Below are 139,227 nucleotides of genomic sequence, written 5' to 3'. Positions count from 1 at the left end.
ACCACACCCCATACTGCAGAGGGATGTGAAAAACCCCTGAAGTCCCTGCCAATCTCCTTAGGGAGGAAATTCCTTTCTGATTTCAAATCTGGTTATCTGTATGGAAATCTGAGCATGTGGGCTGGACACATCAGCTAGGCACCGGGAAAGAAGATTCTTTGTCCCACATAAGAGCACCGGTCAACCCAATCCAGTGCGCTAGCTCCAGTCGCAGACAATCTCTGAAGTTGCAGAGAAAGGTGAACCCTTACCCTAAAACACATCTAGTCAATTGTCATTATCTTAATTCAGAGCAGCAAGTGTTGTGAGCATGTTGAAGGCAATGTAAGCAATCCTGTTCTCCTCATTGCTCATGAAGAAAGGGGGCAAACAGGAGGACTCAAATTTTCTGGGTTCTATTCCCAGTTTTCATACCGACTTGCTGTGTGTTCTTTAACAAATCATTCTCTCTGTGCTTCAATATAGCTATAAAATGGTGATAATACCTCTCTGCCTCACAGGGGAGGTGTGTTTTGACTTAGGGCTTGGCTACACTTACAAATTTGCAGCGCTGCAGCAGGGTGTGAAAGGTTAGTAAGCCAGATTCTTAGGTGGTGTAAATTGTCCTAGCACTATTTATTTCAAATACAGCTGTGCCAATTTACACTCACTAAGGATCAGGTGTAATATCTGTAAAGTTCTAAGAGAGCCTTGGATAAAAAGCACTATACAGGTGCAAAAGTATTATTTATTAAACAAAAATCTGTCCTTTCTTCAAAAAGAGCAGAAAGATGGCATTTTAAGCAAAGAAACACAATTAATGTGTCCAAACTGAGAAAGCACTCAGTTACTCTCAGAGGTCTTTCTGATTTTCTGGAGCTATACCTTTAAAAGTTCTGGTCTAATTGGATTGTTAGTAATGTTAGAATAAAGCTTGTCCAGTTCTTTTATTGTAAAATGGTGCATGTGATTATTGATTGGGTTGAGAGTGACTGGATATGCACTTTGCAATGCTGGAGCAGCACAGTATGGTGGGGGAACGTAGAGTTCAGTAGTTTAGCAACCAGATAGAGGAACAACGTGAATTTACAGATGTTCAATTGTCCAGTGTACTATTCAGCACTCACAATGCTCACTGCAGTATGCCCCAACAGTCATGTGTAATTACATTGATTATATCAGTTTTTCTACCCACATGTGATGGGGTGCTCCATTCACTGCTAGGATGGCATCACCTCCTAATTGTTCTGGAGAATAGCTCACAAGGTCAACAACCCTTCCTGCAGTTGCACACCATCCTCTGCCTCTCTCTCTGGGTCTGCAGCCCCTCTGACTGCATGAGCTGCTGCTGCCTCTTTGTGACTTAGCTCTCAGGCCAGGCAACTATATGTCTTTTCTCCTTCCGGGGTTGGAAAGTCTTTCCTCACCAGCAGTATTACACAGTCTTCCCATTCACTGCCCCACCAGCACCACTTCCCCAGTGGCTGGTTAGGGAACCTCGGCCCACAGTTTACTTCAGGTTGCAGTTCAGGGACCCTCTAGTCAGCAGTCAAGGTTTGTGCCACCCCAGACCATACTGCATTTCCCCGATCTCTTTCCTAACCTTCTGGATCTCCCTTCCTTCTCTGGGTCTGCCAGCTTCACTCCTCCCTCTTCCCAGGGAGCAACTGCAGGCAACCTGTCACTGCAGCCATCAAACATGCCTCCCTTCTCCCAGGGCATGACTGTAGACTCTCCCAGCAGCCCCTTCTACTTCCAATTCCCTGTCTTTATAGTCCCAGCCCAGCTCCTTCCTCCTCAGCTGGGTTTCCTCATTCAGTCAGGGGATTGCTTAGTCACCTGACTCCCCGGCAGTCCAGAAGGGGGTCTGGGGCCCGGCTTCCCCAGCTTTGTCGGCCCTGTTCAGCCAGTCCGCCCTTGCTGGGGGGCCCAAAAATTTTTTTCACCAGGGCCCGAACCCACTCTCGACGGCCCTGCTGCTATCCATCCTCCATCTTCGTTGGACTGTTGGCCCCTTACTGAAACTTAGTGGGGCTTTTTGGTTGGCCATCTCCCAGTACGAAAAGGCAGAGGAAGGGCTGCTGAGAAATCAGGACCCTGAGACTGACCGTACCCGAGGGGCAATGGGGAGACGCCAGCGCTCCAGGTCAGTCTGATTGACAGGGTTGGCAGGCCAGTGAGGGAGTCAGGAGGTCTCAGGTCCCATCCTCCATGTGAGCTGGAACTGCCTGGGCCAGAGCAGGCAGGGTGAGCTAAGGAGAGAGCATCAGTCTGAGCTGAGCTAGGGAGCAGAGAGCCCTGCCAGCCAGAGCCAGAGGAGCAGCCCAGGGAGCTGTGCTGGAGATAAGAGTGGGGCTGGAGCTGGGGCTGGAGCAGTCTGGAGCCAGGTGCAGTGAGCAGCTGGGAAGACTGAAGGGGCCGTGGGCAGAGGTCTGTGCAGGGAGATGCCACCAGCCAAGAGGTATTGCAGGCTGGACTGAGAGGGGGATCGTGACCCCGACAGGGTGGGTGGCGACGCTGGGAAGAAGGGTCCTGCCACCTAGAACCTGAGGGCATGTAGCCACCCCCAGAGCAAGTATTCAACCCACAGCATCCCTGCAGCACAGCCAGGGCCTGGGCAGGAGGCCTGGGACATGTGAGGAACAGACTGTGAACTTTATATTCCAGAGACGGCTGTTTGTGGTTCCCCCGGCCCACAGAGAGCGGTTACGTGTTTTCCTTTAACCTTTCCCATTTCTTCCTTACTTTTTTAAATTAGTTGCTGTTTAATTAGCCCCCTTCTCAGTCTGTCTTAACCCTTCCCGAACCAGTGTGGGGTGAGCACCCCATCACACCGCATAACATTGCACTGCTATCCATCCTCCTCCTTAGTATGGAAATAATATACTTTAGCTGGTTGATATTCTACTGGCCTCTTTTCCCTTGAGCCTTGGGAAAACATAAATCTAGGCTAATTTTTTTTTTTGCCCTTTCTTCTTGGACAAGGATCTGGCCAGGTTGATTCATGTATTTGTCACATTAGTCTATTGTGATTCACTCTCTCTGGGACTGACGGAGGAAGCAACACAAACACCTGCTGAAGATGATTCTATTACTTCTCACAAATAGCTCTTCTAGTATAAATTACAGATAGTTCATGCAAGACTGCTTCCACTGACATGGTATGTATTAATAGACTCGTGCTCACAAAATCTGGTTCAAAGTTGGATTTTAAGCTATGTCTAATACTGTGCCCCAGTGCAGGCTATGGGGTGTGTGAACTGCAGCATGCACCAAAGTGAAGTGCTGTAACTCCCCCATGTGGACGCTAGTAGTGCAAACTGAAAGGTCCCTACTTCGTGTTAACAAAGTCCTCTTCAAACAGGACTACATTCATGCGAACCAGGTCCCTTTTAGTTTAAACCAGCAGCACCCACATGGGGGAGTTACAGCACAGCCATTCACATCCCTCTAGTCCAAATTGCAGGGCTATGTAGGCGAGTGAGGCTTTTGCAAGAGACCTGAGTTTGACTAGTGTTTTCCTATCACTGTTTCAGCAGGCTACCCCCAGTAGATGTCACTAGCGCTACATGGTATTTTTAAACCTGGCAGATCCGCTGGTCTTTCAACAGACAACACCTGCACAATGCAATGTAATATAATGAGACTGATATAATTATGCCAAAAAAAGCCACCAAATCCTTTACATTTTGTTTTATATTTAGTCTGGTGAAGAAAAAAGTTAGTGGGGGACACATTATCCTGGTAAAGAAAGGACACATTTAATCATACAGGTAATCATATCCTAATATGGAACTTCTTCATGTGTTCTCCAGTGTGGAAGCTGCCTCGCATTTTGCATTTGAACCCCAAGGCCACCTCTCAGCATTGGGTTTTGAGCCATCTGCGGCTGAATACAGAAGTTTGGAATTTGAGCTTGGAAAAAATATATTATTTTCCTCTTATGACAAGTGTATTTCTCCCAGAGTAGATTTTGCAGGGCAGCTTCTTAGGGAGAGAAATCAACAGAGCTACACCAGCTTACACCAGATGAGGATCTGGACTTGTGTGTGTGATTTGCCATTGTGAAGGGATACTCACAGCTATGCATTGGGGGATTGATCCTGCAAGAAGCTGAGCAGCTCCTGAGAAGTACAGAACCATTCTGAACTCCACTAATTTCACTCAGAAGGCCCTTGGGGTTAGGAAAGAACTATATTTAGACATTGAAGATAGGTCTCCACTTGAAGCCAGCTGGGTAATTTTCAGCACATGGAGACATACCTGCGCTAGCTCTGATGGAGCTAGGGTGCTAAAAATAGAGGGTAGCCATGAGTGCACAAGCAGAAGGAGGAGCTAACTGCCCCCAAGTAGGTGCATAATCAGTGTGGCTAGCCCCTCCTGCTGCTCGTGCCACTGTGGCTGCACTTTATTTTTAGTGCACTAGTGTGGGTAAGTCTCCTCGAGCTGGAAATTACACTCCTCTGGCATCAAATGTAGCCATATCCTAATATTGACAAAGAAGCCCTGCAGATACACTCACCCTCAAATGCTGATTTGGCTTCTGAAATTTGCAAGTAGATTCAAAGCTCCAACAAATGGAAACAAAATATGTCAGCTAAAATATCATAATTACGCTACAGGGGCCAAATTCATCCCTGGAATAATGCCATTGAAATCATGGGATGAATGTGGTCTTTTATGTTTAATCAAATGTCTGCATTATATTTTACCCCTTATTTCCGGTGTATTCAGATCAACACATTTTTTCAATCTGTTCTACTGTTGCTATTTCAGATAAATTTATTGCATTGCTTTTATAGTTTCATTTTTACATTCACAGTTCTTCCTTTCAATTTTCTACAAATGACTAATTCAAACTGGTCGATCGTATTAGACATTAGCTAATCTTATTCTGATTAAGCCACAAATGTCCAGAGTCAAATTCTGATTGGGCAACTGTATTTTTGGTCATGTCACAGCAGACTCTAAAGCACCATCCACATTCTAGTATAATAGCACCAGAGTTAACCACCAGCTCAGCTCTTTACAAACAGAAACTATTTACCTCCCTACCTACATGTTGCCCCAAAACTATAGTATCTGAGTCCCAGTTCCTCTAAGTTACTTGGGTGCCTAAATACCACGAATTTAGTATGGCTGTATTTCCCTTGTCTACAGCCAGGAAGAGGTGAGCAAAAGTGTGATTTCAATACCATAACCCTAGCCTGAAACCAGCCTAGGAGGGATCCAAGATATTGGCAGGTAACAGGGTTAATTGGAAACTGATTTTTCTTTACTAGTTCTCAATTGACTTGCTTCGAAAGAGAGATTAGAAACTGGAGAGGCTTATGAGATCACTAGGCTCAAAAGATGGGTTCTTTGGTTTTCAATACATTGGATATGTAAATAAGATGTCCATTCTCTTTGCTCTCCAGAGCCACTAGTGCAGGAGTTACTCTGCCCTATGGCAAGCATTAAATCCAGTCTTGTCTGGAATACATCCAGTGATGGTGCCTTGATGACTTCCCTTGGGGGATTACGGTATTGCTCAGTTGACGTTCTGTTAGGATTCCTTTTACCTTGGATTGTCTTTATTCCTAGCTTCAGGCCATTAGCCTTTGTCTTGTCCTCTTTGACCAAGATGAGTAATTCTTCCTCTTCCATAACTGCTCCCGGTTTAGATTTGTTTAAGTGAAAGGCAACCTTCCAAGATGCCTGAGGAGCTGTGGTGAGCCTTCTGGCCAGACACACAGACCACAAAGAGAAGGGCCACATTTCAAACTGTCCCCTTGCCCATTGTCATTATCAGCGCATTGCAGGCAGTCAGGCCACTTAGCATCCAACTTAGCTTTTCTAATAGTCGAAAACTGCTGAGTGGCTATGAAGTGATTTTGAAAGCAGTAACCAAGCCCAAGGGAGGAAGGAGAGAGATCTGAAGCAGGTCACATGAAATAAAATCCATGATGCAGTTTGGGTCCATGTGTATTAAGGAACTTTGCATCCCAGACCTTCAGGTATTCTAAAGCTGAATCATTGCTGTATGTAAAACTAGGATTGAGAGCATGTTTTGCCTAATTTACAACTCTCTTGAACCTCACGAGTTCAAAGCTGAGTGGTGGACTCATTTATTTTTCTCAGTATCACATCCATTCTAGGTTTATCAAAACCGGTGTTTCCTTATTGGCTGAAAAGTCACATTTACTTCCTGGTTCAGAGTGTAAACTAAGGCACTTCCTTCTCTTTAATGCTTTGGGAATAATGCCTGAACTGCTATCTCATGAGGTTTTTCAGGCCATAAACTGTCCACTGGCTGGGAGCAACTGTGTTCAAGTGGTGTTAAGGGAGAGAGAAGACAAAAAAATAGAAGACCTTTGTCCAAACAGAGAGCCAGCTCCTTGGCCCTGTCCTACCACCTTTGCACTGCTGCAGTGGCATAAAGCAGCCAGAAGCCTGTCAGATTCTCCCAGCTAAGGAGTCCCCTGGTAGGGGGGAACACTCAGGTAGTTTAGAGGTGGCATAGCTCAGCTGGCTCTACGCCACCTCCTCCCACTCCAGTAGAGGGGGCTTTCCCACAACAAAGGTGGGTGGAGTGCCTGTGGGGCTATGTCTACATTGAAACTGGAGTGTAATTCCCAGCTCAGTTAGACATAGCCACACTAGCTCTGATGGAGTTAGTGAGCTAAAAATAGAGTGTAGCCACAGGTGCATGAGTGGCTAGCTGCCTGAGTATGATCCTGTCCCAGGTCATGGGTACATACTCATGGTGACTAGCTCCACCTGCTGCTCATGCCACTGCGGCTACACTTCTATTTTTAACATGCTAACTCTGCTAGCGCTAGCAGAGGTATATCTTCTTGAGCTCGAATTTACACCTTCCAGCTCTAGCACACACATACCACAATGATTTCCTTGGGCCTGTGGGTAGCCATGCATAACCTAGATCAGTGGTTCCCAAACTCAGGTTCATGAACGCCTGGGGATTCACAAAATGTTACAGGGGGTTCTCAGGGAAAAATTCCCTAATGGTGGACAGAGCTTCCCTAGGGACCCTTGGCAGTAAGGGGCCAGCAGCTAGGCAGATCAAAGCAAGTATATCTATCACACTGAGGAGATTTAAACTTCAAGACTCCTTATAAGAAATGGAAAGGGAGGTGGATATTTTTTGCTGTTTTTAAAATTAAATAGGCAGCTAGTATTGTTTTTTAAATTATTATGAAGAACAAGTTTAAGCTTTGTTGTAACGTGCGTTGTTTGCCTGGACTGCTCAAGCCCTGAATGCTTGTGTAGGAGGAACTCTGAGTTGGCTTCTTAAATACCTTCATGCTGTTTCACATCTGATACTCCTTGATGAAACATAGGAGCCTTGTCTTATAACATGCTTATTCAAAACGATACAAGCTACTTATCAGTACTTATCATGTGAATGCACATAAATCCCTACGAAAGTGAGAAGAATGTTGCCATTTTCATAATGTAATAAAAATACTGTAATGATAAATAATAATTAATAATAGCGTGTAATAAGCATGTCATAAAAACAAATTTTATATTTCCAAGATCACTGCTTTTATAATTTATACTCAGGTAAAGGAGAAAATACCTAGAAATATATTAATTTTTAGGAGGGGGGTTCGCAAGACTTGACATTTTATTGAAAGGGGTTCACAGGTTGTTAAAGTTTAGGAGCCACTGACCTAGAGCCATCATGAGCCTGCTATAAGTTATATTGGGGGCCAGGATGGCCCAGGATCAGGAAGTTGCAAAGGTCACATAAAGCCACCTTTGCTTTTCTCCCTTTCACAGCTATGCTGAGTGTAAGTTTAAGGAATCTTAAAGTGCTGTGGGATTCATTTAGTATAAATATATCTACAGCCTCCTTTTATGGTGTAAATCATTTTTAAGCAATGGAAGTGTGTGGTAACCCAGTATATATGGAATGTACATAACTTTGGAACTAAAATGACTGACATCCCTCAAGTTTGCCCATTCACATGGAAGTTGGCTGCCTCCAGGAAGTCATGTCAAAGCCATCGACTCTCATAACAGTATTGCGTATATCAGCATCTCTTTAATAAAATTCAGTTTTGACTTTTATTTACATATCGTGTTTCACTAAATATTTTGGGAATTTCCTTAATTCATTCTGCGATATTAGGTGAGCATAAGAATGTAAGGTGCTTTAAGGATTTAAAGCAATAGAAGATCATGAACTGTCATAAGCCCTTAATGCAATTTAGTAGCAGTCTTGCTGGCCACTAATAAGCTATCTTAAAGATTTATGGCACACGTAAGCTATTTAGGTTGCCTCAAATCTAAACTGGTTCACAGCGTCTCCAGTGTCCTAAATTGATTTATCCTCAAAATGAACTAACAAATTAGAAAGAGTGTAGTCCATGTTTGCCAAAATTTGATTTTTGTTTAAAACTATATATGTAGGGATGTTTTAATCAATGCTTCTCAAACTAGGACCCTGATCTCAGAATCTCATCCCTGGAAGCAGCCCCTACCTGTGTTTTTCTGGAGCCTTCCCTCCTGACTTCAATGGGATTCTGCATAGGAGCAAGAATCTGCCCACAGGGATTGAACTGCAGGATCAGGGTTCTGGCTTGTATTTATTCCTCAGCGAGGAAGCCAACATGGAAGCCAAACTTTATCAATGCTCAAGGTTGGTGACCACAAAAATTTCAGTTAGATCATATGGAAAGAGAGCAGTTTCCCCCGCACATGAATAATTTAAATACAACTGAAGTAATTTTGAGCCACTAATCCTCAAAAAATAAATCATCTTTGGGCTGGGACTAAGACTGGACCATATAAAGGAATTTGTCTGAGAAAGTTAAGAGCAGCTGAAGTGGACGCTCAGAGACACTAGAATATAGCATATCACACTACTGTGACTGATGTAAAAATACTGTGTAAAGGGAATTTAGAGGGGGAAAAACATTGTCCAAATGGAGACCCAAATTGGAGAAGTTCTGTATGCTCATGAGCAATGGGACACTGATCTCTGTGCAGTTATAAGCATGAAAACTTGTCCCTGAAACATCAGATGATACCGTACGTTATGTGTATAATGGATGGGACAGATAGGCTCAATTCTGGAAACATGCATGTGCTTAGCTTTATATGTGTGAATAGGCTCATTGAATTCAATGGATCCTCTCATGTGGATATGCATAAGCATGTGAGTCAGTGTTTGCAGGAATAGGATCCAAAGTTGATGTAAAAAAAAATTCTCACACAAACGTAAAATATCTTTCATCTGTACAGACACTAATTCTAAGTTTTCACATTTGCAGTTGAATGCACATAAATCCCTAATTTCACGGTTGGGCAGTAACCTTTCAAATACCAGCTCTATAATTTCTAGGCAGGGGTCTTCCAACTACTTCTAAAGTTGCTTCAGATGTGAGTCAACTAGAGCTTTTAATTTTTAAAGGTATCATAAAATATCAAAAGCCTAAAGTGCATGTGTGTGCACGTGTATACTGTGTTACATCCTCTCTCCCACTCCTCTGTCTACTATAGTTCAGTTATAACTGAGCCAATGAATAGTAACTAAAGGGCACAGAGCTTATTTCCACAACGCATTACTACTGTCCTAACTATATTTGGCATTTTACTCGTCAATGACAGTGAGATGATTTAGGCAGGGGAATAGCATCCCTAGGGAAATGGTGGGAACCCCATCCCTTGTGACTTCTACAACTCAACTGGAAAAAATCCTCAAAAATATATGAGTGAGACCAGATACTCTCATTGTCCTTTTCCATCTTTACATTCTTTCAGTGATTATAAGGTTTATTCTGCTAAAAGTAAAGTGAAATGCTAATTAAAGAAAAGGTTCTTGTGAGATCACTTTTTATTTAAGTCCATTAAATCAACATCTTGTTTTTCCTGTTGCTTGATTGTCAGTTCTGACATAATGGTAGTTACCTGGTAACTGGACATTAAAAGGGAGATTTATTTGTATTACAAAACAAAATCCACACAAAAATAATATCACTACCTCTGGGTTTCCCTGTGTGTCCTGTTCTCTCCATTTCCATCCAACAGATTGTAAGCACTTCAGGGCTGAGATTTCCTTCATTCAGAGTCTCACACAGTGCCAAGAACATCTATGTATTCTGAGGAGTTTTCAGCAGCACGCATCCCTATAGTATCTAAGCATTAACAATGTCAGTGTTTAATAAACAGTAACAACAATGGATTAGTCCTAATGATCCTGTAATTACAAAGGAAAAAAAGCGTACAATTCCCCTCAATTAAATTAATAAACATTCAATTATCCCTTTGCCTAAAATCCCATCTCTATGGATATACTGTCTCTCCACACAGAAAACAATCCCAGGATTTTATGTTATTGCTCCAACATTCTTTTATTATTGAGCCTCTTTAGCTATAATAATTATACATGTATGTAATGTATAATAGTTCTTTGTACCTTCCATCCCAGGAATCCAAAGAACTTTATAAACATTAGTTAATATAGTCAAACAATACCCTATGATGTTGAGTATCAGAGGGGTAGCCGTGTTAGTCTGGATCTGTAAAAGCAGCAAAGAGTCTTGTGGCATCTTATAGACTAACAGACGTTTTGGAGGATGAGCTTTCGTGGGTGAATACCCACTTCGTCGGATGTATCCGACGAAGTGGGTATTCACCCATGAAAGCTCATCCTCCAAAACGTCTGTTAGTCTATAAGATGCCACAAGACTCTTTGCTGCTCCTATGATGTTGGTAAATATTGTTATCCTCAGTTGACAGCTGGGGAAACCGAGGCAAGAAGGGATTAAGGCTGACTCCTACTCCCATTGCTTTAGATGAGAACTGAATCAGACCATCTGTAACTTGTCCCAGTCACATGGGAAGTCTGTGGCAAATCCACGAATGCCGGCCAAGCCTCCTGAATCCCACTCCTGTGTCTTTGCCACTAGGCTATTTTTCCTTTCACAAGATTGTTCATTTAGTCACATTACTATTATTTTCATGATAATATTTGTAGATACAAAAATCTAGGACTTTTTGAATATGAATGATGTAGTAATTGAAACTACTCATGACGTAGCAGAATTACACTGGGGAATCTTGACTGTTCTTGCTATTTCATAAAATTAATAGTGATGCTAGTTTTCTGTTATATCAGGGCTTTTGTTTTTCTTTTTTAAATTTACCTATTTGAATAGTTTGAGTGGAAAGTGAATCCGGGGCATGTACTTTGTGTAAAACCATAGCAACCATTTTCTGAAAGAAGCCCTGGTTGGTGTAGGTGGTGTTAGAACTACCTGCAAAGTTCAGTTCATCCTTCTAAACTTCAAGGGAAAAATCAGTTGTCTGAGAAAAATAAAGAGGATAAGTACGTTCAGCACAAGAAGAGACCTTATCGGCTCCCTGTATGGTTTAGAAAGATTAGTGAAGCTGAACATATTGTATGATGGTCTAAGACAACATTTTCAGTTCTCAGAGCTGGCTTTGTTTATTACTTTGATTAGCCATCACACAGTTTAGAGACATGGGGAGATCTTTGGAGAGAAATGATTTCCTAAGGAGTAGCCAGGAAAGCACAACTTTCTTAACAGAAAGAACCCACCAACCAGACTATTTTATAAGCAAATGTGCCAGATCAAGGTAGTCCAGACAACTGCACTTGGACACTACATGGGGATAATTAAAGTTGCAGAATGGAAAAGCCGTTGAAATATATGCCAGAAAAGTTAGCATGGTATCTTGTTTATCCATATGGTAGAAAGAACTGACAATCACATTAGGCTAGGTTGTACCTAGGTGCAGCAATGCAACGCTGCAGCACCCAAAGGTAAACAAACAGAGATGCATAATCCCACCCTGAGCTTACTGGTGCTCACACAGGGGTACACTAGACAGGTCTCTTCCCCATCCCTCCACCCACAGTAGGATTTATGCAGGGTGTGGCCCACCCATTCCCCTGATCACAAGGTCTGTAATTGTAGCTAACCATAAACATGGGCTGTGGAAGATGGGGGAAGTCTCCTTGAGTCCTGCTCATGCTCCTATGCATGGGCCATTCACAGTCTGGCCCATCCTGTAGATCAGTTCTTCTCAACCTTTTTAAAAGGATGTAATACTTCCTAAGACAGAGACCCTGATCTGATTCAACCCTCTTTTCAATTTGGTTCCTAATTTATTATTCGGAATTAAATTGCAAAAACATATATGTGCTAGACACTGTTTTATGTTCCACTGGTGGAGAAGTCATCAAAAAGCTCCATCAGGCTTAAAATTTGGCCTATTAAGGGAGTGATTTGGTTGAAATAAAATGTGATGTTTAGCTTCAAGAAGAAATTGGAGGGGGAAAAATTAGATTTAGCTACATGGAACTTAACAATCAGTTGGGTAAATGCTAACATGGTTGCTTCATCAAATGTTAAAATGCACTGTTGAAACAGTATTAGCACAGCGGGGATTGTGAAGAGCCGGGGTAAATAATGACTCAGAGCAAATAGGCCACAGCAGGAACAAGGGCTCTTTCACCTTATTGTGTTCACTAACTGCCCTCATATATGTACAGCATTAAGTCTAGCATCATCTTTATTACCTCTGCTCTTTCTAAGACTTCCTGTGGCAGGAACGAGTAGAAAAATGTGGTCTGAGTCATGCTTTGTAATATATTATTATGTTTGATTAGCACTGCAGTAGTGCTCAGACATCCCAGTCAGGATCTGGGGTCATTGTGCTAGGCAATGTACTAACACATAGGAAGACATGGTCCCTGCCAGAAGGCACTAACAATCTAAGAAGATAAGGAACAAATGGAGGGTGAGGAGAGGGGAAATCAAATATTACTATTATTCATTTTGCAGTAAGCCTAGGAGTCCCAATCCTGGACCAGGTCCCCATGGTGCTAGGTGCTGTACAAACACAAAGCAAAAAAGTTTACAACACTGATGTTTTAAATACTGACATGACAGACTTTGTGAAAATAATGAATACAAAAAACACCTCATTGTTCCTGACCCCCCTTCAAACTATCCCATCTTCTAGGTATCATGAAAGAGCTGTGTTTTGTGGCAAGATTAGAAAGAGGAGCGGATAGTGGCTCAGATCTATCTTACAGATCTGTCTTAGGCTTTTATAGTGCCACCCTTCACCATAGTACCTAAATGTTTTCCATGCAAAATCAACTGCAATAGTCAGTCCCTAAGGGACTTAGGGAATCTCTGGCACTTCTCTGAATGTGGGGGTGCACTTGCATTTAACCCTATGCCATGCTCTGTTTCGATGGACTGATCACTCACTGAAGCAGCAAATAAACGACATACTTCTTCAGTTCAAGAGTCTGTCTGTGCACCTGTGCATTCTGGATAGCGGGGAAAAGAACACTGGGGTAGTAGGCTGAATAAGATAATAACTCAATGAGAAAATTTTCTCCACCAAATGTGCCACCTAGACTCCAAGACCCAGTGAAAAGGGGAATCCAGCCACACTTACTTTAATAACTACTGCAGTGAGAGGGGAATAAGTCAGATTTCCCCCAGTTAATGCAAAATCTGAATGTCTCTCAAATCCCCCCACACTATCTGCAGCACACATGGTAATGGGGATGTTTGGTTTTGGGTATAAATTAGTGCATTATCTCTACAGAGGGAGCCCAAATGATGATTGTTCACTAGCTGGAGCCTGCTGGCTTCTGGGAAGGTGGAAATTCAATGTCAAAAGGCTCAATTTTCCAGGTGAACAGAAGCCACGGCTATATGAAACAAAGCTGGTGAAAATCTGAGGTGTAGCAGAGATTTGTGCCCATGGTTTCAGAGTAGAGGAAGTAAGCAGGAGATAGAAGCGGATGGAGGAGATCAAACTGAGTAAACTGTAGAGTAAACTGATGAAAGAAAAGGGTGGTATATAGGGAAGTAAGAGGTGCTTGGAAGTTTGACAGGTTGAGGGAGATAGAAAGGGTTATGAGAAACATCTATGGGAATTTAGAACTAGAAGAGCGGTGGTCATAGCAGAAGATCCTGAGCTGGCTAAAAAGAGATGAAAGAGGATGACTATGAGCAGATTTTTGAGCCTGTAAGAAAAAAAGACAGCATCTCTATACTTTGAGCATGGGCCATATATACACTTGCTCAGACTAGTATGAATCTGGATAACCTGTGCTTCAAAAATCACAAGCAATCCTGTTAGCACAATAATCTAAGTTCCTTGCACAAATCTCCAAAGTTGAGGGGGGCACCGCAGGTCTATGAGGAATTACAGGACTGTCAGCGTGATGAGTGGGAGGAATTATGGGATAGTGGACATGTTGAGGGATTTGGCGATGAAGCTTCAGTAGAATTCCATCACATTTCCCTCCTTCCCCACTTTGATTCCTGAGAATAATCAGCAGCATCAGTGCAGAGCCAAAACCAGGGAAGGGGCAGTAATGAATAAAGGAACTACTATTTATCACACTGATATCACTAGCCCCACCCCCTTTGCTGTTTCTTCATCTCCCTTATTTCCTCAGATCAGGTTTCCCCTCTTCTTCCTGCCTTTTTCCACCTTCCATCTTCTTTGTTCTCACCACCCACTTCTTTTCTTTCAGCAAAAGAACTTATTTCCTTTAAAGCTGACACACTCCACACTACTATACTGCTAGCCTGTTGTGCTGTTCCTCTGTTACACAGCATCTGCACTGTCCCCGTAGGATTTATTGTCAGCAATTGACGGGAGATGCTGCTTCTGATGGCGCACATGAAAAGGCAGACAAAGCTGGAGAGAGGTTGTTAGAAAACTGCAGTTCCTTTCTCCTGGTGGGAGGATATTTCTCCTCAGTGCCTATGTGACAACCGGACGCTGTCACTTATAGCATGTACTTCAGTGTTGGTACCACGGTGCTTTCCCCCTGCTCTGCAGTCTTTGGCTCTTCTTCTGTCCACAGCTGTCCTTCTGGGCTAATGATGCATTGGCATAACTTTGGCATACACCTGTCATGCTGACAGCCACAGAACTGTTGCAGGAACATTGCTAGATTAGAATCACAGTGTTGATACTGACTGAGGGACCTAATTGTAATTGTGGCTGTTGTGCACTTATCAGTAGCTGCTTCTTCATGGCTCTTGTTCAGCCAGGCATGGGAAGGAAAGAAGTCAGTACCTACCAAGTCAAACTTATTAAAAGTCTATTGCTATACAGGCGAAACTGGTACTGTTGTGAGCCATATTCTACCCTGGTTCTGAATGACTCATGGAATAGCTGACATCTTCCTCCTTCTCTCCTTCCAGGCACAGGTCACTCACAAACACACTGCAGCAGCAGGATTTTGCTGATTAAGACACAGGATGTATATTTCTCCAAACATCAGCTGGGGGAGACAGCGACTAACTCCAAAAGCAGCCGCAGCAGCAAAAAGCAATTTTAGTTCTTTCTTCATAAGATCAAGGGAATGTATTGCATTGAATTTTTTCTACACATTCATCTTTAAAAGTTTCCACTTGAAATGTTTAAAAAAATGCCACGTGTGCAGAATCTCCTGAGTTATCAGTAGCTCGCTAAGAGCTTTCCACACTCAATGCAACCCTGATTGCTTATACTTTAGTAGGGTTTCTGATATGTCCTATATCCCACTTAATGTTAGCAACTGAAGAACACTGACTATGAGAAATCTCTTTCCAGGCTTTCTGAAAGGGATAAGTCTAGGAAGGAATAGGATTCTCATAGTATTAGCTTTTAACCTCTACTGTAGGAGGTCTAGACAAGTGGCTTATGACATTTGTAATGCTTGCTTCTCAATTAGTTATTAATTTTCTTTCAGCCAGTGGATAACTCTGGCCACTGGAAAAGCAAGGAGTAAATCTACTAGTGACCTGTAGCGAGTCGGTGTGGCTCCCCTCCTGCCCAGCAGAGGGAGCTCCCTCCCAGACGCCCAAGTGGGCTGAGTCATCACGTCCTGTCCCCGCCCCCTGGAAGTCAAGGGGCGGGGCAGGAAGTAGAAAAGGAGAACGCCAGAGCTCAGTCAGGGGCCAGCCACCGCCGTGAGCAGACGTGCCGGCGGGAGCTCCAGACTGGGAACCCTCCAGGACCCGAGGCGGCGATCAGGACTGGCCCCCATTGCCCCGCGCCCGGTACGACGAGGAACCCGCGGAACTTCCCCGGGATCGGAACCCGGAGCAGCCGCTAGGACTTCCTCCCGCCCGGTACGAGGAGGAGCCGCCGCCGCCGCTTCCGCCCTGCTGTTATCCAGAGGAACCATCGGAGGCAGCCTGGCCGGACTTCCAGCAGGAGTTGCCGGACCTGCCCCCAAGCCCTGGTCCTTCAGACCCCATGCCAATGGACTGGTCCGAACTCACGGCGACCGAGGAGCAGGTACCGGTAGAGGGGGAAATGGAATGTAGCCCGGGGATAGCCGACCCCTGTCAGGCTATAGGCACCGAGGTGCCCATGTCGGTGTGTTTCGGTCAGGACCCCACTGACCAGCGGCAGTGCTAGCCGCTAATAGGGCCCCGGGCTGGGACACAGTGGAGTGGGTGGGCCTGTGTCCGCCCTGCCACCCCACTCATGGGTGGCAGTCTCCCCCTCACCCCAGCGCAGACAGAGCCGCCTGCACTAAGCTGAGTTGCTGTCATTGCCCAGCTCCTGACACCAGGACCTGAGTCCTGTGGACTATGGTTTGTTGCCCCGCCCTGACCAGAGGATCTGGGTTTACTGACTTTGTAGTTGCTCAGCTCCTGAGGCAAGGACCTGAGCCCTAAACTGGATTGCTGTTGCCCAGCCCCCTGTTCCAGAGGGCCTGGGCTTATATAAACTGCTGTTGCCCAGCCCCCTGCTCCAGAGGGCCTGGGCTTATATAAACTGCTGTGGCCCCGCCTCCTGCTCCAGAGGGCCGGGGTTTATATTGAACTGCTGTTGCCCCGCCCTGACTGAGGGCCTGGGCTTACACTAATTGACTGGGTGCCTGGTGTTCAGCCCCTGCCTGAGGGTCTGAACCTGTTAACCTTCCATTGAGACTGATTGCTGTTACCCAGCCCCCTGCTCCAGAGGGCCTGGGCTTATAGAAACTGCTGTTACCCAGCCCCCTGCTCCAGAGGGCCTGGGCTTATAGAAACTGCTGTTACCCAGCCCCCCTGCTCCAGAGGGCCTGGATCTATATTGAGACTGATTGCTGTTATCCAGCCCCCTGCTCCAGAGGGCCTGGACTTGTATTGAACTGCCATTCAGCCCCCTGATCCAGAGGGCCTGAAGGTACTGAGACTGATTGTTGTTCAGCCCCTGCTCCAGAGGGCTTGAGATGTGAGACAGTGCTACCCTGATTCTGGCCGTCCCACCAGTTAGAGGGGACAAAGAGTGAGTCGGTGTGGCTCCCCTCCCGCCAGCCGGATGGTTGAGCCCCGACCAATAGTTTACATGACCCCAATAAACTTGCTAATTTCCTTTCCTGTCAGGAGTTAGGACATCACTTCTTGACACTTGTTTGCAGGGGCGGCTCTAGGTATTTTGCCGCCCCAAGCATGGCAGGCAGGCTGCCTTCGGCGGCTTGCCTGCAGGCAGGGCCGGCTCCAGACCCCAGCGCGCCAAGTGCACGCTTGGGGCGGCATGCCACAGGAGGGCGGCAGGCTGCTGCGGTGGACCTCCCGCAGGCATGCCTGCGGACAGTCCACTGGTCCCGCGGCTCCCATGGAGCATCCGCAGGCGTGCCTGCGGGAGGTCCACCGGAGCCGCGGGACCAGCGGACCCTCCGCAGGCATGTCTGCAGGAGGTCCACCGGAGCGGCGGGACCGGCGACCGCCAGAGTGCCCCCCGTGGTGTGCCGCTCTGCTTGGGGCGGCACAATTCCTAGAGCCGCCCCTGCCTGCGGGAGGTCTCCGGTCCCGCAGATTTGGTGGCAGCCTGCGGGAGGTCCGCCGAAGCCGCGGGGCCAGCGGACCCTCCGCAGGCAAGCCGCCGAAGGCAACCTGCCTGCCGCCCTTGCGGCGACCAGCAGACTGCCCCCCGTGGCTTGCTGCCCCAGGCACGCGCTTGGCATGCTGGTGCCTGGAGCTGCCCCTGCTAGTTTGTTATGGATTCTCTTTGTGCCCATTTACATTTTTTTTTGTTAATGTTAGAGCTATGACATCCAGAGGAAAGCCCAGAAAGTTTAAATTGAGAAACTGGATTATGATGTATTTACCACAATCCTCAAGAGCTTTAACAAATGTACTGTGGCTCAGATAGGTAGCCTGGGGTGCCCTTCTGGCTCTGCTGCAGTGAAATTTTCCTTTAAGTAGATAAGCCTTTTTACTCTCAGATTTTAGGAAAAGGCCAAAGCAGAGGCCAAGGACCGTAACCTTCCATTGGCAAAATATTCCCTTTTCTGGGGAATCCTAACAATTTTTGATAGTTTGAACACGTGGGAATGGTAAATTAGGGCTGATTTAGGCCTATTCTACACTAGAAGAGCTTTGCTGGCATAGAAATACTGGAAAACTCTCCTAGTATAGATACAGTTTACACTGGCAAAAGAATGTTTTTGCCAGTATAGCTTATACCAGTTCCCTGAATAAAATAAGCATTTTTATGCTGGTATAACTGCATCTACACTAAAGCTTTTGCTGGTAAAACATGTAATTAAGAACTCTCCCACCCCTCTAACTGACATTGCTATACTGGCAAAAATGTCTCTTGTACACTAGGCCTCAGGTCTATTTTTCCAGGAACTCCTTCTTTTTACAGTCGTTAATGTCTTTTAATTCATGAACATGGAAAGACTGGGTTTTCAGGTAAAAAGAGAAAAGAAAAAGAGGTTTCTGTGTTGCTGACTCGCATGATTTTTTTTGTGAGTCTCACAATATTTAGTGTTTTCCTTAAAACCTAGCTCCTGGAATTACCTGATAATATGAGAATCTTGGCTTTCATTTTTTTTAAAAGTCATTTTATAGCCCTTGTGCTTGTGGAGAAAAGCTTGAAAATGTGACCTGACTAATCTTAAGGCTCAGAAAACACAAGGCAAAGAAAAAGAATTCAATTTACAAAAGCTCACCTGATGGGGCATTGAGGAAGGGCTGACATGACTTTGGAGCACTTAAGGTTGGAAATACTTAGGTTTGGGGCTTACAATGAGACCATACCTCCTCAAAAGATGTGGTTTATCCATCCCCTTGAAATATTTTCAATTTGTACTACTTCCAAAGCTTCTCATTCTTGGCCTTACTCGATTACTGAATTTCTCATATATAGATAAAAACAGGAGTACTTGTGGCACCTTAAAGACTAACAAATTTATTGTAGCATGAGCTTTCGTGAGCTAAAGCTCACTTCTTCGGATGCATAGAATGGAACACACAGACAGGAGATATTTATACATACAGAGAACATGAAAAGGTGGAAGTATGCATACCAACAGGCAGAGTCTAATCAATTGAGATGAGCTATCGTTAGCAGGAGGAAAAAAAACTTTTTGAAGTGATAATTAAGATGGCCCATAGAAGGTGTGAGGAGAACTTAACATAGGGAAATAGATTCAATTCAATTCAATTCAATTCAATTCAAGGGGGTGGTGTAATGACCCATTACACCAATTGAATCTATTTCCCTATGTTAAGTTCTCCTCACACCTTCTATGGGCCATCTTAATTATCACTTCAAAAAGTTTTTTTTCCTCCTGCTAACGATAGCTCATCTCAATTGATTAGACTCTGCCTGTTGGTATGCATACTTCCACCTTTTCATGTTCTCTGTATGTATAAATATCTCCTGTCTGTGTGTTCCATTCTATGCATCCGAAGAAGTGAGCTTTAGCTCACGAAAGCTCATGCTACAATAAATTTGTTAATCTTTAAGGTGCCACAAGTACTCCTGTTTTTTTTGCGGATACAGACTAACACGGCTGCTACTCTGAAACCTGTCATATATAGATGTAGTTTACTGTATTATATCGAGGTTTTCCAGTTAAAAAGAGAGGCCCGACTTTTCAGAAGTGACTAGTGATTTTGATGTGTCACATACTTATTAGTATTTTAACTGTTGTCTTTACACAAGAAAGGTCAAGTAGGAGATGCACTTTCCCCTGGGAAACTCCTGTTACATGAAATGCACATTTTGACTTGTCCTAACTGACCACTGGGTGTCACTGTTGTTCCACAGAACTATAGCTGTACATTATATTAGGCACGCAGGGTTTTATTACAGCAACCCATGGCCTATGTGTAGTATAGTATTAGCATCCTTTACAGGATGCTGTTGCATTAAGTAGACCTGACAAGTCATGTACATGAAAAAGCTCCATGTAGATGTTGTGAGTACCATATTTTACAAGAGTGGGGGAGGGAATATCTTTTATTGGACCAATTTCTTTTGGTGAGAGAGACACTTTTAAGCCACACCGAGTTCTTCTTCAGGTTTGGGAAAGGATCTCCCAGCATCACAGCAAAATGCAAGGTGGAGCAGATTGCTTAGCATAAGCAGTTAGCACATATTGTAAGGGACCTTTCAAGGTAGAGTGGCCTAAAACCCTTTGCAGTCACAGGACAAAAAGAGGGGTTAGTGGATTACAGATTGTTGTAATAAGCCATAAATCCGGTGTCTCTGTTCAGTCCATGATTTTTGGCATCTAGCAGAGTAATGAATTTAAGCTCCCAGGCTCATCTTTTGAAAGTGTTGTGCGGGTTTCCTTTGAGGATGAGGACTGATAGGTCAGGCATAGAGTGATCACTTTGTGAAAAGTGTTCACTCACAAGTGACAGGGTGTTTGTGTCTTTTATCATTTTCTTGTGAGGGTTCATTTGAGAGCATAGTGATTGTCTGGTTTCACGCACATAGTGCACTGGATAAGTTACACCACATGTTGTGATAGGCATATCTAGGATCCATGGATCTTGAAAGGTGTGTTGTGGGGGTGTTGATCATTATAGCAGTGGGTATATGTCTGCAGGTTTTGCATCAGTTGCTCTGGCAGGGTCTGGGTGGTGTGTCCTAGTCTGTGGGGAACTTACTTCTGATGATGAGCTTGGAGAGGTTGGGGGATTGGCTGAAGGCCAGAAGGGGGTGGGGGTTCAGGAAAGATTTCTTTCATGATAGGGTCCCCGTTGAGTATGGGTTGTAGTTAGATGATACCCCATATGGGTTCCACTGTGGAGAGATAGGTAACAATAGGGGTGTGCGGTCAGAAGGTGTTTTATTTCCGTATTGAAGCGTAATTTCTCAGGGTATTTGGGTGGTCCAATCTACTTCTCTGGTGCAGTGTCCTTGTTTGATGAAGGCAGTTCTGAGTGTGTTAAGGTGTATATCCCAGACTTTCTTCTCAGAGCATACTCTGTGGTAGCCGAGTGCCTGGCTGTAGATAACAAATTTCTTGGTGTGTTTGGGGTGGATACTGGATCTATGAAGGTAGGAGTGGTAATCTGTGGGTTTCTGAAGAAGAGCTCTGTGTGGGTTGAAAGTTTGTCTCTCTCACCAACAGAAGTTGGTCCAATAAAAGATCTGACCTCACCCACCTTTGTCTCTCTAATATCCTGGGACCAACATGACATCTGCACTGCATATTTTACAAGTGACAGACATCTTTTGATAGTGTGCCCACAATGCTGCACTATTGAGGGCACAGCTGTTTCTCTCTTTTCTGAGAACTTTTTTTTAAAAAAAAACACCAAATCATAGATATGTAGGGTTGGAAGGGACCTTGAGAAATCATCAAGTCTAGCACCCTGCGGTACCATATCTAGCCTAGACCATCCCTGACAAGTGTTTGTCCAACCAGTTCTTAAAAACATCCAGTGACGGGGATTCCACAACCTCCCTTGGAAGCCCATTCCAGAGTTTAACTCATTAACAACACTGGGCACAAACAATAACTTCAGGTGGGTTACAGTAGGGAAAGGAAGACAAAGTTATGCCCAGGTATGGGAAGGTAAGTTTGTGCTGGGAATTGGTTCAGCTGAGCCATGCAGGTATTTGGCATCCACCTGCACATTTTAAACAGACAAAAATAACTCAGGATCTAGGGACCAGACCTTTGGGCCAAACTGAGTCCCATCTGTGGCACTCTAAGGGCATGTAAAACTTCCCTAAAGGGACAGCTGGGTAATCTTACTATGTAGCCAACTTTGCATCACTTAATCCCTCCCTACTGGGGGTGAAAAGAGACTCTGCCCATGGCACAATGAACTCCAGTAATGCTGGACCAGTGGAGAGGGTCATCAGCTGTTGAAAGTTCAAGCAGCCTAGTGGCTACTCAAATTTACTCTGAGCCCCAACCAGCCCCAGGATGGAGGAAGCGGAAAGATGGCTTAGACCCATCTTGGTTTCTTTTACCACCACCCCCATCACCTGTGCTTCACATGAGTTTTGTGCAGATGAGGATCAATTTCTAACTCTGAGAATCCCATACAATGTTTTCAGGCTTTAGGACTGTGTAGCTTTAGTGAAAGTTTTTTCACTTCTAGTTACCAATATGTTTTTATGCTAACGCTATAGGGACTGCAAGATTTGGCCTCACATGGATTTTCATGCCCTTCACAATGCATGAAAGGGGTGTCTGTTGTAGACTCACTAAACTTAATTATCCAGTTGATGCAGAAACTTCCAAAAGTGTTGCCTAGCAAAAAGAGGATAGTTAAAATACTGACAAACATTTCTATAAAAGCAGAACTAAAACCTGACTTTTCAGTAAAATCACAGAATTTTTCCACATCTGAAACAAAACAAAAACATTGATCAAAATAATGTCAGCTTGTCTAAGAAAGTGGCTAAAAGTTATCCTAGTCTCAGGAGATAGTCATTCTACCTTTTGTATATAGTTCTGCATTCCCCTTTTCTCCTGCACTATGGCTCTGATTCAGCAAGATACTTTAAAACATGGTTAATTTTAAGCAAACTGAATTAAATTCCTCTGAGTTCTTGCAAAAGAGAAGAGACTTCCCCTGAATGTCAGTAACACTTTGAAGTGACCTTGATTGTACTTGTATGGTAGCTATATTAAGGAGGAAGAAGAGGGGGCCAGGGTAGTGTGAGGAGTCAAAAATAGGAATAAATGGATGAACTGGCTAAAAGAAAATTAATTTGTGATATCAGAAATTTATTTTTACAATATCAATATTTAGAATGCTGGCTGGTACCTTCAGGGGTGTTAGGGGTAGCACTCAGAGGAGTGGATGTTGCCTGGCTGGCTCATGGTGCCATCTGCACAAGAAACAGGTCTGGGTGAGAGTAGGCTGATTGCACATTGGCTAGACTGCTCTGGAGCTGCACAGGCAGTATCTTATAAAAAGGTACAGCAAGTGCCACTCCTCCGAGTGCTACCCCTAGCACTCCTGAAGGTACCATGATTTTCACAAGCATGATGTCCAGGGGCGGCTCTAGGCATATTGCCACTCCAAGCACGGCAGGCAGGCTGCCTTTGGCGGCTTGCCTGCGGGAGGTCCCTGGTCCCGCGAATTCAGCGGCAGCCTGAGGGAGGTACGCTGAAGCCGCGGGACCAGCAGACCTTCCGCAAGCATGCCACCGAAGGCAGCCTGCCTGCCACCCTCGTGGTGACCAGCAGAGTGCCCCCCCGTGGCTTGCCGCCCCAAGCATGCGCTTGGCGTGCTTGTGCCTGGAGCAGCCCCTGATGATGTCTCCAGGCACTGCTGCTCAAATGACACCAACTACTCCCTGCAATATACAGGAGGTCACACTGATAATCTAATGGTTCTTTGTGACCTCATAGTCTATGAATCCACTCCCTTCCCAGTGTACCACTGTCTCTGGGCCAATGACTTTTCCACTGTGGATAAATACTTAAATAGTCATTGGGAGAGAGACAGAGAGAGAGAAAATGACTCTGTAGCCCAGTGGTTAGGGCACCTACCATTGAGGCTGAAACCTAGGCACCTAGGGAACTTTTACTCTGAAAACTCAGGGAGTGAGCGAGATTAGGTGCCTATGGGGTCTAGTGGGAGTTTTGTGGATTGCAGTGGAGCCAAAATTGGGACTTAGGTGCCAAAACTTGAGATTCAGGTGCCTAAATCTGGGGTTTAGGCACCTAAATATCTTTGTGGATCTGGGTCTGTGTGTCTCAGTTCCCCACATATAAAGTTTTCCCAAAGAGTTTACATTCTAAATAGACAAGGGAGGGGAACGTATCTTACTTTGCTTTACAGTGGTTAGTCCACTGCGGGGTCCCTTTCTTGGTTGGGGCCTCTAGGTGGGACTATAATAACAATAATAATAAACGAAAGGCTAGAAAAAATTATTCTCTCTTCTTAAATAGAAGTCTAAGGGCCATATGTTCAAAACAGTCTCCAATTGTGCATCTTTTTAATCCACAAAAACTCAGATTTAACCACAGATGTGACATTTGTAATACCTAACTGGAGCGTGCAAGTGACATTCATGTGCAGGAAATATGATTTTTTTCACCAAAAATCTTGGACCTGCAGAATTGGGCAGGTGCGGTTAAGAGCCCCAATTGAGAGTACTTTGAAAATTTAGCACTAAATACTATCAAGATTAAATTGAGATACTAGTTAGCAAGTGCGAAGAAATGCAAAATAAAGACTGATCTTATCCCCTCAGCTCTGGCCCTTTAAAAAAAAAAGTCAATATGTCTGAACAACAACAACAAAAATCACGGCCCTCGCAAGACACAGGCTAAAGTTCATTGCTCAGTAACTTTGCATTATCTGCCCCTCCCCCATCTATTCGTGGTGTATTTTGATTGCATGTTATTTGGGACAGGGACCTTGTCTTCTTGCTGTCTGTGTAGATGTTGACAGTAGCACAAAGGTAGTGCCAGGTGCACAATATGCTTTTCCTTAATTCATACCACTGCAAATCCAAAAGTACAAAACTTATTTACACGTAAAAATATATACCTCAGTATTTACCTGACAGCCCAATTACTTAAAAATTGGGTTAAAATAGTCACTGTTAGGCAAGGACCTTCCATGCCAAACCTCAGCCCTCAGTGCATTAAAATGGCTGAGTGCAGATGCTAACATAACCTTAACTGTAGTGCATGAACACACCACTGTAATAATTCATTTAGAATGATGACACCTGAGACCTAATTTAAAAGTCCTGGATGAATACTGTTCTCACATTCAAACCCCAAGGCTGCTGCAAACATACCTAAGAAATCCTAAGAACTATAGTGAGCCTAATTGAATTGGACTTAAATGGACCATTGAGGTGGCCTCACAGAGCTCCGGGGAATTTATATTGTCTATACTGTATCAGAATCACAGCTTGAACTGAATAACTGGTTACATTCAATCATGTTACTGTAACTCAAGCTTGAGGTAAAGGGAAAACCTTTTGCTGTCAGCAAGGCTGTATGGAAAACAATTTCAAATCACTTTAAACCCAGTTGGCAACTGCTTTGCCAATTATGGAGTCCATTGGGAAAGGTACGCGCTAGGGTTCAGGACTAAATGATTTATGTCAAGCGCCCTAGTCCCCTGAGGCATATGCAAGAGCCTGCAGAGGAGGTGCTTGTGGCTAATTATTTCTCTGAAGAATACTTGAGCAAGGTAATTTGTGCTTGCAGATGAGTTGCACTGCACACTGAATAGAAGACAAGCAAAGCAGAGACTTTAGTGATATAGCTTACAGACAGATAAAAGAGAAATGAATGGGCTCATCAATCCTCAATCTCACATGCAAAAATATAAAGAGCAAACTCTCGACATTGTGCTGAAAGGAGAACTCCAGAGGCATGTAAAATGGATTCTGATCACACCATCTAATTACAGAGAGTAGTGTATCTTTTACGAGTGTGTCAAAGGCTCCCTCTCCCTCAGAGATACTGGTGTAAATCCAGTCACTTCAGGGGAGTAACGGTGGTATAAATCCCAAGTAAGTGAAGTAGATACTAGCAAAATATGCTTCTGGATTCCATGTAGACACTCCTGTTGGTGTATCCCCTCCACACACTTTTGCTGTATTTGCTCCTGTTTTCTGAAATCTCTTCCCAGGTTTATTACTGAGACCCTGTTAGAATTGATGCCACAGAGCTTCTGGAACATACATTTGGGTTAAGAATGGCAAGCTACAAACAAGGAAGTGTAACTTTCATTGCTTTTAGTACAACTGCTGCCTACCCCTCCCCTCCACTCTTTGGAAAGGGAAGAGCTACCTCTTCTAACTGGATATGTTTGAAGGGTAAATCTCATTACCCCTCATGAATGACTTTAGTCTGACTTCCCTTCTGATGCAAACTTCCCCAAAAATTCAAGGCTGTTCAGATCTAAAGGTTTGGTCAATCCCATTAGCAAGAGGGGACAATTTCTAAACTGTCTCACAGCTTGGGTGTGTTGGGGCAAGGGTTTTTGTTTGGGTCCAGCTGTAATTGAAACACTTGTTGGAAGCCTGTATTGGCAGAACACTGGGGCCTGGATTCTCAGCTTGTGTAAATCCATATAGTGCCACTGAAATCCATAGAGTTATTCTAATTTACACCAGCTGAGGATATGACTCTCTGTGACTTCAGGAATAGTAGGAGTGAACATTTGAAAGACATTTATAATTGTTGTTTCTGGTAAGGATTTAGCACAGGCACTGCCTGCAAAAATCAGATCTGACCCTGAAGCATTCACTCACAATTGCACACCATTCAGACATTATTAGATGTCATATAAGCAGTCAGGCTGCAAAGCACTCAGGGAAGTTCCACTCAAATATCCCCAGGCCATGAAACAACACAGACAAATCAGACACACATAGCCAAACCCAGGGAGTACCTAGAAGAGCAGGTTATGCACAAACAACAGTTGTGACTTCACAGGGAGGAGGAGTGTGCAACCAGGAACACAAAATGCAGAAAGTCATCAGATGGGTCATTCTGCAACAACCTGTAACAAAAAGGATTATAGCAGCATTCATTTTTTCCCCTCAGTTGGTTCAATCATTCATGACAATACGGCTGAAGTATGAGGCTAGGGGATGACTTTGTTACCTAATGGTAAACTGATCAACTTTGAAACAGAAACAAAACCAAACATATCCATTTGTCCATGACACCCAGGCATTTATACCGTATTCATGCAACAATCTTTATAACTTGTTTAAACTGGAATCCGTTAATGTTAACCTGGTTAGCGCAGAAGGAAAACTGGACTGCAAAGGGCAATTGGCTACTGAGAGAATACACAGTGTAGAGGTAATAGGAGAAGGAATCACTCTTTAGCAAGTCTGTCCTGGACTTCCAGAGCACAGAAATTGGGAATGGTAGCAGGAACTACAAAAGACTAATGGAGTCTTGCAATAGAAGGCTCTGTAGTCCCATAGATCAGTGGTTCTCAACCAGGGGTCCAGGGCCTCCTGAGGGGACCACGAGCAGGTTTCATGGGGGCTGCCAGACAGGGCCAGCATCAGACTCACTGGGGCCCAGGATAGAAAGTTGAAGCCCCACCGCATGTGGCTGAAGCCCAGGGCCCTGAGCAATGTAGCTTTGTGGAGGCCCCTGTGGCATGGGTCCCAGGTAACTATCCTGCTTGCTACCCCCTAACACCAGCCTTGGCTTTTATGTGAAGAAAACCAGTTATTGTGACACGGGGCCATGGAGTTTTTACAGCATGTTGGGGGGGAGGGGTGGGGGTGGGGAGAGAGGAGGAGGGGGAAGGGCTCAGAAAGAAAAAGGCTGAGATTTCCTGCCATAGCTACTTACTGTGGAAGGAGGCAATACACCCTCATTTATGGCATGAGGCAGCTTCTATTTGTAGACTCCACTCCTAGGACTTCCCTTAGGAGAGGACACGTCTGAAGAGCCTGGTTTAAAGGCAGCTCGCTGGAATGTGCTCACTGAGCGAAGTAGGACAAGGAGCATGCAGACTCAGCAGTTTAGTAGAAAAAGTTTTTTTCTCATTTTTATTTGTCATTGTGCTGATCCCCTCCTCGCTGATTTTTTTAGGTATGCCCATCATCAGGCATTACATCAGAAACAAATCCCTGTCACAGCAGCTCTAGGCTAATTCTTTCTTCTCTCTTCTGTTGAGAAAACCCCTGTTCTCTGTTACAACCCACATCCTCCTCCTTTTTTTTTTCCCAAAAAGAAAAACAGAAAACTTCTTCAGTGCTTTCCACCTCCCTGCCCCCATAAAGGAAATGTATACCTGTATTTTGCAGATCTCTTAAGTATTTCTTTTGATTTTTTTAGTCTTCCCAATCCCTTTTTATCCTCTTTCCCTTTGCATGTCCGCATCTTGCTGATCACAGGGGTCAAACAGATTGGAAACACATGTGCCAGCAAAGTGAATTTACCTTTGACCTCTAACTATTCCTCCATGGGAACATTTAATTTTCTCTGACCAAAAGTATTTTTTTTTAAGTGGAATGCTCTTTGCCTGGGGCAAATTCCATGGAAGAACATCAGATGAGTTTTTATTTTACTACTTTGTAGAAAAGTATTTTCATCATTTTTGCTTTACATCTGGAATTTTTTAAACACAACCCTGGGATTTTCTCTTTATCTGCAGTGCTAATTGTGGCTCCTGTGCAAAAGCAAAATAAAATAAAATAAAAGGAGCCAAGTGTTGAGCTTGATTGAACTGGTATTAAACACAAAGCTTGACCAATGATTGGGAGGAGGAAAAGTTTTCAACATCCCAGGTCCACCTACTACTACTTCTGTTGGGAAATTAAATGGACCATATAATTCTCCCCCAAAATGTTACAGGTATGGATCACATGACCCCTGTCTAAAAAATTGTTTGTAAAGCACTTTGGGATCCGCCTGGTAAAGTTGATGTAAGCTTTTCATTATTACTACTATTAATAAAACTGCAGCTATAGTTCTTTACCTTAAACTGGAGTTTCTGCAAATTAACTGAAGGCTCCCAGTGCCCTGTGACACAACCCAACAGTTTTAGATTCTGATCATTCTGCAGGTCTCACACATGAGGTTTCTAAACAGGTCTCTAGACCTTTTGGAGACATTTTCTGAACTTCCATCATATCTACTCATGCATATTCCTTGTATACATGGTTGGCCTAATTGTTGATATAATATCCAAAGAACTGAAAATATATCTGTCACAGGCTAGCTGGACCTTTAAGGCAAGGTGGGCTCAGCTTTGCCTGTAATCTACTAGCTAGCCCCCATCTGATGGCAACCATAATAATTACTGACCCCAGCTGTGGAAGGGTCAGGGAAAGACCATATAAACAGGGTGGTGCACTTAATGGAAAAAGACACAGGGGGGGTTGGAGGTCTTTCACAGGAAAGGCCTGGAGACACTTAGGCTAAAAGACAAAGAGAAGGGGGGCCGAGATAGGTTCTCCAAAGAGCCCAGCAGTTGCCAGAGTCCCTGGGGAGGGGAGACATTGTTGGTTGGAAGCAGTGTAAGAGAAGCTTTGCAGGCGTCAGGAGAAGGGACTGAGAACTTGAGTGGAGCCTGAGAGGGGCAGAAGAATAATTAATCTTGAGTGTTTATTTTTGACTTCTTGTTAGATCTGGAAGGGGGCTAAACTGAAGAGATGATCTGTCTGGAGGGCCAGGCTGGCAAAGGCTCAGACAGAGACAGGCCATTGCAGGGGCAAGGAAATAGTCTGTAGAGGGTGCAAGAGGTAAAGCTCCCTGCAATGCCAGTCCAGGCATGAGGGGGCGTGCTAGAGGGGAGAGGGTGCTATATCAATATCCAGAACTTTAAAAATGGTCATGTTTGGCTTATGGGATCTTTGTTGTCAGCTACATCACCATTCAGATCATGCCATCTCTGGGTTTAGTTGGAATACTGAATTCAACAAAACATGGCAACCTAACATGAGAGAACCAGAATATATGTCAGAACCTGATAAGCCAACATAACAGATGGTATCTGCATGGGCATCGCCATTCATCTTGCATGGCCTACCCATTCTTCTTAAGGCACACACTGCTGGAAAGAACACTATTCCCTCTGAAGCCTGATATTATGAATCCCTTTATATCTGGGTCTTGGTTCTACTTTTTCACTTTGCTTCCTGCTAATATATGCTGTCAGGACAAATGACTATTCGTACAAAAATTAATTCTGGAAGTGTTAAATCATTGTTTGTCAGAAGTCAATCCAGCTCCTTATTTTTCCATTTAAAAAGTTTGTCATCCAATCAGGAAGAAGAAATAATACCATGTGACTTAGGTGACCAGTCACACAACATGAATAACAAATAGCTAGTAGTCATAGTGAACAGTTGAGCAGCACATACACTGGTATTTTTGCACATGAACTATTTGGCAAATCCTTATGAATAACCAGTACATTGGTAGGAATCAGAATGAGTTGACTAACAATTCACAAACAGACAAAAAAGGGCTAAATTAGTGAGATTACTCATTCTCCATGAGTAATTTGACCAGTTTTAAATGATGGGGCTCAAAGGGGGCAGTGAGCAGCTTCTCTATATGGCATATTTCTGTCAAAAAAATAATCACAGAATACCTGATCTCTTTGCCATATTAACATATGCTCCATCCCTTGGAGATAGGGGTTTTGTACACATGTGTGAGGAGCACAATTTAGGGCATAAAATTATAGAATATCAGGGTTGGAAGAGACCTCAGAAGGTTATCTAGTCCAATCCCCCACTCAAAGCAGGACCAACACCAACTAAATCATCCCAGCCAGGGCTTTGTCAAGCTGGACCTTAAAAACCTCCAAGGATGGAGATTCCACCACCTCCCTAGGAAACCCATTCCAGTGCTACCCAGAAAGACTTTTTGCATCTGTCAACACTGCCCAAAGTGTATAGATGTGTTTTAGTGAAAACTGCTTCAGGTCTGACTTGTTCATCAATCACTAATTTTTACAGTACACAAACTGGAGGACTTTGCAGCTCTTTCATGAATGCAGTCAGGTTTCAACAACAATGTGTCAATTAGGTCCTCTGCACTAGACCTACTTAAATACAGTAAAAATGGGATTTATGGACACTTATGTGAATGCCAAACAACTGTCCAGGTCAGATATGTTTGTGTCCCCTTTTTTATTCCTATTCATTAACAAGTAGGCTTTTGTCCCCATTGTTTCTGCTTAGGGTGTTATATTGCTGCCCATTCCCGTAATATCTGAGTGTATTCCGTTAGACAAACTGCTCCAGCTTTTTTCTGCTTTTTTCTAACTTTCCAGAAGATGGTAGTATTGAAATAACATATGCTGAGGGTATGTGTACACTGCAATTAAAAACCTATGGCTGGCCCATGCTAAAATCTCAAACTTTTAGGGTTCACAAACATTTGCATAAATGAACACACTAGTTGTCCAAGTACTTGAGGGCAACAAATCACATGACACATAACAGGGGATCAAACACACCATGTTGATTTGTGAAAATGTCCGCAAGCCAAATTTTGTATTTCTCAACAAGCTCTACCATAAACTTCCCTGAAATCTTTCTAGGCCCTTCCTATGTGGAGTTAGCACACTCAGAAAAAGGAAACTTGCTGTATTCTCTCCTGGACCTTATTCTGCTGCTCATTACCATAGTATCTGAGTGCCTTCCACGTACCATCAATAGCAACAGTAAAGTCCTTAGTAAGTTTCATGGAGTCTCTAATACCTCTCCCTTCTTGGGGTCAAAACTTTGCTTGAGGTAGGATTTTTTGTTTTGACATTTTTTTTGGAAGATTTATTTAGCTGGTAGGGTTTAACAGTAAAAGAGGTGTCAGTGTCGGGAGCATATTTTTATGGTAGAAAGGCAAAGAAGAAGGTTTTTCAGAATTTCCTAATGATGGTCAGAATCTGGATACATCAAATCCATTTTCAGGAAATCCACTGTGCAGCCAAATGCCCTTGACCAAGAATGTTTTGTACTGTCAGTGTGACTGCATTCCACAGACTTAGGGGTTATGTGCCTTTATTCTTTAGGGGCTTATACCCACTTACCATTTGGGCAGCTGGTGGGCTATGATCACTACTTATCATGCTGTTATCATCCCATTGTTACCTGCTGCTCTTCCATCTGTTTGTTATAGCTACCTGTTGGTTTTCATTTTATATTAGGCTGCAAGCTCTTTGAGGCATGAACAATCTCTTTGTGATGTGTTTGCTGTGTCTGGCACAATGGGGCCCTGATCCCTAGTTGGAGCTGCTCGCTACTATCACAGTACAAATAATAAATAATACTCGACTCTTTTGCTCTTCCCTGTGTTACAGATTGGATGGGAGTATAAGGTCCTGAAGTGTTCCAGACAATAGGATTATGCAGGCACATTTTTGCTAGAGAATTTTAAAACTACCATACAGTGAAAAATTAGAGGATCTACTGGCAATTAGATTATAATCTATAAACATAATCTAAATCATGACGTGGAGGCACTGATTAGATATGACCTAACTGGACAAATGATCAATATTGGATTTATTTCAGCTTTCTCTTTACAAAATGGATTGGTGACAATGGATAACTTCCTCTGGGAATACACAGTGGAAAAGATACCAGTGAGCAACTACATAGGCCACTTGAGGTCACTATTGCTTGATAATATACAAATGCAACCGGATAAACTATGGCAGGGAGGGAGTTTTACAAAAGAAGAATCTTATAAAAGGTTTAGAGATGGCATCTGGCCCTTTCATTTAAACAGAATGAGAAGAATACACTGTTTAGGGACGCACACAACTTCTGCTTCCATGCAGTTAACGCCGCTGGCTAGGGGGTAGCACTGTTGCTTTTTGTACTCACAGCTGGAAGTGAAATAATTCAAAAACACAGCACTACAGAAACTATACATTTGCCCCCATCTCTCATAGCCCTGGGAAAGGTCTAACTGTATTACACAAAGAGAGGGTCAGATCCAGCAGCCCATGCTCACACGATTAAACCCATTACTTTAATGTAAAGCAAGTAGGATTAGGCCCAGAAAGGTGGCTAGAAAACAGATTGAGTTATGTCCATATAACATGAGGCTATCTCATTATTCAGGTGACTTTAGGGAACACAGCACTAGATTTCTATATTAAAAGGTTAGGATCTCACTGCGTAAATAATTAAAGGAATGTTTATATTTGGTTACTGCAGAGACCTCACCATTCAGAGATCTTGTCAGTGGCAGTTGAACAGGTAAATAATTTATCAAAGTCCATGGTGAATAAATATATAATACTCCTACCCACATAACTTCATCCAAGTCCCATGGAGCCCTGCAATGAGTTTCTTCTCCTTTGGAGCGGTCTGAGATTACTAAATAATTCATTACCTTCTCTCTTGGCTGTGATAGGATGTATAGCTTTTAACTACCTCAAAGAGCTTTTTGTTCCTTATGAAGCTAAGATGGTCACTCTTGTGACTCTGTCTTCTGGAAATCTGGATGTTTAACCTTATCTAAAGGTGGGCGGGGACTGTGATGCATGAAATGCCAACATCTATCAAAATGCAAGTCTCTCCTATTAAAATGATTTAAAAACACAGGCTATTTTGACGTCTCTCACCCATGTTCTTCCATTTACTGGGAGTTCTGTGAATCTTCCATTGTGTGATTGGAGTTAGAAGTATTTTGTGGCTACTTTAGTAAATATGTTTTGTTTTCTGGGTAGCCTTTGTCTTCGTCTTTTAGGTTTAATATTAAATCTCTTTGCAGCCCTGACAGTTCTATCTAAGGTAGTTATAAGACCTCCTTTAACATAATATCTGAGCACCTCACAGTCTAAGATCTTTTTCCTCTCTTCACCCTGGTGAGGTCAGAATGTGCTAGTGTCTTCATTCTACTGATGGGAAACTGAGGCAGAGGATATGTCTACACTGTAATTAAATACCTGCAGCTGGCCCATGTCTGCTGACACGGGCTCGTGGAGCTTGGGCTGCGGGGCTGTTTCATTGCTATCTAGACTTCTGGACTTGGGCTGGAGCCCGAGCTTTGGGATGCTCCCACCCCACAGGATCCTAGACTCCCTGAACCCGGAAGCCTACACAACAATGAAATAGCCCCGCAGCCTGATCCCCATGAGCCCAAGTCAGTTGGTACGGGCCAGCTGTGGGTTTTTCTTTGCTGTGTATACATATCCTCAGGGTCCTAGAGCCCAGGCTTCAGCCCAAGTCTGGAAGTCTACACTGCAATTAAACAGCCCTGCAGCCCAAGCCCGGTGTGCTTAAGTCAGGTGGCACAGGCCAGCCGTGGATGTCTAACTGCAGTGTAGATCATCCTTCCTGGCTGTTAACAATCCTATCCCTAAGCCAGTGGCTCTCAACCTTTCCAGAGCTACTGTACCCCTTTCAGGAGTCTGATTTGTCTTTGTACCCCAGTTTCCCCTCACTTAAAAACTACTTGCTTACAAAATCAGACATAAAAATACACAAGTGTCACAGCCACACTATTACTGAAACATTGCTGACTTTCTCATTTTACCATATAATTATAAAATAAATCAATTGGAATATAAATATTGTACTTACCTTTCAGTGTATAGTATATAGAGTAGTATAAACAAGTTGTTGTCTGTATGAAATGTTAGTTTGTACTGACTTCACTAGTGCTTTTTATGTAGCATGTTGTAAAACTAGGCAAATTTCCAGATGAGCTGATGTACCCCCTGGAAGACCTCTGCGTACCCCTGGGGGTACACATCCCTGATTGACAACCACTGCCCTAGGCAGTCAAGAATGAGGAGGATAAAGAATCCCCCGACCCTCCAATCTCCATCTACCTCCACCACCTCCCAGAAGATACTAAGTATGATTGAAGGGGGCTGTTAAGGGAACGGCTCTTGCCCCTCTCACTTTCCTTATGGAAACCCACAGAGGTTACTGCACCCCCTAGTGCTCCCTCTGCAGGCTGCAAGGAGAGCAAATAAGCTCCTCACCCCCTTGAGCAGCTTTCTGCCCTTTTAATGAGCAGTGGTGGACCTGTTACAAGTGAGGAGCTGGTTTATGTGTCCCCTACTCGTGCTTAACAAGCTGACATTTAGCTGTTAGTAAGTATTTCAGCTAGGAAGGTTTATCATTGAACTGGGTGCCAATGTGCCATAGAATCTGCAGGATGTTTAAAAAACGACTCAACACAACCATGTTTTAACACTAAATCTGGCCCTTTAATTGCAAACCAAGCACTATGTCTTCATATGCCTATGTACAGTAGCTAACATAATGGGGCCCCAGACCCTGATTGGTGCATCTGACTGCTATCATAATGTAAATCATAAGGACAAGATTGATCCACTCTTACTCATGGTGAGTAGTACCTTACTCTGAAAGCCATCCTATTGCTTTCAGTGGACCTGCTCTTGGAGTGTGATACTGTTCAACCCATGTAAGGGTAGTATAATCTGACTATCTCATAAGAATAGTGTGAGTTCCTAATAAAAATGTGGCAGGCAATGCAGACAGGCATGAAAAACCCAGTTATGGAATAGTGCTATATATGTTATAGAGAATTATATCACTTCTTTAGAATTTTTAAACCCCCCCTGTTGAATTGTGTAGCATTCTTGATTAAATTCTGCAGATTTAAAAATTCCATAGGAAGGATCGCACTATGTTAAACGTAACTGTAGGGTTTTATAGAGTCATTTCTATAGACTCGCTCTTTCATTTTTCTTTTCCATAAGGAAAGTCATAAAACTCTAATTTATGTTACTGATAGCCAAGTCTCAGGGCCTGATTTTGTGTATGTCAGTACTTGGAGCTGGGGATGCAAGTCCCAGCTCACATTAATGTACTAGCGCTAGCTTGCATTGAGCTAGCGCACTAAAAATAGCTGTGTAGTTGGGGTTGCAAGGGCATGGGCTAGCCGCCTCAACCCCCTGGGTACATACTTGGCATGCCTAGTCTGTGCCACTGCCTATGCTATGCTACCAGTTTTAGCATGCTAGCTCTATGAGTGCTAGGGCAAGTGGTGTCTATGTGAGCTGGGAATCACACCCCCAGCTCCAAATATAGATGTAGCCTAGCGACTAGTCCACTCTTACTCATGCTGAGTAAATTGGTCTTCAGTTTGCTCAGTTCTTACTCAGACAAACTCCAGTAAAGACCGGAGGATATTGCAGTACAGTCAGTGAGAGAGAACTAGAATAAACTTTAATGATCTCTAGTCATCTCTTCAACTTCTCTCCTGGTCTGATATAATTTAAATCAATACTAAGAAACCCTTTTTAGCATTTCTCAAACCAGCTTATCATTTTACCATTAACTTAGGCATTCCTGTGTGGTCACCCATTTTGGCACCATTTTTGGTGACCCTAGAATTAAATGGTCAGTGATAAACAGGGATAATAGGTTACAAAACGGGGGTGGCAAGAAGGGGGTATTAATAAGGTAAGATTTTTAATTAATTTTTCAAGTTAATTAAAATGTCCAAAAGCACAATAAAACTGCAGAAAATCTGGCAAGGGAATGGCAGCCTGTCTGATTAATGCAAGTCAGCTGTCTTCTGAGGGTAATAGTAATAATGATGAGATTATGGATATGGAAGAACCTGCTAAAGAGATATGAGATGCATGTGGAATACAAACTGTGTCCTAGTTACTATTTTATGGTGCACAATGGATCTTATTAAGGAGGAGTAGCAGTAAGAATTACCACTGAATTGCTCAATAAAAAGTATTGTGTAATTAACAGTGCTGCACCAGCAGCTGGAGTGCTACCTCCCATTGATATTCCAGAGCCTCCATTTACTTTCAGTTTTTAACTAAAGTATGTGGGCTTCAGCTGCTTTTGCAGACAGCTATGCCACATTTCCTTGTTAATGATAACACTCGAGAAAAGGGAGATAAGTACTGTGGCCCCTCACATGGAATATAGAGCTCAGGAGATACTTTAAAAGGCCTACACAAGTGAGAATGATACTTAACATCTTAGTAATTCTAATAATAATAAAAATAAAAATAACATCAACAATACTTGTAGGAGATAATACTTCCTTTCTTACATCCTTTGTCTGCCTTGTCTATTTGGGCCCTGGTTTAGCAAGCACCTGCTTAACTCTAAGCAGGTGAGTAGTCCCATTGAGTCAATGGGAATGGTCACATGCCTACAAACCTTGCTGAACAGGGGACATTGAAGGTAAGTTCTTCAAGGCAAAGACTCTCTTACTGTCTGTGTGTAGTGCCTGGCACACTGGGGTCCCCATCTTGGTTAGTGTTTCTGGGCACTACCGTAATGTACATACGTGATACAATAGTATCCAGCTAGAAACAGAAGGGCTGAAATAATGCAAGAAAGGGTGCTCTTATAGAATTTATGGCCTGACTGGAAGTAGGAAGGACTGGAAATCTCACAAAAAAGCCAGTTATAATAATTCCAGCCCAGTTTTGCAGACCACAATGCTTTGGGCAGTTGAGTTATGTTTCAGAGAGGCATCCAGACTGTTGGAGGATGGTTTAAACCAAACATCCTCACGAGAGTGAGTCACAGGTTCGATGTAAAGCCATACTGCTCAATAGATCCAGAGGTTTGGTTCAACCCATTATATGGATAAGGGCAGAACAAAATTCAGATTTGAACTTTGTCACAGTTTTTGAGTGTGTGGAGCCAGAGTTTTAGTTGGGGGCCTACTGGTAACGAATTCCTTGCTTTTATTAGCTTATTTTCTGTGCTCCTGGCTAGGTTATACTACGTCCCATGTTCATTTTATTCAAGTTTCTTTGAGTCAAGAGTGACATTCTTAATTCCAACTTCACTGTTTACCCGGACTGCTATTAAAACTGAAAATAGTATCTTGAGGATTTTAGTCTCAGTGAAATAATAAAATAAAGGCATTCTGTCTTGAATTTTGAGTAGGCTGCACCAGCATACACAAGAGAAATCCTTACTGGAGATTGCCTTGTTTTATTAAAAGGGGTGGGGATGATGGCCAGGAAAAATTTGAAGCCTGTTGATGTAAAACAGAACCAGTTTATAGGAGGTTCACTGAAGATTGAAGTTTTATAAGGTGCTCTTTCAATAAGCATGCAGCGTATTAAAAATATCATAAAACCATAGCTTCCAGCCATGCACTTCAGAAAATGCTAAGTGGCAAAAAGAGAAAAAGGTGAAAATTAAAGAGAGAGGTGGGGGAAGCTGATACCCAAAGCAGAGGAACACTTGGGACTGGGGTTCTGGTTCAGGCCCATGTTTAGTATGAGCACAGGAACCTAGTGCTAACACTGCCAAAATACATAGTAGCCAATTTGCAATGCTCATTGCCCTAATGGCAAAATTATCCATAAAATACCATGACTGGGGAACCTCAAAGTGTTTGGTATTTGTGACTGGCTTGCGTAAGGTTCAAACAGCTCAGCCGCTTCTATGAACCTAAAGAGGCTCCACAGCCACCCCAAAGAGACCCTGACTCTTCTCTGCTTTTTTGTTTTCCGGGGAGGCAGGGTCTCTTTGGGGTGGTTGTGGGGCCTATGTGGGTTCACAGAAGCACCTGAGCTGTTTGAGGCTTATCCATACAGTTACCTCTTTGCTACCATATCACCAGAAGATACTTTGGGGGAGGCAATGACAGGACCATCCCCCTCTGGTGTCTTATGGGGGGAGGGCGTCATTTCTCCTCTCCTGAGCTTGCCCATGTCTCCCTGATCCCTCTGAATTTCTTCTGCCTGTCCCTCTGATTCTCCTCTCTTCCCTTTGTATCCCCTTCTCTCTCTTCCTCTCCTCAGTGAGGTGTCTCTGCCTCTCACTCATTCCTGTCCTTCCCCTTCTGTCTCTCTTCAAGCTCCCCTAATATGTAAGGGGATGGGATGCCACCACCCCCAGGCTGATGGAGAGCTCCTGTTCCTGACCTGCAGCTCAGTGCTCCACATCCAGCTACTCCATCACATTGAGCACCTCCTGTCCAAGACAGCAGAACAGGAGAGACATAGAGAGAAGTGCACTGAGCTTACATCTACACGGCAATTAAAAATGCTAAAGGAAAATGCATCCAGCCAGACTTTGCCTGAGGAAGCCTGGAGAGCAAGGGGCAATAAATTGGGGGAAGGGCGGAAGAATGGGAGCATCTAGGTGGATTACCTCAAAGGTCATTCTCTTCCCCCATTCCCTCTCTAGTTCCTGTTATGAATGGTTCTTGCTCTTACAGCAAACAGACCCATTCTAGGAATGCGCTAGAATTCTGAGCACAGGATGGGGAACTGGGAGCAACTCTTGAATTGTGATCCCAGCTCTCTGCCATTGACTTTCTCTCTGATCTTGACAAGTCACTCAGATTCTCTAACCTGTTTCCCCATCTTCGGCTTGGGGATAATACCCCCCTCCACACCTCTGTAAGGGTTGTGAGAAAAACTAACTTTTTGTCTATAAAACGGTATGGGATAGCTTGTGCTTTTTGACCCAGATCAGAGTAAGGGACAGTGCATAAGCAGCAGCACCACCCCAAAAATAGCCCCAGGAGGCACAACATTCTCCTGCCTCCCCCTTGCTTCGGTAGTGGGGAGGGTAGTGACCTATGCCAGGAGCAAATACAGCACTCTACCTCAGTTCAGCTGTGCAGGTTGGTGCACTGGGGTCAAAGCCAAGGCTCCACCGATCCCCCATCCCATCCATCTCAGTCCACACAGCTACCTACTAATGGGGCTGGTGCCTGGCTCCGTGTCCAGGTAGCCTGTGCAGGGGGGTAGTTCTAGTCAGTCAAGCCAGTTCACAGTTGCTGGAACTAGAGGTGCTGCAGCACCCCAGCTTGAAGTGGATTCCATCATACACAGGGTTTATTACAGTTTGGTTCAATGGCTCTCAGCACCCCCACTGTACAAATTGTTCCAGCACCCATGAGCCGGTATGTTAAATATATTAACCACTCACCCCAAGAATGCTGTCATGGTGTAAACAAAATGTTATGGAAATCAGAACTGGAGTATTTTTTGAAAAGACACTAAAAATCTATGTTTTTAAGCCTCTCCTATCATCCTGAGCCCACAATACTGTGAGTCACATTCTGTCACTCTTGCTGACACTGAGTAGTATCATACTCCGTGAACGCTGCCATTAAAGAAAAAGTTTCAGAGAGGTAGCCGTGTTAGTCTGTATCAGCAAAAACAACGAGTACTTGTGTCACCTTAGAGACTAACAAATTTATTTGGGCATAAGCTTTTGTGGGCTAAAATCTGATGAAGTGGGTTATAACCCATGAAATCTTATGCCCAAATAAATGTGTTAGTCTCTAAGGTGACACAAGTACTCCTCGTTGTTTTTATTAAAGAAAAAGGGACTGCTCGCAGCATCAGGTCTCCTTGTGTATGAGGAAGGGTGGCCCTGTGTTTGCAAAGCATAGTAAGACACTGAACTTCCTAGTTTTCTCCCAGTTCAGGTTGTTAGATAGCTAACCACCATCACTTGCAACCTCAAGCTATAGCAAGCACAAACCAGGAGGCCATTAACAAAATAGTCCCTACACTTAAAATGGGGTGGTATAAATCATTCATGCAACAGATTGCATTTATTTGTTATTTTTACTCATAGTACAAAAATCTGTTAGATACACCTTGTGGAATTCCCAGATTTAAAAGTCTCTCTTTTTTGTTCCAAAATGCAGTATTTTCTTGTTAAACTCTAGACACATCCTTGGGAAGATTTTGGGACATTGCTGTCTAGTTCTCCTTCATAGCTCTGGGATTTCTATCCAATCACAGCAATCCATTACCAGTTCTGAGCTCAAGCTGCCCCTGACTCTTCTGCTCTCAGTGGCAGTCTGTGGCCCATCTCCTCTCTGGTGGAGCAGCAGCACACCGCCATGCTGCTAGAAGACACTGCTGCAGTATAGCACAGCACCAGGAGGGGGAAGTGACCTGGAGTCTACTGCTGGGAGCACAAATAGAGGACAAAGTTCATAGTTAAAAAGTTAAGTGGGGCAGTCCTTAGAAAACAGAGTCACCTCTGAAAAGTGGGACATCTGGTGACATTAGCTGAAATTCCACAAAAGCTCCCTATGGCCTTTTCAGAAATGCAGCAGATTTTTTATAAAGAAAATGAAGTGCATTAGATTTTGGTGTTGATTTATCTCAATATTTTGATGTACGGTGTTGCTTAGACAGCAAATTATCTTAACTTGAAGGCTTCTTTGCTGGAAGAGACGGGATGGATGGCGATGGACTTATTTTATTTACAAAGAAATGGCTTTGTCCTGCTTTCTTTATTTCATTATTTATTGAGTAAGATAATAGCTTATGGTACTTACACAGAGCCAGCTGTTTGCAGGATGCCAAGAGCAGGTGGTCTGGGAGGCCTCTGATGAATTGCAAAAGACACTTACCAGCTGCTATCACTGTGTGAAATGAGCAAACCTGCAAAATCTTTATTTTCAATTGGATTGTACTTTTAAGTAAGCAAGGGAGACAGCCAGTATAACTACAGACCATGACCAACAACCCACATAAACAGTGTGCAAACACAAGTGATTAATGTACCAGTATTTCAAAACATTTAAAACTAACGAGTCAGATTTAACAGTGTACAAGAGAGAAAGGGGTGCGGGAAGAGGATTGGAGGGGCAGAGGGGCTAAATGAGAAGAGGGATAAGGCAAGAGGGAACTATTGGATGGGCCTTTATGGCCTTTATTTGGTTCCTAACAATTCCCATGTCTTCATTCCATCAGCCATCCAAACTAGTAAACAACTATGCTGGTCTTTGAACTTTTTTTTTTTTTGTATTTATGTAGGGCACTCTTGTGTGCTTCATCGCCAGGGTGCAATCCTTTGGTGCTCACCACATCCTCAAATGGTCACTGATGAGATGCACGGATAATGGGTTACAAAGACAGACATTAATAAGGTAAGATAAGAGAGGGGAGGTTTATTAATTTTTCAAGTAAAGTTAGGATGCCCAAGGGCACAGTAAAACTGTAAAGAATCTAGTGAGGGATGAGAGAGGCCTAGCTGATTAATGCAAGTCAGCTGTCCTCAGAGGGTGATAGCAATAATGATGAGATTATGGAAGAACCTGCTGAAGACAAATGAGATGCATGTGGAATAAAAACTAAGTGTCCTAGTTACTCTTTTGGAGTGCACGATGGATTTTATTAAGGAGGAACAGCAATATAAATTACTGCTGACTGAGATGCCAAAGCAAGGAGCTGAGTTTGCTTTGCTAGAGCTTCACCTGAAATCTAGCATGGAAGAGGGGCTTCTGTCCTGAAAACAGTCCAAAAATACATTGTAAAGTTAAACTGGGACATCCTGTCTTCTCAAAAAGAGAATGACATCTCCCATTTCTCTCCATTTTCCCTTTTCTTCCCCTCTTATATTTGCACTTGAATTCCATTTCCTCCTTTGCTTTCTTATGGTTAACTCAGGGCTCCCCAATTCCTCCTATGAGTCTCACCACAGCTTGAAATGGCTCTTCTCAAGGCAGCATAAGCTCTCAGTAGATGAGTCGAGCTACTGTTCCCAGGGGAAGAAATTCTTCTGCCTTTCTCTTCTTTCTTTTCCTGCCCCCCTTCTCTTATCTCAGTTTCCTGTCTTCCATTTCCTTCTTCCTTCCTTCAAGCTTTTCTCTTTCCTCTCCATATTGTCTTGTTTATCCTCCTCTTCCTGCTGTTTCTCTCCCATCTTCCGAACTTTCTCTATTCAATCCCTGCTACCACCTTGTATCTCTTCATTCTCATTGTCTTCTCCCCATTTTGCTTTAGTCTCTCCCTTCTCCTTGATACCTCTCACTCATTTCAGTAACCCTCTCAGCCTGAGAGGCAACAGCAGAGAGCACGCTTTCATGTTCCTACTGTTCACACCCTTCATATTGACTGACCCTGCCTTCCCAGCCATGCCAGCCACCACTGCTATCTCACAGCACCTTCTGTGTCTATGATAACGTGAGATAAAAGCCACAGCTGAGACACAATTAGTATCACTGTGGTGCATGTCTGGGAGTCGATCAGCATGCAGAAACCTTAGTGGGATAGCATGTCCTTTGCTGCTGCTAAAATATGAGATTAACTTTCCAAAGCAGGAGATGGCCTCCAGGACACCAGAAAGTCTGTGCTGAATTGCTCAATAAAAAATAAAGTGTAATTAACAGTATGGTAGCAGCTGGAATAATACAGTCCCTCATATTGATTTTCCATGTCCTATTTACTTTGAGTTTATTAACTGTCCACAGTGACAGGAAATCAAAGAATTATAATATTTTCTGCTCATGCTACTGTGCTAAATCAGCATTTCCATAAGAAATTCTGGGTTTAATGAGTTTATACAATGCAATCATAAACTTTCACTTCAGGATTAAATTTGGCATTCAAAAGTCTCAGCCAGAGAGCAATCCCCCCCCCATATTTTAATAAATCAATGTGAGCATTATAAAGTCATATACCATCCCCCCACTCCCTGAGGCTTACTGATTTTCAAGACACTTTCATCCCACCTGAATAATCCTCAGATTTGGTTACTGAGTTTGTGGTATGATCGTCAATTCACTTTTGTTTTGATAAATTAGATCATCTGATTTTTTTCCACAAAAGGCCCTTATGCAATGACTCATTTTCAAAAAGCTTTTTCCACCCATGTTCTAAATCTGCAATCTCTGCATTATTAAAATTGTGTAAATACATATTTATGCAACAGACAATAATGGCTTCATTTTAACAGCTCCCCATATATATATTTACATGACAGACCATAATGTTCTATCATGTCAATCCCCATAAACCTCATTTGTGACACACATGCAGCCTTCACTCTGAATTTCCTGACCTTTGTGTCGTCTGCTACCGAAACATAGGAGTTTTGTGTGTGTGTGAGTGCGAGAGAGAGAACCTCTTGTTGAGGATATTAACACTTCCAGTAAAAAATAGGAAGATACATTATAGAGACAAAACACATTTTATAAGGGAAAAAACTCAAAGAAAACAAAAACAGCCCTAAACCACTGTGTGAATATCGTGTCTCTGATTCCCAATAGCAGATGTTTCGGGTGTTGGAACTCCCATCAGAACAGCTGCAGAAATGTAGAATCACATCTGGGTTTGTGACGCGGCTGCATCATTACCCACTGACAGCAAAACAGCCAGATGCTTCCAATTCATTTTAGGGACTGAACTTAAAGTTTGAGCCTCCGAACATCCCCACTTTACAACCAGCTACTTATCATTTACTGCAGCATTCATGAAAATGTAGCAGAGGTGGTCATTGCAAGTCAGGAGCTTCCCCTGCTCGAGTGCTGCAAAGGAGTTGCAGCTGCAGTTCCTCATGATCCATTCTGCTGTTTGGCTTATAAATAGGCACTGCAGCAGAGTTGGACTGGGAAGAAAAGGGATGCTAGGACAGAATGGTCTGTGCAGCGGTGGCTTATGCTGTGCTTACTCACTACTCAAAGGGATGAGTTCAGTGGAATGGGGATGGTCTTTCCTCCCTCAGATAAGGGCACTGGAAACACTTCTGCGGTCACTTCTTGTGATGATTTTCTGGTGGACGCAGCTGTTTCAGTGCCCTCCTCTCATTGGCTGCCCCTTGTGATTGGCTTTAGCATGTTCCTACATAATGCATTATGGGGTTTCTCAGATCGTACCTCGTAATGCATAACATTGGCGGTGTACTAAATTCAAACACAAGAGACAACAGAGAGCAGCCAGCCAACCCCCAAATCTCCAATTTCTGCGTCTCCTGGGTCGACTCTTCGCCAGCAATTGACCCTCTCCTCAGATTGATCTGTCGATCTAAATTCTCTTCAGCCCTAGGTTTCCTGCCAGCAGGTCTCAGGAATGAATCTATGCTTGATCTTCCACTGCTTGTAAGGAATTTGGGGGGTTTGACTGTGGCCCTGTGGTCCAGGCCTGGAATCTGGAACACTTACTCAGACGACATTATCACTTATCTATGGCTTTGTTTTCTTTGTCTGTGGTGCCTAAACTGTGAATTATCAGGCTTCTCCTCATTTGCCACTCCCCTCCCAACACCAAAAAGCGGGATCTCTAAGATATGAAGGCTCCTGGTACCACGTGACTCCTTTTTTAAAGAGAAGTGAAGATCTACTACACTCACATTTCAACACTGGCTGATGCTCAGCAACATTTAGCCTTTCTGGCCCAGTGAGACACCAAACAGTAGCATGTTATTTTTGTCTCAGTGTGGTTGTAGAGTAGACAAAGAAAACTATGTACTGCAATATGATAAAGAAAGCAGATATGGCCTCAAGTGACAATATTAGATTTTGTACGGTTCAAAGTAAAAATGTGTTCAGCTATACGGCCTGCGCTCTGGCGATTAGGACAATTCAGACATGAATTTGCATTGGAGTTTGAAGGTATTCAAAGTATATGTGAAGGTGAGAACATAGTGTACAATATTAGCCTTGCTAGACCATGCTTCAGAATATAATCCTCAGTCCAAACACAAAGATAACGGAGTATGATAAGCTGCAAGATTTCTTTTGAAATAATGATCAACCCCATTTGAATCAATGGCATTTACTTTACTGTACAGCCACGACGTTAGGTCAGAGGTAGTGTGCTAAACAATCAAAACGGACTACCTAGAAAAAATAAAATCACTGAGCAAATATTTATTATAATTTCTTTGTCTGACACTAACAGAGCTGACACATTCCCCACAATTGGCAGGTCATATTTGGTCATTGGTAATTGCCAGCCAGCAGCAGATTGAGAGAAAGATCAGCTCACGTAAGATAATTCCTAAAATACATTGAGAATCATAAGATGTGTTACAAATGGTAAATGGGGTCACTATTTTGTTTAGCCAACCTTAGAGCTCTTCAGGCTTTCCAAGGAAATAGAGATGAACTGATGAATTCTCCTTTCAAAGTGCACGCATAATTGTCAGTAAGGTTAATGGCACTCATGCCCTTGTATAAGGAGAAGATTCTCTCCTTGGATGTTATCATGTTGGATCATTTTTCATAGGAATCGGTGCCAATCTTTGGCTTTTCTAATGTATTTCTACAGTTGTGAATCTACAAATTAAAACATCCCTCTCATCAGTGTCTATACAGTCTGATGTAGCTTTGGATTGTAAAACCAAGTTTAAATTATAAGTGGAGCAATGAGGTTTGGATAAACTTGTTTGTGTGAATTGCTTCACCAAATTAATCTGCTGAACCACAAGTGGTTCTTCCACCACCATCTGAGACACAGCAAACCATTTGAAACCAAAAATGGTGATATGGTGAAATCAACCCATAGCACAGAGAACCATTACAGTAGTTTCTCCACAGCATGTGAATTGTGCTGAGACTCTGCAAGCAGAGCATCTGCACAGGGATCCTATGCCCCTTATGTACTGTGGAAAGTGTTTCCATGCCAGCTCCACATAATCCAGTGTAAAAGTTCACAAGGGGTGAGCTGGAGCAGTACAATGGCAAGGTCTGCAAATCCACCTTTATACATATCCAGTGGTCCCAGCATATTGTATAACTGGTGCAGAGGGGATATGGCCACTATTCTGCCTGTATTTTGCAGGGTGGCTCACTACACCATGCCCCTTTTGGGTCTTAGTTAACCCTTCCTTTAATAGTTTTACTCACTATGAACATGGATTTGAGGAATTCCAAAACCTCTGTGAAGACTCTGGCTGTGAATTATCTTGATGCAGCAGAACCTTTTGAGGTTCAAGCCCTGTGCAGCAGAGAAAGGGAAATAATTTGTTCATAGTTGCTTGAACCCATTATTCCAGGAGAAATACTCCGATCTCCAAATGCACAAGAACTATTTTTAAAAATTGGAAGGGGGTGGGGAGTGGAAGCCACAAAAATGAAGGGTTCATGAGTACCTTTCAAATAAATCATAGAGCATAAACTCCCAACAGCCCAAAGCTATTGTTGAAGTGGTAACAATGGATAAAGCAGACCTTGTTTAAAAATACCCACAGCATTCTTATGAATTCATCTAGGGATGAAAATCTCTTCTTTGCTTGCAAGGTTCATTTATGTCATCATCAGCTTGGGTGGAAGTGAAATGGCACATAATGTAGAGCACGTAACAAAAACCAAGTGTAAGTGTCATTTTACTGCTTCCCAAAAGGACGAGAATTTTCCAGGAAATAAGTTTCTATTGATGATTGAGAAAATATGCAGGATTCTTCTCCCCCTAGATACAATTTTATTCAAAACTTGAGCATAATGAAGAGGAACATGTTAAAATAGCACCTATGTGCAACAGATTAAGCTATTTGAGAATAGAGGACATAAGAAAAATCAATAGCTTTGTATAAGTATGAGGTCTGTAATCATACCGCAGACATACCCCAGAGATTATGTGGACTTTAACTATATTTGTATTAATAAAGCTTTCCTATTTAATAATAATGAAATTATAAAGTGCACAGTATCCCCCACTCTCCTGCTAAGGCAGTTGGGGTGCTGAACAACATAAAATATGACTATAATAAAAATCTCTCTCATTAAAATGAAGAGAAAAAAGAAATAAGGGGAGTTAATAAATATGGAGACCACAGTGGCGATATAGCAGGAGGAGAAAAGATTTGCAACAGAGAATGAGTAAGCAAAATGATAGGTTCAGCATCAGCCTATCTCTGCTGTCATCAAAACTGCTACTGACTTCAGTGGGGAGCAGAGATAGGGCAGTGCTGAGGGCTTTGGAAAATCCCACCTGTAGTACTCTTCGAAGGTGGAGAAGAATGGGCTGTGATGGATATTAAGGGGAGAGCAAGTTCCACACTCTAGGTCCCACTAGAACAAGGGCATGATAGCCAGATAACCTGAGGCTCAGGGTGAAACCTGTAAATGGTGAGCAGTGTCAAAACTCAAGTAGTCCTTAACATGAACTTCAGGAGGAGAGTTTGAATGCATCCAGGACCAACTCCACTTAACAAAGCAGGTGGAATGTTTTCTCAGAAAAAGTTATTGTTTCTTCACCTGTTTTACCATGCAGGCTTTGAACAATAACAGTGCCTATCACAGTGGGGCCCTGATTTCCACTAGACCTTATGTGCTAGCACAATATAAGAAATAATAGTTAATAACAAAAGCAGTCTGCCACTCTATACGCAGGCAATGCAGAGAACACAGAGTGGGCTTAATATGATGATGGAAGCTCAAGCCAGTGAGTACGTGCACTGTTGCATTCTGAATAAACAGTGAGCCACAGAGAAGTCATGCTTTGAGACCTGAGAAAGGGAAATTACAATAACTGAGCCCCTTGCATGTTGCTTGTGCAAAGTCTGTGCAGAATAAAGAGCACAGCCTGTGTAAATGGAGCAAAACCTTTCCTCCAACATATGTTTTTCTTTGGAATGGCAAGTGACCCCAAATTTCTTAACATTATTCACCACCTTGAGATGTGTCCCCGCAATACATGGAGACAAGAAGGAAGATGGTGCTCACCTCATAACCAGCACAACTAGGATACTTCATTCCCTCTCAGGTGCTGGGTTGAAAGAGTGACTCTGTTTTCAAGGGGGAGGAACACCTCCTCTCTTGCTGTTTTTTCCCCTCCTCACATCTTCCTTGTGGCTCTCTCTAGCCTGTGTTTGTGGTTCTCAGGTGTTGGTGTGCATGCTGAATGATGTCTTGGCGTGTATGTTCCTGGAATCTTTATCTCATGTTCTCCCCTGCCACCATGCCTGTTTCCTCAGTGCCTGATATAGCAGAGAACAGTACTGTAAATCCCGTTTCAGATAGACCTTGGTAAACTGAATAATGTGCCAATCAGATCACTTCCTTAGCAGACCTAGGAGCATCTTAAACATACTCTCACACTGCCGGGCAGTGGCTCTGGTTGAGGGGAAATGTCAGCACATACTGACCCAATTCAAACCGTCGACCTTTAAGGGAAAAATTGAGGAAATGTGGTTTGATTCCTAAGATACCCTTCAAAATGCTATGAAGTATAACAGATGAAGTGGTGCAACCAACCATTTTTTGCTAGTATTTAAATGGTAGCATGCTTCTGTACTTCATCTATGTTAAAATGATGCCCTACTGATACACGGAGTAAAGTCAGAATTTGAGAGTGTTGTGGAGAAAATGTTAAATCTTTATAAATAAATGTTGTTATTGCAACAGTGCTGCAGACAATAGTGCTTTCTGAATACTACATTCACCTCAAGTTGGGTTAGGGGACTGTGATGAGTTATCCATTATGGTTACTCGAAAGACTATTTGACTGGGAAACATATGCAGCCTTTTCAATGTTCTTACACAATTGTATAACTCCAAGCCCTGCAGTGTTGCTATCCCTTAAGAAAACGGCTTTCTGTTTGAAAACCACACTCTCTGAATATTAAATTGAAAGGAAATAAAGGAATATCTAGTCACAGTGGTAAAAGCTGCACATTTCCCCCCGCCCCTTTTATTATACAACAAGCTGATTCAGTATTTGCTTCTTTACATTTTTATGCAGAGAAAAAGGGTACTTTGGGAAATCTCTGACACTACTGGTAAATGCCACTGGTACAGGGCTGGATGTAGTGATAGTCACCTTCAAATGGTTTTGTTCAATTTGCATTAGGTCCCACTTTCCTTCCCCGCAAATCTTCAAATTCTTACTTTAGATTACCTCAGGGGTTCTCAAACTTCGTTGCGCCTTGAGACCCTTCTGACAACAAAAATTACTACATGACCCCCAGGAGGGTGGAGCGAATGGGGGGGGGGAAGACAAACCCCCTGTCCCATGGAGGGAGAGCAAAGCCAAAGCCCAAGGGCATCAGCCCCAGGTGATAGGCCTGTAACCTAAGCCCCACCACCCCAGGCTGAACCCTCAAGCTTTGGCCCTGGGCAGTGGGATTTGGGCTTCAGCTTTGGTCTCAGGCCCAGATAGTCTAAGCCCCACTTTGGGGTCCCAACCTACAGTTTGAGAACTGCTGGATCTGAATCTCCTGTGTCTGCAAAATTGAACTGTACTTCTTGGATCTGGGCTAAAAGCACATTCGAGTCAATGTGAGTCCCGCCACTTACTTCAGTGGGCTTTGGATCAAGGCCCTTACGAGAACAGGTTCTTTCATGAGACCTCAAGTATTTCCTGTTTCTGGTTAGGCAGAAATACCTCCAGAACCTGTTATCTTCAGAGTATTCAGGCAGCTTTTCTCTTCTCAACCAAAACAGAGATGTGGGAAAAATGAACACTAGGTAACTAAGGCCAAGAGTGAGCCTAGCACTTAAGCATATGCTAAAGTCCCATTAACTTGAATGGGAGTTAAATACATGCTTAAGTGTTCTTCTGAATTGAGGTCTCCATGATTAAGTTCAGGGTGAGTCATAGAAAAGTTAGAACAAATTTTAATTTGATCTAAACTTGTAGATTCATCTATAGTTGGAACATGCAGTTTCCTTATTAATAAATCTACTGTATACAGTACTTAAGATTTTGGGCTTTCCAATACCATCTTTTTCCTTGGTGTAATCCCATCAAATGGGTCCTTTCTCTCCACAGCACTCTGTTCAATGCCTTATCCTCTATCACAACAAATGGTAACATGTCTTCCTTTATGACATCCCACCATTTCTTCTTTGATCGTTTTTTCTGTTTTTTCCCTTCAATCTAGATCTGTTGGATTCTCTTACCCTCATAGGTCTCAGGACTGCGCTTTACATACCCAAGCCATCTGAGTCTGCACTCTCTCATTTTTTTTGTTTACGAGTGTTACTTTGAGCATATCTGGCTGCATTATAGACTTTCCCTTTTACTCTTACTAGTATCTTCCTGTCCCATTCTATGCCACTTATCTCAAATACAGTACCGTCCGAAAATCATCTTGAATACCAACAGGTGTTTGAAGTAGACACCTGATGATACTTCCCTGCCATCTAAAATGGTGGCTTCCCAATCAAATAATACCATAATGTTAAAGTGCCATCTAGCATATTGCTGACTGAGAAAATGCTGGGAAAAGAAATTTCATTTTAACTAGTGATGGGCCCAGATCTGAACTCCTATGAACTCTGGGAAAGTTTGGGTTTGGATCTGGATGTTAAGGCATCCCATGGCCCTTAGACAGGGGACCTGGTTCACCACTGGGAATAACTTCAGTGTTATGCTGATGCAAAATTGAAGTAGCACAGCAGTGAACCTTGCCCAAGTGCTACATCACTTTTAATAACTAAATGTATGTAATGATCAATATAGTCTGTCTGCCCAATCCACATCATCGTAAAAAACCTATTTGAGACTTATAATTAGTTATATTTATAGTTATAGGTTGTCTTCTGCTTTTGAGCAATAAATTATATCAAATGAATAATGTGTAAAAACCCTACAACAACCTAGTAATATAGATTTGGTGATATCAAGTAAAAGAGAATCAAGCCCACTGCACTATTTAATACATCTCAACTACAATGAATATTTGCAGAACCACTGAGCTGAAAAGTACAATCCCACCAGTCTGGTACCATGAAAATGAATGTTGATGGCTGCCTGGATCAATTCTATCATGAAAATAATGGCATCACTCTGGGCACAAGATTTAGAGCCTTAAAGGCTTTGGGGAAGATGCACTCAAGTAACCCACATAGGAAAGTAGATTGATTGAGAGTGGCTGGAACACACATAAAGCTGACATTTCTACACATCTGGGCCTTTATCATGACTGATGGGTTGAAACATTGTCTTTCTGTGCATTCCTGCCACTTTCATATGTAAGCTCCTGGGTTTGCATTTCTCTTGAGACTTTGCTTATTTGTGCGTACAGTAAGTCTGTTATTCTATCGGCTGTTTCTTGACGGTCTAAGGAAAAGGACTTGAATTCATCCTCTGTTTAGAGGTCCCCAGAAAGGAGAAACAATTTCAATCTTTAATTTCTTTTTCTAAACAAACTAGTCTAGACACCAACAAGTGGAAGTTCGGAGAAGAAAGACTTTTTCATACAAACACAATCTTTGGGCCCACTTCCTACCAGGGCAGGGACATGCTTTCTTTTGTCAGGTGTCCTATTGCAGTCTGATCACAGTAAGCACTACACCTGGTGTATAAATTTAAAGAGTTGGTTGTGCAGCAATTAGATGCTATTCAGTAGAAGAAATACATTTAGCTTTAAAATCAGTCAGTCCAGTTGTAACTAAAAATGTAAAGGAAACTTCAGGAAGTGTGGCCAAGGACTAAGGTTTTTTTAGGATGTAAACAAAAGCTAATAGAAACACTCAAATGGGCAAAAACTTAATATGTTGTTATGAAAACATATAGTAATTATGAGCATTAGCAGCATCAGAGGCTGGTGCAAAGAGAGTTGCTTGATTTTTCCCTACAGATGAAAAGCCATCTGCGTGCTTCATGAATTGTCGTTTTCCCACTCTCCAGGGTAGAGAACAACACTCAATTGCTAATCTTCCAGTTACTATATATAAATGTTACATTGCACAACAGTAGCAATAGGAAAGTGTTCGACATATAAAGGCATTTATTTGCTTGTTGCCATCCATCTAATGACACCGTTTAGATTCATTTGTTACTGGGTAGACCCAAGGACCATGATTGACTTCTACTAATTCAGAAAATTGTTGGGAGGGAATTCTATAGATCAAACTATTTTTCAGCATCCTACTCACCTTTTTCTCTTAAAAAAAAAAAGCCAGAGGGTTGGACACACTGGGAAGGGGGCGTGTTGTACATTGCTAAGGAACGGGGAAGACAGGGTATTCCCCTTCCCACTGGGGAGGAATTGTGAAAGTGCGCATGGGGTCATCCTCCCAGCATAAGCTGACACTAAATGACACATTTTAACCCTAAGTCTAGGAGTATACTGGGGTCAGGAGTATTCCTATTACAAGTGATCTTGTACACAATTTTACCTCTAGTTTACTTTAATTACCTACTGCATATTCTATCTCTGATCTATTCACGTATAATCTGTTGCTTAGTTTTCTAGTTGCTTTGTGTTACTTTAGCCCTCTGGGGGCCCCAACCAAAAATCAGGTGCTAGCCAGAGTACAAATACATAGGGAGAACGAGTCCCTGCCCCAAACATTTACTGTCTAAATAAACAAGTCAGACAAAATATGTGAGAGGAAAGATAGGCAGCATAACTTGCCTAAGATCACATAGTAGGTCTGTGGCCAAGCAGGGAGCATAACCCTGGTATCCTGATTCCTAGTCTAGGGCCCTATCCACCAGCCCACTGCTCCCTCCTAAACATAAAATAAAAAATGACATTTTATTAGTACTCTTCTGATCCCCCTACATTTTAGGGTATTCAAGCAGGTAAAAAACTTCACCTACCATGAATTCTACCAAACTTCTGTGGAGAGAAACTGAAATAACAATTAATAGCTGCCTGTGCTCAAAGCTTCTGTTGAACAAACACATTACCCAAAGAAGACATGTTTGCAACAAACACCAGATCAAAAGAAGTCTGGAGATTCAGCTGTTTACCCACTATATTACATGTTAGGCAGACTATCAAGGAATGATGTGAAGTTCCATTGAAGTCAATGGATATGCTGAAGTGCTTTGCAGAACCGGGGTTAAGGCCCAAATCCTCATTGGCATTTGGGTGCCTAACGTCCGTTGAAAACAACGGGAGTTAAGCACCTAAACCTCTTTGAGCATCTGGGCCTAAAAGCTTATTAATGGATTAGAATACAAGATGCTGGGTTCGAGTCCACACATTTCTCTCTCAGTGAGGATTTAGCCCATTCCAGAAGTCCAACCTCAGATGCTCAGAAACCAGGGCCCTATATTAGTTTCCTCCCCAGTGATCTCTCCACACCCTCCCTTATGGAATTGTTGTTCCATGTTGTCTCTTGTAAGTGCCAGATTTTGAGCTCTCTGGGATGGGGGCCAGGTCTTTCTCTCTTTTTAATAAAGTGCCAGGTACATAATACTATACAGGGGGTTATAAATGCTTATTAATGACAATACATTTTAAAATAGATATTCATTTTTATACACAAAAAATGTTTTAGCTGTGAAAACCACTTATTTGGTACAACAAAATCAGCATTGTTCCAGTATGATTTTCTACTCTATGTTGGCTCTATGTCATATCTTCACCATGAGTAACCCATAACCAGCATCACCTTATTTGAAGAATCTCCACTTCCAAGCCACTTCAGACAACTATGTAAACAGTCAGGCAATTTTGCAAATATATATTTGTTTTCCCAGTAGTTATAGCTATGTTAGAATTGTCAGAGGCTTGTGTTAAATCCATATTTAGGGACCATTTTTGAAAGGCAGATTTCTGACCTGTTAACCTCTAGCAATATTAATTGCTAGACAAGTTGTCTGTTGGTGATTGGTTAATGTCTTGTTCACCTAAGATATTTAAAAATAAAATAAAAATACGATGCCTATACTTCCCAGATCTAGGTAATCTTGTGTTCCTATGGCTGCCCCCTTCCTCAGCTATGTTCTATGCTAACAGCACATAATGGCACTGCCCCAGGAGTAGCCTGGAACAGATTAGGACACAGAGCTCAAAACTGGCCCTTGGTTCCCTGCTTGTTCCAAGAGGGAAATAATCTAAACCAGCCTTACACCTGACTCACATCATATGATATGTCCCTATGCTCTAGCTCAGTTGCACTGACTGGAGTGTTGGTGGGATGGAGCTCCTGCTCAGCCACTGCACGCCCACCTGCTCAGGATGGAGAATCGTGACCCAATGGAGGCTGCTCTCCCTTCCCAGTGTTGACTGGTGATGCAGATAGCCCACACAGGAGATGAAGGGGGGTGGGATTTTATTGCCCCTAACTATCTTTCATAGGTGTGTAAGGCTACTCATAATTGAGCCCCTGGATTCTAAGGTCTTTGGGGCGGGGGCTGTTTTCTATATTATGCTCATACATTGCCTGTTCACTGGACTTGATCTTGATTGAGGCATATGAGTTCTTGTAGAGGGTAAACAGTAAATTATAACAATACTATTATTAATAATAATGGATCTATCATGTACATGTTTTACACGTTTTCAACAAGATAAGGACTTCATCCAATCACAGTCCAGAAGGTTCAACTATTTATTCATAAATTACATGAAAATCCTTATTGCCATTATGCCACATTTTCAAACTGGCTTGCAAATTTCCATAGGCAAATTTCACATGCACACTCATTTGAACAGACAAGCAAATATTTGTGCTTGCAAATATAATAGTCAGATTCACAATTAATTGGTTTCCATGCACATTCAAGTTTAGAGTCTAGTTTGAAAATCCAGTACAATTTTATCACCTGTGTTTCTCACGGGGCACTTCCTCAAAACCCCCAAAAAACTGTTTATTACTTTGTACGCTCCCTCTGGATGTACAATCATGTCACTCACTATTGATGGAGTTGTCTGAGTTTCTGTCAAACTGTGGTTTTTGCCAGCAAAATTTTGCATCTGTATCTGGATTTGATATCTTGGAGTTCCTGTCAAATCAATAATTTTTTTCATTTCATTGTTTTGTCAGAAAAATCTATATGGTTGTTATCCCAAAGGAGAGTTAGCATGTCACTATGTAGCTGATGATTAGTAAATAGTGAAAGGGACAAAGTAGCTCTTATAGCATAAAAGTAAGTTTGAACCTCATCTCTTTTTCTGAACTGATCTGGATTGTGAACCCCTTCCATTAAGCTTCAGGACCTGATCAGTTAATTTCTTCTCTGCTGGTCCATGCTCAATGGGCAAAATATCCTCATAGGGCATCTTGTTGCTCCCCCTCAGCTTGCCCAGCAGCCCTGGCCTCACCTGCAGCCACAGGGGTACTCAGGGATCTCCTTGTTTCCAGGGGCTTCTCAGAGAGCTCTTGCAGGATGCAGGCGGTGGCCTTGCAGAAGCTCTGGAGGGAGAGCTCTATGTATGTCTCTCAGATGCAGCTCTCCAGGGCTGCACGAAGTAGCAGGTGTGTCACCTTTGAAGTGCCAACATTTCATGCCATGCTGGTACCGCATAGAAACTCTCTTGGGTCCAGTCACAGCAAGAACTAGTGTCACAAGTGTAAAGGAGACCTTTCCGACCATTCCCACACCTCTCTTCCTCCTCATAATACCTCTCTCTTCCTCTTCCAAACATTTTCAGGGAGCATTTTTCATTTTGATAAAAACGCCATTTTTAGGGTTTTTTTAAAAAAAGTTTTGATGGCAAAATTTCAACCAGCTCTACTCAATAGCTTCAGAAATTTGATTCATGTTAACCTGCAAATGGTGGGATCAGAACCAAATCTATGAAAGTTTGGAAGCTGGCCCAGTACTAAGTACTTGATTTGGAATATTATCAATTCCCTCTTGAGTCCCCAATCATGAGTGGGAAGGAAGGGTGGCCCAGGATTAGGGTGTTCGTCTGGGACATGGGAGATCCAAGTTCAAATTCCTGTTGTACCACAGGCTTCCTATGTGACTTTGGAAAAGTCATTTAGGGATAGATTCTCAAAAGGATGTCAGCACCTGTCTGCTAATTTAGTGCCACTGAGATCCTTAAAATGCCCCCTCAGCTGCTGCCAAGCTGGAGCCACCTAACAACTTTAGCTACTGAGTTTTTACCATTAATGTTCCCTAGGCATCCAAGTTTCTGCTAGTGAGCATATGCACAGCTACCTCAATCTAGGAGCCTAAGTGTCTGATTCAGGCTTAAATCCCCAGTGGGATGCTCAAACTAGGTGTTCCCCCATCTATCTCACCTTTGGGTAATCTAACTTGCACAAAATGGCTGGAGTGAGGTCTCCCTTATAACTTTTAGCCCAGTGGTCAGGGTACTCCTTATATGTGGGAGACCTGGGTGCCATTATCACTGGACTATGGGCTAGTCTGGTGTGGATTTCTCTAAAGGTTTCCTGTTGAAGCTATTCTATTGTGTATAAATAATCAAAAATGCATTGGGCCAGAGAGAGAGCAAGAATGACTCTATAGTCCTGTGGTTCAGGCCCTCCTCTGGGAGGAAACCCAAGTTCAAATCCCTTTTCCATATCAGGCAGAGTGGGTCTCCCACATCCCAACTAAGAGCTCACATCACTGGGCTAAAAGTGCCAAGTTGTGCTCCTGTGGTGTTTCAGTGTAGACTCTCACTACAGTGATGGGAAGGATTCTTCTGTTGCTGTAATTAATTCCCCTCCCAGAGAGGAGGTAGCTAGGTCTACACCCAGGGTTAGGTTGACTTAACTATGTAGCTGGGTCAACCTAACTTTTTAGTGTAGACCTGGCCTAAGTCCCTTAGTCACTCTGGGCCAGATCCTCAAAAGTATTTAGGCTCCTAACTTCCAGAGATTTCAATCCTAAATACCTTTGAGGATCTGTGCCTCAGTGCTTCATTCCACCCATCTGTGAAATGAGGATAACAACACTTCCTACTACCTGGGAGGTGTTGTGAGGGAAAATATATTAAATAGTGTGAGGTGCTCAGATAATCTGGTGGGAGGGTGGTGGCAAGTAAGTACCTAAAATGGGTGGAATAGCACTCAGACTGCAAGAATCCAATAGTCACATCATGGTGTGATGTGCACATTGCTGCAGTCTGGTTGCAGGGGGATTATTCACTGCAATGGGAGTTGGCATTATTTAATTATTTTAGGTTCCAGGGATCAGATTTTACTTTCTAAAATCCAGGTGCCGTAGATGCTAGAGCAGTGGTGGGCAACGTGCAGCGTGCAGGCCACACGTGGCCCATCAGGGTAATCCACTGGTGGGCCACGAGACAGTTTGTTTACATTGACCATCCGCTGGCACGACCATCTGCAGCTCCCAGTGGCTGTGGTTTGCTGTTCCCAGTCAATGGGAGCTGTGGGAAGCAGTGGCCAGCACGTCCCTGTGGCCTGCGCCATTTCCCGCAGCTTCCATTGGCCGGGAACGGCAAACCATGGCCACTGGGAACTGTGGGCGGCTGTGCCTGTGGACAGTCAATGTAAACAAACTGTCTTGCGGCCCGCCAGCAGATTACTCTGATGGGCTACAGGGTGCCCACCACTGTGCTAGACTGTTTGTCCTTCATTCTAATGATCAGTGACTGGAGCTTCTGACTGTAAAGACCAGTTTAGAAATAATTTTATTTTAAATTTTCATAAAGCAGAAAAGATTTTTGTACTTTTTTTTTAATATAACACAGCTGCAGGGGAAGAATCTAGCAGCTGGCTGCATGGGAAGAATTTAACAGTGCTAATTAGAATAAATTACAATGTGATTGACCTGCCTTGACAATGAAATATCCTGGAATATTTAAATTGCCTCACAGAATTCATGTTGGGCTTGTCTTAAATAAGGAGTCTTGCCCCACTATAGCTATACTGATGTAACCTACTAGTGTTGATACATTGTGCCAGCATAAGTCACTTTTTACACTGCTACAGCACATCTATAATAGGGGTTGGGCTGGTGAAGTCACATCAGTGTAGCTACTACACTGGTGCAAAATCCCCAGTGTGGACTACCTCTTAGGGCTTGTCTACACTGCAAAGTTAATTAGGATTAAGGTAGGGTGTGAATTTAAACTAGAACTGCTATTCCTGAATAACTCTATGCATAGATGAGCCCTTGACCCTTAACAGCTGCTGCTGCCCCATGTGACAGGTTTTTGTTTTTTTTAATGCCACTGTTTTCTCAGACTTAGCTATTATGTGACAACACATTAGGTGAGTAATTTGTAATCATGTGCCTGGTGCACAATACAGCAAAGTGGATGAAACAAATATTAACACATAATAAAGAGAGGGCACTTTTCCATGTAATAAATATCTGTTTTAAAAATGGAAGACTTTGGTAGATTACATATGTTATAGTTCTTGATTATTTTTTTCATTATTCCTGAAATATCCATACTAGAAAACACGTGCCAAACAAGTCATTAATAAAAGTAAATCAATGTTTGCGAGGCATGGCATTCCCAATACAGTCATGATGTGAAATTGAGGTCCATCATCACTCAAGAGTTTAAAAGATTTGCCATAGCATATGATTTCAAACATATTACATCTAATCCAGGTTACTCACAATCTAATGGACTAGTTGAAAATGATGTTAACATAGTAATCTTTTTAATATGTTAGTCATTTTCAACTAGCCTACTATATTGTCAGATATAGATATGATAGATCTATGGAGCTCAAACCACAAGATTTAGATCCAGATTTAGAATCTAAACACTCTAAAATATCCTCTTTTGAATTGTACTAAGAATTTAGTATCAGGGGGGTAGCCGTGTTAGTCTGGATCTGTAAAAGCAGCAAAGAATCCTGTGGCACCTTATAGACTAACAGACGTTTTGCAGCATGAGCTTTCGTGGGTGAATACCCACTTCGTCGGATGCAACGAAGTGGGTATTCACCCACGAAAGCTCATGCTGCAAAACGTCTGTTAGGGTATGTCTACACTACCAGAGTAGTTCGATTTAACTTAAGTCGAATTTGTGGAATTGACCTTACAAAGTCGAACGTGTGTATCCACACTAAGGACAGTAATTCGACTTTGTGAGTCCACACTAACGGGGCAAGTGTCGACATTGGAAGCGGTGCACTGTGGGCAGCTATCCCACAGTTCCCGCAGTCCCCGCTGCCCATTGGAATTCTGGGGCAAGCCCCCAATGCCTGCTGGGGGGAAAAATGTGTTGAGGGTGGTTTTGGGTAACTGTCATCATTCAACCGTCACTCCCGCCGGCGGGCAATCAGTTCGCGCACTTTTCTGGTGAGTGACAGCGCGGACGCCACAGCACTGCGAGCATGGAGCCTGCTGCGATCATCGCTGCACTTATGGCCGTTGTCAACTCCTCGCACCTTATCGTCCACCTCTTCCACAGTCAGATGCTGAGAAATCGGGCGAGGAGGCTCCGGCAGCGCGGTGAGGACATGAAGTGTGAGAGTGGCACAGACCTCTCACAAGGCACGGGACCCCGCGCCGTGGACATCATGGTGGCAATGGGTCATGTTCATGCTGTGGAATGGTGATTCTGGGCCCATGAAACAAGCGCGGACTGGTGGGACCGCATAGTGCTGCAGGTCTGGGATGAATCACAGTGGCTGCGAAACTTTTGCATGAGTAAGGGCACTTTCCTTGAACTCTGTGAGTTGCTGTCCCCTGCCCTGAAGCGCAAGGACACCCGGATGCGAGCAGTCCTGACTGTGCAGAAGCGAGTGGCCATAGGCCTCTGGAAACTTGCAACACCAGACAGCTACCGGTCAGTAGCGAACCACTTTGGCGTGGGCAAATCTACCGTGGGGGTTGCTGTGATGCAAGTAGCCCACACAATCGTTGAGCTACTGCTCTCAAAGGTAGTGACCCTGGGAAACGTCCAGGTCGTCATAGATGGCTTCGCCGCGATGGGATTCCCAAACTGCGGTGGGGCTATAGATGGAACTCACATCCCTATCCTGGGACCGGACCACCAGGCCAGCCAGTATATTAACAGAAAGGGCTACTTTTCAATGGTGCTGCAAGCACTGGTGGACCATAGGGGACGTTTTACCAACATCAACGTTGGGTGGCCGGGCAAGGTTCATGACGTGCGTGTTTTCAGGAACTCTGGTCTGTTTAGACGCCTGCAGGAAGGTAGTTTCTTCCTGGACCACAAAATAACTGTTGGGGATGTTCAGATGCCTATAGTGATCCTCGGGGACCCAGCCTACCCGCTAATGCCCTGGCTCATGAAGCCCTATACAGGCGCCTTGGACAGTGACAAGGAACTCTTCAACTACTGGCTGAGCAAGTGCAGAATGGTGGTGGAGTGTGCTTTCGGACGTCTCAAGGGGAGATGGAGGAGCTTACTGACTCACTCGGATCTCAGCGAAACCAATATCCCCATTGTTATTGCAGCTTGCTGTGTGCTCCACAGTCTCTGTGAGAGCAAGGGGGAGACCTTTATGGCGGGATGGGAGGTTGAGGCAAATCGCCTGGCTGCTGATTACGCTCAGCCAGATAGCCGTGCGATTAGAAGAGCCCAGCGGGAAGCGCTGTGCATCCGGGAGGCTTTGAAGGCTAGGTTCCTCAGTGAGCAGCGTGACCTGTGACTGTTCAGTTTCTTTACAGAGAAGCTGAACCTGCCCCTGTTTCTTTATCCAGTTACTGTTGACTATCCTCTGCAGTTACATACCCCGTTCACTCCGTTTCCCCCCTTCCAACACACGTTTAAAAATAAAATACATGGAACATTGTTAATTAACAACGTTGTCTCTATTAATGACTTCGCATTAAAGGGTTGAAACTGGGACGCAGACTGTGCTGGGTAGGGTTTGTAGTGATGTAAAGACCGCTTCTAAACTCGAGGAATGACAGGCTCCTGCTCCTAGAGCAGTCCACAGTGCCGGTCTGGTTGTTTCAATGGAGTCTGCCATCCCTCCTTTTCGGGACTCTGTGTGCGGGGGCTATGTGACCTTGTGGCAGGGTGAAAACGGTTACAGATTCCCCTGCTGCGTGGCTCTGTGGTCCAGGACAAGGACCGCTGCATGAGATCTGTAACCGCCTTCCCCCGCCACAAAGTCACGTACCCCCCACCCACACAGAACATGAAAACCACCTCCCAGACCAACGAGGGTGCTTACTGACTGTTCTGTGTGTGTGACCTGCTGCTGATCCTGCCCCCGTGTCTGTACCCTGGTAAAGGTGACTGTCCTATGCAATTACCAACCCCCTTCCCCGCCCCCCTTCAAACACAGTCTTCTGTACAAGAACATGACGGAAACAGTAATTAACAGCAAAGTATTTTTAATAATCAACTAGACAGTTAGGGGATGAAACTGGGATTGGGGCTTGGGTGAGTCAGGAAGGGAAGGACTTCTCAAAATTTAGGGAATGAGAGCTTTTTGGTAATTGAGCACTCTGCAGGGGTGGAGTGACAGTTTTCAAGGCCCCTGGCGCCCCTCCTTCTTGTTACTTTGGGTGAGGGGGGTATGGGACTTTGTGGCGGGGGAGGGCAGTTGCGGGGCTCTGTCCTCCTGCCTGCGGTCCTGCAGAACATCCACAAGGCGCCGGAGCGTGTCCATTTGCTCCCTCATTAGTCCAAGCAGCGTTTGAGTCGCCTGCTGGTCTTCTTGACGCCACCTGTCCTCCCGTTCGCTGTGTGAGCGCTGGTACAGAGAGAGGGTCTCCCTCCACTGGCTCTGCTGGGCCGCCTCGGCTCGGGAGCACCCCATAAGTTCAGCGAACATCTCGTCCCGTGTCCTTTTCTTTTGCCACCTAATCTGCGCCAGCCTCTGTGAGGGGGATGCTGGGGCAGGTCGGGAGACAGTCGCAGCTGTGTGATGGGAAAAAGGGAGTGAATTCCTTACAAAGATACATTTTTGCGAACAATGAACATAGTCTAGTCTGTCTCTGTGAACAAGACCATGCACAGCACCTATCTCATGAGCACTCAGGACAAGTTTGAATTTTCGGCCTTCATTGCCTGGGGTCTTGCACTGGTGATCAGACAAGCGGGGCAGGACAGCAGAATCCGTGGAGCAGGCACACATGGTAAGCCGTAGACTTTTGGCTGCTTAAAACTTAATGTATAGCAGTGCCCTCCTGCTGCAGGCAATCCGGAAAGCATGAACTCTGCCCCTGTTCCACCCCCTCGTGGCTGTCCCCAGGAAAGATCCCTGTATGCTGCCCCTCTGCAGCCTCCACCACGTGGCTGTAAACCGCTGCTTATTGTTATGCAAAGGAACAGTGAAGCATTCCCAATACTAACATTACCCTAAATACCCTAATTCAATGCAGGAGTCGCCGAGCGAGATCACCCTGAGGAGGATCACTGAGAGAGATAGAGAGCGCATGCTGCGTGAAAGCCAGCACAAACCAGTGGCCTATGCTGCCATGCTCATGGAGGCAATGCTCCCAGAGTACCTGATGATAGCCTGGCGCGGAAAAGTGTCCTACCACGGAGCACCCAATAAGGCAGCTCTCCCCAGGAACCTCATGCATAGGCTTTTCGATTACCTCCAGGAGAGCTTCGTGGAGATCTCCCAGGAGGATTTCTGTTCTATCCCCATATATATTGCCCTTCTTTTCGCATAGTTAATATTCCTGTTCTGTTAGAAATAAATGTTTACATGTTTAAAGCACTTACCGACTGATCCTTCCCCTGATTCAGGGTCCAGGTTAACGGCCGGGGAGGGTTGGTAGGGGATCTCTGTGAGGGTGATGAAGAGATCCTGGCTGTCGGGGAAATCAGCGCTGTAAGTGCTGTCGACTGCCTCGTCCTCCTCATCTCCTTCCTCATCTTCCCCGTCCGCGAACATCTCCGAGGAACCGGCCATCGACACTATCCTATCGTCAGAGTCCACGCACACTGCTGGGGCAGTGGTGGCAGACCACCGAGAATGACATGCAGTGCCTCGTAGAAGCGGCATGTCTGGGGCTGGGATCCGGAGCGTCCGTTTGCCGCTTTGATTTTTTGGTAGCCTTGTCTCAGGTTCTTGATTTTCACACGGCACTGCGTTGTATCCCGGCTGTATCCTCTGTCTGCCATGGCTTTGGAGACCTTCTCGTAGGTCTTTGCATTCCGTTTTTTGGAGCGCAGCTCCGAAAGCACAGACTCATTGCCCCACACAGCGATCAGATCCAAGACTTCCTGGTCAGTCCATGCTGGAGCCCTCTTTCTATTCAGAGATTGCATGGACACCTCTGCTGGAGAGCTCTGCAGTGCTGCTGAGCTCGCCACGATGTCCAAACAGGAAATGAGATTCAAACTGGCCAGACAGGAAAAGGAATTCAATTTTTCCCGGGGCATTTCCTGTGTGGCTGGTCAGAGCATCCGAGCTCGGACTGCTGTCCAGAGCGTCAACAGAGTGGTGCAGTGTGGGATAGCTCCCGGAGCTATTAGCGTCGAATTCCATCCACACCTAGCCTAATTCGACATGGCCATGTCGAATTTAGCGCTACTCCCCTCGTCAGGGAGGAGTACAGAAATCGAACTAAAGAGACCTGTATGTCGAACTAAATAGCTTCGTTGTGTGGACGGGTGCAGGGTTAATTCGAATTAACGCTGCTAAATTCGACATAAACTCCTAGTGTAGACCAGGCCTTAGTCTATAAGGTGCCACAGGATTCTTTGCTGCTTTTAAGAATTTAGTCTAAATTGTATAGAATCATAGAATATTAGGGTTGGAAGAGACCTCAGGAGGTCATCTAGTCCAATCCCCTGCTCAAAGCAGGACCAACACCAATCAAATCATTTATCAAGCCAGGCCTTAAAAACCTCTAAGGATGGAGATTCCACCACCTCCTTAGGTAACCCATTCCAGTGCTTCACCACCCTCCTAATATCCAACCTAGACCTCCCCCACTGCAACGTGAGACCATTGCTTCTTGTTCTGTCATCTGCCACCACTGACAACAGCCTAGCTCCATCCTCTTTGGACCCCTCTTCAGGTAGTTGAAGGCTGCTATCAAATCCCTCCCCTTCTCTTCTGCAGACTAAATAACCCCAGTTCCCTCAGCCTCTCCTCGTAAGTCATGTGCCCCAGCCCCCTAATCATTTTCATTACCTCTGCTGGACTCTCTCCAATTTGTCCACATCCCTTCTGTAGTGGGGGGGACCAAAACTGGGTACAATACTCCAGGTGTGGCCTCACCGTGCCAAATAGAGGGGAATAATCACTTCCCTTGATCTGCTGGTAATCTCCTACTAATACAGCCCAATATGCCATTGGCCTTCTTGGCAACAAGGGCACACTGCTGACTCCTATCCAGCTTCTCGTCCACTGTAATCCCCAGGTCCTTTTCTGCAGAACTGCTGCTTAGCCAGTTGGTTCCCAGCCTGTAGCGGTGCATGGGATTCTTCCTTCCTAAGTGCAGGACTCTGTACTTGTCCTTGTTGAACCTCATCAGATTTCTTTTGGCCCAATCCTCCAATTTGTCTAGGTCACTCTGGACCAGGGGTCGGCAACCTTTCAGCAGCGGTGTGCCGAGTCTTCATGTATACACTCTAATTTAAGGCTTCGAGTGCCGGTAATACATGTGAACGTTTTTTAGAAGGTCTCTCTATAAGTCTATAATATATAACCAAACTACTGTTATATCTAAAGTAAACAAGGTTTTCAAAATGTTTCAGAAGCTTTATTTAAAATTAAATTAAAATTCAGATCTTATTAGTTTAGTGTGATCCTTGCCCTTGCTTTTCCTTGCTGAGTTTTCCAATGTCTGGTGGCACCTATTTAGATACTTTAAGCTGCACACAGGCTTCTGAGTTATAAGTTGATAACCAACTGGCAGGAGGTCAGCGGCTGGAACCCCTGATCCGCAGCTGAGGTGAGTGGAGCTGGCGGCTGGTAGGGCTGAGCAGGGCCGGAGGCCTGGATCCTGTCTGGCAGGGGGCCTGCCCTGGAACTCCAACTGGAAGCAAGGTGAGTGGGGCTGCGGGGACCCTGGCTGGCAAGAGGCCAGCAGCCAGAACCCCAGAGCAGCGGGGGCTGACCGCCAGAGCTCTGGGGTTTCCACCACCGGCTCCCGCCAGCTGGGGTCTCAGCCCACTGCCAGCCTGGGGTTCCTTCCCCCAGGCCAGCAGTGGGTGCTGGGTGAGACCCCGGCTGGCAAGGGGCCAGCAGCGGGAACCCCAGAGCAGGGACGGCTCCAGGCACCAGCACACCAAGCACATGCCTGGGGTGGCAAGCCATGGGTGGCGCTCTGCCGGTCGCTGCGAGGGCGGCAGGCAGGTTGCCTTCGGTGGCATGCCTGCAGAGGGTCTGCTGGTCCCGCGGCTTCGGTGGACCTCCCGCAGGCTGCCGCCGAATCCGCGGGACCGGGGACCTCCCGCAGGCAAGCCGCCGAAGGCAGCCTGCCTGCCGTGCTTGGGGCGGCAAAATACCTAGAGCCGCCCCTGCCCTAGAGCTGCAGTGGGCTCAGCAGCTCAGCCCGCCACCGTTCTGGGGTTTCTACCACCGGCTCCTGCCAGCTGGGGTCTCAAACCGCTGCCAGCCTGGGGTTCCTTCCCCCAGGCCAGCAGCGGGTGCTAAGTGGGACCCTGGCTGGCAAGGGGCCAGCAGCGGGAACCCCAGAGCGGCGGCAGGCTGAGCAGCTCAGCCCGCCCGCGTGCCATGAAAAATCAGCTCGCGTGCCACCTTTGGCACGCGTGCAGTAGGTTGCCGACCCCTGCTCTGGACCTATCCTTACCCTCCAGTGTATCTACCACTCCTCCCAGTTTAGTGTAATCTGCAAACTTGCTGAGGGTGCAATTCATCCCATCATCCAGAATATTAATAAAGATATTTTGTTACCATAAGGTCATTACATTATATCTTTTTAAAAAAAGTATCTCCTCTTATCAGTATTAAATGTATTGCCTTAAATGATTGAATGATCTCTTGTTCTTGTTTTATCACAAAGGATAAATATGAGCACCCAATTAATTATAATTATATTATATTATATTATTTTCATACACCTATCGTGTCCAGTCTTCATTTCCTTTTGTTTCCAAACCATCTTTTGATTCCCTCTCATTCCTCCACTCATTTTGCTTCCTGCCTCTGCTGTATCCTTTTTGAACTGAACACAGTACTCCACATGAGAACATATAATTGATTTCTATAATGGCATTACATGTTCAGTATTTTCTATTCCATTCTTTAAAAACCCTAAGAGTTTTTTTTGTTTTTTTGTGGGTGGTTGGGTCGGGGGAAGATGTTTGACTGCCACTAGACACCGAGCAGAGGTTTGCACTGAATGTTCAGCAATAATGCCTGGATATTTCTCCTAAGCAGTTACAGCTGCATCCGATGAAGTGGGTTTTAGCCCACGAAAGCTTATGTCCAAATAAATGTGTTAGTCTCTAAGAGTACGTCTACACTACAAGACTATTTCGAATCTACTTAACTCGAATTTGTGGAATCGACCTTATGAAGTCGAATTTGTGTATCCACACTAAATACACTAATTCGACTGTCTGAGTCCACAGTAACGGGGCCAGCGTCGACTTTGGAAGCGGTGCACTGTGGGAAGCTATCCCACAGTTCCCGCAGTCCCCGCTGCCCATTGGAATGCTGGGTAGAGCCCCCAATGCCTGCTGGGGGAAAAAATGTGTCGAGGGTGGTTTTGGGTAACTGTCATCATTCAACCATCACTCCCGCCCTCTCTCCTTGAAAGCGCCGGCGGGAAATCTGTTCGCGCCCTTCTCTGGTCGGTTACAGCTCGGACGCCACAGCACTGCGAGCATGGAGCCCGCTGCGATCATCGCTGCACTTATGGCCGTTGTCAACTCCTCGCACCTTATCGTCCACCTCTTCCACAGTCAGCTGCTGAGAAATCGGGCGAGGAGGATCCGTCAGCGCGGTGAGGACAGGAAGTCACAGAGTGGCGCAGACCTCTCACAAAGCAGGGTACGCCGCGCAGTGGAGATCATGGTGGCAATGGGTCAAGCTCATGGTGTGGATCGGCGATTCTGGGCCCGGGAAACAAGCACGGACTGGTGGGACCGCATAGTGCTGCAGGTCTGGGATGAATCACAGTGGCTGCGAAACTTCAGGATGCGTAAGGGCACTTTCCTTGAACTCTGTGACTTGCTGTCCCCTGCCCTGAAGCGCCAGGACACCCGGATGCAAGCAGCCCTGACTGTGCAGAAGCGAGTGGCCATAACCCTCTGGAAACTTGCAATGCCAGACAGCTACCGGTCAGTAGTGAACCACTTTGGCGTGGGCAAATCTACCGTTGGGCTTGCTGTGATTCAAGTAGCCCACGCAATCGTTGAGCAACTGCTCTCAAAGGTAGTGACTCTAGAAAACGTCCAGGTCGTCAGAGATGGCTTCGCCACGATGGGATTCCCAAACTGCGGTGGGGCTATAGATGGCACTCACATCCCTATCCTGGGACCAGCCCACCAAGCCAGCCATTACATTAATCGAAATGGCTACTTTTCTATGGTGCTGCAAGCACTGGTGGACCATAGGGGATGTTTTACCAACATCTACGTCGGGTGGCCGGGCAAGGTTCATGACGCGCGTGTGTTCAGGAACTCTGGTCTGTTTAAACGCCTCCAGGCAGGTATTTTCTTCCCGGACCACAAAATAACGGTTGGGGATGTGCAGATGCCTACAGTGATCCTCGGGGACCCAGCCTACCCGCTAATGCCCTGGCTCATGAAGCCCTATACAGGCGCCTTGGACAGTGAGAATGAACTATTCAACTACCGGCTGAGCAAGTGCAGAATGGTGGTGGAGTGTGCTTTCGGACGTCTCAAGGGGAGATGGCGGAGCTTACTGACTCGCTCGGACCTCAGCGAAAAAAATATCCCCATTGTTATTGCTGCTTGCTGTGTGCTCCACAATCTCTGTGAGAGCAAGGGGGAGACCTTTATGGCGGGATGGGAGGTTGAGGCAAATCGCCTGGCTGCTGATTACGCTCAGCCAGACAGCCGTGCCGATAGAAGATCCCAGCGGGAAGCGCTGTGCATCCGGGAGGCTTTGAAAGCTAGGTTCCTCGGAGAGCAGGGTAACCTATGACTGTCCACTTGATTTACAGAGAAGCTGAACCTGAGCCTGTTTCAGTGACTGTTGACTTCGATCTGCGGTTACATACCCCGTTCTCCAGGTTTCCCCCCTTCCAACACACGTTTTAAAATAAATTTAATGGAACACTGATTATTAACAAACTTTTCTTTAATTATGAATTCCTGTTCTAGGGTTGAAACATGGACGCAGACTGTGGTGGGTACGGTGTGCATGGATGTCCAGACCGCTTCTACACTAGAGGAATGACAGGCTCCTGCTCCTACAGCGGTCTCTGGGGGGAGGACGGTTGCAGGTGGGTGTGCAGGAAGGGGTGGGTTTGCAGGAAGGGGTGAGGGTTGCCGTCTTTGGGACGGAGTTTGGATGCAGGCTCTGGGCTGGGGGTTGGGGCGTAGGAAGGGGTGAGGGGTGTGTGGGAAGGGTGAGTATGTGTCCGTGGATGAGGGCTCTTGCTGGGGCTCAGGGCATCGGAGAGGCTCGTGGCTAGGGTGGAAGGGCATGGTAAGGGCAGCCTGCCTTGCCATTTGTGGATGGCAGGCGCTAGGACCCTGGGGCAGCATACACCTCACAGACTGACCCGGGACAGCATACACCTCCCAGACTGACCCTGGTGCCTAGTGACTGCAGTCTGTGTGTGTCCTGCTGTTGATCCTGCCCCCAAGTCTGTACCCTGGTAATGGAGGCTGTCCTATGCAATTAAAAAACCCCTCCCCCCCTTCACACAAAGTCTTCTGACAAGGAAAACGTGACGGGAACAGTGAATAACAACAAACTACTTTTAATACTCAACTACACAGTGGGGGGATGAAACTTGGATTTTGTACTGGGTGATCCAGGAAGGGAAGCACTTCTCAAAATTTATGGCATGAGAGCTGTGTGGTACATGAGCGCTCTGCTGAGGTGCAGTGACAGTTTTCACGGCCCCTAGCCCCCCTCCTTCTTGTTATTTTGGGTGAGGGGGGGACAGGACTTTGTGGCGGGGGATGGCGGTTGCAGATACAGTGCAGGGGGGCTCTCTCCTCCTGCCTGCGGTCCTGCAGAACAACTACAAGGCGCCGGAGCATGTCCGTTTGCTCCCTCATTAGCCCAAGCAGCGTTTGAGTCGCCTGCTGGTCTTCCTGCCGCCACCTGTCCTCCCGTTCGCTGTGTGAGCGCTGGTGCTGACATAGGGTCTCCCTCCACTGTCTCTGCTCGGCCGCCTCGACTCTGGAGCAGGTCATCAGTTCCGAGAACATGTCATCCCTAGTCTTTTTCTTTCGCCGCCTAATCTGCGCCAGCCTCTGTGAGGGGGAAGCTGGGGCAGTTCGTGAAAGAGCCGCAGCTGTGTGATGGGAAAAAGGAAGTGATGTCCTTGAAAAGATACATGTTTGCGAACACTAAACACAGTCTACTCAGTTTCTGTGAACAAGACCATACAGGGCACCTAGTCTCACGAGCTCTCAGGACAAGTTCGAGATTTCGGAATACGCTTTCATTTGCTGCGGTCTTGCACAGGAGATTGGACAAGTGGGGCGGTACAGCTGAATCCGTGTAGCAGCCAGGCCTGGTAAGCCCTACACTATAGGCTGCTTAACAGTTAATGGATAGGCAATCTGGAAAGCATAAAGTCTGACCCTGTTCCAGCCCCTCGCGGCTGTGCCCAGGAAAGATCACTGTATGCTTTTCCTCTGCGGCCTCCAACACGTGGCTGTTAAACGAAGGTCATTGCTATGCAAAGTAAAAGTCAAGCATTCACAATAGTAACAGTACACTAATTGCCCTAATTAGATGCAGCAGTCGCCGAACGAGATTACCCTGAGGCGGGTCACTCGGAGAGAGAGAGAGAGGATGCTGCTAGAATCCCTGCACAGACCAGGAACGTATGCTGCCATGCTGGTGGAGGCAATGATTCCGCTGTACGTTAGGATGGCCTGGCGCGGAAGAGTGTGCTTCCACAGAGCACCAAATAAGGCACCTCTCCCCAGGAACCTCCTGCGGAGGCTTTTCGAGCTCCTCTACGAGAGCTTCGTGGAAGTGTCCCAAGAGGATTTCTGTTCCATCCCTATATGTGTGGACCTTCTTTTTATATAGTTTTATATGGAAAAGTTTTTATATAGTTTTTATTCCTGTTTTTAAAAAAATAAATGTTTCCATGTTTATAGCACTTACCGACTGATCCTTCCCCTGATTCTGAGTCCAGGTTAACGGCCGGGGAGGGTTGGTAGGGGATCTCTGTGAGGGTGATGAAGAGATCCTGGCTGTCGGGGAAAGCGGCATTGTAAGCGCTGTCGCCTGCGTCGTCCTCCACAAACCCTTCCTCATCTTCCCCATCGGCGAACATCGCCGAGGAACTGCCCGTCGACACTATCCCATCCTCAGAGTCCACGGTCACTGGTGGGGCAGTGGTGGCAGACCCACCTAGAATGGCATGCAGTGCCTCGTAGAAGCGGCATGTCTGGGGCTGGGCTCCGGAGTGTCCGTTTGCTGCTCTGACTTTTTGGTAGCCTTGTCTCAGGTCCTTGATTTTCACGCGGCACTGCGTTGTATCCCGGCTGTATCCTCTGAGTGCCATGGCTTTGGAGACCTTCTCGTAGATCTTTGCATTCCGTTTGTTGGAGCGCAGCTCCGAAAGCACAGACTCCTCGCCCCACACAGCGATCAGATCCAGGACTTCCCGGTCTGTCCATGCTGGGGACCTCTTTCTATTCTGGGATTGCATGGACTCCTCTGCTGGAGAGCTCTGCATCGTTGAAGGTGCTGCTGAGCTCGCCCTGATGTCCAACCAGGACATCAGATTCAAAGTGCCCAGACAGGAAAAGGAATTCAAATTTTCCCGGGTCGTTTCCTGTGTGGCTGGTCAGAGAATCCAAGCTTGGACTGCTGTCCAGAGCGTCAACAGAGTGGTGCACTGTGGGATAGCTCCCGGAGCTACTAAGTTTGATTTGCATCCACACCTAGCCTAATTCGAGATAGCCATGTCGAATTTAGCGCTACTCCCCTCGTCGGGGTGGAGTACCGAATTCGAACTAAAGAGCCCTCTAGGTCGAATTAAACGGCTTCCTGGTGTGGACGGTTGAGCGGTTAATTCGAATTAACGCTGCTAAATTCGATTTAAAGTCCTAGTGTAGACCAGGCCTAAGGTGCCACAAGGACTCATTCTTTTTACAGTTAATTTAGTTGCTTCGACACTTGTGAATAGCACAGCCACCTCAAATACATGCCAATAAAAAAGGTACACCACACCACGACATCATGCATTCTCTGTTAATACACATTAGTATTTGAATTTTGACAATTGATGAAGGCTTTTTGTAATTGACTGCAATTCCCCCTCTAATCCTAGTCATCATGACGGCATGTAGGAATGCAGCGGGACAGTGCTTGTGATTTAGACCAGGGTAGCAACACGGAGTGAATGGGTCAGGGAAACATAAGCAGAAAAGCAGGTAGGGATCCTTTAAAGGCTAACAGATGTAACTACAAGCATCAGTTTCCCTAAGCACAGAAAAGTCATAGTTAGAGTTTAATTCGGTGTGATACAAATCTAGATAGCACTTAAACACTATTAGCATAAGTCTGCAATATTTAACCATGCTTTGCTGCTGGTGAATGCAGAAAGACGTACATAACCTTCCAATACATTTCCTTTCTATCTGGCCTAGATCTGTGCAAATTGACCCAATCACAAGTTTAAATTCTATTATGAATTTATTTACATATATTACACATATTATTCACTCAAAGCACATGCTATGAAATCATATTACACGAACCATATTACACTAGTTAGAACTCTGAAGGGCTTTTGTGTTGCATAAGTGAGCTTCATTCCCCATCGTATAATATAAAAATGGCAAAGGCAGTATGGAATGAGCACTGTAATAACTCTAAGTGTTCTCTTAACAACTGTGTATCACACAAAAGGGATGCAGACACTACGGAAGCATTTTCAGTTTCTGTGTAAAAATAATCTAAAGTGTACAAGTACTATCAGATCCACACAAAGAATCTTTCCAGTTAGGTTTCTATTCAATCTCCTTTTTTCTAGGAAAATAGGGTGAGAAGTTTGTGGTGAGACAGCTCTGGAAATATCCTTGACTCCATTCAATCTGGTTTCAAGCCTGAGTATCGCTGACTGTGCTAGCTACGTTGTTGAGGATCTCCTCGTGATGCAGGGTGAAAATCAGTTGTCCATGCTGACTCTCTGAGATCTTATCTATCTAGGTTTTAATACTATGCCTAGTGCCTGAGTTCCTTTGTCTTCAGTATCTGAGATCTGTGAGCTGCCTTTAAATCTCTTGATCATGAGGCTTTTGGGGAGACATCTGCAGTCCCTAGCAGGGATTGGTGGATCTGTCTTGGAGTGGATTTTATGGAAAGGGATAGATATAAAAATAGAAATGTTTATGAAGCTAACTGGAGAGAGCTGCAGCATTTGTGGTACCTCAAGTGCATATCATTAAAGTGAAAGATCTGGCAGTCACCTGCTGCTGTCTGTGCCCTCCTGCCAGGTGGCAGTGCTAGGGCAGAGATTGGAGCACACACAGAAAAATAAAAAGCAGCTGTGTGACATGCTTTTACTTCAACTAAGTGCATGCCACACACCACAAAATATCACAATCATTAATGTTTCCTACTTTCTAAAATCTTGGGGATGGTATTTATCTATATTGGTATATGGTTCCCATCACTATGGTAGTTGAACACCTACCAAGATTATGATGTGTATATAAAATATATATTTCTTTCTTTTTCTTTTCTGTGTATTTGTAGGAAAGCTAGGTCAAGGAAACGGGTTTACTCAAAAGGTGCTTAAGTTCATGATCATCCTGATCCCTTTTAGAAGAGTCACAGGAGAGCTCAATGAAGGAATTACATAATATTTGTCTTACTTTTGATTATATATTTGGAAAATATTGTCCAGGGTTGTGTTAGATTTTCTACTGGGTATCTGGCCTTTCAGTTAAAGGCTAAACACGATACAGAAAATGCTGTGCCACATTAGAAGGATCTTAATTTAATGATTAATGAATATGCTTGAAGAAGCTGTTTTGTATTTTGCTTCCAGAACAAGGAATAATGAACAAGCAGAACATGCTTTCATGTAGCCCCAGAAGCAGGGATCCATATTGGTTACACCGGCTGTATATTTCTGAAGGATCTATTAACCTTTTCCAAAGGTGGATCTGAGAAGGGGGCATACAGGTTTCAGATAGGGAGGAATTTTTAGAAGTTGTACCTCCCCGCTTAAATGCTGACATCCACTGAATGTTGTAAATTAAGTGTAAATATTTCCCTGACAGTAGAATCTGACACTAAGAAAGTGAGCTAGAGGATTCTTGAAATGGATCATTGATCATAATAGACAGTGCCCTGGTGCAACTGGTAAAGTGGAAAAGATAAGGCTAGGGTACCATCTAGTGGATAAATAGTAAAGGAAGCCAAAGAAAATCTATTAGGACACTACATGACAAAGTGTCAGCTGAAAGCATTCTGAATTTTTATGCGTTCAAAAATAATTTCTAAAAATACTCGCTGTGTTTTCTGCTGGTACCTACAGGCAACTCAGTTAGTACTTAAGCTAATGGAGACTAAGCAGGTCACAATATATTGGCCAGGGGCTCTTCTTCCTCTCTGGGTCGTATACCAGGAGACAGGTGGCTTGCTATTAATTAATATCTGAAAGGTGTTTAACATCTAAAACACTAAATTCAGCATTAACTGTATTGCTTTTATAAATCAGAGAAGGGTCCTGATGTCAGATTGCTATGTAAATATAGGAGCTAAAAATAAAGTGTTAGGGATATGTGCAATGCCTTGATTTGGATAGCCTTCAGTCATCTATTGCCACCCTATCAGCCTGGGCCTGTTGACTGCTAAGATTTCATTTAAAATGGATGAATACCTTTATGCAGGTCTTCCTACTTTTTTCCTAACCTTGTTCCCTTCCAGCACTCAGATAATCACACACAATTTCTCCACAGTTGCCCTTTGCTTCTGATTGTTGAGTGCTCACTTATTGGTTTAGCCCCCAGTTCAGCAAGGTACGTAAGTACCTACAGAAGTTTAAGAACAGGAGCAGTCCCACTGACTTCAGTGGAATCACTCACTTGTGTAAGTACCTTGCTGAATGGGGTCCTCAGAGAGAGAGGTGGAATATGAAGGAAGGTGGAGGCATGTGACACTAAGGGAGCACTACGGAGGTGGAAGTGTCTATGGAGCTATTTAATTTTGGTATGCACAATAGGTATTCCATCCTTGATAAAATAGAAGGATGAGACTCAGGGAGCAGTTTGCTGGAAGAACAGCAGTTGAACACGTGACAAAGAAGCAAGCACTCAAAGGAAGCAAAGAGAAAGAAAGAAGATGGAAGTCATCCTGATTAATTACTATAATGAAAAATATTGTCCTAGGCACCTGGGGTCCAATGAAAAACCAAATCAGGTATATATGGTACTTCTCAGAAGCCCCAAAGAGGCTACCAGATATCCTGAAGAATGCCGGGATTTCCTGTAGGCTCTAGTTCATGTAAGACCAAATGAAAGCCATGAAGGCAGTTTTGATGTATAATAATCCCTTCAAGGTATACGGCAAAGAACTTTTTTAAACACTGGGTGTGTGACCTTTTTTGTTCCTTTGTGGTATAAAAGAAGTTTGAGGTTCTGCTTACCTCTCTCATTTTGCTGGAGGACACGTTGGGTATCTCAGAGGATTTATGTTGTTAGCTCTTCCACGTTAATTGACTCTTTAACAAATACTACTTTCTCCAAAATGTTAATTAGAAATTGTAGTTAAATACGATACAATACAATAACTAAAAGCAATGTGCTTAGAAATCCCTTCCCCTAAACTGTTCCGCTTTCCTATCATTGGCTTTTGTGATGCATCATTTCGTTCGTTCTTCAATTTTTGAGTTCTCCAAATTTCCGAAATTTCTCATGTTAAAAACATGCCCCCCGCCCAAACAAAAACAACCCCTCCAATCCAATTGGGCTTTCTTGGTACAAAAGGAATAACAAGGAAAAAAACTAATTAGCCCATTTTTTTGTCTGCATTTTCCCTTTAAGGGTACGTCTACACTACAAGACTATTTCGAATCTACTTAATTCAAATTTGTGGAATCGACCTTATGAAGTCGAATTTGTGTATCCACACTAAATACACTAATTCGACTGTCTGAGTCCACAGTAACGGGGCCAGCGTCGACTTTGGAAGCGGGGCACTGTGGGAAGCTATCCCACAGTTCCCGCACTCCCCGCTGCCCAGTGGAATGCTGGGTAGAGCCCCCAATGCTTGCTGGGCGGAAAAATGTGTCGAGGGTGGTTTTGGGTAACTGTCATCATTGAACCGTCAATCACGCCCTCCCTCCCTGAAAGCGCCTGCGGGCAATCTGTTCGTGCACTTTTCTGCTTAGTGACAGCGCGGGCACCACAGCACTTTGAGCACGGATCCCGCTGCAGTTATGGCCGTTGTCAACTCCTCGCACCTTATCGTCCACCTCTTCCACAGTCAGCTGCTGAGAAATCGGGCTACTTTTCAATGGTGCTGCGAGCACTGGTGGACCATGGGGGACGTTTTACCAACATCAACGTCGGGTGGCCAGGCAAAGTTCATGACGTGCGTGTTTTCAGGAACTCTGGTCTGTTTAGACGCCTGCAGGAAGGTAGTTTCTTCCCGGACCACAAAATAAGTCTCGGGGATGTGCAGATGCCTACAGTGATCGCCGGGGACCCAGCCTACCCGCTAATGCCCTGGCTCGTGAAGCTCTGTGCAGGCGCCTTGCACAGCGACAAGGAACTCTTGAAGTCCCAGCGAGCAGTGAGCAGCGTGACCTGTGACTGTTCAGTTTCTTTACAGAGAAGCTGAACCTGCCCGTTTCTTTACCAAGTGACTGTTGACTAGCATCTGCAGTTACATACCCCGCCCACCCCGCTTCCCCAACTTCCAACACACGTTTAAAAATAAAATCCATGTTCCACTGTAACTTTACAAAGGTTTCTTTATTGATGACTTTGCGTTACAGGGTTGAAACTGGGACACGGACTGTGCTGGGTAGGGTGTGTGGTGATGTAAAGACCGCCTGTAAACTCGAGGAATGACAGGCTCCTGCTCCCAGAGCGGTCTGCAGTGCCGGACTGGATGTTTCAACGGAGCCTGCCATCCCTCCTTTTTGGGACTCTGTGTGTGGGGGCTATGTGGCCTTTTGGCGGGGGAGGACGGATACAGATTCCTCTGCTGCGTGGCTCTGTGGTCCAGGACAGGGACCGTTGCATGAGATCTGTAACCCCCCTCCCCCGCTACAAAGTCACGTACCCCCCCACCCACACAGAACCTGCAAACCACCTCCCATACCGACCAGGGTGCGTACTGACTGCAGTGTGTGTGTGACCTGCTGCTGATCCTGCCCCCATGTCTGTACCCTAGTAAAGATTATTGTCCTGTCAAATTACCAACCCCCTTCCCCCCCTTCAAACACAGTCTCCTCTAAAAGAACATGACGGAAAAAGTAATTAACAGAAAAGTATTTTTTATTATCAACTAGACAGTTAGGGGATGAAACTGGGATGGGGGCTTGGGTGAGGCGGGAAGGAAAGGACTTCTCAAAATTTAGGCTATGAGAGCTTTTTGGTACTTGAGCACTCTGCTGGGGTGCAGTGACAGTTTACACGGCCTCTGGCGCCCCTCCTTCTGGTTATTTTGGGTGAGGGGGGTATGGGACTTTGTGGTGGGGGAGGGCGGTTGCAGATACACTGCAGGGGGGCTCTGTCCTCCTGCCTGAGGTCCTGCAGAACATGCACAAGGCGCAGGAGCATGTCCATTTGCTCCCTCATTAGTCCAAGCAGCGTTTGAGTCGCCTGCTTGTCTTCCTCACGCCACCTCTCCTCCCGTTCGCTGTGTGAGCGCTGGTACAGAGAGAGGGTCTCCCTCCACTGGCTCTGCTGGTCCGCCTCGTCTCGGGAGCACCCCATAACTTCAGCGAACATCTCGTCCCCTGTCTTTTTCTTTCGCCGCCTAATCTTTGCCAGCCTCTGTGAGGGGGATGCTGTGGCAGGTCTGGAGACAGTCGAAGCTGTGTGATGTGAAAAAGGGAGTGAATTCCTTGCAAAGATAAATTTTTGCGAAGAATGAACACAGTGTGAATTCTGGGTTGAGATCCCAGTGCCTGATGGGGCAAAAACCATTTTCGTGGGTGGTTCTGGGTAAATGTCATCAGTCATCCCTTCCTCCGGGAAAGCTACAGCAGACAATCATTTCAAGCCCGTTTTCCCTGGATTGCCCTGGCAGACGCCACAGCGTGGAAACCATGGAGCCTATTTTGCCTTTTGTGCCTGTCACCGTATGTGTACTAGATGCCGCTGACAGAGGCGGTCCAGCAGCGCTACACAGCAGCATGCTTTTGCTTTTGCATGACAGCAGAGATGGTTACCAGCCATACTGTACCATCTACCATACCATAAATTGGTAATAAGATGGGCATGGTTACCAGTCCTTTTGCACTGCACCATTTGCTGCTGTCATAAGTGCCCCTGGCTGCTCTTAGCCAGGGGCGCAAAAGCCAAAATTGGGAATGACTCCCTGAGTCAATCCCTCCTTTTTGGTATCTAAAAATAGAATCATTCCTGCCTAGAATATGGGCAAGTGTACTACAGAACCACTGTATCAGAGAACCAGAGAGCACAGCTGCTCTGTGTCAGATCCTGCATAGATTATGAGCTGTATGCTATTCACAGGGGGTGCTCCTGCAACAACCCCACCTGTTCATTCCATTCTTCCCCAGCCTTCCTGGGCTACCATAGCATTGTCCCCCCACTTGTGTGATGAAGTAATAAAGAATGCAGGAATAAGACACAGTGACTTGTTAGTGAGAAATGAGTGGAAGGCAGCCTCCAGTTGCTATGATAGTCCAGATAGGACATTAAGGAGTGTGGAGAAGAGGAGCCCATCATCCTGCTGCTAGTCCAGGGGCAATTGAATCTTTTCTTTACACATGAAGGGTGGGGGCTGATGGAGCTCAGCCCCCTGTTGCTATGATGATGATGGTTATCAGCCATACTGTACCATCTACCAGGAAAAATTAGGGCCAGGCGCCCTTGATTGACCTTACCGATGCTAGTCAGCATGGTTACCAGCCCTTTTGCACTGCCCCATGTGCCAATAGGCTGATGATGAGGACGGGTACCAGTCGTATTGTACCATCAGCCATCCATAGCATGGGGGGAGCAAGGATGTTGGTGTTGAGTGCTGCACCATCACGTCTATCTGCAGCATTCAGTAAAGATAGGGTGACATGTAAAAGAGTCAAGAGAGGATTGTTTTCCCTTTCACTTCTGGGGGCGGGTGGGGCGCTGCGTAAATTGCCTAGCTATGCCCTGACCCACCGCGGACACTGTTTTTGACCCTAGAAGCATTTGGAGCTCAGCCAAGAATGCAAATGCTTTTCGGAGACAGCAGGAACTGTGGGATACCTTGTGTCCTCAGTCCCCCCTCCCTCCATGAGCGTCCATTTGATTCTTTGGCTTTCCGTTACGCTCGTCACGCAGCAGTGTGCTGAGTCTCTGCTATGCCGTCTGTCCGGAGATTTTTTAAAAATACTTTGGACCAAGCGTAACATTACAGTAATTCCCCTAATTAGATGCAGGAGTCTCCGAGCGAGATCACCCTGAGGACGGTCACTGAAGGAGATAGAGAGCGCATGCTGCGTGAAAGCCAGCACAAACCAGGGCCCTATGCAGCCGTGCTCGGGGAGGCAATGCTCCCTGAGTACCTCATGAAAGCCTCGCGCGGAAAAGTGTGCTACCACGAAGCACCCAATAAGGCAGCTCTCCCCAGGAACCTCCTGCGGAGGCTTTTCGATTACCTCCAGGAGAGCTTCGTGGAGATCTCCCAGGAGGATTTCTGTTCTATCCCCATATATAGAGAGACCTCCTTTTCACATACTTCAGATTCCTGTTATATTAAGAATAAAAGTTTACATGGTTAAAGCACTTACCAACTGCTCCTTCCCCTGATTCAGGATCCGGGTTAACGGCCGGGGACGGTTGGTAGGGGATCTCTGTGACGGTGATGAAGAGATCCTGGCTGTCGGGGAAACCAGCGTTGTAAGCGCTGTCGCCTGCCTCGTCCTCCACAAACCCTTCCTCATCTTCCCCGTCCGCGAACATCGCCGAGGAACTGGCCGTTGACACTGTCCCATCGTCAGAGTCCATGGTCGCTGGTGGGGCAGTGGTGGCAGGCTCCGTAGCGTCCGTTTGCCGGTTTGATTTTTTGGTAGCCTTGTCTGGGGTCCTTGATTTTCATGCGGCGCTGCGTTGCATCCCGGCTGTATCCTCTGTCTCTCATGGCTTTGGAGACCTTCTCGTAGGTCTTTGCATTCCGTTTTTTGGAGCGCAGCTCCGAAAGCACAGACTCCTCGCCCCACACACCGATCAGATCCAAGAGTTCCCGGTCAGTCTATGCTGGGTCCCTCTTTCTATTCAGAGATTACATGAACTCCTCTGCTGGAGAGCTCTGCATCGCTGCCAGTGCTGCTGAGCTCACCCCGATGTCCAACCACGAAATGAGATTCTAACTGTCCAGACAGGAAAAGGAATTCAAATTTTCCTGGGACTTTTCCTGTGTGGCTGGTCAGAGCATGCAAACTCGGACTGCTGTCCAGAGCGTCAACAGAGTGGTGCAGTGTGGGATAGCTCCCGGAGCTAGTAAGTTCGATTTGCATCCACACCTAGCCTAATTCGAGATAGCCATGTCGAATTTAGTGCTACTCCCCTCGTCAGGGTGGAGTACCGAATTCGAACTAAAGAGCCCTCTAGGTCGAATTAAACGGCTTCCTGGTGTGGACGGTTGAGCGGTTAATTCGAATTAATGCTGCTAAATTCGATTTAAAGTCCTAGTGTAGACCAGGCCTCAGAGACTTGGGAAATGAGCTGAAGGTGGGAGCAGTGCTAATCCTTCTAGTGCCAAGCATAAGTTAAGGAACAATAACACTGGAGATCTAAGGTGGGATCCACAAAGGAACTTGGATGTTGCAGTGCTGAGCAGTGGTGAGCTCCAGCCGGTTCACACCGGTTCACAAGAACCGGTTGTTAAATTTAGAAGCCTTTTAAGAACCGGTTGTTCCAGGACAACCGGTTCGAAAAAGCTTTTAAATTTAACAAAGGCTCAGGCAGTTGTCCACCCGGCCCCCGGCCCCAGCTCACCTCCCCCTCTCCCCTGAATTCTCCGCCCTCCTTCTCCTCCCCTTCCCCTGCTTCCTGCAAATCAAATGTTCACGGGAAGCCTGAAACAAGCAGCAGGCAGGTAAGCCAGGCGGGGCGGGACGGTGCACGCGGCCCAGTCCGGCTCCACCTGAGCGGCTCCCCCGGTCCCAGCCGAGCGCCCCAGCCCGGTCCCAGCCAAGCACCCCTGGTCCCGGCTGAGCAGCTCCAACCTGGCCCAGCTCGGGACCCGTGGCTCCGGCCCCGGCGTCGGCCAAGTGGCGCGCTCTCTCTCTCTCTCTCTCACACACACACACACACACACACACACACACACACAGCGAGCCTGCTCTTCTTGGCCCTCAGCCTTCTTCAACCTCTCTGGTTGGAGTCTTTTATACTCACAGGGAGTCTGCTCTCCCTGGCCCTCAGCCTTTAGCAGCCCTCTGGATCTGGGTTTCAGGCCAAACCCAGTCCAGGTTCTTGCAGGAGACGCATATAAACTCCTGCTCACAGCAGCTCTTCTAAAGTCTCTGCTACAGCTTCCTTTAGTTATCACTCCCTAAGCCTCCCTGCAGCTCTTATAGAGGAATCTCCTGATCCCCATTCAGGTTTGCCTGCTTAGTAACTAGGCTGGCTGACTCCAGGCCTCTAACCCTTAAAGGGGAAAGCCAGCCCATTACAGGAATGGAAAACAAAGGAGAAATGACAGTGGGCATCTGCCTCAGAGAACTGTCATGGCTTAAGGATTAAATAGCTGGTATTTTTGTGCTTCCTGTGGTTAGCTGGATACAGACTTCAAGGTCCTTTGTTCATTGTCAAAGGTTAACTCCTTCATAACCCCACACGCGATGTAAATCCATTTTACTAATGGTGCAGGAATACAACTGTGCAGGAATTTCTTTCTTTATAAGTGATTGGAAATATTAACTGATTGCAACTAAGTATTTTCAGCCTACACACTAAAGGCAAGATTGTTCCTGTCCCACATGCATGGCAAATTCCAGAATGGAATGGGGGGAAGCAGCCTCTATGGGACTGCTGCTACTGCTCCCATGCAGGTGGGTGGGGAGTGGGCGAGCCTTGACTTTACCCTCCTCCCCAGTATGTGGAACTGGCATAGAGGGGGAAGTTAATTGCTACCAATATAGACCAGTAGCCAATGGCTTCATCCCCAGAACACAGGGGCAATTAGGGAGAGAACTGTGATTACAGACCGGTAAGTCTAACGTCGGTACCGGGCAAATTAGTCGAAACAATAGTTAAGAATAAAATTGTCAGACACATAGGAAAACATAAACTGTTGAGCAATAGTCAACATGGTTTCTGTAAAGGGAAATCGTGTCTTACTAATCTATTAGAGTTCTTTGAAGGGGGTCAACAAACATGTGGACAAGGGGGATCCGGTGGACATAGTGTACTTAGATTTCCAGAAAGCCTTTGACAAGGTCCCTCACCAAAGGCTCTTATGTAAATTAAGCTGTCATGGGATAAAAGGGAAGGTCCTTTCATGGATTGAGAACTGGTTAAAGGACAGGGAACAAAGGGTAGGAATTAATGGTAAATTCTCCGAATGGAGAGGGGTAACTAGTGGTGTTCCCCAAGGGTCAGTCCTAGGACCAATCCTATTCAATTTATTCATAAATGATCTGGAGAAAGGGGTAAACAGTGAGGTGGCAAAGTTTGCAGATGATACTAAACTGCTCAAGATAGTTAAGACCAAAGCAGATTGTGAAGAACTTCAAAAAGATCTCACAAAACTAAGTGATTGGGCAACAAAATGGCAAATGAAATTTAATGTGGATAAATGTAAAGTAATGCACATTGGAAAAAATAACCCCAACTATACATACAACATGATGGGGGCTAATTTAGCTACAACGAGTCAGGAAAAAGATCTTGGAGTCATCGTGGATAGTTCTCTGAAGATGTCCACGCAGTGTGCAGAGGTGGTCAAAAAAACAAACAGGATGTTAGGAATCATTAAAAAGGGGATAGAGAATAAGACTGAGAATATATTATTGCCCTTATATAAATCTATGGTACGCCCACATCTCGAATACTGTGTACAGATGTGGTCTCCTCACCTCAAAAAAGATATTCTAGCACTAGAAAAGGTTCAGAAAAGGGCAACTAAAATGATTAGGGGTTTAGAGAGGGTCCCATACGAGGAAAGATTAAAGAGGCTAGGACTCTTCACCTTGGAAAAGAGAAGACTAAGGGGGGATATGATAGAGGTATATAAAATCATGAGTGATGTGAGAAAGTGGATAAGGAAAAGTTATTTACTTATTCCCATAATACAAGAACTAGGGGTCACCAAATGAAATTAATAGGCAGCAGGTTTAAAACAAATAAAAGGAAGTTCTTCTTCACGCAGCGCACAGTCAACTTGTGGAACTCCTTACCTGAGGAGGTTGTGAAGGCTAGGACTATAACAATGTTTAAAAGGGGACTGGATAAATTCATGGTGGCTAAGTCCATAAATGGCTATTAGCTAGGATGGGTAAGAATGGTGTCCCTAGCCTCTGTTCGTCAGAGGATGGAGATGGATGGCAGGAGAGAGATCACTTGATCATTGCCTGTTAGGTTCACTCCCTCTGGGGCACCTGGCATTGGCCACTGTCGGTAGACAGATACTGGGCTAGATGGACCTTTGGTCTGACCCGGTACAGCCGTTCTTATGTTCTTATGATGGCTACACTGGAACTAGAGGTGTAATTTCCACTCAGATAGACATACCCATGCTAGCTCTGATTGAACCAGCATGCTGAAAATAGAAGTGCAGGCACCCCAGCATGAGCAGCAGGATGGGCTACTTACCTGAGTACAATCCCATCAGAAAACTATGTACCTACTCAGGCAGTTAGCTCATCCCATTGCACTGCCATGACTATGTGCCTATTTTTAGTATTCAAGCTCAATCAGAGCTAGTATGGGTATGTCAACCTGAGTTGGGAATTACACCTCCTGCTCCAGTAGACATACGCTTAGGGTCACAATTTCCTCTCTGGTTATCTCCTGGGGCAATGCAGCTATTATGTGTTGCCTCTTAAGGCAAATTGTGAAGACAAAACTAACAGCTGCAGGCAAGACAAGTAAATTTCCCTGACCAAACACAGACAAGACAGAAGAGGTGGGAAAGGAAAAGGAAACTCAATTATGATCAAAGGCAGGTGGGTAATTGTGATGCTGTTAGCTTAGGCCATGAGGCCATAAGCTTCTTTTAACAGTTTTTCCATGTATAGGCCAGTTGATCCTTTACTTCTATTGCCATGGCAGCAACAGCACTGGAGGAGAGAGAACAAAAATTAATTCACCTGCACTACCCCCGGAGGTACTTGAAACCACAGGACATCATTTTCTTCAGGGATTTTAGTGCATCTTCTAATCTACTGGTTAACAGATAAAGCTAAATACATATTGAAAAAGTTCCTAAATTATAAAGACGACAACCCCTTTGTGATCTTGACAATAGAGAATTCAACCAGTGGGGAAGCCATCCTGGATCTTCTACTTACCCATAAGGAGGCATTGATTAAGAACACAGTAATATTTGCACTTCTGTAGTGCTTTCCATCGGAGCCTCTCCAATCTCTTGGCAAGCATTAATGCATTCAGCCTTACAGCACCCATGTGAGAAAGGTAATAGGGTACCAGTGGACATGAGCTTTTTGAATTTAGCATAGTAAAGAATAAGTTCACAGGATGCAGCAGTGCAAGGATAATAGATTTCAGGAAGGCATAGTTTGGGGAATTAAGAAATCTAGTGAGTGAGTGAGACGAGATGGTGGGAATGTTAAATTTACTAGTGTGGAAGAAAGATGGAGAATCCTGGAAGACATCAGAATTAAGGCATAACAGACCATAAATCCTCAGAAAAAGAAGAAGATGGGATATTGAATGGGTTCAGCAGGGACAGGCAGAGGAGAATTTTCAGGGAAAAGCAAGGTTCCCTTACCCTGGCTCTGAGGGTGGATTCCCCAGGTCAGAGAAGTATGCTTTTTACTCTTTTTGCTTATTATGTTATCTTGTTTTGATATGTATTTATGAAGATTCTCCCATGCTAAACAGACATTCTTGCCTGTTGCTGTACTGTTTGACTTTTGCTCAGCCCCAGTTTACAGTCACATGCTTACTCTTTTTTCTGAGGCTGCAATATTGTAAATGGAAAAATTAAATTAAAAATGCTTTTCTCTCTTTAGTTTGTGGGACCCTACATTGAGCAGAACTAGGCAAAACATTCAGAATAAACCTACCGCTTAAACCCATTGCTTAAATCAGCTTCTCTACCAGGTGACTGGAGGATAGCTAATGTGATGCCATTTTTTTTAAAAAGCTCCAGAGGTCATCCTGGCAATTACTGGCCAGTAAATCTAACTTCAGTATCAGACAAATTGATTGAAACTATAGTTAAGAACAGAATATTCAGACACACAGATGAACAGGATTTGGTGAGGAAGAGCCAACATGGCTTTTGTAAAGGGAAATAATGCCTCTCCAATCTATTAGGATTCTCTGAAGCGGTCAACAAATGTGGACAAGGGTAATCCAGTGTATATAGTATATTTGGACTGCCAAAAAGCCTTTCACAAGGTCCCTCACCAAAGGCTCTTAAGCAAAGTAAGCAGTCACGGGATAAGAAGGAAGGTCCTCTCATGGATCAGTAACTGGTTAAAAGGCAGAAAACAAAGAGTGGGAATAAATGGTCAGTTTTCAGAATGGAGAGAGGTAAATAGAGGTGTCTGCCAGGGATCTGTACTGGAACCAGTACTGTTCAACATATTTATAAATGATCTGGAAAATGGAGTAAACTATGATGTGGCAAAGTTTGCTGATGATAAAAATTACTCAAGATAGTTAAGTCCAAAGGAGACGGCAAAGAGTTACAAAGTAACTAAACTGGATGATTAGGCAACAAAATGGCAGATTACATTCAACGGTAATAAATGCAAAGCAGGGCACGTTGGAAAACATAATCCCAGCTATACATACAAAATGATGGACTCTAAATTAACTGTTACCACTCAAGAAAGAGATCTTGGAGTCTTCAAAGATAGTTCTCTGAAAACATCTGCTCAGTGTGCAGCAGCAGTCAAAAAAGCTAACAGTTTTAGGAACCATTAGGAAAGGAATAGATAATAAGACAAATAAAATCATAATGCCACTATATAAATCTATGATACACCCACATCTTGAATACGGTGTGCAGGTCTGATCACCTCACCTCAAAAAGATATACTAGAAATCTAAAAGGTACAGAGAAGAGCAACAAAAATGATTAAGGGTATGAATCAGGTTCCATATGAGGAGAGATTAAAAAGACTGGGACTATTCATCTTGGAAGAGAGATGACTAAGGGGGGATATGATAGAGGTCTATAAAATCATGAATAACACAAAGTGCTATTTGCCCCTTCACATAACACACAAACCAGGGGTCACCCAATGAAATGAATAGGCAGCAGATTAAGAACAAACAAAAGGAAGCACTTCTTCATACAAGGCACAATTAACCTGGGGAACTCATTGCCAGGGGATGTAGTGAAGGCCAAAAGTTTAACTGGATTAAAAAAAAGAATTAAGTAAATTCCTGGAAGACAAGTCCATCAATGGCTATTAGCCAGGATGGTCAGGGATGCAACTACATGCTCTGGGTGTCCCCATGCCTCCGACTGCCAGATGTGGGACTGCATGACAGGGATGATTGCCCTGTTTATTCCCTTTGAAGCATCTGGGCATTGGCCATTGCCAGAAGACAGGATACTGGGCTAGAGGGACCATTTGTCTGATCCAGTATGGCCGTTCTTAAGTAAATCCAAAACATGAATCTGTAGCCTGCCTTTGGGTTTTGCTACAGACTTGAAACTCTATTTTGCCACATGGTTTATAAATCTGAGTTGAGTTTGAAGGGACCTGGGCTGATTTGGTGTTGTATATGGGAACTATTTGATACTCAGAGGCTTTCCATAACTTTGACCTGAAACAACATCATATTTGGCTGAGTTCAGTGATATCCCCAAGGGTGGTTTGAACCCAGACAAAAATCCTCACATTAACCCTGTCAGCCAAATTTCTCTGAATTCTGCACAGCTCTAGTGAATAGGGCTATGGCTTTTGGAAACTAACATCTAAGTGTCTGTCCTGAAATTCCATGATGAAAGTTGAGAAAATCAGACACTGCCCTTCTATAAACAAACATCTCGTTTACTGTATGTGTGTGGAGTAATAGTGACATCCTGTGGCCAGTTTTGATTAGTCCTAGGAATGGACAATTTGCAAATAAAGAAAGCTACTCCTGTACTGTTAGCTGCAAGGATTAACTAAAAGATGGAATGAAGAGGGAAAAAGAGGGGAAGCTCCATCCTTCCTTAATCTAGCTCTAAATTTCAAAGCAAAAGAAATCAGTTATGACACAGTTGTTTTTAGTCATAAACCAAACATTCTGGCCCCATTGCTCATTTAAATGTAACATGCATTAAACCTGCTTTACAAAGCCAAGCATAGAAATGAATACTGATAGGAGCTGCTAAGTATAATGACGGTAATTGGGAAACAGGGGAAGGAGAAGCCATTGGTGAGTGGGGAGGAAGGAGTGTTTGAGATCATTCTCCTAAGCCTTCTGAGATGATCTAGATAAGCCAGCTATAGATGCAGCACTGAAATGGAAAAGCAGTTTCATTTCCCAAGAACATTATATTTTGATGTTAACACACACAGCTGTTAACAATGAAGCAGGTTTAGGGAAGAAGAGATTCTTATCCATTGACCGATTCCTGCTGAAGTACAGCAGAAATATACTGTCAGGTGAGTCAGATATAAGGCTTGCCCAGAGGGGATACAATTCTTAATATACAGAGGAATTTAAGAGAAAAAAATAAAATAGGTGTAGGGTAGCCAATAAATTGCCAATGAAGAAAAATGCAGCAGAGCAGAACAGCTGGCTGGAGCCCAGAGGATAAAATGCTACATCTGAGAGATCACCCTTCTGTGATACAGTATTTCAAAAAACAAGGAGCCACTGGAGTTCAAGGAGAGGCTGATGAGAATCAAAGTGATTTTTACTGTAATTTATTGCCTAAATTGTGGTAGCACCCATGATGTGGTAGCACCCATGATGTGGTAGGCACTCTCCAAACACTGAGGAAGACGTGGTTTCAGCCCTGAGGAGTGTCCAATGATATTTTAGGTGACAGAGAGAGGAAGATGGAGTTTGGTGCGGGATTGTGGGCTGGGTTGGGAAGTGGGAAGAAAAGGCTGATAGTATAGAAGGGACTTGGAGGGAGAAGGATTTCCTATATATATATATATATATATAGAAAGAGAGAGAGAGAGAAGTGTCAGATCAGGGAGAAGGTGAGGTTGTGTTGTTTCTTAGTGACTTCAGTATCCCTGTAGAAGAGAATTCTTCCAGGCTAATTCAAGATTGTATGGGTGTCATGACAAGCATGGCACTGCCCAAGAAGCATATGGCTCAACATCTAGCTGGTCAAACTGTAACCTGGTATTCTGGTGGGGACTGGAGGTTGTGGAGGGTGTAAAGGTTACTCCTTTATCATTGGCTGTTAGTTGGGGATCACAGTACATCTTTCCTATGAGGGTGAGAGACCTGTTTTAATGGTGTATCCTCGGAATCCAATGGAACTTGTGAGCTTCCAAAGAGCTGTGGGGGAGAATACCATTTTGACAGACCATCATGCTTTTGATGTGGTGGCAGAAAATGATAGTGATTTTTTTTTGTCCAACTATTGATTCTACAGCCTGTAGGCATCTGGGGTTAACACAGGAGAGATCCACAAGATCCAGAGGAGTTCCTAGTCACTATGGCTTATAGTTCCTGAATGAAATCGAGGTACGGATGGTTCTTCAGTCAGATAACCCAATTTCCAATTTTGCACTACAAAGCCCACACCCTATGTTTGTTAGGCCTTGTTAGCACCAAAAGGTGAAATTAAATTAAAAATAAATTGTGGGAGGCCGGGATTTCTTGGGTTGATCATTAACTTTCCTTGTTGTTCTTGGTGCTTTTCACCATGGCTTACTATTGTCCTTCTTCCCCACATGTACTGCTGTTCCTGAGATCAGAACCAGAAGTCTTTTCATCTGCTTTTGAGGCTCCTCTAACCTCAACAGAGCTTGTTTTACAAAAGAGTTTGGGGGATTTGTAGTACTGTATTGGCCGCTGCAACAAAGTGACATGCTAGCTCACCACTGATATTTGTTCCTACCCCCTTCTAGGCTTTTTCCTTTGTTCACTTAGGTATGTGATGTCTTCCTGATTCAGAATTGGTTTGTAGAAAAAAACGCATCCACTTGAATCCTAAGTATTTTGATTTGTTGACTCTTGATCTCCAAATATTAATATTAGACAATTAATGGTGTAAACATATCAGATTTAGAACTGTATACCTCAGTATAAACAAATGTGCATAAATTGTAATGGAAATGGAAGAAAAGCATACTGGGATGGACAGAGGCTACGGGATGCTCTTAGAGATCAGCTATTCTACACTTAGGGTCTGTCTGCATTTCTAACTGGAGATATAATTTCCAGCTCAAGGAGACATACCTGCTGTAGCTCTGACTGAGCTAGCATGCTAAAAATAGAGTGTAGCCACATCAGCGTGAGGGGCTAGCTGCCCCAAGTTCCTTCCTCGTGTGTTGAATGGGTACATACCCATGGTGTCTAGCCCCTCTCATTGCTTGTGCTGCTGCGGCTACACTGTACTTTTAGCATTCTATTTTGATCAAAACTAGCATGAGTATGTCTCCTCCAGCTGAGGCTTACACCCTCATCTTGAAGTACAGACATGCCCTAAATGATTTGTACTCTGATGAATCTACTTGCAGCGCCTTGTGCACTCTCTCTTGCTCCCACTCCATCCCCAGGTTCCAGTGTCATGGGAAAAGCAAGGAAATAGCAGCCATTATAAGTACAGAGAGGATGATCTTATTATATTGCATGCAGGTTGGAAGGGATTTGAGAATTTCTTATGGAGATCAGCATTTTACCTGTTTGCTCTGAGATATATATTTCTTCACTAAAGCATGGCCTAGGGTCCCTGAGGTCCAAAATGGAGTTGTCATCAGGAAACAATGGGCTCATCAGGGTAAATAATATTTCACCCCCAGGACAATCGGAGATGAGAAGCGGTGGAAGTATAACCCACTGGTGAGTGTATGTTACATGTCCCTCTCTGTGCCTGGCCCACAGAGGATAACCAGGAACAGAAAACCACGGCCACTGAGAGCTGGAGGTGGCCGTGCAAATGTAAACCAACAGTCTGGCAGTACACTAGTGGATTACCTGGACGGGCTACAGGTTGTCCACCACTGGTCTGAAAGTTTTTAATTGCCTGTTGGTGAGAGAACTTAAAAAGATAAAAATCAAATAAAATAGAGAGTATTATCCATCAAAATAAACAACAAATAAAAATCATATCTTTTCAGGTTTAAGTCTATAGCCTGTTGGGCTACTGATGATTGATTCAATCACCAACATATCCAATATAGTCAATAACACAAAATATGGAGTGCCAAATATCTACCTGGAGTTACACTAGGAGGAATTTGGCCTACAGTGTGGTAGATTTCAGGATTTGCAAAAGATTATGCTCCAGGAAAGACCACAGAAGAAATGCAGCAGCAGCAGCATGGTGCCTGGCTTACTTTCAGTCTCTTTCCCCTTTGTCATGAAAGATGGTAGCAGCTCTAGTAATAGATACCTGACATTGCTTTCTGCTTAAGTTGGTTCATCATTTAATGCCCGTGTGATAACCAGAGCATTGGAAATGTATGTATTAGGGTAGGATGTGAAATCTAGCGATTCAGTGAAGGTTAGAACAATCCTGACTGAGTTGTAGCAAGAAAACAGCTTGTTAAATGCCAGCTGAGGCAGAAGGTTTCGTCTCATTGGAACTCTACTTATTCTATGCTTGAACAGCTCTTGGAACAGCAGGATCCTGAGTACACCTATGTATACAAAAGACAGGCCTGGTAGATGTTAAACTGGCATTCATTTATTGGAATCCATTTTGGCTACTCTTCTTATTTCTCTCCTGGGAAGTCATTGTTGGTGGCATCTGGGAGTTAGATACAGTCCTGTTTCTGATACCTGCACCTCTTGCTTAAAGGCCAGCTTGAAAATAAAGGGGACACTTTTGTCTAGCATTAACAAAAGACACGTTTGCAAGAACATGGATTTATTTATTATTATTATTATTATTATTACACTGAAAAATACCACTGTGTTTGATCTGTATTTCACAGGATAAAGTGAAACCATGGGATGAATGCATCAGTCCCTGGAAGGCAAGTCCTGTAAACAAATTAATACAACCCAGGTTTACCTCCTCTACACTTTGATTCTCTTCTTGTGCAGCTTATTGATTGATATACCTCAGGGAAGAGATTCCTCTGACTCAGACACTAAGCAAGTTCCTAAGGAAAATATCAGCTTTAAAAAGGGAGCAGAGGAAAGAGCAGCAGTAGCAAAAATAGCTAATCTCTCATTTACAGGAGCCACTGAACATCTGGATAGTGTGAGGCACCTTTAATCCCTGGAGTGCAGGAAGAAATCAGCACCAAAGAGCAGCCCATGCTAATGCAGTGCCATTAATTTGTATACACGAGAAGGATGTATGTTATACATCCATATGGATACCACTTTGCACCTCCAGAGGACACTGAAGGAATTAATCTACTGAGACTGAACTGCTATAGGGGCTAACACAACCAGTACAATAATATTAAAATATGTATGCTGTCTGTATGCTGTCTATTTAACAATACACACTGGTTAAAAAAGATCAAGTGGCCTATATAAAACATTACACAATTGCCTGATGTCTGTCATGCTGCTGCCTAGAAGCAGCCCTTCTTTGTCTACCATATACAATGAGCCTATCTACAGACGTTTAGATCCAGTGCTACTATATACATATGAGGGGAAGAGTAAATCTTGTGCCTAATATAATGGTGCAGTATTTATATGACAGGGAACCTGTCTGTAAAACTTTTATTTAGGCAAAAACCTTTTTATTTATTCTAAAGGGACACCACCAACAGAGGGGAAAAACAAAGCTCCATCCGGCTCCCCAATACAGGTTTGAGGTTCTCCCCATTTATTACCACTGCTTTAGTTCTCGCTCTCTCAAGAGTCTCTGTCACAAAGACCATCTTTCTGAATGAGGAAGACTGAACAAGGGTCTGTTCCCAAGGCCAACACCGTTATTGTTTATTATTAATAATAATACTTAACACTTCCATAGTGATTTTCAATGACTAGATCTGAACATGTTTTGTAAAAGTGGGAAAGGGTTAATATCCCTGTTTTATCGATGGGGAAACTGAAGCACAGTGAAGTTAAGACTGACATTTTCAAATGTGGGTGCCTAAAACAAGGCACCTAAATCCATATTTAGGTACTGAAGTAGGTGGCTTTGATTGCTACAGGGGCTGAGACCCAGCCCTTCCTTTGCTATGAACTGTTACTCATGGCCCCCATGATGTTATTCCTCATTTGCACTGGTATTATTTAGATCAGAATATGTCCCAGTGATTATCTGTCTGAATGGTCTAAACTGAGATAGATCAATCTATACTATATAGCCATAACAAGTATGCCTGCTCTAGAAATAGAGACGATAAACCAGAACGGAACACAAATACAGAAGAAAAAACACTTGCATATATAGAAAATTACTATAAAACTGAATTGTATTAAACAAAACCCCAGTAGTTTTTTCTTTCCCTATTGCTATAGGAAGGCTCATCACTGAGATGCATGTCACATAGGAGGCAATCTCTGGTTAACACTCCTGAAACCTGGGGAAATTGCCAACAGTCAGCCTTTTTAGTCCCAAAAGGAGGAGAGAATTGTTAAGGACTCCAAGCTTGGATTAAACTATTCAAAATGTTGTAATTTTCTCTTCTACATCAGTGAGTCAGATCACCCAGATTCAAGTTTCCACCAATGAACAACCACTCACCCTTTGGGTATGGTTTCCAGCGCCAGGATAAACTGTTGAAGCAGTCAGACTCTGGCCAAAAGGTGTCTGGAATGAGCATCCCGGGGTTTCCTTGAGAAGCCATGTGGATATCTCAGATACTGCACCCTGCAGAATCCCCTCACAAGAGATGAGGCTTATGCAAGTCCACTATAGCTCACTGTTCTTCTGACCTTGTCAGTTTTAATAAACTGAGAAACTTTACATAGAGGCTCCAGAAAGTGATAAAATGACCACATTGTGACACAGGGACTCTCAAACACCTTCACTGCTTGAAAATGCCATTAGTAGAAAACTCAATGCAGCATAAGAAGACTTAATTCAGTGGGAAACCCAAAGACTTGCAGAACAAAGAGCTACAAAGTCCCAGCGTAGGGAAAACACACACACTGCTCTGACAATGGGAAATGAGCCCAAAAGATACAACCCTTACTCCTTGCAACCTGATTTCCCTGGACAAAAGAAACGTATAATGTTTGACTTGCCATACTTGCATTGGTAGGTCCCAAAAGACACATTGGAAGTTACAGCACACAGCACTGGCTCCCTTGATAATGAAGGAGGAGCTTCTAAGCCACCATGAAAAGGCAAAACAAATTGTGGGCCAAGACACACCTTACTCCTCTGGCAGAAGGCCAAATTCAAGCTGAGGTAGATAAAATGGCCAGCTCATGCATAATGTGTATTAAAACCTATATTGAATGACCTCTCTCCCTTCCTGAACTGAAATGTATATGTTGGAATAACAATAAGTGATATTTATAGAGGCCTACATTTTCCAAAGTGATTTTGTGGTGCCCAGCGCGAGACACCTCAAAGAAGCCTGATTGTCAGAAAGTGCTGAGTAACCATCCTCTGAAAATCAGGCCCTTTTAATGTATCCCAACCTGGGCATCCAAACATCACTAGTCACTTTGGAAAATTTAATTCATAATACCCTTCATGGAAAGATCCCAAAGCACTTTACAAATTGTGAATGATGATGATATGAGAGCTATTTGATCGCAGAGTCTTTGTTTCAAGCCATGGTGTGACCTGGATGTCAGAATCCAGTTCTAGAGTATTCAATTCCATAGACATTTCTTTACTGGGTAGAAGCACATGGACAAGAGAGCATTGCCTCAATTTAACCACTCATTCCCCTGTTCTTAGTACACAGACCAAGTACTTTTGTGTTGACGGACCACACAGAACTTAGTGATTCCTATAATAGCCAAGGAGAGTTGATTTGTAAAGCCCAATGGGTTTATTTTTTGACTGAATACCCCAATGGACTTAATCAGACTTTAGGTTTGGCCATAACAAGTTCAATAGTTGCTATTTGCTCTTAGATCTTCAGCTTCATTAAATATAAAAGTTTCAGCTTTTGTTAGCAGTTAGTTGTATCTAGATCTATAATGGCTGTTATATCTGTCTAAGAAGAGACACAAAACAGAGAGCCTGACCACTTGTGGTCATTAAGGAGCCCATGGCATATTTCATAAGGGTAGAAGTGTTAGCTCTAGTCACATGACCAAATTACAGTTTGAGTAGCTATATTCTCCCCCACTTTAAATGCATCCCATAGTTTCAACACTGGAGACAGTATGTTTCTTCTTTTCCCTGTTTATATTGTAACCCTTCTGCCAGGGGGAGCCAGCAGCAACCAGGGTTGGGTTCAATATGCAGGGGTTCCTTTCCATTGATACAACACAGAACCGTCTCGAGCCCTCACCCAGTAACCTGGGAAATTTATACACCACCCCTGGGCGCCTCCGAGAGGCAATATTTCCCCACTCACAAGCACAAAGTCTGAGTGTAGAAAAGAAACTTTTAATAAAAGGAGGGAAGCAACTCAGAGTTAATTTGGGAAAACACTGCAAACAGGGTTCATAAACATAAGCCATGAGTAAAAGACCATCCCCAAGTAGATCAGGCAGTGTCCTTTTCCCCTCAGGTTCTTAAGTCCAGCAACCCCAAAGTCCCTTTCACATGCTTGACCCTTCTCTGTACCCCACTCAGAGTTGCTGTCTTTGGTCAGTGCAGACCCAGAGTCCATAGGTGCATCTGCAGAGTTCACCTTCCCCCCCAGGTGGGTGAAGAGGTACTTTATTTGTTCCGCACCTCTCTGCCAGCCACCCTGTTGGCCACTCATCATCTCTCCACCAGCCTCCTTGCTGGCCACTCAGCGTGCCTCTCCGACGCAACAGCCACTCGTTCACTAGCTGTCAGTCGCCTTCTGCTGCCACCTGCCTCTCTGCTGTGACCTCTGCACATCAGTCTCTTAGTAATTTTCAGCTCTTAGCAGGCAGGGCCGAAACACAGTCCTACCACAACTGATTTCAGCTCTGATCGGGTATTTAACATAACAAAGAGGCTCCCAAGGAAGCCTATTTAGCTCTATTCTTTGAACAGTAGGAAGTAACAGGTTAAACCAATCTAGGGAGGACCCTTGATGAGGGTTTGTAGCCTCCTGGCTGAGATATCTGTCCCCACCCGTCTTACTTTCACAGGGCACTGACATTCGAGTCCCTGGCTTAACGAGGTTCTTTCAACTGAGAGTGGCCCCTCCTTTGGGACAGGTTAAGCACAGTCCTGCTTTCCTGTATTCCTACAATAATTACAACACTAGTAACCATATTTCACTATTCCTGAATTCAGTACTAAGGTGATTTGTACCCAACACCAGCCAAAGTTGATCACTTTAACATTGCTATATCTGCTGAATATGTAAGCAGAGCAGGAGCGAACTGTATTTATATAAACACACCCAATGCTTCTTCCCCACCCAGATAGCTGTCAGGGAAGCATTCGTTCAGACCCTGCTTACATCATTTTGTGGTGGGGTGCTATCTAGTTGCCACATTCTACACGAGATGTGGCCAGATTAAATTAACTCTGCATGACAGTGCTCACATGCAGTGTGTTGGCTTTATCATGACACAGACTGGCCCTGCCTTAGAACAAATATAAATGGCCAGATCAGAATTCTAAAGTTTTTGTGCTCCTCTGATAATACAGAATTCTTCTTTATTTTTTTCTTGCCAGAAATTCTCCATCTGGCCCTTTGCCTTCAGCTCACAGTTTCCATTGGGAAGGAGTCCTACCCTCTTTTATGTTGGTTCCTTAGGGAAGGACATTCCCTCCATGTCTGGAAGCTAATGCAGTTTCTAGGGGTGGAACAAGTTCTCTTCCCTTACCTCAGAGAAGTAGTTTTAATTTACTCCCTGTCCTGCTGAATGAGGCTATATTCTACTCATCACAAATATTGGCCATATTCTGGCACTGAGAAGCTTTCTGACTGTGACCCTAACAGCCCCTCAGTACAAGAGGGCAAAGGCTTCACTGGTATCTGATAGTGAGTTTCAGTTGGCTGACCAGTTCAGTATACCCCAACTCACTGATGCCGTAACCTGTATCTAAAAGGTGTCATATAAGATATCAATAGAAAGCTAACAACATACTGATCATTAATATTATTGCCTGGTGTATGTATGGAGGACAAATGCAAAATTACAAAATATTGGAAACAATGTTCTTAATGTGTGTCTGCCAGGCAGGGCTGATGTTACTCCACCCTCGCCAAAGGGATGTGGTTTTGCCACTCTGAAGGTACTTCCAAGAAACATTAAGAGACAATGGGAATGCATTTACATTAAAAGTAAACTAAACCTAGCCATATAAAAAGGAGAGAAGCTAACCACTCAGCATCATGGCAGGGGGAGGAGATTGCAGGAACCAGTTTGCATTTTAGCAAACACCAGAAGAGGGAGAAACCAGCATGAAACTTCCTTCACCATGAGACTCTGTGTATCCTTCCTTACAGCTTGAATGAGCTTTACTTTGCGGGAGAGATATCCTTCAGAAGAATCCATTTCAAAGGTCACTGGACTATAAAAGAGATGGCTGCTGAACCCCGAATTATCTTTCAACTATAAAGACAAAGAAACCAAGCACTTTGGACTTTGTGGGAGATCCTGACCATGGGGGTGGTCAGCCATTTTGCTGGAAAGTAGTGTGGTCAGAATCTTCCCTTGAACCTTTTGTTAAGTCTTAGTCTCTAGAAAGTGTTTTTCACTTTTATTTGCTTGTAACTGTTGGGTGTGTTTTGTTATAGTGTTATAGTCTGTTAAAATATGTATATATTAAATCCAATATGTAGTTTGTAAATATATAGCAGCAATCCAAGATGGAGTTTGAACTGCCATCTTGTTGTTTACTGTTATCATGGCCCAGTCATAACTGGATCCAACTGGCTTTTCTCGCCACTGGCAACTCCAAGGACAATTTTACCTCAGACGGTTTCCCACCTTTGCTGGCACTGTACCATATTTTCCCGCCACTGAAGGCATAAAGGGACTGAACCCACTGACAAGAGGCACAGTCCATCCCAGTGACTGTCCGTGCATGGTTCAGGCCTTCACAGCACCAGTGCATTGTTGAAGGGTACCACCGTTCCTGAAGTGAAGAGAAAGGGAAGAAGACATTCCATCTTACCTGCTCCTGTTCCTGGATACAACATCACCAGAGGGTTGTGGTTCACTACTTCCACCCTGAGACATCGAGGGACTCTTCTGTGTTCCTCCTCTGTGGGTTCCAATTATCCAACGAGTGTAGGTCCTGGACTTCAGCGCCACCATAGACGTGCTGACAACATAGTGAGATAAATAGGGTTTTCTCAGTTGGGGGTTTATATGTGTTATTGCCAGGGTGATTTGTATTTTGGGCCTGAGCTTCATGCTCCTGTTTTAAGGCTGCTGTTTCACTGTTTTTGTATTGTTTACCTAGTTACTGTTCATTTACATTTACCCCTTTCCCTGATTTTGTAAATTTATCCCCCCAATACACTTACCTGTTGTTTTTACCTTTACCTATTGCCAGTTTTTATTATTTGCACTACATATAGGGAAGAGGGAGGGAGACCTGTACACCAGTTCACCGGTGACACACATGGCAGAGGGTGGGTCTGGTCTTCTGAGTAAAAGGGGCTTGTTTTACATCTTGATACCTACATTATTATACATCTAGAGTTACCTTGGCTCCCCTTTGAGCTAACATAACCATTTCTATCTCTAGCCTTTATACTTGAAGTCACTTAAACTCCTAACTCCTTTTGTTAATAAACTTGTTTTACTTTTAAACTGAACCACACCAATGCTGTGCTTGAACTGAAGTGATTGTTAACACCAGTTAAAGTGATAAACTGTATTTTGTCTCTTTAGAGGAGCAAACAAACATTTCAGTTCCTATGAAGGGCCCTGAAAAAGGCTGGGCACTGCAGAGCACACGGTTTTGGGAAAATTCAGGACAGGAGGGGTGTTTGAGTCATCTTGCTAGATGTAAGCAAGGCTAGTGGAGGCCAGAGCATGGCTGTGGTATAACAAGCAGGCTGCTGGAGTCGGAGTTGCTGGTCCAGAGTTACTTATTAAATGTACATTCAGTACATGCTGGTATGCTGGCAGGGAGCACCCAGACAAGGAAGCTATAGCAGCACAGCATTTTAAGGCACCCAGGTTACAAGGCAGGTGACGACACAACCCCTCACTGGTCTGGATTGCACCCCAGAATGTGACCAGGGGTGGCTCTAGGAATTCCGCCACCGCAAGCAGGGCGGCACACCGTGGGGGGCGCTTTGGCGGTCGCCCGGTCCCGCGGCTCTGGTGGACCTCCCGCAGGCATGCCTGCGGATGCTCCACCGGAGCTGCGGGACCAGCGGACCCTCTGCAGTCATGCCTGCGGGAGGTCCGCCGAAGCCGCCTGCCGCCCTCCTGGCAAAATGCCGCCCCAAGCGCGCGCTTGGCGCTCTGGGGTCTGGAGCCGGCCCTGAATGTGACATTGACCATTTACATTTCAGTTGGATAATGCATGCTGAATATCCTACTATAAGCTTTCATGGAGTCGGTTGAACACTGTTGAGAATTAGCATGTTTCACTAGCCAGAGGTGGGTGCCTTTCTGAGGTGGATGAAGTGAGCCAGCTGTGTAGTTTGTATATTAGCTTTAGGGCCAGGTCCTGAGATATGCACTTGCAATGCTCATTAACTTCATTGAGAGTTGCAGGGGCTTAGCACCTTTTCTGATCAGTCCTTAAGCTGTTCTTTGAGATGGAATGTGCTATATAAAATGTATTAATCTGTGTGTGGAACAAATCCACTGAAATAAAGGAAAAGCCTGTGTAAAAATCTATGGCAGGATATAGATCATAGTTTATAAAGCACCTTGAGAGTTTCCTCTCTGAAGAGTGATATTTAATTGCAAAGTATTATTTCTTTTAGATGCTAAAAAGGTAAACATTAAGATGAGCTACATGTAACTGTGATGTAGAAGAAATCCAGCAATCTTCAATGTGTGGGTCAGGAGTCTGGACTCAAACACTAAACTGCTGCTACTGATGCTCCAAATCAAACCAGAGAAAAGCTTTGTGGAAGTGATCTACAGCTGTGTCTGAGGAGGAGGGGACCTCCCTGTCACCTGCACTTTATAGTGCTTATTTTTGGGGAGTTCTATACCCTACACAGCCTGGAATCATTCCCCTATGTAGCTCCATGTAGAGGGGATGGAGGCTTCTGGGTTAGATTTTAAACAAAATAATGCTTAGAGTTGGTAAATTTTTTTTGACAGAACAGTTTTCTATTTGAAAATGAAGTTTTGTTGAAAACAAAACATTTCACGTGACCCTGTTAATTTCAATGAAGTTTTAGACAGGAAAAAGTGGAAACAAATTCTTTTGATTTTCTTGTTTTGTTATGATAATGTTGAAACACTTCATTTCAGAAAGGTACAAATACTTCAATTCATTTTGTTTCAACTTTGATCTAATATTTTAACATTGCATTATATAATCGATTACGTTTTGACATTATCAAAATAACTTCACAATAGCAAAATGTTTCCATGTTTCTGAATCAACATATTTTTGAATTTTCATTACATTAGAATTTTCAAAAATTGACTTTTTGTAGCAACTTGGAATGAAGGTTTTTTTTTCAAAATGTCATATTCCCATAGAATGGAAATTCCATCTTCCAACCAGCTCTCATAACAATTAAAAGCTCAATAGCCCATAAATGCAATAGAGCAAATCTTCTCACAATCACTGGGGAAGTACAGAGAAGATCTCTCTCCCACTACCATCGTGTTGGTTTTGCTTGGGCTTTCCCAGCCTTCACTACGCTTTCCCTCTAATTTGCACATTTTAGACAGGTTGGATGTTAATCTTTGGACCATAGAGCCCTTTGCTACTTTTCCGTGGCTGAAATTTGGAACAGAGCTGCCAACCCAAGGGAAAGGTCAGTAAACTCAGGCTGTAGAACCTAAATAATGCATCCACTGCCTTTGGATATTGGGGTTTTCCTGATCAAGTTAATCTGAGTCCCTGATAATATTCTCAAGAGCTGGATTTCCATAGATGATGATCATGCTGGACAGAGGAATGGATTGGGCTATGGTGCCCCAGGAAGGGGGAGTCTGTGGAATGATTATGCTAGAGCTCTACTTATTCCTCAAAATCAAGAAACAGCCTCCCTAGCTGTGGAGCCCAGATAGTTCCCAGAGCTTCTAAAAACTGCAGTCATAAGGGTTCCATTTGGCTGGCTTGTGCTCTTTGTTATGAAGATATGATGTACTCTAGCTGGCTGGGCTTGTCTCTAATAAAATCCCATGTGGTTACGATTAAAGCAAAAATCCCATTAACATTTCAAAAACTGTATTCATTCTACCTAAACAAAACCATTTACTTCAAAAAAAATGTGATGGGCAATGATACATTTTCATGAAATCTATACAAATCATTAAATGGTTTATTACATCATCAACCCAAGTCTTGTTCTGAAGGAATTTATTCCTTTTTAATGTCGGGTGACAGGAGTTTACATACATCTACAGCTTCACATGAATGGGGGGAGAATGGGAGGTTTGCACATGAGGGGAATCTAAACAGACTCATTTATAGAAAGGGATTCCTTTTTATGTATACATATATAATAGAGGTAGGTGTTTCTGGTTAGGGAACACATGTTTTTTAACAATCTGAATGAAAGAAAAACCAATGCACTTCTAAATGGTATGCACTTTTATGGTACAGGCTCTTTTGTAGTTTGGTTAGATGTGTAGAGATGTCCAAACAAAAAATCATTATCCTTCTGGCACACAATTCCTCTATTCTGATCCTGTCTGTACAGCGCTGATTCTACTAGATGTTGACGTCTGAAGAAAGTGTAAACAACTGAATGTGAAGCACTGGAGCACTGGAATGGGTTACCTAGGGAGGTGGTGGAATCTCCACCCTTAGAGGTTTTTAAGGCCCGGCTTGACAAAGCCCTGGCTGGGATGATTTAGTTGGTGTTGGTCCTGCTTTGAGCAGGGGATTGGACTAGATGACTCTTCCAACCCTAATATTCTATGAATGTGCTTGGTTGGAGCAACCTCACAGCAGAGTAACTTATAAAGGGATTGTCATTTTAATTCATCTGTCATTAACATTTAATATTCTGTGGCCAGCTTCAAGGTTATCACTACGCTGTGCACTTAGGCCACACAGGACTTCATAGCAGCAATCGGGACAGAACTCAAATTCTTCCTCTCCAGAAGTTCAAGTCCTTACCCATTGAGGACACGTAGAATTTTCTTTGGCTGCTGCACTACTTGGGTTTCTGACACACAGTCAAGTAATTTTGATTTCACCCAGTAATATGCAGTAATTAGTTCATTACGACAGTTAAACCACTAGATGAAAATATAGCAGTGACACTGCGCTATTCCACTATAAGTTGGGAGGACAACTGGGTGGCCTTCTTTGAGGTCATCCTCAAGATTGCTCCTTAACTAGTCCGGCTGAAGCTGCAGTAAGTCACCATCCCTTCAGCTCACCTTCTTCCATTCAGTTTTGTCACCTCTGCAATTCATCCAAGCCCTGAAGCAGCTCCTGAACCTGAGAGTCTGTCATCCTACAAAATGCCATGCAACTGCCAAAATATCAGGCCAGCTGGCTTATTCATTTTATACAGTGCAAATGATATTAAACTGCACTGTACAGATAAGTATTCAAAAATTGCCAGGTTATTTTCTTCACATAAAATTAGCCAATTTGCCAGTGTATGTGATTGCAAAGAATGCAAAGCAACCCATTCCAGTGATTAACCTCTTAGTTAATAAAAGCAACATTTTCTTGTGTATAAATAAAATAATAAAAGGAACATTCATATGAAAGTAATATAGCATACACTATTCTCTGCTCTTCTCCTTAATTAGTAAATAATTCATCAACCTCTGAAATGAATTGGGCTTCCACCCACATTTCTTCATCCAATTATCATGAAATAGGAAAGCAGGATTCTTCTCCCTTTGAAAAGGATGACATAATGAAATTGTTCAATAGCTTTTCTCAGCCCTGTGCCTGGCTAGATTAGTACTTCGTTGGCATACTTTCTGCAAGCTATTTCATGATTTTCTTTTTCAGGTTGCATGGATTTGTGTTCATCATTTTCTGTCCCCCCCTCCCCCCCTTTGTCTCTTAAATTCCCCATATTTTTCTTTCACTGTGATGCTTGTAGAGACAACCTGTTATAAGACAACCTGTATTAAGGTTGTCTTATATTGACATAACTTTAGAAGTATGTTCATTGCATTTGAATATGTTTTCAGTAGAAATGGGATGGCACAACTTTTACAAGACTGATGAACTGCACTTGGATACAGAAATTGCCTTTTGCATTCTAGATCCTTTCTCTCCCCCTCCCCCCAACATACAGCACATTACTGAAGTACACAGATACACATATTAAAAGACCATTATTAAAGATGCAGAGTCAAGCACCCAAAAGATAGGAAATGCCAGTTAAAGCACCTGTGTAACCTAAACTTGTCCCCACTTCGGTGAATACATTATGAAACAGTCTGTAATTACGTGATTATGTTTATTTTTCCACAGTACCCTTGGGTCATTCAGTGCACAGAATGTACCGTGCTCTATTACTGAGCAGCTATTCCATATTTTGTTTTCTCCTTGTTGTTCAGTGTGTGGCCCCATATCTTGCTCTGAAGACAGAATTTATTTACTCCTGGGCTTTTCTATTGTACTTACAATTACAGTAGCTGAGTGCTTCACAGATATTAATTAATTTATCTTCCCAACACCCCGGCGAGGTTGGGAAGGGGGTATGGTATTATCCCCATTTTACAGAGTGGCAACTGAGGCACAGAAAGATAGCACTTTATATGTTCAAAGCACAGCTCCCATTGACTTCAGATGCAGGGATGTGTGCTCGGGATTTCAAATTGGCCCCCAGAAAATGAGGAACACACAACCAGTGACCACCTGTGAAAAGTCTGGTGTTAAGTGACTTGCCCAACATCAAATAGAACTCTGTGGCAGAGGCAGGGATAGAATCTAATTTTCCAGAGCAGCATTCAATTGTCATAACTGTGAGATTCTCCCTTCTCTTCCTTCAGTCCCTTGCCTCATTCACTACATGCTTTCCCATTTCAGCAACAAATAAAGTAGGGCGTCCTACAGAGCACAGCCTTCTTTCACTACACAACCCCGATTCATCCCCAGAGCAGGTGCATCCTGTGCACTGAATCAGGAAGGGGTCCTGTGGGAAAATAGAATGTGATCATGTAATTAAACAGTTTATCATAATGCTCACACACAACCTTAATTCTGGTGTTTCCTAATTTTTGGATGCTTGACTTTGCAACCTTAATAACATTCTTTTAACATAGTTTGTGTGTGTGGGAAAAAAAGAAAATATATAAATTTCATCACATGTCATCATATTGACATCCACATGGGTCATCAGTAGGCTTGGGACCATTAGATCCACCACCCAGATGTCTGGTACAGCTAACCGAGTAACTGATAGCAGTAGTAGGTTGTCATACTTTATGTGGACACATGGGAGGGGGATGGGACACTTTGCCAATGGGTTTCACAAATATTTATTGATAGGAGGGGAATGGTGAGACTCAGGAATCTTGGTCTCCATTCTAGGCTCTGGAGGGGTGTGTGCACTAGTGGGCACAGATTCTCCTGTCCATTCCCTACAACATGACCCCTTCTGCCCATTCTTCTCCAACCTGCCCCTGTCCCAGTCCTGCCTCTTCCCCACTCCTTGCCCTTTGTCTCAGTCCCATTCTCCTCACTTAGTCAGTCCCAGTGTCCATTCCTCAGGGTTTCCATCAGTGTCTGTGCCTACAATTTCTACTCTAAGCCCTCTGAACCCCCTCCCAGTCCCAGTGTCCTCCAATCCTACTTCCAGTCTCCTTGCTCAGCCAGTCCCAGTTGTCCTCCTCCTGTTTCCTCATCTGATCTGCCACTCTCTCCCACCCAGCCTCCATTTGCACTTCCTGCCCCCACACATTCTCCATCCCCACTTAGTCTCATTCCCAATTTCCCTCCGAACGATCCTTGTCCAGTCTACTTGTCCTAGGCTCTTTTTCCAGACAGTCCTAGTTCTACCCCTGGACCTCGGCTCCTTGTCAGGTATGTTTCCCCTTCTCCCCTCTGCCCAGAAGCGCTGGCAGCCTTTTTGGTGCCCTGGGCGGTGGAAGGTCCCACCCCTGAAATGGCGCCCCTGACGGAGGCAGCGGAAGGTCCCGCCCATGAAATACTGCTGACGACAGTGGTGGCCAAACATCTGGCCACGGCGGTCGCCGCCCCCCAAATGTTATTGTACTAGGCAACCGCCTAGGTCACCTAATGGGTTGCACCGGCTCTGCCTCTGCCATATTTCAAGTTTTTCCATAGAAAAAACCCCAAGAATGTTTTACTTGGGCAAAACAACTTATTTTCCCCTAGCCTTATTCTAGAAAATGGCGGAACTGAAATTAAAAAAAATATATATTCAGCCTAAAGCAGATATCCAGCATGGAAAAATTCAACCCAAACATTTAAAGTTTGGCAAGGTTATAAGTAGGGCTGTCGATTAATCACAGTTAACTCACACGATTAACTCAAAAAAGTTAATCACGATTTAAAAAATTCATTGCGATTAATCACACTTTTAATTGCACTGTTAAACAATAGAATACCAATTGAAATGTATTAAATATTTTGGATGTTTTTCTACATTTTCAAATATATTGATTTCAATTACAACACAGAATACAAAGTGTACAGTGCTCACTTTATATTATTTTTATTACAAATATTTGTACTGTAAAAATGATAAAGAAATAGTATTTTTCAATTCACCTCATACAAGTCCTGCAGTGCAATCTCTGTAATTGAAATCAATATATTTGAAAATGTAGAAAATATTTAAATAAATGGTATTCTATTATTCTTTAACAGTGCAATTAATTGCACAATTAATCGCAATTAATTTTTTTAAATCGCTTGACAGTCCTAGTTATAAGTAACTGAAAACAGGGTCTTATCATAGGAACTTCTGAACTACCTTAATAATAGGTGGCGCTACCATCCCTGACTATAATAAGGCCATTATTGAAACTTTATTTAGGGAAGCATATTTTTTCTTTGGATGTAAAAAACAATATCAATGTGCAGGCCAATAGTCTTGGTGGTGGTGGTGGTGTGTTTAATCTTTATGTGGGAATATACTAATATCTAGTGCATTGTAGCTTGTCTTTCTCACAGAAACATATGTATGATATGCAAAGGGGATGCCATTGTAGTTCCCAACTAAGATGAATACAGGAATGAGGCCATCAACTCTCTGACACCAGCTACTATAATGAACTGAAAGTGAACCCTCACATGACAACTCACACAGGAATTTAAGGATATCATCAAATCCTTCCCCAAACAATTCCACGAGAATCTCTACAACTTTATTCCCCATGATCCCACTTGGGAAGCAGGTAGAATGTCCCTAATATACACAAAGAAGGGAACCCAGGCAGACCCATCATATCTGGCCTTGGCACTCTTATTGAAGGAATAAGGAGGAATAGAAATTATCCTCAAACCACTCACCACACAAAGGGCCACCTTCCTACAGGACACAAATAACTTTCTCCAGAAACTCTGCAACATTAACAACCTCTCTAAGTACACAAGTCTTGTCAGTCTATAGATGCCACCTTCCTAATACACCATCATCCTGCACAATGTCAGCATCCCTGCCTGCCTCAGATACCTACAAGATATTGACAACACTTAGATATCCATCCGAACACACATTGCCAAACTCATTCATTTCATCCTCACCCATGAACATTTTACATTCAACAACAAACACTTTGTCCAGATCATGGGAACAGTCATAGGTATTAGCATGGCCCCCCAACATGCCAACCTCTTCATGGCCACCTTGAGGAAGAATTTCTGGATAAATGCACCGTGAAACCAATGATATACCTGAGATATATTAATGATATTTTCATCCTCATATTCCTTCCTCATATTTCCTTCCTCATATTCTTCCTCTCCAGAAGTTCAAGTCCACAATTTTGACAACCACCATCTATCCATCAACCTTTCTCTAAAACACTTCCATACCAGCCTCAACTTCCTATCAGTTTCAACAGAAAACAATGGAATAATATAAGAAACCCATAGATTACTACTTACCATCAGAGATCCAGTAACCACCCCAAACATACCAAGAAATCTGTCATCAATAGAGCAGGCACTCAGAAACCACAGAACATGCTCTGAGGAGAAAGTCAGGGATACACATCTTAACACTTAAAACACCTTCACCAAACAAGGACACTTCATCAGAGAAGTAGATCTCATCATGGAGTGGGCCACCCAAATACTCCAAGAGAACCTGCTTCAATACAGGGGGAAAAAAGCCTTTGACTGCACACCCCTAGTTGTCACCTGCCACAAAAGGCTGGAACCCATAGGAGGTTTCTTTAAACAATTATTTCTTTCAGGATGTAGTTGCCATAATCTTTTCTGAACTCCCTCTTCCAGACTTCAAACAATCCGCCAACGTCACCAAGCTCATCATCAGAAGCAAGCTCCCCACAGACCAGGACACACCAACTCAAAGCAGCACCAGACCCTGCCAGAACAACTGATGCAAAACCTATAGACATATCTCTGCTGCTAAGATGATCAATATCCCCCACAACATGGGTCCTACACATGCTTCTCACAATATGTGGTGTACCTTGTCCAGTGCACTATATGCCCAGTAACAACTATGTGGGTGAAACCAGACAATCACTATGCTCTCAGATGAACTCACATACAAAAATGATAAAAGATAAAAACACCCTATCACCTGTGGGCAAACACTTTTCACAAAACAATCAGTCCATATCTGACCTCTCAGTCCTTGTCCTCCAAGGAAACTGCACAACATCTTCAAAAGACAAGCCTTGGAGCTTAAATTCATAACTTTGCTAGACACTAAAAATCATGGTCTTAATAAAGACACTCCATTCGTGGCTTATAACAGCAATCTGTAACCCACTAACCCCCTCTTTTTTGTCCTATGACAGCAGAGATGTTAACTGCCACGTCACCTTTCTTACAATATGTGTTAACTACTTATGCTAAACAATCTGTTCCATCTTGTATTTAGCTGTGACACTCTGAGTACCTTTCCCAGGCCTGAAGAAGAGCTCAGTGTAGCTGGAAAGCTTGTCTCTTTCACCAACAGAAGCTGGTCCAATAAAAGATATTACCTCACCATCAGGTAGCAAATTTGCAACAGAATGACACAACACTCATATAACATTTTTGCTGGCTATAAAACCTCTTTAGGGAACTTCAATGGTCCTGTATCAGAGCAAGTCTGCACATTTCAAGAGATGTAGTAAAAACCCCATGTTGTCAGAACCAGTCAATGGAGCCTCTGGAATATCTAGCTGCAAATTCCCTTGATTTTGAGACTCTATAGGCAACAAGACTGAGCTCAGCTTTCACTTTTTTTTAAAGAGATGTCTAGTCCTTTTTGTTGTCAAGAGCCTTGTCAGTGTAAAGGGGGCATTAGGACTGAAGGTTTGTGGCTGTGATTTCCCATAAAAATAATGGATTATTAATAGGTACCCACAAGAGCCTAGAACTGGCATTGGGCACCCAAGAAAATCCACAGGCATGGTTTCCTTGATTTGGGGTATGAGAGATTCAAGGCAAATTCTCATTTGTGGGTGGGGTGCACAGGAACAATTTCCTTTTAAAAAAAAAATGAAAACTGAAATTCTCACTTAATAACGTGATTCCAGGAGCAGAGCTTTAAGAAAGACACCAAATATTGCAAAACTCAGAGGAGTTAGCAACACTGTGAGGAGTCAGTTTAGTCTGGAGGGGGTCTCAGAAAATTATTTTGCAAGCTCAGTATAGCATGTGAAGGCCAGCTCTGGATTGGGTCCAAGAAAACAAATTGTAGAAGGTGTCATATAGTCACTCAGTTTAGGAATAATTAAACCAAGTTGTACACTGCGCGGCAAGATGCACTTTTTCTATGTATTAAAAAGGGAAAGGGGACATTATCTTTCAGCGCTACCTGTGATAGGACATCATTCTTAAAGAGTCAGATTTTCAATTGCCAAATGCTGTAAACAGCCACTGAAGAATTGGTCTCAGCCCTCCATTCAGCAATTATGGGGATGCAGAATAAGGTAAGCATGATATAAAATTTTATATTTGCTCTCTCAGTAGTTAATTGCAGTAATCATTTTGATCCCACAGCACACAACATCAGTTTCCAATCTCACTCATTAGGCAAGACAACCTTGTTTGTTATGGTTCCATATATTTAATGTGAGTAGAACCAGACGGTGTGCTGAAGGAAGAGTCTTTCTGAGCACTCAACTAGTTGGACACATTTAGTTATCTCCTCTTTTCCCACATAAAAGGAAAGTGGCATCATTAATATCAAAGCACAAATAAAATGATTATTTTCAAAATAAAAAATGACATTGTGAGAGATTATTTACCCTGAACCCTTAATATGAAAGAAAAACTGATATTAAAAGCTACATTGTTAATGGGCACATGGCCCTTCCCCCCCCCACAAAAACTTGGATCTAAAGCCCGGTGAATCAAAGTTATATACTCAGCAGACAAGCAAAATCTTTGGTCAAAAAATTTAGAGGTATTAATTAGCTAACAGAGGGAGTCCACGCAGGCTCATGAATGTAATAGGAGAAACCTCTGAAAACCAAGAAACAAATTAATTGAAAAATATTATATAAGTGCTACAGAATTGATACAAAGTATATCCTGTTTGATATCAAAATCCATGTATAAGCAAATTCCAGGGACGGAAGTCTAAATTGTTTTGATGATTAATCATGGAAAGGAGAAGAATTTCCCAATATGCTTTTCCTGTAATTAACTCACCTGTCAAAATAATTGGAATCTCCTAACATGTAGTGGACATAGTACAAAAAAAGGGGGCTGGGGAGCTACTGGATGAAGCTTAAGTGATGGCTCACTTTGTTCAGACAAGCATGTGAGATAATCTCTTCTGAACTGGATTTCTCTTTATTGGGTTCCTAACTGGGACAAGAGAGACAGTTTCAGAGAACACCAACAGACAGCATTTTATTTAAATAGCTTATTCTTTAAAAAGCCCTACTTGTAGCTAAAGGAAACACCTCAGGCTCTTGCTCTCTCCTTAATTCACACACCAACTGCCTGGTCTTGCTTTCTTTTCCTCTGCAGTGATTTATACAAAAATAGTCTTATTAAGTAAGGAAGAGGATGTCATTCTGAAGATGCTTCATCTAGATGAATGAGCAGGGGACTGCAAATCAGGAACTCCTGCATTCTAATTCCAGCTCTGTCACTTGATCACTGTGTTACCCTGGGCAAGTCACTTAGCATCTCTGCCTCAGTTTCCGTATGTGTAAAATGCAGATACTAACTCCTGCTTGTCTCACAAAGACACTAAGAGGGTTTGTTGGCATAGTGTGCAATGCTTTGAAGATGTTCGGTGTTAGCAGTAGTCACTAAACATTTGGGATGCTTTTCTGATGAACTTCTATTGAGATTTATTTCCCAACAGTTTCCTAGTTACTGTAATTCCTTCTCCACACACAATCTCCTAACACACAGCAGCCCTCACTGCTGCAGTAGTGTTTCTAGCTCTGGAATGACTGAACACACTCACACTGGGGAGCTTGTTTTCAGCATCTGTTTTAATAACATTAATAAGAGTCCTGGAGTCACATGTTTTTTTTTCCTGACACTATAATTTTGCGACAAGGGCAAATATGGATTCTCCCACTGCCTAGGTTGCCCATCTGAAAATGCTTTTATTTTGTGCTGGAAGTACTCACTCCATATGACTATTGTTGTGTCCTAGTCATGGTCCCCTGCCCCAATCTTCTGCAGTGTTTCATAAATGTCCTGCACAGCAGACCAAACCAAATTTAAGAGAGGCTCATTGATGTCTTAGGTTTGTCCACTCAAGTGACTGCAACATTAAATTGGAAGCTTTTTCTCCATTTTCCCCAGCACTGAGTGACGCTGGTTTGGTCTCCTGACAAATCAAATGGCTGAATGATACTTAGACCCAATCCTTATTGCCAGTGTAGTAAGGAGAGATGAAGCCCATGAACCAGGAGAGCAAAGCTGGCTGTACACCACTATGCACCCCCGGGCCTAGACTCTGGGCTAGGCTAGGCATTGGCATAGCCCTTGGTGTAAGTTAGAGCAGCCCTGGGGCTGCTCTAAATACACCTGTTGCCATCAGCTCCTTATGGAGCTATCCTTCATCCCAGAGTAGCCACAAGTTAGAGCCATCCATCCATACACCTGTCCCACCTCAACCATCCCCCTATGTTGCAAGGGGACATAGTTTAGGGCTAGGCTGTTCTTTTGGACTTATGCTGCCCAGGAACCCCCCTGAATTAACTAGGGGAATTCCCATTTGGGGGTCATCTAGCTGAGTTATTGCCCCAGTATGATGCTCACACAGCATAAATGGGCTGGAACATGGCCCAGGATCAGGGCTGTAGTGTCCATAGCTCAGGAAAGACTTGATGAGCATGCACAGAGCCCCAGGCTTTTTCAGCATCTGCTGCATTATCTTTGTCTGACTGCAGCCTTTAGTGCAAACTGTGAGTGTGGCTGAGGCAGGGAGGAAAATTGTTGCTGAGTTAGGGATCGGGTTACAAGAGCAATACTCTGTAGCTGCAGACTGCTCCCTGACCTTATCAGATTTTCAGCAGCTGCTTTGCTGTGCCCTGGCGCTCAGGGAGAGTTGATAACAATACTTTTAAAAACCACAAACATTCTTATGTGGCATCCCTCTCTCCTCCTAGGACCACCCTCTTGCAAGAAAGCTGTCTCCTTGCTGTCTATTCTCCAGTTGGCCACCCTTTCCGCCCCTTGCTTTCTCTGTCAGGTCCAGAATACACTGTATGGCAGAGTATGCAATATATATTGAGAGTTTTCAGGTCCTAAATGAGAGGCTACTAGTCCTCCAGTACTAATAACTAACAGCTAAACACAGAGAGAGTTTGGGAGAAGACAACTTTTCTTGGAACTGATTCAAACTTTTGAAAAAGTACCAGGCATGGTTTTGGTTCAGATCAAGGATCCATTTGACCATCAGAGAGTGGGAGGAGCTAGAGTATAATACAGTCATAGATTTATCATTTTCAGTGGCAAGTTGTATTGGCATCTCCTTTTACGTCCTGCCAAATTTAGCCAAATTAAAAATTTGACTCAGCAATTATTAATTTGTAGATGTGCATTAATTACAGCAATGAAACCTTTAGTCATTTCAACTGCTAAAATCCTTCTGGGCATGGATTTGGATTAGAAGGAAAAGGATCCATGAAAAGATGAAACAGAAATAGGGCCATAGGGAAAATTCATAGAGGAATATCAATTCTTTTTTGGACCACACACTGGAAGAAAGTTTACCTAAAGATCCAACAAACAGACCACTAGAGCTCAGGATGGGGATGGGAAAATGAAACATCATATGTACAATGCTTTATTTGCAATGGTAACAAAATATCCACTACTGCATTCCAAGGAGTAAAAAGGCATAGTCCCGCAGTTCTTCGGGCAATATCCCCCTGAATTCAGTAAGAATTTTGCCTGAATAAGGCCTGCAAGAGTGCAATCCTTCCTCCTCCACATATTGGTTTTCCTTTATAAATATACCACTTCAACTGCATGAATTTGATGAAACCTAATGAATTTCCTATCAGTCTTCAGAAGCAGAGATTTTACTCCTCTGTTGTAGATAAGGACAGTGATTCTCAAACTTTTGTGCTGGTGACCCTTTTCACACAACAAGTCTCTGAGTGCAACCCCCGTTATAAATTAAAACCACTATTTTTTTACATTAAATACCGTTATAAATGCAGGAGGCAAAGTGGAGTTTGGGGGTGGAGTCTGACAGCTTGTGACCCCCATGTGATATATCATGATCCCCCTGAGGTGTCATGAACCCCAGTTTGATAACTGGATTAGGAGAGTCAAAACTGATTCTTGGCATCGTGGTATCACAACCAATAAAGGCCAAAAAGCCAAAGGGAACTTGTTTTTGAGGGACTAGACAACAATATATATATATTTTTAAATACCATATTGTATCTTTTCTTCAGTTATTATTCTGATTATCTTCTATGATGGCAGTGCCTAGAAGACACCCCAGGTGAGATCACCCCATGGCACTAGTCACTGTACAAACATTCTGAGAGACGGTCCTTGCCTCAAAGAGCTCACAGTCTACTCTAAAAAGACAAGACAGACAAAAAAGGCGTGAGGGACAAGAGGCACCGACAGGTGAAATGACTTGGAGCTGAGGTGGAAATTGAGCCCAAGTCTCCTGAGGCCCAGTCCAGCACTACTAGGGCACGCCGTTTTTCTTATGAGACCCTCTCCTGAAAGAAACCTGTCCTTCAATCTTAATATTTCTCTTTCACTCTAACCAGACACCTCTTCTCCCACTGGCTGTGGTCAGCTCCTCTTTTGGTGACACCCTGCTCTCACTTTGCCACTTCTGTCCTGGCCCTCAAGGAGTTAACTATGAGAAATACAATTTAGTACCTCTAAAATTTCCTAGTATGGTACGTGCTTTACTCATAGGACAGGGGTTCTCAAACTGGGGGTCGGGACCGCTCAGGGGGTTGCGAGGTTATTCCATGGGGGGGAGTCACGAGTTGTCAGCTTCCACCCAGGGCTGGCGGGCTCCAGGATTCGGGGGGCAGCATTTTGTGCGCTGCCCACGGGGCACACGGGAGCTTCCGTTTCCGCTCCCGTTGCGCCGCCGAAGAAGGACCTTCTGTCGACGTGCCGCGGAAAACAGCGGCAGGCAATTGAGCAGCTCAATGACTGCCGCTGTCGCCTGCGGCATTTCGGCGGAGGGTCCTTCTTTGGCAGCACGATGGGAGCGGAACCGGAAGCTCCCATGCGCCCTGTGGGGAGCGCACAAAATGCCGCCCCCCGAATTCTGCCTAGGGCGCCAGAAATCCTGGCGCCGCTCCTGCCTCCACCCCAAACCCTGCTTTGCCTCCAGCATTTATAATGGTGTTAAATATATAAAAAAGTGTTTTTAATGTATAAGAGGTGGTCGCACTCAGAGGCTTTCTGTGTGAAAGGGGTCACCAGTACAAAAGTCTGAGAACCCTGTCATAGGAACATGAAAATGAACAGACTACTAACAAGTAGTTGGTTGCTGATTATACCAACCTCTAAGTGGATTGTACCAACCTCTGTATTTTAGGGAACATTTGGAGATATGTGGCATAATCAGAAATAAACAATCCCAAACAATTGCTTTTTGAGCTATTGCACAGCCTTAGAACCTATGCACACAGGAGAGCTGGTTTACTAAAATCAGACAACCATAATATGAAAAATATATACAGTATATAATTGAAAACAAAGGCACATGACTTTGGGTTAGATAAACATGTAGACATAGCGGGGTTCAGAATAATTAAAGGGACCAGCCCCTGCTACTCCTCTCATAGCTTCAGTGCCAGTCTATGGATGGAATAGTACCGCAAGTTCTTCCACACTAGGGGTGCAAGAGATTTGAAGCCACTGGATCAGCAGAAATGCAGATCTGTTGCACTTCCCCTGACTCAGTCCCTTTGTGGTCTTCCATGGCTGATTATGCAAGCATAGAAAGTTAATAATTGCTTAGAACATCATTAGGAAAGGGTTAAAAGTGATTTACTGACTGAGTATTATGTACTTCAAATATAGACCACCCTAGGAAAATGGGGAAAAGGTTTCATTTCCTGGACAGGTGAAATAGTGAGGATTAAAATGAACCTCCCGCTAAGGCTGTCTCTCCTACTTCACTCAATTCCAACCAGTTGCCAGTTAGTGAGACAGATTTGTTGTAGGTATAGTCTAGATAGCATGTCCTTTAAGAGATTAAGTAAAACTTGCCTATGGAGGTGTAGATGATACCCTTCTGTGCAAGCAAGGCCCTACTGTGATGCATGGGGATTTACTCCAAGAAAAGACAGGCACTGTCCTCTCTCTCTCTCTGTTTCCCTCTGACCAGAGGAGCTCCACTGGCAGAAGACACGGATGGAAAGTGCTGAAGCAATAAACTGCAATTTTGTACAAACGCCTTGTAATAAGGGGATTCTCTGATTCTTGTAATCCACTGCTGTGTGATTCTTGCAACCTAAAAATAACATGCACTATGTATATATAGACAATAACGTTATATCTCTGCCATTCTCTCCATAGGCGGGGTGTGTGTGTGTGATCTTGTTAGTCTTCTTTTGGTTACTATATATGTAAGTTTTTAAAAGATGGGTTGATTGTATAATTCACGGCATTGAGGATATGCAGATGCTTTGGAGGAATAGTTAAATAGTTAAACCAGGTGCATCTGATTACTACCCTGATTTAAAATTAAAAGAAGAATAAAACACCAATAGAACATCCAGCTGCAAAGACATGGTTTAATGGCAAAGAAGGATTTGGACATCATTTGCCTCCCTTAACTGCTGGTAGCATGGCTATTGAGTCAGAAGCAGGTAGCAGTTATCTGATGCCAGTACATCTTTATGCACTGTTCACATTCCATTGCATCATGTCACATTTGATATGGTATAATGCAATGTGACTAATTTAATCAGACGTGAAGTGCACGACAGCAACATGCCAAGGCAGAAAATCTGAAGAAAAAAGCTTTTTGCCAAACCATGGCTGGATTATTTTTCTCAGCTGGAGGGCTCCAGTTTCAGAACTTGGGTTTTTCTATGCTGACCTTCCAGCCAAGGGCATGTGTCAAGGGGGCTCTTAATTCCCAAAGGCAGTGACACAGTATATTAGGTCAGAGGAGCTGGAGAGGGCTGCCAACATTATATTTCAAAAATAAGGGACTGTTTTCTTAGCAACCCCACCCTACCCTTCCTCCCAATATTATTAATTAATAAGCAGTACTCACCTACATTCACCAGGGGTATTTCTTGCTGCATTTTGCAGCACTCAAGACACTCCTGATCTCGTTGTACAGAGATGAAAAAATAAGGAATGCCTCATGTAGTAAGGGACTGTTGGCAACCCTAGGATCATCAGACATTCACCCATCCTGAGTTCTGGGCCATTATCCTGCGCCCACTCCCTCCTCCTCCTCCTCAAGCAGTAACTCCTGGTTGCTGCTGAACACATACATAGCTGAAGTCAAACAACTGAGCAAGCTAGATGTGGTCTAACATTATTCATTTAATAGGTCTGCGTTCAATTAGCTGCTTGTGAAATATGACGAGAAGAAGCAAACACAAGATTTGCCAGGACAGATGAATTTCTAGCTCAAAGCTTTGTGTTGGTGATTATTAGTGCATGCATGAAAATAACCAGCCTATACCAAAAAGTTTGGCCATAGGAGCCAGTATGTGTGAAAAAGTAAACCATACACACATTTTGGATTTTCTCTCAACCTGTGGATCTGTGTATAACACACCCACACTACTATCTAACACAAAGTGATACTTGTTTAAAAAACACACAAGTCTTTCTTCTGTTTTGGCCTTTGTTTGAACTTCATCAAGGCAGGGGCTGTGCCTTTTTTTCTGCTTCTATAGCGCCTAGCTTATTCGGGCATGATAGGAAACCACATGCACACTCTCCCATTCACTTTAGGACAGTGGTTCCCAAACTGGGGTTCCTGAACCCCTCAGGGTTTGCAAAATGTTATCGGGGGTTCTCGGGAAAAAATTCCCTAATGGCAGCCAGAGCTGTCTTTAGGGACCCCAGGCAGCACAGGGCCAGGGTTACGATCTCCCTCCAAGTCTGGCCTGCAAGGCCTCTTAGCTGGGGGTGTCTCCCTGTGCTGGACCCACGACCCAGGGTCCCCCTCGCTCTCCCCAGCTGCTCACTGCACCCGGCTCCAGCTCCACTCTGTGTCAGCACTGCTGCTGCTCTGCCTCCAGCTCCCTGGGCTGCTTCTCTGGCCCCTCTGGCTCTGGTTGCTGCAGCTCCGCTCCCAGCACAGGTCTGCTCTCTGGGCTGCTTCTGTGACTCTGCTCCCAGCACTGACCTGCTTCCTGGGCTGCTTCTCTGGCTGGCACGGCTCTGCTCCCCAGCCAGCTTAGGCCCCTTCTTTCTCCTTAGCTCAGCCCCATTCTGTCTGACCCAGGCAATTCCAGGTCACACAGAGGACAGGACCCTCCTGACTCCCTGATTTGCCTGCCCGCCTTGTCAGTCAGGCTGACCTGGAGCATTGGCCTCTCCCCACTGTTCCTGGGGACTGTCAGTCTCAGGGTCCTGATTTCCCATCGACCCTTTCCCTTTCTTTTGGTTCTGGAAGCCAGCCAACCAAAACACCCCCACTGAGTTTTAGTAACGGGACAATAGTCCCTTTACATACGCATAACTCAGCTGGAACAAAAATTCAGATTCAGGTGCACTGTCTCTTTAAGAACCAAAGAGCTTTTTTTTTTTTTTTGCTGTGCCTTCTTTAAGACCTAACTCTTTGATCTAACCAACCATGTGATTCAGCCTTACTGGCTAGGCCCCCTCCTAATCCCCAGGGACTGCCAGCAGCCCTAGCGAGCAGCCTAGTGGATTGTATGCTGCTGGTGTTAATTGCTCACTCAGTGATCCAGCTGCAGTGCTAGCTCCTTTCCTACCCAGCTGCTCCTGGCTGGAGTAGTTGTGGATGGATTATCTCATTCTGGCACATCCTAGCCCTGAACTGCCTGAAAGGGCTAGGCAGCCCCTTTATTCTTTCCTAAAATGAAGGGAGGGTTGCAGGGAGATTGACCTTTTAGTCACCCCGTCTCACTGGCGGGACTTACGGTAAATCCTTAAAATGCCCAGAAAGCGCCATTCCAAGCTTCGGGCTCCCTTAGCATTGCAGCCTGCAGCTCCTTTCTTCCCAACAAGTTCAGCTGCTGGAGAAAATTTGTTTCCTTTGCTACAATTGGATGGGGTTTCTCATGCAGCTTCTGGTGCAAGGCCTCCACCCTCACGTGGGAGACATAGCCCTCCTAAAGGGCTTACTGCTGCCACAGCCAGCATTGCCCCTACTCTGTGTGCCCAGGCTGGGCCTCAGCCCAATGCTAAGGTGGTTCCAAATCCTGAGGCTGCCCCTGTGGCCACAGTGTGGCATCACATGAGCTTTCCAAAGTTATTTCCCTCTGATCAGGGAAGTGGGGCACCAGGAGGTCAGATCAAGCGGGTCCCCAGACCTCAGCTAGCAGTGGAGGAGCCAGAGTCAGTGTCAGAGGATTCGGAGAGGAATGCAGACAACCAACTGCCTTCTGCAGAGGAGGAAGCAGAGCCAGGGCCTTCTAAGAGGCCCACCACCAAGAGGAAGGTGGCAGTATCGCCAGGTGATGGTGAGTTCGGTTTTTGTCCTAGTGGGTGGTCATAAGTCTGCTGGCAGTCTATAAGAAAGGAAGTTGGGGACTGAGGTATCTCAGGCTCTTTCCTGGGTAGGGTTGTCCTCTTGTTCCTCCAACTTCTTCTCCTGGCCTTCCCCCGCCCCCCCTGCACTGAGTGTTGTGGGGTTGGGAGATGGTTTGGGCTATATAAAGCAGTGGTTCTCAAACTTTTGTACTGGTGACCCCTTTCACATAGCAAACCTCTAAGTGTGACCCCCTTATAAATTCAAAACACTTTTTAATATATTTAACACCATTATAAATGCTGGAGGCAGTGGGGTTTGGGGGGGCGGCTGACAGCTCATAACCCCCATGTAATAACCTTGTGACCCCCTGAGGGGTCCCAACCCCCAGTTTGAGAACCCCTGATATAAAGCTTGCTGCCTTGTAGACAGTAGAGGGTACTGTACAAGCAGGATCACAAGTGGCAGGACTAATTATCTAGACCATTCCTAACAGGTGTTTGTCTAACCTTAAAAGTCTCCAATGATGGAGATTCCACAACCTCCCTAGGCAATTTATTCCAGTGCTTAACCACCCTGACAGGAAGTTTTTCCTAATATCCAACTTAAACCTCCCTTGCTGCAATTTAAGCCCATTGCTTCTTGTCCTATCCTCAGAGGTTAAGAAAAACAATTTTTCTTCCTCCTCCTTGTAACAACTTTTTACATACTTGAAAACTGTAATCATGTCCTTTCTCAGTCTTCTCTTTTTCAGACTAAACAAACCCAATTTTTTCAATCTTCCCTCATAGGTCATGTTTTCTAGACCTTTAATAATTTTTGTTGCTCTTCTCTGGACTCTCTCCCATTTGTCCACATCCTTCCTGAAATGTGGTGCCCAGAACTGGATACAATACTCCAGTTGAGGTCTAATCAGTGCGAAGTGGAGCAGAAGAATTACTTCTCGTGTCTTGCTTACAACATTCCTGCTAATACATCCCAGAATGATGTTCGCTTTTTTTGCAACAGAGTTACACTGTTGATTCATATTTAGCTTGTAATCCACTATGACCCCCAGATCCCTTTCCACAGTACTCCTTCCTAGGCAGTCATTTCCCATTTTGTAGGTGTGCAAAGCGGAGTACTTTGCATTTGTCCTTATTGAATTTCATGCAATTTACTTCAGACCATTTCTCCAGTTTGTCCAGATCATTTTGAATGTTAATCCTATCCTCCGAAGCACTTGCAATTCAGTCTCAGTTCCCTGGCTGAAATATGTGCAAATGTAAAACTAGAATCATGAGACTTTTAAAACAACTTTTGCCCTTGAATAAGGAACTGGGAACCCAGAGGAATCACAAGAGGCAGCCACTGAGGTAGGGGAGTTATCATTGGCAGTGACAGTACAGGAAAGGGCTGGATGTTATCCCGTCCAGCAGGTGCACAAGACCTGTTAGGTTTGCATCTGTCCAGTGCTATTAAAGAAAAGATACAGAAGGAAGTGTGTATTGATTCCCCCACCCCCATGTTGAAGAGTTCTCCTCTCATGGAGCCCAGGGTTGCTGTGTAGGAGGAGACTGCAGGAAGCCTCCCATCCCCATACCTCATCTCTAGCAGGTTGTAAGCCTTTTGAGAGCACAAGAGCAACATAGGCACAAGGCAACTGGTGCACTGTATGACCTTGCTGAAATATGCACGTTTTACAAGGGCATCCAGAACAAATTCACGACTCAGCTATGTTGAGCACTTTTGACACAGGTGGTGGTAATGCTGCTTAAACTATGGGAGATTCTCACAACATCACTATGGTTGCTACATATGACTCCCATTCAGCCAGCCTTCTAGAAGCCTTCCGGCACCAGCAGTGCAGAGTCTGCTGGGGAGGATAGACCGAGTTGCTGGGCATTCTGAAGACTCCATGCACAAATCAGCGAAGGCTCCCAGTTCACAGGTCAGCACAGGAGCAACAGCTACCAACAAGGGAAGAACTCCAGGGGCTAAGAAGGGAGAGGAAATAAATGCAGAGAAAGATAGTTGAATTGCAAAGTGAGAATTCTGAAAGAAGTAAATAAATATGAGACACCGCTGCCCCCACCTGAGGGGCTGCTGAACTCAAGTGTGAAATGAAGCATTGAGTCTGGCTCAGGAAGGTTTTGGGTTAAATTTTATTCCCCTCAAACTTTAATGCCTCTGCTCTTCCACTTTCAGCCCCGATCAAAACCAGTAAGCACTTTACTGCTGCAAGGAAAGCTCCTGTAATATGTGTGACATGGCTGGGGTGAGGGAAGAGCAGAAATCTCTTGAGTCTGTTCTCACTAGACTTCCAGCTCTAATTCTAGGCCAATCATTTCAAATCAACTGATCTCTGTATTGTTATGAGAGAGGCAGGAAGGATTGCTTAGTGGGTAGGGTAAGAGACTGGGATTCAGGAAACCCGAGTTGAATTTCTGGCTCAGCCACAGATTTCCTATGGGAAAACTACTTGACTGTCTCAAAGGACTGTGAAGAGAATAAAATTAATCAATGATTCTGCGATGTTCAGATACTGTGGAGATAAGGGCCATATACATTGAGAAACAAATTTGCTTTTAAAGAAAAAAAAAGTATGGGTTATGCATCTGACTCTGTGTCTTTAGTTTGCAGATTTAGAAACAAGTTGTATCCTGTGCTGGAATTGCCAAGTTATACCACAGTTACTCTCACAGAGAACAGTGATGAAGACTTTGAGGGACCCTCGAGGACTTCTTTGTCTGTTGAGACTGGAAACGTTGTGAAAATGCTGGCAGATTCTACCAATTTTTCACCACTACTTAAACCCAGATGTGGAGCCAGGGGCAGTACTAGGCCATGCTCGTCTACAAAAGAAGACCACATCCCCTTACAGCTCACACTTGGTCGGAAAGGGGCAAAAGTCTCAGATCAGGAGGAGAGTTCAAGCCCCCTGGACGGAGAGGAATGTCTTCCCCGGGACATAGATTGTGACAGCAGTGTCCCAGATACTAGGGCTACCGGCTTCTTGGCATCTCTTGCCAATAAGTGGGTTCCAAGGGGGCTTGCACTGGAGTATTTACTGACTCCATTAAATACTCTAAAGAAATATTCCTCTCAGAATTTTAACCAGCAGGTGGAAAACTATTTTAAGAGGGCATAAGAGTCCTGAGAGACTCAGTGAATCCAAACCTGTTAGAAATGCAAACTACAGTTTGCATGTTTACAACTTGTAACAAAACAGACTTCTGTTTTATAGTAGAGCAAGACTGGTTCAGAGAACTTCAAGCCAGTAAATATCAAGTATAAAACTGACTCTTGGACTGGCAAGCAGATCTAGGAACAGGAAACAATAGGCTTGCTGCATTCTTGAGAGGTTGAACATTCGTAGTACTAATATTTCATTAAAAATTGGAGAAAGGGTGTTTCAGTCTAATTTGGGGTGACTATAATCCCTTTTGAAAGCCTAGAGATGTACTAAGATAGGACTCATACAGAAAAATATGAGAAAATGTGTCATAGAAGCCAGTGGTTTCTAATACCCACTACTTGTTGGATAAGCTAAACTCAAAACCTGTTTACATATCAGTAATTTTCTTTGCTGGCTGCTGATTTTGGTTTTTGGATCCAGATTTCTAAGTTCTATTCCCAATGTTACAGATATTTGGCTAGCTCACAATGATGTCTTTATATATGCAGTCACAGATTGTTATGTGCACAACATGAGACAGCTAGAGCACCTTGTCTACTTAATCCCCTCAACAGTATTAAAAAGAGCTCCCAGACACCGGTAAAAACTGCAGTGCAATTGAGAGTGTTCACGTTGCCTTTTTTTCAGAATACTTTTTTCAATTCTCTCATCCTGTTTTTGCGACATTGTGTGTGGTAGAATGCAAATCGAAATGTGAATGCCTCAGACTGGAACATTTCCTTTACTTAGCCACTGGCAAACCATTTTTTTTTAAAAGGATTAAGATTCCTGGATTTTGGATTCAGATATAGCCCAGCCTGATCATGTGAACACAATTTCTGAAAACAAATTCCTGGAGAGCTGGATCTTCAGGAGACAGATTAATCATCTTTTCTATTCCTCTTGGTACTTGGAAATGCCTCTTGTTGGCATGATGTCAGGCACTCTCTAGCCTATTTTGGCTATGTCCTCCTGGTGAAGCTAAATAAATGAACTATTACCAGTGGAACAGATTTTCAGTTTCCAAGATAATATTAGAAATATTTAAAAGAAACAAGGTGGAGTTTGGAAATAAAAAGGGGAGAAAAAACCCTTAGTCTTTTGAAGTAAAGTTTTGCTTAGTGCTGGATTTCCCTCTGGCCCTAAAGCTAGAGAATTGTGTGTATTCCTATAGTGTTATCATTGACTATCTGGTTTGGGAGCACCTGTTGTTAACCTCCATTTGTTTAATGATTTCACTTATTTGTGTTACATTATTTGACAACTTACATAAAAAGTTAACAATCTTTACAAGCAAATTAAGTAGTTTTGCAGCTTCATTTCTTAGAAGAATATTTTAGTCTTGCTCCTATTATTATTACTGTAGTGCCTAGGAGTTCCAATCAGGGTCAAGGCTCCACTGTTTTAGGCACCCTACAGACAAAGAAAAAGAAACAAACTGTGCCCCAAAGAGCTTATATTTCCAGTTACTTTTTTTGTTTAGAGGCCTTTGTGCAATGACTGAACACTAATGCCCCGATGCAGTAAGCACTTGAGCACATGCTTAACTTTAAGCACCAGAACAGGGTCTTTGACCTAAATTGAACAACTTATGCTTAAAATAAAGCATGTACTTAAGTACCTTACTGAATCAGGGCTTTAGGCTCTAGTCCTGCAGAGATTTATACACGTGCTCAACTGAGTAGTTCTATCCTGTCTCTCACTGTTTCACCATCAGAAGGGAAAGTGATGCTTGGAGAAGGAAGAGAACCTCAAGTTACTTGTCCTCTCCAACCACAGGCTTAAGTGTCTGCATAAGTCAGCAGGGCCAATTAACTGCTGTTTACTTTTGCTTAACAGTCCCATTTTCCCAGAAATGGCGGTGGGCAACATTTTATTCTGCAGTGAACCACAAAACTGGACTCCCCAGAACACACTTCAGTTTGTGTATGCATATACACAACAAAGAGTGCTGGTAAATTAAGGGGAGTGGTTCCAATTGAATTTATGCCTATTTATGACATAGTGCCCTGGCTGCTCATGCATACCAGTCCAGCCCTGGGCTAGTGCAGGGTTGTAATAGCAACCTCGGCAGTCAATGGATATGGACTCCAGCCCTTCAACAGGGGACAGCCTTTGTTCCATGTTATCTGACTGAGGTTTGCAAAAAGGACCATTCTCCTATGAGCACTCTACCGTGCTACCAACTCACATATTAGAAGTTTTACTGGTCCTGGCTTATGGAGTCATGTGATTATGTGAGAATCCCAAATTTCATAGAATATCAGGGTTGGAAGGGACCTCAGGAGATCATATAGTCCAATTCCCTGCTCAAAGCAGGACCAATCCCCAACTAAATCATCCCAGCCAGGGCTTTGTCAAGCCTGACCTTAAAAAACCTCTAAGGAAGGCGATTCCACCACCTCCCTAGGTAACCCATTCCAGTGCTTCACCATCCTCCGAGTGAAAAAGTTTTTCCTAATATCCAACCTAAATCTCCCGCACTACAACTTGAGACCATTACTCCTTGTTCTGTCATCTGGTACCACTGAGAACAGTCTAGATCCATCCTCTTTGGAACCCCCTTTCAGGTAATTGAAAGCAGCTATCAAATCCCCCCTCATTCTTCTCTTCTGCAGACTAAAGAATCCCAGTTTCCTCAGCCTCTCCTCATAAGTCGTGTGCTCCAGCCCCCTAATCATTTTTGTTGCCCTCCGCTGGACTCTTTGCAATTTTTCCACATCCTTCGTGTAGTATGGGGCCCAAAACTGGACACACTACTCCAGATGAGGCCTCACCAATGTCGAATAGAGGGGAATGATCACATCCCTCGATCTGCTGACAATGCTCCTACTTAGCCCAAAATGCTGTTAGCATTCTTGGCAACAAGGGCACACTGTTGACTCATATCCAGCTTCTTGTCCACTGTAACCCCTAGGTCCTTTTCTGAAGAACTGCTGCCTATCCACTTGGTCCCTAATCTGTAGCAGTGCATAGAGTTCTTCCATCCTAAGTGCAGAACTCTGCACTTGTCCTTGTTGAACCTCATCAGATTTCTTTTGGCCCAATCCTCTAATTTGTCTAGGTCCCTCTGTATCCTATCCCTACCCTCCAGCATATCTACCACTCCTCCCAGTTTAGTGTCATCTGAAAACTTGCTGAGGGTGCAATCCACGCCATCCTCCAGATCATTAATGAAGATATTGAACCCAGGAACAAGCCTTGGGGCACTCTGCTTGATACTGGCTGCCAACTAAACATGGAGCCATTGATCACTACCCATTGAGCCCGATGATCTAGCCAGCTTTCTATCCACCTTATGGTCCATTCATCCAGCCCATACTTCTTTAACTTGCTGGCAAGAATACTGTGAGAGACCATATCAAAAGCTTTGCTAAAGTCAAGGAATAACACGTCTACTGCTTTCCCCTCATCCACAGAACCGGTTATCTCCTCATAGAAGGCAATTAGGTTAGTCAGGCATGACTTGCCCTTGGTGAATCCATGCGTCTGTTCCTGATCACTTTCCTCTCCTCTAAGTGCTTCAGAATTGATTCCTCGAGGACCTGCTCCATGATTTTTCCAGGGATTGAGGTGAGGCTGACTGGCCTGTCGTTCCCCGGATCCTCCTCCTTCCCTTTTTTAAAGATGGGCACTACATTAGCCTTTTTCCAGTTGTCTGGGACCTCCCTCGATCACCAGGAGTTTTTAAAGATAATGGCCAATGGCTCTACAATCACATCAACCAACTCCTTTAGCCAACATCAGGCCCCATGGACTTGTGCTCATCCAGCTTTTCTAAATAGTCCTGAACCACTGCTTTCTCCACAGGGGACTGGTCACCTCCTCCCATACTGTGCTGCCCAGTGCAGTAGTCTGGGAGCTGACCTTGTTCGTGAAGACAGGGGCAAAAAAAGCATTGACTACATTAGCTTTTTCCACATCCTCTGTCACTAAGTTGCCTCCCCCATTCAGTAAGGGGCCCACACTTTCCCTGATCATCTTCTTGTTGCTAATATACCTGTAGAAACCCTTCATGTTACTCTTAACATCCCTTGCTAGCTGCAACTCCAAGTGTGATTTGGCCTTCCTGATTTCACACCTGCATGCCTGAGCAATATTTTTATACTCCTCCCTGGTCATTTGTCCAATCTTCCACTTCTTGTAAGCTTCTTTTTTGTGTTTAAGATCAGCAAGGATTTCACTGTAAAGCCAAGTTGGTTGCCTGCCATATTTACTATTCTTTCTACACATCGGGATGGTTTGTTCCTGCAACCTCAATAAGGATTCTTTAAAATACAGCCAGCTCTTCTGGACTCCTTTCCCCCTCATGTTATTCTCCCAGGGGACCCTGCCCATCAGTTCCCTGAGGGAGTCAAAAGTCTGCTTTTCTGAAGTCCAGGGTCAGTATTCTGCTGCTCTCCTTTCTTCCTTGTGTCAGGATCCTGAACTCAACCATCTCATGGTCACTGCCTCCCATGTTCCCATCCACTGTTGCTTCCCCTACTAATTCTTCCCTGTTTGTGAGCTGCAGGTCCAGAAGAGCTCTTCCCCTAGTTGGTTCCTCCAGCACTTGCACCAGGAAATAGTCCCCTACACTTTCCAAAAACTTCCTGGATTATCTGTGCACCTCTGTATTGCTCTTCCAGCAGATACCAGGGTGACTGAATTCCCCTATTGGAACCAGGCCCTGTTTCCTTTGGCTCTTCCGGTTTCCTTTCCCATAGAACTGTTCTGAACAGTAGTCAGAGTAGCTTTGGAATCTGCTGCTCTTCTCCTACTAGGGCAGTGATTGGCTGAAGCACAAAGAAGGGATGAAGAGAAGGACTCCACTCAGCCTCATCTCCTTATACCCAGGATTCTCCCTTTTGGGGAACACAGAAAATAAGGGTAGCATTGAGATTTTTCTACAGACCCTGTAGCAACTTTAGGGCTTAATCTTATACGGTGCTGGGCACTCCCGTGACGTGCTGAGTGCCTTCAATTGCATCAGGAGTTGAGGTTGCTCATTTTGGATCTGTTTTCTACCATCAGTGATACTGCTATTGCCTGTTGTAGTAGACCAGGCTTAGGTTTTTCACCCCTATGTCTGAAGGTCTGGTTAGTGGTTGGGAGGGCCAGGGTGGCTTGGGGGGGCTAGTGGGGGCCTGGTGCCAGCAGCTGGGGTCAGGCCCGCAATCACTGGGGGGAAGCGTGTTGTATTTCTTGCATGACATCGTGGGGCTTGGGCTCAGTTTCCAGCAGCGGCAGCAGCGACCCCAGCCCTCCCTGCTCCGCCCTGCTGGCTCCTAGTGTCACCTGCCACCGCACCGGTCACCAGCATCCTAGCGCTGCTGGAACATGCCAGTGCCAGGCTGACCCCATCCATTGTCCTTCTGCCCCGGACACCTCCCTTTTCTGGGACCTCCCAGCATAGTGAGCCCCCTAGCACAGGTGCCACCCTGTGACTCTCCGTCATCCCTTGCTCCCCCCACCACTGCTGTCCCCTCCCCACACCAGATTTCACCTGTATAAAAAAATGTTAAGGCCCATACAGGCTGATTTATCCCGGGCCTGCACCCCTCCTAGGGATGGCCCTGGATGTTAGATTGCAATCTGCTTAGGAGAGGGACTGTCTCTTTTTGTTCTGATTGTCGAGTGCCTAGCACAAAGGGACCCTGATCCGCGCTTGGGGCCCTAAGGCTCCACAGCAATGCAAATGATAAATAATATTCAGATCCAGATTTCCCAGCTCAGAAAAAAGTATGGTTCAAGCTTTTAGGGAAAGGTTCAAGGAAGTTTTTATCCAAACCAGCTTGTTCATCCCTACTAAAAGCAAATGTGAAGAGCCTGTGGCAAAGTGATAGTTTAAGTGCTACAAATAGCATTGTTCTCTCTTCTCCCCAAAATAATTCTATGGTTCTTACAAATCTGCAGCATTCCAGCTGTGAGATGACAAGAGCCGAATCATAACAGAAATGTTCTTATTCTCTGAATTATCTTACACAGCTAAATTTAATACTTTTTTTTTTGTTTTTCATTCTGGCAGACGTTTAAGTTGCAAATTAGAAATGTATTGCATTAGCCTTCAAGCCTTGCAAATGCTGTCAAAGGCTGACTGTAATGATGTGACTTTGATATCAAACAGATTATTGCTTATGTACAGCGGCACTTACTAACATGTGCATACTTGTAAGTCTTGGCCTTTGTGCAGCTATGCAGCCAGCAGGTCATTAATGTACAGTACAAAACAGGATAGAACCCAGTGGAACTCAGAATAGAAGTGGCTGAAAGGAAGAGTCAGAGTTTCCAATAACCACTTTCAGTTGGCAGAATTGTGATTGGAACCATGTGACAGTTTCAGGCAATGGACCACAGGCAGCCAATTTATTACATATGGCAATATGATTAATGGTATCAAATGCTTAAAAAAAAATTCAAGAATATGACAGCAGCCAATTGCACAGAGTCCAAGGCAGTGCAAATCTGTTCCATGAATTTAAAGTCAGGCAGATGAGGTTAAATGAAATAGGGACAGAAGCCAAGACAATGATTACAAAGTAAGTTGTTTCAAAAAGCCGAATGTTTTAAATGTGTTCATGAGCAACAGTCTCCTTTCTCTTCAATGTTACAGCCCTAATGAATACAGTCTGGAGCAAGTTTCTGAAACTAAGCTGCCTTTTACTCTGTTCAAACCCTGTTCTGCATTACAAAGAGCAGTGAATAGTTTCCAACAAAGCTTCCAGGCCCAGAGCAAGCAGCAGGTTTAAGGGATGGAGTAGAGTAGAACTGGTCGGGGCTTTTCATCTGGAAAAATGTCGATTTGCCAAAACCAAAACTTTTCACTGGAATGTACCAGTTCTGAAAAAAGGTTTCATAGGTCCAGCATGGCTTTTCTGAGAGAGAAAGACCAGGCAACAGCTCAACAGTTATGGATGTGGGAGACCCAAGTTCAAGTTTCTGTTATGCCCGTTTCCCAACCAGCCCTAGAATGAAGCATCATTTTGATGCAGGCTGTTTCTTTCCTTACATCTAGCCATATAACAACACCCCCACCCCATCCATGCACACTCACATTCATAGTCATGTGCCAACGTCTACATTAATACAGTGTTAAAGCTGTACAGCTAAAACACAAACATTCAGGAAATACAAAAATTAAGGTTCCAACAATACCATTAACTTGGAGGTCTTGTAATTTTTATGTGCATATTGTGCACTGAGCTCCATTATTAGCCTGGAAAAATGTTAGCGAATACTACCTGTGTGCAATGCTGCCAAGTTACCATAGCTGTTGGAATAGAAAATTTAGAGGTCATTAAACATTTTGTTTTGAATTTATTTCCCTTATTTTGCTAAAAGTAAAAAGGGCGGAGCAGGGAAGGGAAAGACTGCTTATGCTTAATAAAGTTAGAATTATAATACTATCCATATTTTTGATGTTATTTACATGTCATTATTATTAATTATAATACAGTAGCACTTAGACGCACCAGAGAGCAGGGCCCTATTGTACAGACACATAGTAAGAGATGGTCCCTCCTCTAAAGAGCTAACAAGCCAAATAGACAAGACAGACAAAGGGTGGGAAGTATTATTATTCTCATTGAAATCAATCAGTTACGCACTTAACTACCTTTGAAGATCTCGGGCTAAGTGACTTGCCCAAGGTCATACAAGATGACTGTGACAGAGCTGGAAACTGAGCCCACATCTCGAGTCCCAACTTTGTCTTTCTTCTTATTTCATCGAGGAACATTGTGATGGAGAGGGTATGGGTTTCCTGCTGCTGCTATTGTTAAACTAGAATCTGTTTTCCCTAAGACGGGTAGTAGCACATGTATGTACATTAGGCCAAATCCTGAGAGCTACCAAACTCCTGAAGCTTCTGTCAAAGTCAATGGGAATTGCAGCTGTTTATCAACTCTCAGAGTTGACCCAGTTGTGCTTATGATAGCTTCATGATGGAAGAAAGCAGGAACTTCCTTAAAAAAAAACACCTTAATTTGCAGATTATTGCAAAATACAGTAAAAATGAAAGAGAAACCCTAAGCATCTAACCCCAAAACCACTGAAGTTAACAGAAAGGACCCCCATTAACTTCAGGGTCCTTTGGATCAAACCCTAAAATAATAAACCCTGCAATGTTTTGTATGCACATAGCTTTATCCTAGTTCCGTTAAGGCAGGGGCTTTTGCGGGGAAACTTTTGCCTTGAACAAGACATTTACAAATTCCCTTGTGTAAACTGTTTGAGCAGCAGCCTCTGTTACCGGTCAAAGTTGGGCAGGAGAAACTTCAGTGACAACAAGAAGGAACAGGTCTTCTTTAGGCTGTGCTTCTAAATAAAATAGCAGGTGCCTAGAAATTACTTTTCTGATTGCTTCATTTTTAAAATCTCACTCTTTTGCCAAATCAACCACAAGGCTGTATTGCCACAGCCCTTATTGATCCATGCAAGGAAGTAAAAGGGAATAAGTTCCTTTTTGCTCCCTTTCTTGGCCTGGACAGATTGCAACTCTAGCCATGGTGGAGAGAGCAGAGAAAGTCATTTGATACTCCTTGCTATGAGAAAATGGGTTATGAGGGAGGTGCTGAGAGGTGGAAAGTGGGAGGAGTCCTGGCTCTACTCTCCTGTTCCTATTTGATGGCCAGTATAGCTGGTCTGGCGCACAAGGGGAGCAAGCTGCTCCATGAAGAGGGTAAGCTAACTTCTCCTCAAAGGAAGGGGGACTCTGAGTCACAATCATTCTCTGCTCTGCTTGGGTGGTGCAGATGCTAGAGCTGGCTGAAAGAAGTTTGATGGAACAGTTTTCCATCAAAATGCAGTTTTATCAAAATCTAAACATTCTTATGCAGGAAAAGGCCAAAGGGTTCGTTTCATTTTGTTAGTGTCAACAAGCAGATGTGGAGTTTTATATTATTTTAACTTATATGAATATTTTAATAAGTCAAAATGAAACATTTGGTGGTCCCATATTAAAAATAATTCTGCTTTTCATTCTGATTCAGAACATTCTCCTCCTCCCCCTCCCCCAAACAGGGGCGGCTCCAGGCCCCAGCACGCCAAGCACGTGCTTGGGGCGGCATGCCGCTGGGGGCGCTCTGCCGGTTGCCGGGAGGGCGGCAGGCGGCTCCAGTGGCCCTCCCGCATGTCTGCAGGAGGTCCACCGGAGCCGCTGGACCGGCGACCGGCAGAGCGCCCCCCGCAGCGTGCCGCCGTGCTTGGGGCGGCAAAATCGCTAGAGCCGCCCCTGCCCCCAAACCCGCGAGTTTCCCCACAGAATGGGAATTCAGTTCCTGAACAGTTCTAACAGCTACACGCTGCCCCCTACTCAGCACAGCTTGTAAAGTAACAATCAGCCCAAAGGTGCTAGTCCTCAACAAGCACGATGGACGTCATTTTCAAACTTGGGGGCCAACTGTTAGGCGTCTAAATAAAAATGGCCATATTTTCAGAGGCACAAGGCTCTCGTTGATGTCAAATATGGAGTACTCCAGTTGTATGAAAACGTGCTCTCTTTTATTTATAGAAAGGTAAAATTAAATGCACATATTTTGAGCACCACAGAACTATTGACAATGGTGCAAGCTGTTTGTTAATACCTGAGACTCCTCTGATAGAGTTTTGTAATGCACTGAAGATGCAGAACTGGTTGTCATAAGTAGAGATGTTTTTATATACATCAGTCTGCATACTTCCATTGACTTTCAGCACTTCTGATTAAGTACAATGGCACGCCTTATATGTGCAAGTATTTTTTAACAGTATATAGCAAATTACCACAAAACTCTTGGCTAATAATAATGTCAGCTGCACTAGGTGATCCTCATACAGACAGAAAGGGAAAACAAAATGTAGCACAAAGACAGAACAAAATAGAAGAGCTGGCTTGGAAATCTGATCCTTATGCACTCTTCGTGTGTTACAGTAACAAAGAGTGTGACTTGTGAGGATCACGGTCCTACTGTTGTACTCCAAAATTCCAGCAATCATTTTGTCGCAATCCGTTGCACAGTTATGGCTATGTATGGCCACTTGTCGGTCCATGGCCATCTTGTCCTGTTAAAAGGACAAGGCAGCCTCCATCTTGGACCAGGTTCTTGTTGTATAGGAGAGGGCAGAGACTCAATCCTGCCCAGCAACACTGGCTGTGTATGCTCTCCTGTGTTTTTGTTTTTTTCTCTCTCCTGCTGGGCCATCTAAAGGTCAGGCTAGTTCTGTGTATGGAGGCCTGATTCTGCCCAGCAACCTGTTTTTTTTGGGTCGGTCGTCTGGAGGTCAGGTTAATTCTGCCCAGAGACTCACTTTCCCGCTCTTTTTGGACCCAGTCATCTAAGGGTCAAGTTTGTTTACTTGTCAACTCCAGTGTGCCGTGTGCAAATCCTTCCGACGTGGGGTGGCAACAGCTCAAATCCTGAAGGGAGGAGGGACCAGGGAGCCAATCAGATGTTGACACGAGGGAGTGAGACCTTTCTATAAAACTAGGTTTCCCCCCAAAATTTGTGTGGAGCATCCGCGTGTTAACTGAAGGACCTGATCACTCTTTCGGCCAGGGTCTCCTCCCGGTAAAGCGCGCTCGTGTCGTATCGTTTGGATTTGTTGTCGTTTGGACCCGATCCCTGTCAGCTCGTCATGCTTCTGGTGTCTGTTCTGCTGGTCAGCTGCGCCTGGAGTGCGGTATTTGCTTTTTGATATCTGACAGTTAGCTTATGTAGCCTCTTATTTTTCCCCTCCCTAACTTGCTCAGAATTGCACAATTGTTTAGCTAGCTTGTATAATAGTTCTAGTTGTTATTAAATTGTTAATTGCAAACTGCTTTATGTGTTTGAATCACTGCTCTGTCTGTGTCCAGTGTGTGTGTTTGTTTAACTTGGGAGCTGCCTCTACTTAGAGAGTAGCTGATCAAGGGGGTCCAGTCCCCGCGGTCTGAGTGAGTGGAATCTGCCCAGCTGCAGCCGCACCACACTCTGGATTTATCCTCTGTGTGAACGCAAGGGTGGCTGAGGCAGTGGCCCGTGGGTCTCTTTTCTGTGTTGCACCGGGCATCGCCCTGACGAACCCGATTCCTACCTTGAGAGATTGGTGTGCCTGTCTATTTGGTGGTGTGGCGAGCAGTATACAGTACATTGTTATTGGTTTGCATTTGCTTGCATTGTTTATCTGAGTCCCAGTTGGAAATTGCCTCCTCCCCCGGCCCAAGGTGTAAAGAAATCCCTAAATAAACGCAGCCACTTGGCTTTTCAGTGTTACCCTGGTCCTGCCTGTCTTTTCCTCACTCAATACCAAGCTTGAACGAACCCCCAGCTAATTCAGACACATTTCTACTGAACCCTACAGCATGTGGAGTCCTTTTGCTTTTCAGGTCAGACAAGTAATATATGGAGTACAGACTCTAGGAAAAAAAATGGAATTTTAAAGAACTCCAGTGCATCAGCCCTTCCAAGATTATGACTGATATATCACCTGTGAAAAATGATCATGTTTTACACAAAAGGGTCTTTGTTATACATTCATTAGCAACATGTGAGCCAGTTTAGGGAACAAAACTTTTCTTCTGTTAAAACAAAAAGACAGTGGTTGCTAATACTAATGACTAACCCAGCTTACTGCCTTCAGTCCAGTAGCTAAGCATGTGAGTTTCCAGTATTACTCTCTTCTCCAGCAATTTAAATGTCTGTGTTTGCATAGCATGCTCCTGGCCGCATGCACTCACCCACTGCCAAAGGGTTAACAAAAAGATGCAGATCACAAATATATTGAGATAACGGGAAGGGTTTGATTTTAATTCTCAGGGACCAGGATGTGCAGAATTAAGGGTTCTCACTTCATTTTTAGCGCACCACTGACTTCAGGAGGTTTCGGAGCAGGCAGTGTATATCTAGAAAAACGGTGTCAGTTAATCATCAGTCCACTCAGACCTAAAGCTGTGGTAGGAAAAGAAAAAAAAATCAGAATTTTTCTATTTTTCTTCAATTTTTTTTGTTAAAATGAAAAAAAACCCACCTACATGACTGGTTGAAAAACAAAGCATTTTTCATTATTATTATTTAACTATTTCCTGTTTTGGACAATATTTAATTTTGACACATTTTAAGATCAACTGTAGTATTGAAGGCAGCAAAAAAACCTAGTATTGCATCTCAGTTTTAAGCAACATCTTTAAAAAAAATTCTGTTTAGGTCCTTGGTAACTAAACAATATCCATTGAGGAACCAAATATTTTGCTAAACAGATTCTCAAAGGAAGCTACATGGGATTCACATATTTGAGGCACACTTAACTCTTGCAGTGTCTTTTAAAGAGAGTTATTACTTGTACTGTCTAATGCCACAATTGATTCTGTTGCCTTCTATAAGGCATTTGGTACCACACAACATTTTGATTAAAAAATTAGAACAATATAAAATTAACATGGCACACATCAAATGGATTAAAAAGTGGCCAACTGTTAGATCTCAAAATGTCATTGTAAACGGAGAACTGTCATTAAGGCGTCCATGTTTCCAGTGGAGTCCCGCAGGGATCAGTTCTTGGCCCTACATTATTTAACATTTTTATCAATGACCTGGAAGAAATAATAAAATCATTACTGATAAAGTTTGCAGATGACACAAAAATTGGGGGACTGGTAAATAATGAAGAGGACAAGTCACTGATTCAGAGCAATCTGGATTGCTTGGGAAACTGGGTGCAAGTAAACAATGTGTGTTTTAATACAACTAAATGTAAATGTATACATCTAGGAACTAAGAACATAGGCCAGACTCACAGTATGAGGGACTCTTATCCTGGGAAGCAGTGACTCTGAAAAATATTTGCGGGCTGTGGTGGATAATCTGATGAATGTGAGCTCTCAATGTGACACTATAGCCAAAAAAGTAGCTAATAAAATCCTGGGATGCATAAACTGGGAATCTTAAGTAGGAGAGGTTATTTTATCTGTATTTGGCATTGGTGTGACCACCGCTAGACTGCTGTATCCAGTTCTGTTGCCCAAAAGTCAAGAAGGATATTGATAAAATGGAGAGGATTCAAAGAAGAGCCATGAGAATGATTAAAGGATTAGAAAACATGGCTCATAGTGATTGATCTCCTTGAGTCTATCTATTTAGCGTAACAAAGAGATAATTAAGGAGTGACTTGATTACAGTCTATAATCTATCTGGGGAACAAATATTCAATAATGGGCTCTTTAGTCTAGCAGAGAAAGGGCTAACATGATCCAATGGCTGGAAGTTGAAGGTAGACAAATTCAGACTGGGAATAATGTGTAAATTTTTACCAGTGAGAATAATTAAACACTGGAACAACTTATCAAGGGTCATGGTAGATTCTCCATCACTGACAATTTTTAAATCAAGAGTGGCTGGTTTTCATTAAAATATGCTCTAGAATTATTTTATGGAAGGTCTATGGCCTGCGTTATACAGTCAAACTAGATGATCACAATGGTCCCTTCTGACTCTGGAATCTATGAATGTGAATTCCAAACACATTTTAAAAGACAAGGGGTAAAATTTCAAAGGTAACTGAGGCACCCAAGTCCCATTTTCAGTGACTTTCCAGTGAGTTTCAGTGAAACATACTCCTTTTAGTCACTTAGGTGCTTTTGAAAATTTAACACAAGATCCATGACCCAACACACTTAGATTGCTTTGCCTTAGGTCTAAACTTTACAGACAATCTGATGGCCACACATGGAGAGCTGTGACTAAGACAGCAGAAAATAAGGGGGGGCAGGGGCGGCCAGCCCCAGGGGCATAATTGTCCCGAGTGAATAAGAGGCAGAAACTAGTGGCAAATTGAATTTCATATTAGTTTTAAAATTTTAATTTAATGTATGAGGAAATGAATTACACAAGAATGGAAAATTAGTTGGTAAACCTGGCAGAATAAATATTTTTTAAAGGTTTGAGATTTGAACAGACAGAATAGAGATGGCTTAAAGTTTAAATGTGGATGCAACCTCAAAAATACAAGAGTACTCACTGTGCCCTCAAAAAAACCCTGGGTTTGTCTGGACAAAGCGGGTAATAGCATATGCAAACAATAGTTCGGTGAACAGCTAACTGAATTACATGTGTAAATGATGGTCTGCTTCTTGCACACACAAGATTATCTCAATAGGAGCAGCCATAGCACTGAATACCTGGGTTCTGAAAGTTTAAGTAAAACCCTATAAATGATTCCGTAATGGAAATTGTTTGTTTTACAGTAGAGGGTTTTTAATTTACAAACATATTATCACAGCAAATGACTTTATCATTAACAAGGGGGAAAGTAAGTAATGAGACAATGTATACAAGATGAACAATTTCATACCATGGCAGGTTGCCTAGGAAATTCTTTCATGAATGCTCTCTGTGTGATATTTCTATAGTATAATAGATTCTAGCTGTTCTTTCTAATAATTCTGAGTTTCAGGGTGAGATGTTATTTCTCTTTTGAAAGTAATATAATCACTGGTGCTAGCAAAACATTTCTGGTGTGTTTTTGTGCATCTTTAACACTTTTTTGGATGAAAGTGAAACTTATATTATTTAGAGCAGTTCAAAGAACTATGTTCCTTGTTCAATGGTGCTTCTTGCTAGAAGTCCTCATGAAAAACTAGCTAATCTAAAGGCACAAAATATACTAAATATTTGATATTTGAAGAAGGGATGGGCCAGAAAACCTTACAAATATTAGTGTCTTTGCTCATAGGTGTATTTTAAATGTCCAAGGTCAACTTGGGTACATGCCTACCCAGGACCCATATTTATAACTTAACTGGATGTCCAAAGTGAGAAGTCAAGGTGCTTGTGGGGAGCAGTGGTAAGGTGGGGACAGTTTAGTGCAATAACAAACAATAATAATAAGGCAGGTGTTTTGACTGGGTTCAGTCTTTACTTTTTAGCCTGTTTTCACAGGACTGTAGATTCACCGAACAACTGAGAGATCATATGGCTTTTCAGTGCTCCGTTCATTCTCTCTGCTTTCCAAGAGGGAGAATCCTGCACCAGACCTGGAGACTCAGCTCAGGAGGAGTTTCACCCCTACTCCTGCTCAGCACTTCAGCCAACTGCAGCCCTCCTGAAGTTCTGAGGGAGGGAGGGGAGCAGCAAGCCCTGCCTTCCACATGGCTGCTACAGCTGCTGCGTGGAGTGATACTGAACCTACTCGTTTCTGGTCTGAGTTTGCCAATCTCCAGTAACAATTAAACTCATACTGACGTAAGGAAAAAGAGAGGTGGTAGTTAACTCAAACCAGTTCCTGATCCCTTCCTTCCATATCCTCTGAAGTCCATTACTTTTACCCAGGATGTTTCTGTGTCCCCTTCACTGTAGGGCTAGCCCTTGTATATGCCAAGTTGGACCCTGCACTTCTGGAATCAGCTCATCTCTGTCAGTTTTTCCTTTGAACACACACCTAAGAGCGCCTTTCCCTGTCTGTTGGCATATGATACCTGGCTATCTGCTTATCTTCCTATATGGCCCTCTTCACCACAGTGCATGAGTACTACCCCCCAACTTGCCACCTATCACTTAATACACAGCCACAACCACACACACACAAGTCTCAGCCGTGACAGATATCCCAATTCAACTGCCTTCTACCAGCCGTTGAAGGCTCCCCAGGAAAAAGCACCCCCGTCTGTCTCCAAAATGACAGAGATCTATGTGCCCTTACCTCAGAAACACAGAGCTTTTCTTACACCCAAGCAGCTTCCTTTCTTCCAGTGTACCCTGCTATTTGTAGATGTGTCCCTAAGGCCTGAGATCATCTTACTTTGCACATTCTAAGGCTGGCCTGTCTCACTTTAACATATGGTTGCCTCTGATATATTGGAGATGTTGGTTTCCAGCTGAAGAGTATTCATAACCCGCAGTAGCTTCTGCATTTATTTTTTGTTTCAGCAAACTTTATCTAGGTCCTAGGTCATTATTAGCCAAATTACAAAACTGGGAGTTCATTACTGTATAGTAGCTCATCACCTTATGATTTTATCCATTCATTTGAACTTATTTTCAGCTGTTCCTAGCAATAACACCATACCTCGATAAGTATGGAAAAAAAACCCCCACCAAGCCCCTCTACTATTATGAGCACTCATTAAGAAGCAAAACAATCTCTCTGATAAATTGTGCCAGAGATTTTAAGGAATAGATGATTACCTGCTTCAACACCATTAAAGCTACCAGTAAAAAAAATAAATAAATAAAAAAATCACCCCTCCTCCCAGAACAAACACATTTAATTACATAGCAGATGAACAGGGGAACCTTGGGAGAAATGTATTTAAAAACAGAGCTATGGTCACATTCCTCAGGAGTGGCTGGTTTTGTGGTCTAAGGAACAAGTCTGAAATACTTAGATTCAGTTCCCAGAAGGATCAACTTAGGCCTTCATCACACTTTGGTAAATAAATCAAGTTTCATTTATTTTGTTGTGTGTGTGAGAATTTCAGGTGAGACCTAAAATGACAAGGCTCTGTCTACTCCATGGGTGAAACCCTGGCCCCATTTTAAACCAATGGGAGAATGGGAGCTTTGCCATTGGCTGCTGGCCAGATTTTTCCCTGTGTGAGCATTAAGGATCCCACAACAGTTTAAGAGTCAGGATTACTCTGGTGTTCTTGATCAAAACATTTTCCTCCACATTCAGCCATGCAGAAGGCCATATGCTGCTGGTTGTCATTCCACCCCAGATGTGGCTGCGTTTCAGTGGTGGTCTGTACCTTTCGAATGAAGCCTGTCTGAAGCCACTGTTCAAGAGACCAGCAAAAATCAGTTGCCTAGGAAAGGTTGGATTTTTTTTTTAAACAAAATTATAATGAAAAAAAATTAGGGATAATTTAAACTGGGTTTAAATATAAAAATCAACACTGAAGCACAGTTTAAATCTAATTAAACGCTTAAGACTGGGGATGGAGTATTGGAAGTTGCCCTTAGTGAAGGCCATGCTGAAGTTTGTAAAGTACTCAGGGATGAAAGGCACTACATAAAAGCAAGGTATTACTGTAAAAATCTCCATTACACCTATTCATTGAAATATGCCTGTGGATTGCTGGCACGGAAGGTTTTTTATTTGAGTCATTCTGCTGTGAGAAATGCATCAGTAGCCTCTATCTTGCCGGGGTTTGTCCCCATTTTAAATTATATAAATGCATTGCAAAAAGGCAGCAAAGGTTGAACAGTACTTCACAAGTAGCAGATAGGAGGAATAAGGCCATGAGCCAGTGTCCCTACACTACGCAGATCGTGTTGCGACCCAAAGTGCCACCTTTGTGTTGTTAATGAATACATCAGCTCAGATGTGTTAAGAACACCTTCTTGAACTTTTACTTACAAAGCTCAAACTAAATTGAACTTTCATGAAGATCAAAACAATTCCATTAACTTTTTTCCCATATTCTGTTTTTCATTGGACTAATCCTAGTCCTATTGTAGTCAATGGGAGTTTTGCCACTGTCTTCAACAGAGCACAACTTGCCCCATTAGTTGTAGTTTTTGCATGTTGCTGCAATTCCTTGCTCTACCCAGAACAAGAAAATACCCAGAAAAAGACTGTTCTTACTGTAATTCCAGCCCAATAGGACCAGGAGTACTTGGAATCCCAAGAGACAGCCTATTATGGTAAGATGTCCATCCTAATTTTCAGGTCCACGAGATTCCAATAAGGTGAGGCACTTTTTGGTGCCTAACTCAAACTTACAGAAGCTCCAAACATTTCTACACCAACAAAAAATGAACATTTCTAGGGCAAGGCCACTGATGAGTAATACCAAATTCATGCTTTATTCCATACCACACCATTATTAAATAATGTGAATTAAATACTGATGTCTAGCTGTAAACAAGTTAAACATTACAATAGCATTACAGTGTTCTGTAACTTGTATTTTTGTGTTCTAGAAGTGAAAAGCATTATTATAATTATATGTGACTCCAGCTCACAAACTACAGATGTGGATGAGTTTTGGATTCTCAACTCCTTAGCCCAAGGTTTGGTTGATCTCTCATTATTGTACAGCTAAAGAAGTCTGCTATGTGTTAATAAATTATGCAAACATTGAGCATGAGCCAGAGACCTCTGAAGTCAATGATAAGACTCTTTCCATGAACGTCTATGGTTTTTGAATCAGACCTTTTCCCAGTAATGGTGCTCTAGGATGTACGTAAGCTCACCCTGCCCTTTTTTTTCCAGAAAGGAAGATTTTCTAATAATGATCCACTTTCGATGACCAGTGTAGCATAACCACAGTGATAACAGTTCCAAATCACTTCTCGTCACAAAGTACTTTGGAAGCTGCCACAAAAAAAATGTATCCTCTCTAGGGCTAGTTACTACTAGCTCAATCTTCTTTTTCCCCTTTCTGTTACCTCTGACACTAGCAACAACAAATAACCACGTAGAGAGGCAATTTCCCTGTAGACTGGCAGCATGTCTAAAATGTGAAACATTAAGACATAGAAAATAGCACTAATAAAACAAAGTTGCTTTGGCTTTCCTTAATAACGTCAGTAACTTACATCGGTAACAATGTGCTAAGGAAAGCTCTTTTCTGCTAATAGAGTTTATATGTATGTGGCAGGGTTGGGGGGAGGGACAGGAAGGTTGTACAACATTCTTTCACTTATTTTCATGATCTGTTAGACTGGGCAACAACTAACCGCTGCTTCTAGTAGGGAGCAGACATCGAGTCTGTGGTAGAACGAAAAGGAAGAGCTAAAAAATATGAAGCTTTATTTTGGCGCAAACCACACCACTCCTTGCAAAGTCCCTGCTGTTTTCTTCTCAAAGACAACTGCTAGAACATTAGACAGGGCCCAAGATCAGGACTGAAGGCCAGGGTGTCAACTCCCACCAGATTCCCCCCTCTTCTTCCAAACTAAGAAAGTTGTCACATTAATTTTAACTGACCCTCTAACTTTTTTACTGACAACATTTCAAAATGCAAAATGGAACATCTGCTTAGATTATGTATTGTGGCAGAGCTATTGCGAAAGCTTCAGCTTGGTTCTAAGGCTTGCATCATCATGACACTGCAGAGCAGTTTTGCTTTGGGTTAATAAAAAATGTCACTTTTTGTAATGATTTATAGTCAATGTAAAACTTGCATCATAATTGCAATAAGCTAATCAGAATTGAACAGTTTAATGTTCTTTACTTTTCTATGTAAATTTTTTATAACTAAATATAACTACAGAACATTTAACAGAGGGCTAAAAACTCCACATGAGCTGAAAAGGAGGATGGTTCAGCAGTCAGTCAAAATCCCAGTTGACACATAGA

General features: G+C 43.9%; 1 protein-coding gene and 1 long non-coding RNA gene across 2 annotated transcripts; both read left to right on the top strand.

Moving 5' to 3' along the window:
* The first annotated feature begins 36,756 nt into the window (after nt 1-36,756).
* LOC123363396 lies at nt 36,757-83,721 on the top strand. Its single transcript, XR_006576743.1, has 3 exons — nt 36,757-36,837; nt 41,412-41,524; nt 83,391-83,721. It is a non-coding gene; the product is annotated as an uncharacterized LOC123363396 (long non-coding RNA).
* A 32,436-nt stretch (nt 83,722-116,157) lies between these two features.
* On the top strand, nt 116,158-121,143 carry LOC123364732. Its single transcript, XM_045007083.1, has 2 exons — nt 116,158-116,826; nt 119,450-121,143. The coding sequence occupies exons 1-2, from the start codon at nt 116,298-116,300 to the stop codon at nt 119,962-119,964; spliced, it is 1,044 nt and encodes a 347-aa protein (XP_044863018.1). The 5' UTR covers nt 116,158-116,297; the 3' UTR covers nt 119,965-121,143.
* Nucleotides 121,144-139,227: the final 18,084 nt, after the last annotated feature.

This window comes from Mauremys mutica, chromosome 2 (assembly GCF_020497125.1).
Source record: "Mauremys mutica isolate MM-2020 ecotype Southern chromosome 2, ASM2049712v1, whole genome shotgun sequence".
Classification (NCBI taxonomy): domain Eukaryota; kingdom Metazoa; phylum Chordata; order Testudines; family Geoemydidae; genus Mauremys; species Mauremys mutica.
Note: the sequence above shows the minus strand (reverse complement) of the source record. Positions and strands in the feature narration are given on the sequence as shown.

Bases quoted from the DNA above. Each gene is read 5' to 3' on its own strand.
- LOC123364732 (XM_045007083.1), top strand. From the start codon at position 116,298: ATGCCCAGAAAGCGCCATTCCAAGCTTCGGGCTCCCTTAGCATTGCAG. The intron at 116,827-119,449 runs GTGAGTTCGGTT...CTGTGTCTTTAG, and splicing joins GGCAGTATCGCCAGGTGATG to TTTGCAGATTTAGAAACAAG.